Consider the following 144,179-nt stretch of genomic DNA (forward strand, 5'->3'; position numbering starts at 1 on the left):
TTCAAAGGCTGGGGAATGGGATCCTTCATCAGGGCCAGCCAGGGATCCATAGTGAGACTTAAAAACAAAGGGAGGGAGAAGAGAAAAAGAAGAAGAGGGAGAAAGTAGCAATGGAAATAAATGATATTCTATTGTCTGATTCTAGCACCTCTCATCCATTACTGTACTCTTGGGAGACGAAAAAAAATGGAAATAAAGAGATTAAGTACTTTCCTGCGGCTGTATAGCTTCGAGAAAGTGTAATGATAATTTTTTTTTTTGGGGGGGGTTATAATTCCTAATCCCGTTTCTTCTAACATCCAATTATTCATTCAAAAATGTTTACTAAACATGAACTATGTCCAGGCACGGTTTCAATTCCTGGGCTGCCAGCAACAGACAAAATAAACAAGACCTTGCTTTCAAAACCTTATATTCTTTTTTTTTTTTTTTTTTTTTTTTTTTTGGTTTTTCGAGACAGGGTTTCTCTGTGTAGCTTTGCGCCTTTCCTGGGACTCACTTGGTAGTCCAGGCTGGCCTCGAACTTATTCTAAGACACAGCCACTACCATTAGGTTCTAAGAGCTATGAAGAGAAACAAAAGAAGGCGAAGAGGAGGAAAGCGTGAGTTTATGTTGCTGTATAAGACTGGTGTCGTTTTATCAAGCATACCTAAAGGCAAAGGGGCAGAGGGAAGGGTGGTCAAGGTACAGCCAATTCCAGTCCTGCAGTCAGGAGCACACCAGGCTGCCATTCCATCACTTGTTTATTTTATTTTCGGGGGTTGTATCAGTAATTACCTTCATGTGCCAAACAACAAATGTAAGCAGCAGTGCGTGGCTTTACCCAGTTAAATACGTAATTCTGACATAGTGAAATCTATGACTTTAACTGTCGGGTCGTCAGGTCTCTCTCCAACCCAGATCCTCGGGTTCTGCTTCGCTGAGGATCCAGGTTTTGAGCATCTCGAAAGCAAAACTGCTCGGGGGAGGTCACGCACTCCGGGGGGCGGGGGGGAAGGAAAATTGGGCGGGCACGTCCGCTGCCGGCCCCGCCCCCGCCGCCTCCGGGATTTCCCCCAGGTCCTAACAGGAACGGAAACAAACGCCTGCGGGTCGCGGCCGACGGCGGCTTCCGGGAGGAGTTTTGGACCGCGCGGGCCCCCGTCGGCGCTCAGCTTTCTCCGGAGGTGGCTGTGGAGGAGCCCCGCGGCGGCGGCGGCTGTTTTGAGAGCCGCTCGGCGTCAGCATGGGCGACCACGGGCTGGAGCTGGCGTCCATGATCCCCGCCCTGCGGGAGCTGGGCAGGTAGGGTCGCGCGTGGTCGGCAGCCTCGCGACGCCGGGTCTGCCCGGTCGGCGCCGCGGCCTGCCGGCGCTTCCCCATCCCCGGTGGCGGTTGGCGGGAGCGCGGTCGCGGCGCGCGTGCCGGGTGCCCGCGCAGCGGCCGCTCCGCGCGCGGGGACTTGCCCACGCGAGTCTCTGCTTTGCGTGAAGGGTGTCTTCCGGGCGTTGTCCCACCCTCACTCGCGTCTGGAAAACCCTTCTCTGGTTCTCTTCCTTCTGGCGGCTGCCGGGGAGTTGAACTGGCTTAGGTTTCTCTTGGAGAATCACGGCCCCCCGCCTCTCAGCGAGGGCGGTGAAGGGCTGCAGGGGCCGTTGTTGTTTCTTCTCGAAGAGAGATGGGATTTTAGTCAGAAATCCGAGGGGCTGGCCACAGAGCGACGTGCACAGCGTTCCCCGAACTAAGAGTTGCCGCTGCATTTGTAAATAAATGCCTCTTGTCGGCCCGACCGAGCGTCGCACGCCTTGAATCCCAGAACTCGGGAAGCAGAGGCAGGCGGATCCCGACGCCAGCCTGGTCTACCAAGTGAGGAGACCTTGCCTGAAGAAGGCAAAGGAAAAAGCCCAGAACAGATGCTTTGTTTCTGTCAACCCCAGGAGTGTCAGGAAAACCAGGTTCCAATTTGAAGAGTTGCTGCCTGCCACGCCCCTTCATCGCGGCTAGGCTTCCCTCTATCCCGAGAGCATTGCTGCAGCTGATTTACAGTTGAAATTGCTTTTCGATTTCTTAAACTAGAAACTTTGCACGTCAAGTCGGTGCTGACCTTAAGTCTGTGGGATATCTGCTTTTTTTTTTTTTTTTTTTTTGCGACCGTGTTCATTTTCTCCTGTTAGCCAATCCCAAAAACCTAAATTAGAGAATAAGTGAAAGACCACTTTTGCCCTAACTGCTTCATTACCCTGTGATTTTTTTTTTTTTACTTTGCAAAATATACTTTATGGGAGCACTTAGTAATTTCTGTCTTTCTAAAAGTATATGAGTAAAAAGTGATTTTGGGAAACTGATGATAAAAATTTTGTTGTTCACCATCACTGAGATTCTGTCTCAGAAAAGATGGAAGGCAATGACCGACACCTGAGGTTGCCTCCTGGCCACAACACATGCACCATGGCATGAGCACCTGTACTCACGTGAACATGTAGGTACATGCATTATACACACATATAGACTAAAAAAAAATTAAAAATTTAAAACAATTTAACTGCTGTTTTATTAAAAACCTACATAACTCAACATTTAAAAACTCATACTTTGATGGAAAAAAATGATTTCAACCCCCCACAAAAACAAAAACCAAGGAGGTACCATTTCAGACCATTATAGTAACTATTGTATATGTTAAAAAAATTGGTAAGGATATGGAGAAAGTAGAATGATATAACTTAATCACTGTGGGAAATGGAGTGGAGGTGATACAAAAAAGGAGGGGAATAAATACAGAATTATCCTATAATCCAGCAATTCTTTTTTATGTAGACCCAAAAGAATTAAAAACAGATTTGAACAGATATCTGTACACTGTTGCTTATAGCAGCGTTATTCACACAATACCTAAATGGTGGAAGCAAATGTTCACCAATAGATAAGTAGACATAACCCTCCCAAATGTGGCGTAAATACAGAGACTATTATTCACTGTGAAAAGGAAAGAAATTCTAATATACTACAACATAGATTTTTATACTAAACCAGTAGTTCTCAATCTGTGGGTCATGACCCCTTTGGCAAACCTCTACCTCCAAAAATATTTACCTAAGCCGGGCGTTGGTGGCGCATGCCTTTAATCCCAGCACTTGGGAGGCAGAGCCAGGCGGATCTCTGTGAGTTCGAGGCCAGCCTGGGCTACCAAGTGAGTTCCAGGAGAGGCGCAAAGCTACACAGAGAAACCCTGTCTCGAAAAAAAAAAAAAATATTTACCTTATGATTCATAACAGTAGCAAAATTAGTTATGAAGTAGCAACAAAAAATGATTTTATGTTTGGGGGGTCACCACAACATAAGGAACTGTATTAAAGGGCCTCATCGTTGGGAAAGTTGAGAACTAAACGGAGTCACAAATGGTAAGTATGATATGCAATTAATAGAAGATACCTAGAGTAGTCATGTTCATGGAGATAAAATAGTGGAATGAGTATTGCCAGGAAGTACAAGAGGGGGAAATGGTAAGTTACTGCTGATAGGGTGTAGAGTTGCAGTATGGGAAGGTAAGAAGTTCTAGACATGGGTAGTGGTAATGTGCTGAACTTAATACTATAGAACTATACACTTTAAAATCATAAAATGGGCAGGCAATGTGGCGCACGTCTTTAATCCCAGCACTCGGGAGGCAGAGCCAGGCAGATCTCTGTGAGTTCGAGGCCAGCCTGGTCTACAGAGCAAGATGCAGGACAGGTACCAAAACTACACAGAGAAACCCTGTCTCCAAAAAAAAAAAAAAAAAAAAATCATATAATGGTAAACTATACAACTTATATTTTATCAAAATAGACCCAGATAATATTTTCTAAAATTGTTCTAATCCTGTTCACTGTTTCCTTTGGGAAATTCCAACCTTCTTGGCATTTAGAATCAACCTCTCAGATTTCTGTTTGGCCTTTCCATGTCTCCTTATGGCTTTTCTAACTTTAGCGTTGGTGTCTCTGGTGTTTTTATTAATTACAAGTGCATTTGTATCCTAGGCTTCCACTAATATGAGCTGTGTGACCTTAGGTAATTTAACTTCTAGAACTGTCAGCTTCCTCAGATCCACATTAGGTTTAGTATCCTATCTTGTTACTTTTGAGTCAGAGTAGCATTGACAATAATGTTTAGTTTTATTTCATACATATTGTATAACTAGATCTCCATGCATTTTAAGATCTTGAAGTATCCATGTATCTTATAGATATCCCACTTAGTTATTGCTTTGAAACCTCGGAGTATTTCAGCTGTTTTTACTTTTCTCCCGAACTGTGCTTCTTATGTGGATTGGTAAATGGCCTGACAGTCTACCCTATCAAGTCTCCACTGAACTGCTTCTTTTGCCTTCTCAACATTAGCTTTTTTGCATGGCTTGTTGCATTATAGGTGCTCAGTAAATTTGCATTGACTTTAAGAATAACTGTCATTATCATGGGTTGTAGCACAGACTCTATTAAATTTTCATTTTCTGTTTTGTGGTGATTTTATGTAAAGTCACAGAGCTCAAGCTGAATTCATTCAGGATTTTAGGGAACCATTCTGTTGAATTGTATTTCTCATTTTTTTTCCCCCAATGCTGATTGAACTCAGGGTCTCCCACATGGTAGGCAAATGCTCTGCCACTTTGTATTTCTTTCTAATACTTTTTCTTGATTATCCCTAAGAATAAATATATATATTTCTTTCTTAGCATTTTTGTTACCTTTTTATTATGAAAAATTTCAAATACAACAAAAGAAAGAATTGTATATTGATTTAGTCCTTCATAGCCTTCTTTCTCTCAGCACATATTATTCTGCACTAAATCCTAGACATCATTTCATCCATGTCAATAATTACCAGTAAGGGATAGAGCCTTCTTTTATAGATTTATTTATTTAATTTTGTGTGTGTAAGTATTTTGGCTACATGTATGGGTGTGTACCATGTGTGTGTCTGGTGCCCTCAGAGGTCAGAAGAGGCCATTGGATTCCTTGAAACTGGATTTATGAATTGTTATAAAGTATAGGGGTTGGGAACTAAACCAGGATCCTCTGCAAGAGCAGCAAGTGCTCTTAACACTGAGCTGTCTGCCCAGTGCCATGAGCAAGATGGCTTATGGTTCCACTGGTGCTCGAACCTAGGACTTTATATATATGGACACAGATAACTGCTACCTATGGAAACATGTTTGATACTTTTAAAATATAATCATGGTACCATTATCAATTTAAGATTACTAATGTCATTTGAGGTCTAGATTAAGATCACAAATTGTAATTATTTGATGTGGCTCTTAAGTCTTAATTACAGACTTTCTTTTCTACTCTTAGAATTTGTGTTTTGTTTGTCTGAGACAGGGTCTCTCTGTAATGTAGGTCCAGTGTCCTGAAACTCACAGAGATCCACATGCCTCTGCTTCCTGAGTGCTGGGATTAAGGGGTGTGTGACCATGCCCATTCACAGAATTTATTTCTTAAAGAAGCTCTGTGCTACAGATTTTCTAAAGATCTAAATCAGTACTGTTTAATGGAACTATAGTTGAAGCTACATATGTAATTATTTAAAATTTTCTAGTAACCACATTTTAAAAAGTAGGAAGGAAAAAAAAATTAGGTTAGTAATATGTTTTATAGGCTGTGTATTAGCTAATTATATCCAAATATTACCATGTTCATATGTAACTGGTATAAGATGATTAATGCACTGTTAATTTTTTTGTGCAAGTATTTGTAATCCAATATATATCTTATAACACATTTTATTTGGGAGTAACCTCATTTCAAGTATTAAATAGTCACAGGTGGCTAATGGTTGCCATTTTGAGTGCACATTCCTAAAATCCACACTGGCATTTAAGACCACCCTCCACACCACACCACCACAAAATTAGTAATGGCTTTAGATTTTTTGTTTACTTTTTTTAGACAGGGTTTCTCTGTTTAGTCCATCCCGTTCTGGAATTCACTTTGTAGACCAGGCTGGCCTCGAACTCAGAGATCTGCCTGTCTCTGCCTCTTGAGTTCTGGGATTAAAGGTGGGCACAACAGCCTGGCTAGCCTTTCATTTTTAAGCAGTAGAATGCTGTCTATGTTAACATTTAAACTACTCACATTTGGCATGTTCAACTTTAGAGAATTTTCTTACAAATTAAAAGGTGAGTCCTTTTAAAGATTAAAAGCTTTTTATTGGGTTAGTTTGTGAGACAGAATCTAAGTAATCTATGCTGACCTAGAATTGCTAGCCTCCTGCCTTAGCTTTCAGTTATAGGTATGTGCCACCATGCCTCTCATAAAAAATTTTTTACATTGATTTATTTACTAGGAGGGAGAGTCACACACAGCACAGTGCATGTGGAGATCAGAGGATAACTCGTGGGGGTTGGTTCTCCTTCCACCATGTCAGTCCTAGGGATGGAACTCAGGTCTGGCTTGGCAGCATGTGCCTTTATGTGCTCAGCCATCTTGCTAGCTCCACCCCCCCCACCCCCACCCCCCCGTACCACTTTTAACAAACTTTTCTTTGTATTTTAGTGCCACTCCAGAGGAATATAATACCGTTGTACAGAAACCAAGACAAATTCTCTGCCAATTCATTGACCGAATACTTACAGATGTAAATGTTGGTAAGAAGAAATTATTTTTTACATGACCTTCAGGAATTAGATGGTTTCCATGTCAATATACTACCATTTTTTTTCCTCTAGACAGTTTTAGTTACAGAGTTAATATTTGTTAGAGATACTAATTTCAATCATGTTGTTACTCAGTGTTGCTTGTTACTTAAACATATGTAATTTAGACCTTAAAACCAGGTTTGTGTTTCTGTTAATAAACATGATTTTCAACTGGCTTCCTAGAGTGCTTTGATGTGCTAGCTATAAAACATTTGATCAAGTCCAATCATATGGACTTTTTTTTATTGACAACTTGTGCCTCTGGTAGACATACAGCGAACAAACCTTGCCATAGCAAAAGGTTAAAGTAGAGTGGAATTTGTTACCAACACATTTTATGATTTATCATAACTATTAAAACTTTATTCTTTTCAATCCACAGAGTTAAAGGTTGCTAAAAAAGAATAGCAAAGGACTATGAAAACTTACAAAAAGTGGTTTCATATGGGGCTCCCTCTGTTTGAACTACTTTCCTTTTCCCTCTGCCAACTCCTTATCTAGGAATTCCTTCATGGTATTTTTCCAGAACTGTTTCCTTTTATCCTGAGTTACCATGCCATGTTGCACTACCATTTTTTATATTTTTTATTTCTTTACCAGATTATTGGTTCTTTTTGTCTTTATTATTATTATTATTATTATTAAGAGATTTTCTATTCATTTTACATACCAACCACAGATTTCCCTGTCCTCTCTCCTCCTGCCCCCAGCCTTTTCCCCCAACCCATCCCCCATGGGATGGGGAGTTAGCTGAGCCTGGTGCATTCAGTTGAGGCAGGTCCAAGCCCCTCCCCACTGCACCAAGGCTGTACAAAGTGTCTCGCCATAGGCACTAGGCTCCAAATACTGGCTCATGCACTAGGGACAGGTTCTGATCCCACTACCTGGAGGCCCCCTAAACAGTTTAAGCTGAACAACTGTCTTGCCTATCCAGAGGGCCTAGTCCAGTACCATGGGGGCTCCTCAGCTATTGGTCCACAGTACATGCGGTTTCACTAGTTTGGCTAGTTGTCTCTGTACTTTTTCCTATTATGGTCTTGGTGTCCCTTGCTCATAGAATCCCTCCTCTCTCTCATCGATTGGACTCCAGGGTCAGAGTGGGAGAGCAAGGAAAGAGATAGCATGATAAATAAAGACATCATGGGAATAGAGAGAAACAGAGTGCTAGGGAAGTTCCCAGGAATCCACAAGGATGACCCCACCATAGACTACTGGCAATAGTCGAGAGGGTACTTGAACTGGCCTACTCTGGTGATTGGATGGCTTAATACCCTAACTGTCATCATAGAGCCCTCATCCAGTGACTGATGGAAGCAGATGCAGAGATCCATGGCTGGGTGCCAGGATCCAATCGTTTTTGTTTTTTATCTTCAGATTTTATCATGGTGCCTGGCATCTTTTTTTTTTTTTTTTTAAGATTTATTTATTATGTATACAGCATGTATGACCAGAAGAGGGCACCAGATGGTTGTAAGCCACCATATGGTTGCTGGGAATTGAACTCAGGACCTCTGGAAGAGCAGTCAGTGCTCTTAACCTCTGAGCCATCTCTCCAGCCCCGGTGCCTGGCATCTTGTAGGCCTGTCGTACAAATGTTTACAGAATGGGATGTATGATAAATTAATGTACATGGTTATTATAAAATTAGGTGGCAGGCTGGAGAGATGACTCAGACATTGAGCTGACTGCATAAGCATAAGGACCTGCCTTTAAATCCCCAGCACAATCTTCAAAAGCCCGCTGCAGTGGTGCACACCTGTGATCTCATGGCATATCTATGGAGCTTCCTGGTCCAGCCAGGCTAGCTAAATTGGTGAAGTCTAGGTTCAGAGAGAGAATGTGTCTCAAAAATGATTGAGGCAGACACCCAACATTGACCTCTGACCTCCACATACACATTCACACATACCCATGAACATGTACATACACTTATACTACACACATACAAAAAGAACATTAGATAAGATGGTAGTATTTCTCCATATCAGTTTAGCACGAGTACTCTGCTGGACAAAAGTTTGATTACCAAAGTCTAGTTTCCTAAGGAAAGCTGTATTGTTTAGTTTGTCATGACTTTTTAAGAAGAATCTTTTATTTCTTAGTTGCTCTAGAACTTGTTAAGAAAACTGATGCTCAGCCGACCTCTGTGATGTTACTTGATTTCATCCAGCATATCATGAAGTCTTCTCCACTTATGTTTGTAAATGTGAATGGAAGCCAGGGACAAAATGAGGCCAAAGACAGTTGTATTGGTAAGTGCTATTATTTTATGTAAATCATCAGTCAGTTTTATGATAATCTCTTTTCTGCTTTTCTGAATAGCACACACACTTGATTACATACTTCCAAAAGTCATATTTGCTATATATTGAGGCGAAAGCTGATAGTGGTTTTGTTTCTTTGTTTTTGCGTTAGGATCACTATATAACTGGCTGGCCTAGAGTTCACTTTTAGACCAGGCTGGCCTGGAACTCACAGATCTGCTTGCTTCCTGGGTGATGGGATTAAAGACATGCACCACCATTCCCAGCTTTAGTGACTTACTTTTTTTAAAGTTTTACTGGAACATCTTCTCTAGTTACTACAAAGCCTATTTAGACATTTTATTCAAAAACACTTACTTATGCTGGGTGTGGTGTTGCACGCCTTTAATCCCAATGCTCAGGAGGCAGAGGCAGGCGGATCTCTTGAGTTCAAGGCCATCCTGGTCTACAGAGCAAGTTCTAGGACAGTCAGGGCTACACAGAAACCCTGTCTCGAAAAACCAAACCAAAACAGCAGCAACCAAGAACTTACTATACTGCCTTTTAAAACAATTTTCTTTTTGTATGTTGAAGCTTTTTTCTATGTTACTACCCATTTGTCTTTTTTTCTAGTTCCCTCATAAAGGGATGCAAAGTAAACTTTTTCCTATATAATAAAATATTTTAGAATTTGTTGGTAGTATTACAAGTATCTACTTTGGTATTATAGCCTTCAAAGGATATTTTCTGACTCCTCATGGCCACCTAGGATTGCCTTGGTTGCTGCTGCTTCATCTGTTCTTATTACTAATGTTCTGTATTTCTTCTGTCATAAGTTCTTAAATTATACTGTAGTCATGTTGTCAGTCTTAGCTATATTTTCTAAAGCATGGACTATAACCAACAAGTGGGTTGTGAAATAACTTGAGAGCTACTAATATTTAAAACAAGATGAACTGGGCATGGTGGTGCATGCCTTTAAACCCAGCACTTGGAGAGCAGAGGCAGGCAGATCTCTGAGTTCATGGCCAACCTGGTCTGCACAGTGAGTTCCAAGACATCCAGGGCTATGTAGAGAGACAATCTTAAACAAATAAATAAATACATAGACACACACTCTCTCTCAAATAAGTAAATGGCATGTGCATATGGATAGGGGATTGGATCTAGCACTTTACATGTAATAGATAATCTATCATTGAACCACACCTCTAAGTCTCCATTCAGTAACTTTTCATTGAAGGAAGCTGGGTGTTGTGGCTTACACATCTAATCCCTAGCACTTGAGAGGTGAGAGCATGGGTATCATGAGGAGTTTAAGGTCATCCTTGGCCACACAGCAAGTTCAGGGCCAGTCTCAAAAAAGAAAAACAGGGTTTTTGTTGATGCAGTAATAGTAGCTACAATTTGTTGAATATGTATTATGCTTTGGAAACTATGCTATTTCACATACGTTATATTACTTGATCCTCACAATAACCAGTATCATAGATATCATTATGCAGCTTCAGAGAGGTGAAGTTGACATAACTAGTAGATGGTAAGCTAAAACCTTTTGTGTAGCTCAGAAGTTGCTATTCTGAAGTACAGCCTTTCCATCATGTGGGAGACCTAGACTGTTCTTCTCGTGAGAGTTATACTTTAAAAATCAATCATCAAGCACTTAACAGATTCACACTTATGATATACTTGCTTATTTAATATATTTTCTGTTTGTTTCAAAGAATTCAGTCATTGGATCATTACAAGACTTTTACGGATTGCAGCAACTCCATCCTGCCACATGTTACACAAGAAAATATGTGAAGTTATCTGCTCATTATTATTCCTTTTTAAAAGCAAGAATCCTGCTATTTTTGGTGTTCTCACACGGGAATTACTCTATCTTTTTGAAGACTTAATTTACCTCCACAAAAGAAATGCAGTGGATAATGTTATGGAATGGCCAGTGGTTGTTAGTAGATTTTTAAGCCGATTGGATGAATACATGGGATGTTTACAGCCAGCTCCTTTGCAATTCATGAACATGCAAAATGTAGAATTTATTGAAGTCACTTTATTAATGGTTCTTATTCATATTGTTCCAACTGTGTTTTTTAGACGACAAGAGTTGTTACTGTGGCAGATAGGCTGTGCTTTGCTAGAGCATGGTAGTCCCAAAATCAGGTCTTTAGCAATTAGCCTTTTAACTGAACTCTTTGAGCTTGGAGGATTACCAGCACAGCCAGCCAGCACTTTTTTCAGCTTATTTTTGGAATTACTACAACACCTTGTAGGAATGGATGCTGACCAATTGAAACTGTATGAAGAGCCAGTGTCAAAGCTGGTAAAGACGCTATTCCCCTTTGAAGCAGAGGCTTATAGAAATATCGAACCTGTCTACTTAAACGTGCTGCTGGAAAAACTCTGTGTCATGTTTGAAGATCGCGTGCTTATGCGACTCAAGTCTGATTTGCTGAAAGCAGCTTTGTGTCATTTACTGCAGTATTTCCTTAAATTTGTGCCAGCTGGGTATGAATCGGCTTTACAGGTCAGGAAGATATATGTGACAAATATTTGTAGAGCTCTTGTAGATGTTCTTGGAGTTCAGACACATATTGGGGTAAGTAATTATTAAGACTGCACATTAAATGTTTTGTTCATTTAAGTGGATACGATGTAATAACAAGAAAAGAGAATATCTTGCACAATAATGCATATGGAGGGCATGATGATTTTCATAGCTTAGTTTCATTTCCTGTCATAGACATTTTACTTCCATTTCAGAAAAATTAGTTCATTATCTTAGTGAACTGCCAATGGAATAGATTGTTTTAAAGTAGAATTTTTAAAATGTGTTTATAGCAGCATTAATTGAAAGAGGGCTGGTTATCTTAATTGGAGGAAATGATTTAATCATTAAGATTTTTATCTGTGAATGATTTCACTTTAGAATGAGTAATTAGTGATACCAGATTATACCATTTTCCCTGTTTGGATTGTGGGGAAAGACGGGCAATAAAATACTCAGATATATAGTAACTTGATTCAGTATTTTAAAAATTAAACATTTTAGCTTATCTTAGTCTATAAGTCTTGTTAGATTTATAGTATGAAAAAGTTAGTGATTCCCTTATAAAAATTTCTGCATAGCATTTTGAGAAAGTGGGGAAAGATTATAGTGTATATGTGTTGTAGACCTTTGAAAGCCATAGAACCATTCTTAATTGATAGAATGTAAAATAATATTGATTAATGTGAGTATTTGATTTGCCTTATAAGACTCAGAATTAGTTTATCTCCATAGAAAACATGTAACTAACACCTAATGCATTTTTTCTGTTTATAAATAATGTAAACATATCTCCTAAGAGGTAGTATATTATTTTTGTTTTCTCAGTACTTGTTGGGACCATTTTATGCAGCCTTGAAAATGGAAAGTATAGAAATTATGAAGGGAATTCAGTGCCAAATGCAACAGGAAAATCTCAGCGGTAATAATGATGAAGTGTCACCAAAGAGGCGTAGACTCAGCTCTTCTCTCAACTCTTCCAAAAGACCATGCAGACAGTCTGAAGAGTATGACGTCATCCGATTTTATTTTAGATAGTTTATAAATTTTATTTACCTTAAAAAATAAATTTATATTAAGTATTCTGGTTTAAGAACATCTTTCTAAACATAGGCAATAGGAATGCTTAAAATAATTTGCTAGTCATTGTGATTTACTCTAGTATGATACTATATATATAAATATAGTTACATTAAATGTTTTTGCATGCCTGTTCAGTTTAGCTTTTTAATATTCGAGAAGTGTCTGCCTGTGTGTTATATTTCAAATCTTAACAAATATACTATTTTTTGTGTGTAACTAAAGAGTTGCTGTAGTTCAGCCAAATTGGACATTTTTTAAATCTATCCTAATGTAGATAAAAATTGATAATACATTGCAATTTTTGTTTTATTTTTATAATTACTGGTGTGTGTGTGTGTGTGTGTGTGTGTGTGTGTGTGTGTCTTTCTGTCTGTCTTGTCTACATGTGTGTATAAACCACAATGACTCTGTAGGGGGTCAGTGAGAATGGGTTCTCTCTTCCATCATGTGGGTCCCCACAGATCAAATTCAGGTTCTTAGGCTTGGTAGCAAATGTCTTTATCTGCTGGGCCATCTTGCTGGCTCTTTTATTTTTTTAATTAATTAATTTGGTTTTTTCGAGATGGGGTTTCTCTGTGTAGCTTTGGAGCCTGTCCTAGAACTTGCTATGTAGACCAGGCTGGCCTCGAACTCACAGAAATCCTTCTGCCTCTGCCTCCTGAATGCTGGGATTAAAGGCCTGTGCCACCACCACCCAGCGCTGTCTCTTTTAAATATAGGCATTTACTTATTAATTTTGTGCTGGAGTATTATCCTAAGTTTACTAAGGATTATAATATAGTATAATCCTTAGTATACTAAGTAAGCACTCTATTCCTGAGCTGTACCCCACCCGATATTTTGTTTGAAATACATTTGTATTATATATTAATACCCTCTACTGTGATTATAACTATTTATAGAATTACTCGTGTGGATATGGACAAAAAGAGCATATTATGGAATTTACTGAAACAAAAAGCTGAATCCCTTCAGACTTCCCTCGAATGTGGTACTCTGAAGAATTCTGTTGCTGAGAAGTTAGAAGGAATCACTGTGGTATTACAGCTGACTGCTCTCTGCACTGTTCACTGTTCTCATCAAGACATGGATAGGTAAGAAAAAAAAAAAGAAAGAAACATTTGAAATTTTTTTTTTAAATTTTATTACGTGTGTGGGTGCATGGATACCAGGGAATGCATGAGGAAGTCAGGGGACAACTTGGTGGAGTCATTTATCCTGCTTTTACAGAGGTTCCAGGGATGAGCGTCAGGTCATCAGGCTTTTAGGACAAGTGCTTTACCCACTGAATCATCTCACTGGCCTATAAATAACATTTTTATTTTCTGTGTGGGCTGCCTTTAATGAATTTGTATTTACCGTTTTAAGAAACTTCATTACTCACTTGATTTCTGTGACCTTAGGACATAAACTTTGTAGTGAAGTAGGTAAGAAAATTTCTGTTGAATGTCTGCTAAAGGCTAGGTACTGTGCTAAATGTTGCTTCCAACTTAATCTTTATGTCAGTTCTAGAGGTAAATGCTGTCATACCTACTTTATCAACTAGAAGTTAAAGTGCAGAAAAATTAAGACTTTTTTCTCTTAAGCCTAAATAACTTTTCCCAAGGACATATGATAGCAGAACATACTTAAGTACAGTTCAGAAACTCATGTTCTTTTGACTATATTTCTTGAAATAGAGCAGAAATTTAGAGTGCAGAAGAGGCAGATTTTCTGTTCAGGATCCTTATATAGATTTTCTATCAAAAGAAACAAATATAACCTTTTGAAGACTTCTACTGCCACAATTTAAGAGAGCTAGCTTATGATCATTCTGTACTTCCTGACTGATTTGTAACTAACCAATACAGAGTTATAAAAGAAGAGATTTTAGGAAAATTATATTAATTCAGATGCCACTGAACTTAGAATTTGAGTTAAATTGAAGGAATAGATTATTAGATTCTTGTCCTTTTCAGAAGAGCGTTTGCCATATCAGTTACTAATTGCACGGGCATGTCTTCTATCATTATTTAAACCTGGTAATACTAACATTCAAAGATCCTAGATCAATCCACACATCACAAGAGTGATTTAAGAGAGGTTAAGATAGGAGGATTGCCACCAGGCCAACCTAGGCCACAAAGTTAGACTCAGTGTGTCTGTATGTCTTCTTCCACCTCCCCACACATACTACAAACAACAACAGGGAAAAAAAGTGACTTAAACCAACATTAAGAGAATACACTTAAAAAAAGAGAGAGAAAATACACTTAAATATAAGGTTGGTTTGTGTATTGACTTTAAATTAGCTTAAGGTTATAGGTTAGTTCTGTGCTTAATTTTGGCTTTATTAAAATATGTTGGACTAGAACAGAATTCTTAATTCTAATATCTTTTAAAAAATGTACTCATTGCAGCCATAATTTCAAGGACTGTCAACACACATGTAAGAAGAAACCTCCAGTAGTGATAACTTGGATGTCTTTGGATTTTTATACAAAAGTGCTTAAGAGCTGTAGGAGTTTGTTAGACTCTGTTCAGAAACTTGAACTGGAATTAGTCATTGATAACATGGTGCGGATTTATGATGCTTTGATGTATATGCAAGGTGAGTACAAGTAAGTGATAGATTAACCTTAGTCATTGTAGAAATAGGCTTTGTGTTTTTGCCTAAAAAATGAAAAAATGTTCACAATATTCAGAATATTTTCAAAACTTCTGTTAATTAAACTTACTGGTAGTTTCTGAGTTTCACATTTATTTGTGTAATATTTGATTAACTTAGTTAATATTTGTTTGAAATGTTTAAATGTTTGGTTTGAGAATCTGAAGAATGCTATGATCTATATAGACAATGCGTAGATGTATATGTTTTTAAGTCACATCTGGTTTGGTTGGCCTCATGGACTTCATCATGGGCCTTGAAGTATAGCTCAGTGGTGGAGTACATGTTTAGCATGTGCAAGGCCCTGAGTTTGCTACAGACCACTCCCAGTTAAAACAGGGTTGTTTATGGCCCTTCGTTTTAACAATCCTTACTTATTGAATGTTGGTTATAATTACACTTGATGTTTTGGATATCTACATTCTGGAAAAAATAAATATGAAGGAGTAGGTATAATCTATGTCCTATTGTCTGTCTCTGTAGTAAAAAGTTCATTTGAGGATCATATTCTGGAAGAGTTATGTGGAATGCTCTCACTTCCATGGATTTATTCCCATTCTGAAGATAACTCTTTAAAGTTGACCACATTTGCTACTAATCTTCTGCCATTAAGCCAGAGGGTTTGCGATAGTTTCTGTAAGTAATAAAAAATTATCTGATGTATGTAGCTTATTTTGTTGTGTGGAATGGATCTCTGTGTAGAATTTATAATACTTTATCACACATTTTTCAATAATTAAAGGGAGAATACTTGGAACAGCACAGAAAGGAGTTCGGTATATAAACAGTTGACAAGGGATACTTGCCCTATACCTATATATCCTTTCCATCTGTACAGCATTTGAAATGTATCTGCAAGTATCTTTATCTTGAGCTGGGTGTGGTGGCTCACACCTGCCATCTCAGCACAAGAGGACACTGAGACAGGAGTGCCGTGAGTTCTAGGCCAGCCTAAGCTGGCAGAGTGAGTCCTTATCTTCAAGACAAATCAAAAATGACAAAAAAAACTTCATTAAGAAATCTATGGGTTATTTTAGGACTATACATAAAAAGAGTAGAGAGCTGGGCGGTGGTGGCACACACCTTTAATCCCAGCACTTGGGAGGCAGAGCCAGGTAGATCTCTGTGAGTTGGAGGCCAGTGTGGTCTACAGAGCGAGCTCCAGGCCAAGCACCAAAACTACACAGAGAAACCCTGTCTCAAAAAACAAAAACAAATAGAGTAGAGAATTATATTCTAAACACTCATATCAATATCCTACTTCAATAAATAAAAATCTTGGTGCTGGGAATGTACCTACTAGGCATGTAGAGCTCTGACCTAGCAAACTAGAGGCTCCAGGTTCGATCCCCAGTGCCCTCTAAAAATGGAATGGTGGAGCCCTATAGGCCTGTAATGGCTCAGAACAAAAAAGAAAAAATTGTAAGGATTTAGTGAGAGTCCTTTGAGGTGAATATGGTGGTACATGCCTGCAGTTCCAGCACTTGGGAGGCCAAGGTAGGAGAATTGAATTACAAGTTCAACGCCAGCCTGGGCAACATAGTGAGACCCTGACTCAAAACATGAAAGATAAGTAAATAAGTAAACAAACCCTTTGATTGTTCTTTGGCAGTTTTATTCCTCTCCTTTTCCTAGAGATAACTATCATTCTTGCTTTATTTTATTAATTTTATTATATATGTATTTCTTATATAATATAAAGAATTATTTTCATTAATACACTTGCATTTTTTTTTTTTTTTTTTTTTTTTTTTTTTTTTTTTTTTTTTTTGGTTTTTCGAGACAGGGTTTCTCTGTGTAGCTTTGCGCCTTTCCTGGAGCTCACTTGGTAGCCCAGGCTGGCCTCGAACTCACAGAGATCCACCTGGCTCTGCCTCCCGAGTGCTGGGATTAAAGGCGTGCGCCACCAACGCCCGGCTACACTTGCATTTTTTAGTCAATATTGTCTTTATTTTTTAAATAGGCTTTTATGTAAAGGAGGCTAGCCCCAAACTTGACTGTGTAGCTGAGGCTGGCCTTGAACTTCTGATCCTCCTAAGTACTGGTATTACAGACATGTGCCCCAGTGACTGACTGGATCAGCATTGTATTTATGGGATTTATCCATGATGATTTATGTAATCGCTCATATTTTATTTATTAATAAGCAACTGTAAGACAAACAATATTGTGGCTGGAGAGATGGGTCAGTGGTTAAGAGCATGAGCTGCTTGTTCTTCTAGAGCACCTGAATTTGTTCTTAGCACCATATCAGAAAACTTATACTGTCTTTAACTCTGGCTCTAGGAGGGTCCAATTGGCTCTAGGAGGGTCCAGTGTCCCTAGCCTTCTCAGGCACCTTCATTCACTTGCACAGTTCCTCTCCCCAACTTCAACTCATAATTTAAAGCAATACAACTAAATCTTTAAAAAGATAAACATTATCATGGCACTGATGGACAATTTAGTTTCTTCTGGTTGTTAACAATTTTAAGTTATTGTGATATTTTTAAGTAACTTTAAATCTTCCCAAAGCCTTGGTCTTTGAAGTATTGTCCATAGACCAGTAGTGCAAGCTTGTGAGAACTTCTTAGAAATTTAGATTATCTTCTGCCTGTATCTCCTGTTCCAGGGGGTCTGATACCCTCTTCTGACCTCCACAGAGACCAGACACACACGGCAAAGACATTCATGCAAGGCAAAACTTTCATGCAATAAAAGTAAATAAAGATAAAAGATTTAAAAACAAAAGAAATAAGAATATCTTATGTTCTGCTGGAATATACTGATTGAGAATCTGAATTTTCAAAAAGATCAGGATATTCAGATGCATATTAGTTAAAGTACTATTTGAAGATAACTACCTGGGAATGGAGTTACTCGTCTGTAGGATTTCCACATCTCACATTCTGTTCTGTTGTACTGCTCTCCAAAGATGTACCACTTTACATTCTTGTTGGCAGAGTAGGAGAATTGTGTTCAGTACTTGATATCACCAGGTTTAAAATATCTTGCTCTTTAGATCAATAAAAATTCAGGGAGATAACTATCTTAATGTTTTTGATTCTGATACATATGTATTCAATTTTCATTTCCCTAATTACCTAAGGAAGTTGTATGTAAACATTTTTCAGTGTTCTTGCTTTATTTTCTGAGATTTAATTATGTTAGTATATTTACTTTAAATGCTAGTTTCACAGCGTACCTATACAAGCATGCGTGCATGTGGGTATGTGTTTGTGCATACACTCACACACTTCTGTAAAATTAACTTTGCTTAGTGGCTGGCAAGGTGGCTCAGTGGTAACTGTCACTGAGCATGATATTCTAAGTTTGATCCCTGGGACCTGTATTGTAGAAGGAAAGAACTTACTCTTACCAGTTGTCCTCTGATTTCCACACAAGAGTTTTGGCACATTTGAACCCTACCTCTCCCCCCGCCCCCCAAAAAAAAGTGAGCAAAAGTTTTTAAGTCTTGTTTAATAAAGTTTATTCTTTTTAGCTCCACAGGCACAGTCACAATGTGTGTTTCTTCTGACTCTGTTTCCAAGAAGAGTATTCCTTGAATGGAGAACAGCAGTTTATAATTGGGCCCTGATGAGCCCCCATGAAGTAATCCGGGCTAGTTGTGTTAAAGGATTTTCTATCTTACTGCAGCAGCAGAGTTCTCGTAACCAGATTCCCAAGATGCTTATGTATGTATTAAGACTTCAGTTTGAATATGTGACTTGATTGTATAACCTTTAATCTGAGTGTCTAAGCTATTATTGCAGAGTATATAAAGCAAATATTGCTTTTAGCTTGGAAATTATATCTTTCCCTTCTGAGTTTCACTTTTTCTTTCCCTTTGTCTCAAATTAAGGAAATTTAATCCAAAATATTTACTGGGAAGATTTAGTACTTTTTCTTTTTTTCCTCAGAGATAGAGTCAAAGATGATTCTGACATTGTGAAAAAAGAATTTGCTTCTATCCTTGGTCAACTTGTCTGTACTCTTCATGGCATGTTTTATTTGGCGAGTTCCTCAGTAGAGCCTTCCTTTGAACATGTGGACCTGTTCTGTAAGAACCTGAAAGCCACTCCTCAGCATGAATGCTCATCCTCTCAAGTACGAGCTTCTGTCTGCAAGCCATTCCTTTTCTTGCTGGCAGAAAAAACACCTAGTCAAGTAAAACTTGGTGAGCAGTCACTTAGGATTAAACACTTCACAGTGATACTGGGTATGAGTTTGTTGGAGGGTTGAGATTTCCACACATACTTGGAAGATCCATGTGTTTAGGAGTAAGTTGCAGTTCATTCACAAACTTTCATATAGTTGGTAAGTGGTTCTAAGAACCCCTAAATTCTGTAAAATTGAGTTGAGAGATTTTTTAAAGTTTATTTTTAAGTCTAAGAGACAGTGATCTACAAAACCTAAAAATGATCATTTGCTAACTTAGATTTTAGAATTTATTTTAAATTTAAGTCATTTATTACTTTTATTGAGTATAAAGTAATTTAAATTGGTAAGTTTGCTAGCTGTGTTGGCACATGCCTTTTTAATCCCAGCAGAGGCAGGTAGATCCCTTGAGTTCAAGGCCAGCCTGGTCTAAAGAGTGCGTTCCAGGCCAGCCAGCCAGCCAGCCAGGTTTGCACAGTGAAAACTATTTTAAAACAAGCAACAAAAACAAAATGACCAAAAAACTAAACAAAAATAAATTAATTAATAAGTTCTAATCTTCTTAAACTATGTGTGCTATGTATGCCTAAATATTGGCATATAAGGCAACATGGGATTGTTTTCTGTATCCTATTTGCTAACAGTATTTTAAGTACAACATTGATATGTGATGTGTCAAATTAGAAAATATATACTGTCTCCCTTTAGCTTTCATAGACAATCTGCATCATCTTTGTAAGCATCTTGATTTTCAAGAAGATGAAACAGAGGTAAAAGCGGTTCTTGGGACTTTATTAAATTTGATGGAAGATCCAGACAAGGATGTTAGAGTTGCTTTTAGTGGAAATATTAAGTATATATTGGAATCTTTGGACTCTGAAGATGGATTCATAAAAGAGGTTGGAAATTTTAAATTAAAACATACAGATTTTTATAAACCTAGCTCTGGAATTTTTCTGATCAGTGAATTTTGCTTTTCTAGCTTTTTGTTTTAAGAATGAAGGAAGCATATACTCATGCCCAAATATCGAGAAATAACGAACTGAAGGACACCTTGATTCTTACAACAGGGGACATTGGAAGGTGTGTTTGACAGGATTTGAAATGAAACTTACTTACGTTTGTGACTGTCTTATTTGCCTAGCATTAGAGACAGTGAGGGCTGGAGATGTAGTTCAGTGGGAGAGTACTTACCTGCTGTACACAAAGGCCTGGATTTGTTCCTTAGCACTGGGGGAAAAAAAGAGTACATGGTGATATAAGATGTATGTTATAGGAAAATATGACTCAGCATATATTTCTTTGTGGATCCGCATTAGTTTCTGAGACATTAACCTTGTGTTTGCCTGTGTTCGTTTTTCTTTTCAGGGCGGCGAAAGGAGATTTGATCCCTTTTGCACTCTTGCACTTACTGCACTGCTTGTTGTCTAAGTCGGCGGCTGTCTCTGGAGCAGCGTACACAGAGATTCGAGCACTAGTCGCAGCAAAAAGTGTTAAACTGCAAAATTTTTTCAGCCAATACAAGAAACCCATCTGTCAGGTGAAAGCCAGCATTCAGCCTTTCAATAGACAATAACAACATTTTACGGGAGTTTAAAAAGAAGTAGAAACCAGGCAAAGTAGTATCTTTGCTGGTAATCTCAGTTACTTCCTGTGGAAGGCTGAGGTGGTGTGGTCTCTTAAAGTTCAGGATTTCGGGACCAGACTGGGTTTAAGAAAAACAACATGTATACAAGTCTTATTTTGCTAGTTTTAAAGAATTATTTTTAAAACTGTATTTATTTAGAACTGAACTGTTGCCATTTGTATTTAATTCTACTGGTCTGAAGGTATGGGTTATAAATGAAAGAGAATATCATCTTATAATTTGTCAAATTTTTATATTCTTGGTAAGTTTTAGGCAGTCATCATTTTTTAGACTTTTTTAGTGATGATAAACTCTTTTATATCTTGACGTTGTAAACATGAAACTTTGTTTTTAGAAAGATATATTAATCAATGACTGAAAAGTTAGACCATGTTAAAATATTGGTTTTACCCTGTATATGTGATACAATCTTTAGCATGATATTAAAGTTTCTTAACTAAGTCTGGTTGCATTTCTGTAAAGTGGAGATTATGACAAAATCCATCTCAGTAAAGTGATTAAAAGAATTGAATGAGTCTAACTGTGGCAGTGTAGAACATGATGCTGCCCTTTATGCTAGCTTGAAAGGTATTAGTTGGTGGGCGGGGAGGCAGGGTTAGTCAGAATTCCTTCCTTGTTTGAAAACTAAGAAAAATGTTTTTGCTTTAGTTTTTAGTAGAATCTCTCCACTCCAGTCAGATGACAGCACTCCCGGGTACTCCTTGCCAGACTGCTGAGATGCGAAAGCATGATGTAGCTCACCACAGAGAAATGGCTTTAAATACATTGTCAGAAATTGCCAATGTTTTTGATTTTCCTGATCTTAATCGTTTCCTAACTGTAAGTTGCAATGTGTGTGTGTAGTTGACTTATTTGAAGTTTTCAATTAAATATTTCATGTTTGTTTGTTTGTTTTTTCTTTCTTTCTTTTTTTTTTTTTTTTTTTTTTTTTTTTTTGGTTTTTCGAGACCAGCCTGGTCTTGAACTCACAGAGATCTGCCTGGCTCTGCCTCCTGAGTGCTGGTATTAAAGGCGTGCGCCACCACTGCCCGGCTTGTTTGTTTGTTTTTTAAAGAAAAACTTACAAGCATATTTAGGACATAAGGACCCTACATTTTCAAAAGTACATGCTTTGTGTACGTGAGTGCATGCATAGGTCAGAAGACAACCTTGGCTATTGTTGCTCAGGCACTGTCCATCAGTTTTGGAGGGGTGGGTGTTGAGGACAGGATCTGTCACAATGCCCTGGAAGTTTGCCAAGTAAGCTTGAATGGCTGGGCAGCAAGCCTTTGTAGTTTTCCTGTCTCTGATTCCATAGCACTGGGATTACAGACATGTGTCAGCATGCCCAGCATTTTTCTGGGGATTGAACTCAGTTCTTCATACTTATTTGACATGCTCTTTACCATCTGAGCTACCTCACTATCTCCTAAACTGTATATTTATTTTTACTTTGATGAAATTGTTGCTTACACAGTAAAACTTAAATTTATGTAGATCTTTATTTACTGTTCTATATATCATAGTCAGTGATACCATATTCAGGTTAACTATCTGAGTCTTTATGTTTTTCGTACCACCCTGGATTCCACTGGTTATTGAAAAACTAATATTTACCCTTAAGAAGTTGAATTATGCTGGGTGGTGGTGGTGCACACCTTTAATCCCAGCACTCAGGAGGCAGAGGCAGGCGGATCTCTGTGAGTTCCAGGAAAGGCGCAAAGCTACACAGAGAAACCCTGTTTTGAAAAACCAAAAAAAAGGGGCTGGAGAGATGACTCAGAGGTTAAGAACACTGTCTGTTCTTCCAGAGGTCCTGAGTTCAATTCCCAGCACCCACATGGTGGCTCACAACCATCAGTAATGAGATCTGGCTCCCTCTTCTGGCCTGTAGGGATAAATGCAAACAGAATATTGTATACATAATAAATAAATAAATCTTTAAAAAAAAAAAGAAAGAAAGAAAAACCAAAAAAAAATTGAATTATAAAATACAAAATTAGTGGTATGATCTGCTATGAATTCCGATGTCAGACTTTGTAGCATGGGATGGTTTAAAAAGCCTGTGAAATTCATTAGGGCTAAGGTTTAAAGGATGATGGAGCATATTGTCTTCTCATTTTTGCCCCAAAGTCAGGCTTATTGTTAATCTTGATAAATCGTGATAACAGTTCATACAAAGGTTTCCCCTACAATATTATTTTAACAAACTTAAATTGCTTATAAATTGATTATATATACAAAGAAAGTTGGATAGCATATTATAAGAACTATAAGCTGGGTGGTGGTGGCGCACGCCTTTAATCCCAGCACTCTGGATGTAGAGCCAGGTGGATCTCTGTGAGTTGGAGGCCAGCCTGGGCTACCAAGTGAGTTCCAGGAAAGGTGCAAAGCTATACAGCGAAACCCTGTCTTCAAAAACCAAAACCAAAACCAAACCAAACCAAAACAAAATCCATAAAGATATTCATACCTTAGTACTCGTTAATTCCATCAAAAGCCACAGATGTTTATTGCAACATTACCCATTGGCAAAATAAAACTGAGAAGAAACCAAATGTCTAAATTTAAGCTATTTTATGTAGCCATCTTAATTTAAGTATAACTAAGTTAAAAGGAGTAACGTAAGTTAGTTATGTCTACAAAGGCAAACCTATTTGTTTATTGTTTTGTTTGTTTTCTTTCTGTTTTGGATGCAGTCTCATTCTATAGTACAGCTGTCCTCAAATGTGCTATCCTCCTGTCTCAGTCTCTTGAGTGACAGAATGTTATACCCCTCAGGCAAAGGCTGGATCTTGTTCGTTGTCACATCCCATGTTTAGATAATGACTTACATGTAGTAGTATTCTTTAGGTACATGTAGAATAAATAAACAAAATCATAATTATTTTACCTTTGGATTTTGTGTGAATTTAATGAGCTAGATCTTAAAAGAAACAGACCAAAAATGAAAGTAGATTGCAGTATTGGATGTTAGATGTATTTAACAGTTTTCTGGAATGTTGCAGCATCAATTCTATAATCTAAAAAAATTCTTTTTTTCAATAATTATTTTTATTTTATGTGCATTGGTGTTTTGCCTGTATGTATGTCTGTTTGAGGGTGTCAGATCACGGAGTTACAGACAGTGGTGGGCTACCATGTGGATGCTGAGAATTGAACCCTGTTCCACTGGAAGAGCAGCTGGTGTTCTTAACCTCTAAGCCATCTCTCCAGCCCCTTAAAGAACAGATTCTTTAAGTTTGCCTTTATGGCTATTCTCTACATGCTTATTCTCTAAATGTAGGAAAGGATACATCAGATTTAGGACTTATTTTAGAGTGTGCATATGTTTTATCACATATTCATGGGAAATTTGCTTCTTTTGAGTTAGCATACAATGTAATAGGAATTAAGAATGAATCCAGTCTTCATTACTTTTACATTTCCTTACTGTCTCTTAATGCATATGATAAAAGCTCTGTGTCTTGTCTGTTTTGCTTATTGCTGTATATACAGGGCCTGAATCATAGTAATATCAGTGTATTATAGTCAAGTGAGTAAATGGCAAGGCCAAATATAAGTATGAATCCATACATGACTTCATATGGCATTGAAGAATATTTTTGTGGACAGCTTATTTGAACAGTTTGTCACCCAGACAAATGGACTTTGTGATAATTATTGTGCTCTTTTTCAGAGGACATTACAAGTTCTATTGCCTGATCTGGCTGCCAAAGCAAGCCCTGCAGCATCTGCTCTCATTCGAACTTTAGGAAAACAATTAAATGTCAATCGTCGCGAGATTTTAATAAATAACTTCAAATATATTTTTTCTCATTTGGTTTGTTCTTGTACCAAAGATGAATTAGAACGTGCCCTTCATTATCTGAAGGTATTTGGATATTTGTATGTGTTTTATTCTCTTATTTAAGTAAACATTATTGGAAAAAACTATTGTAACATTGTAATGTAGGAAGGACAGTGAGTAATTTATAGGTTGTAAGAATATTTATAAATATTGTGTTAAATAATCACTGTCTTGGGAGGATTCTAAATAGGATTGGTCTTTTGATATTTTCTCTGATCATTTACCATAGTAGGATAAAATAGTCATCCTTTCATGAATGAGGTTCTTACATGATTTTTAGTAATTTTGTGCTGATTACAGTTATACTAGCTGATAATATACAAGTAATTATAGGAAGAGACAACTATATTTAACTGTATGCCTGTGTTTGGTTTAGTTACTTGCTACTCTGATAATATGATTATAATTCTGCCTACTTTTTAAATTATTAATAATTTAATGGGTCTGGAGAGATGGCTGAGTGGTATTAACAGGACTTGTTCTAGCACAGGACTTGGGTTCAGTTCCCAACACCCACATGCATGGCAGATCATATCTTCCTGTAACTCCAGGTCCAGTATCTGCTGCCCTCTTCTGACCTCTGTGGCACCAAGCACCCATGTACACATACATACATATAGGCAGAACACTATAGACATGAAAAGTAAAAAAATAAATCTTAAAATTTTTGTGTGTGTGTGTGTGTGACTGTGTGTGTAAGAGATAGAAACAGTGCATGGGTGCTTATGGGCCACTGTGCATGTGTAGATCATAAAACAACTTTTGGGACTTTATTCTCTCATTTCATTATGGGTTAGGCTGTTAGGTTTGCATGTCTTGCTAGTTTTTAAACTTAAAATTATAGCTTGGGCTTCTTTTTGATTTTTATTAACAACAGTGTCTTTGAGGAATGTAAGACCATGGAAATAGAAAACCTTAATTTTATTTTTCTCTAAGAGACAGCAGATCTCTTTTCATTTTAGACCTAATGACTATTAATTTGTTTTCATTTATCTCGAGGACATTAACTGTGTGTTATAGAGACAGAATGATAATATTTATGGAGTACATACTATATGTCAGAAACTTCTCTGTCCACATACTATCTGGGTCATTTCAGTTATTTGACGAGATGCAGGTAGTACATCTTATCTCATGTACAAAATGCTTGAGACAAGATTTCAGATTTTTCTTTGCTTCTTTTTGTTGTATTTTGAAACATTTGCATATATATAATGAGATATTTTGAGGATGAGACCAAAGTCTAAACACAGAATTCATTCATGTTTCACACACAAATGTATAGCTCAATTGTGTGTGTTGGTGCACGGTTTTAATGCCAGCACTTGGATCTTTATGAGTTCGAGGCCAGCCTGGTCTACAAAGGGAGTTCTAGGGCAGCTAAGGTTGTTACACAGAGAAACCCTGTCTCGAAAATCAACAACAACAAAAGAGATAATTTTATACACTATTTTCAATGTGTCTGCATTTTGACTGCAACCTATCATTTAAAGTCAAGTATGAAATTTTCTGCTTCTGATATCATGACAGTGTTAAAGAATTGATATTTGGGCTTTAATTAGGAATGTTCAGCCAGTGTTTTGTTTTATAGATGATGGAACTAAGGCAGTGAGAAGTTAGATTAGGTAATGTGTCCAAATCACAGGACAACTTATAAATGACAGCTAAAATTTAGACTCCAGCATTCTGACCAAAAACCTGCTGTGTAGCACTGTCCTTGCAGCCAGGGTCCATGCATCTGTAAAAACTGTGTTGCTGGTGCAAAAGACTTTAGGCAAACATAGGACTTTTCAAATTTTATTTCAATATTAAGTCTGATCGCTTTTCTTCATTGCATACAGCTCATGGGAGACCTATCAGGAGAGAAGGATAGAATTCTTTGCCAGTGTCTTTTCTTAGTTCTGTTAGTAAGCTATGCCATCTGACCTAGAGCTCTTGATTTACTAATAACATGTTAAAAATCTGTACTTATTTTTGGATGCTAATATGAGGAAAATAATTTTTCATATCTTTAGAATGAAACAGAAATTGAGCTGGGGAGCCTGTTAAGACAAGATTTTCAAGGATTGCACAATGAATTATTGCTACGTATTGGAGAACATTATCAACAAGTTTTCAATGGTTTGTCAATTCTTGCCTCATTTGCATCTAGTGATGATCCATATCAGGGACCACGAGATATCACATCACCTGAACTGATGGTAAGGCCCGTGATATTTGGTTTGTTTTTCTCCTTTTTTTTTTTTTAATTTATTTTATTTTACAATACCATTCAGTTCTACATATCAGCCATGGGTTCCCCTATTCTCTCCCCTCCCACCCCCTCCTCTTACCCCCAGCTCACCCCCATTCCCACCTCCTCCAAGGCAAATCCTCCCCGAGGACTGCGATCAACCTGGTAGACTCAGTCCAGGCAGGTCCAGTCCCTTCCTCCAAGTGTCCCTGCAAAAGCTCCAGGTTTCAAACAGCCAACTCATGCAATGAGCACAGGACTTGGTCCCACTGCCTAGTTGCCTCCCAAACTGATCAAGCCAATCAACTGTCTCACCTATTCAGAGGGCCTGATCCAGCTGGGGGCCCCTCAGCCTTTGGTTCATAGTTCATGTGTTTCCATTCATTTGGCTATTTTTTTCAATAATTGAGTAAAACTGAAATTTATTATAAGCCACAGTCGTCCTAGGGACCCCCATGCTACATATATAGCCTCCATGGTTCTATGGGTTGTGGTCTGATTGTTCTTTATTTTATATCTATAATCCACTTATGAGTGAGTACATACCATAACTGTCTTTCTGGGTTTGAGTTACCTCACTCAGGATGATTTTTTCTAGTTCTATCCATTTGCCTGCAAATTTCATGCTTTCATTGTTTTTCTCTGCTGAGTAGTACTCCATTGTGTATATGTACCACATTTTTTTCATCCATTTTTCCGTTGATGGGCATCTAGGTTGTTTCCAGGTTCTGGCTATTACAAATAGTGCTGCTATGAACATAGCTGAGCATGTATCTTTATGGTATGAATCAGCATTCCTTGGGTAAATGCCCCAAGAGTGGGATGGCTGGGTCTTGAGGTAGTTCGATTCCTAATTTTCTGAGAAACTGCCATACTGATTTCCACAGTGGTTGTGCAAGTTTACATTCCCACCAACAGTGGAGGAGTGTTCCCTTTGCTCCACATTCTCTCCAACATTGACTGTCATTGGTGTTTTTGATTGTAGCCATTCTGACAGGTGTAAGGTGGTATCTCAGAGTCGTTTTGATTTGCATTTCTCTGATGATTAAGGATGTTGAGCATTTCTTTAAATGTCTTTCAGCCATTTGTGATTCTTCTTTTGAGAATTCTCTGTTTAGCTCTTTAGCCTATTTTTTAATTGGACTGTTCAGTATTTTGATGTCTAGTTTCTTGAGTTCTTTATATACTGTGGAGATCAATCCTCTGTCAGATGTGGGGTTGGTGAAGATCTTTTCCCATTCTGTTGGCTGTCTTTTTGTCTTATTGACTGTGTCTTTTGCCCTGCAAAAGCTTCTCAGTTTTGAGAGGTCCCATTTATTAATTGTTGTGCTCAGGGTCTGTGCTGTTGGTGTTTTATTTAGGAAATGGTCTCCGGTGCCAATGCGTTCAAGAGTGCTTCCTACTTTCTTTTCTATTAAGTTTAGTGTAACTGGATTTATGTTCAGGTCTTTGATCCACTTGGACTTGAGTTTTGTGCATGGTGACAGATATGGATCTATTTGTAATCTTTTACATATTGACATCCAGTTATGCCAGCACCATTTGTTGAAGATACTTTCTTTTTTCCATTGTATAGTTTTGGCTCCTTTGTCAAAAACCAGGTGTTCATATGTGCATGGATTAATGTCAGGGTCTTCAATTTGATTCCATTGGTCTGTATGTCGGTTTTTATACCAGTACCAAGCTGTTTTTATTACTATAGCTCTATAGTAGAGTTTGAGGTCAGGGATGGTGATGCCTCCAAAGGTTGCTTTATCGTATAGGATTCTTTTAGCTATCCTGGGTCTTTTGTTTTTCCATATGAAGTTGAGTATTTTTCTTTCCAAGTCTGTGAAGAATTGTGTTGGGATTTTGATGGGGATTGCATTGAATCTGTAGATTGCTTTTGGTAAGATTGCCATTTTTACTATGTTAATCCTACCTATCCATGAGCATGGGAGATCCCTCCATTTTCTGATATCTTCTTCAATTTCTTTCTTTAGAGATTTAAAGTTCTTATCAAAAAGGTCCTTCACTTGTTTAGTTAGTGTTATCCCAAGGTATTTTATATTATTTGTGGCTATTGTAAAGGGTGATGTTTCTCTGACTTCTTTCTCAGCCCTTTTATCATTTGTACATAGGAGGGCTACTGATTTTTTTGAGTTGATCTTGTATCCTGCCACTTTACTGAAGGAGTGTATCAGCTGTAGGAGTTCCCTGGTAGAGTTTTTGGGGTCACTTATGTATACTATCATATCATCTGCAAATAGTGAAAGTTTGACTTCTTCCTTGCCAATTTGTATCCCTTTGATCTCCTTTTGTTGTCTTATTTCTCTAGCTAGAACTTCTAGTACTATATTGAATAAATATGGGGAGAGTGGACAGCCTTGTCTTGTTCCTGAATTTAGTGGTATCGCTTTGAGTTTCTCTCCATTTAATTTGATGTTTGCTGTTGGCTTGCTATAAATTGCTTTTATTATGTTTAGAAATGTTCCTTGTATTCCTGATCTTTCTAAGACCTTTATCATGAAGGGGTGTTGGATTTTGTCAAAGGCTTTTTCAGCATCTAAGGAGATGATCATGTGGTTTTTTTCTTTCAGTTTGTTTATATGGTGTATTACATTGACTGATTTTCGTATGTTGAACCATCCTTGCATCCCTGGGATGAATCCTACTTGGTCGTGATGGATGATTGTTTTGATGTATTCTTGGATTTGGTTTGCCAGTATTTTGTTGAGTATTTTTGCATCAGTGTTCATGAGGGAGATTGGCCTGTAGTTCTCTTTCTTTGTTGCATCTTTGTGTGGTTTGGGTATCAGGGTAATTGTAGCCTCATAAAAAGAGTTTGGTAGTGTTCCTTCTGTTTCTATTGTGTGGAACACTTTGAAGAGGATTGGTATTAGTTCTTCTTTGAAAGTCTGGTAGAATTCTGCACTGAAACCATCTGGTCCTGGGCTTTTTTTGGTTGGGAGGCTTTTGATGACTGTTTCTATTTCTTTAGGGGTTATTGGTTTATTTAAATTGTTTATCTGGTCTTGATTTAGTTTTGGTATGTGGTATTTATCCAGAAAATTGTCCATTTCTTCCTGGTTTTCCATTTTTGTGGAGTACAGGTTTTTGAAGTATGATCTGATGATTCTCTGGATTTCCTCATTGTCTGTTGTTATGTCTCCCTTTTCATTTCTGATTTTGTTAATTTGGGTGCTCTCTCTTTGCCTTTTGGTTAATTTGGCTAGGGGTTTGTCTATCTTGTTGATTTTTTTCAAAGAACCAACTCGTTGTTTCATTGATTTTTTTTTTTTTTTTTTTTACATTGTTCTCTTGTTTTCTATTTCATTGATTTCAGCCCTCAATTTGATTATTTCCTGGCGTCTATTTCTCCTGGGTGTCTACCTCTGCGGGCTGCCGTTGGGCCTGTATGTTTCTGCTGGCTGCTGCCGCGGGCCTACCTGCCTCTGCTTGTCGCTGCTGCCGGGGCCGGTCTACCTCTGCGGGCCACTGGGCCAGTCTACTACCTCTACGGGCTGCCGCCGGTCCTGTATGTCCCTGTCAGCCGCCACTGCCGGGGTCGTCTCCTCCTTTTTTGTAACTACTTAAGAAGCTGAGGAAACTCCTTGCCCCCATTTTCCAAGTATATGGTTGTTTTTTTTTTTTTTTTAATTTTAATTGGAATTTTTCTTTTAGAAAAGGTTAAAGTTGTATGGTCGCAGAAGATGTTAGCTGCATATGTATCTTTGAAAATGTGGACTTCTAGGTGATTCTTAGGATTTTATTTTTTCCTAAGGTTCCCGCCCCCCTTTATTTATTTATTTATTTTTTTAGAAAAGGTCTCTATATAACCCTGGTTGACCTAGAACTCACTTTGTAGACCTGACTGGCCTCAAACTCTTATAAGAGATCTGCTTATTAGTGTTGGGATTAAAGGCATGCAACACCACACCTGGCATGATTTATTTTTCACTAAGTAAACAACAAGGTTAATTATATTTTTACAGCTTTCCCCTCATCTTGTTTCTTCTTACAACTAATCCTTGACAAAGCAAGCAGCAAGCTAAATTAAATCCTTTGTTTGGAATAAAGGAAAGATGCGGTTTCTTTCTTTGTTTTCTACTTTTGTTGTTGTTTGCTTGCTTGTTAGTTCTGAAACAGGGCATCATAAAATCCAGGCTTACCTCAAAGTCCCTATGTAGTTGAGAATGGCCTTGAACCTCTTATCTTTCTGCCTCTGGTTCCTGAGTTCCGGGATTACAGGCCTGTGCCAACACATCAAACTTTCTCTTTTCTCTTTATTTTTCAGCTTTATTTTTTTCATGTTGGAGTGATTTGGAATAGTGTAATTCCCTCTGCCCTATCATCATGATTTCTTTTGATTCCTTGCTTTGATAGGATGATTTTGATGATTTGATGATTCCATTGTTAACGTTTCAATTCAGACTTTTAAACTGTGAACTTTGAACTTTGGGGTTTATATAGGTTAGATCCTAGGAGGAAATAGATGGCATGCACACAAATGTTTATCTGAAAATATATTTAACAACTAGTGCCAGTTCTAAAAGGGAATTTTAAGGAATCCAGTTTGCAGTGCTGGGGATCAAACCTAGAGCTTTGTATATGCTAGGCAAATGTCTTAGTTAGGGTTACTATTGCTGTGATGAAACACCATAATCAAAGAAACTTGGGGGAGGAATGCTTTTTTTGGCTTATGCTTCCATGTCACGGCTTATCACAGGAAGTCAGGACAGGAACTCAAGCAGGGCAGGAACATGGAGACAGAAGCTGTTACAGAGGCCATGGAAGAGTGCTACTTGCTTGTTTGCTCCTCTTGAGTTGCTCAGCCTGCTTTTTTACAGAACCCAGGATCACCAGCCCAGAGGTGGTCCCACCCACATTTGGCTGGGCCCTCCCCCATCAATCTCTAAGAAATACCCTACATGCTTGTTTACAGCCCAATCTGATGGAAGTATTTTCTTGAGATTCCCTCCTCTCAGGTGACCTTAGCCTGTGTCAAGTTGTCATCCAGCATAGCAGCTACCTTACACTGAGCTATCTGTGTGTAACCTTGGACCCCAAAGGAGCCTTTTCTTCCTTGACTTGTTTCCCCTAATCTTCCCTACTTCGGGCTATGGTATTTTGTACCGTTTTCTACCCATTTCTTCTTCTAAAACCTGAAAATAATGTATAAGCTCTTCAAATTAAATCTGTAAGACCATGTGCAACAGTGTGCCTTTCTACCTTCCTTTTGTTAAACTCTTCCTTTCATTACTGTAGCTCTGTTGGCTTTGTTTTTAAAAACAGCAAACTTCCAGATTTGTAGCTGTTGGCTTTAAATGGTCTCTGTAATTACAATAATAATTTCCTGGATGTTTTTCACTCTCCAAAGTTTCCTTATCACCCCTAGCTAAATTCATTTTCCAGTTTCTATCATGTGTTTGTATTTCTTTTCTTTTCCTTTTTTTTTTTGTGTGTGTGTATGTTTATTTTCTTATAGCTCTGTCACAATCATATTTATGTGTGGATTAGTGCCTCCTACTAATTGCCATGTATATTAGTGCTTATCTTATACACATGTACCTAGCATGATAGTATATATTTGGTGAATGGCAGGCGTACATACTTAAAGTACTATTTGTCTGGATGCCAGGAACTTTAAAATTAGAATATTTATGTAGATTTGAGTGCCACCTATTCCTACATAGACTAGAACCATATAGTTAGGGAATTGTGGCTTATTATGCCAAAGTTTAATTTCAATCCAAATCAGAAGTTTACAAAGTACATATTATGGAGATACTGTTATTAAACCCAATACTTTGCTAATCTAAAAAAAAAATTAATGATGATTTAAACAAAAAGGTTCACAAACCAAAAATTCCTTTGCTTGGTAAGAGTTTCTGTGTGCTAAAAAGACATGTAGGATAAATACCTAACTCCTTCACTGTATACTAGTACAGACTCTTCCTCTTCTGCGCTTAGCGGTGACTGTAACCCTAAAGTTACCTGAATCAGGTGCCTTAACATTAAGTCATGCTACCTTGGAACATATTTCAGTTACCACCCATCACTAGCTCTGTTTCTTGCCATTTTTCTTGCCTGATATAGTTCAGTGGTAGAAAGCTGCCCACTAGGAATTCTGTAATAAATCTCAGGTTCAGAGGGAAAGAAGAGAGACACTTTATAGATAAAACATATTAATATCTTTTCTTTAAATCCATAGGCTGATTATTTGCAACCAAAATTGTTGGGCATTCTGGCCTTTTTTAATATGCAGTTACTGAGCTCCAGTGTTGGCATTGAAGATAAGAAAATGGTAAGTAGTGGTATTTGAATTCCAAGGAGCTAGAATAAAATTCATATTGAATATTCAGGAAATAGGAGTTTTGCTTTAGTTACAAACTTGCAAATATAAAAAGTTAGTGAACAAGCTGGATATGGTAGCCTACACCTGTAATTCCACCATGTGGAAGACGGGTTGAAAGGATCACTGAGAGTTTGATGCCAGCCTGGGCTGCATAGTGGGCTCCAAGCAATCCTTAGCTAAGTGTGAGACTGTTAAAAAAGAGAAGCCACCAAACATTTGCTATTTATCACAGAATATCATACATTTGTTTGTTAGGCATTGTAAAAATAGAAATTGCACCACTTGTAGCTATCACTGATGAAGACAAATAGGAAACCCAACTTAAGCTGGTCTAAAGAATTTGTTGGCTCTATAACTAAATATGCAAAGATAATGTAACTTCAGCTACAATTTGATTCTAGCTTCCAAGAACATTTCAGAATCAGTATCTTTGGTCATATTGACCTAGGTTAACTTTATACTTTAGTCATTATAACTTATGGTAGTCTTCCTGTCTTAGCCTCCTGTGTGCTGGGATTATGACAGCCACCTTGATCAGCTAGCTTTACTTGTCAGGTAATAATACTAACAATCCATGTCATTATGATATCTAGCCCAGTGGAAGACATAAGACAACAGTAACTGAGAGCTTGAACATCAGTTGTATAATTGAATTTTATGGTTCACCTGGGTCTGATGTTGGTATTTCTGTTTTTAGTGTGTATGTGTGTTAGCATGACTATGTAACGGTGCTCATATAAAGGTCGGAGGACAGTATGCAGGAGTTAATACACTCCTTCCACTCTATGGGCCCTAGGGCTAGAACCAAGTTGTCAGGCTTGGCAGCAAGCCTTTGCCTTGAGGGTTGTCTTGCTAGCCCAGTGGCAGCTTTTATTTTAGTATGTATTTCCTTTCTGATAACTTTAAGGATCCATGTAAGACATATAGACAAATTTAGCTACAAATTCTAAGTCAGTGCCTATTATTTCAATGTTAACTAGTAAATTTTCAGTAACTTGTATTCTATCTATATGGCTTCCCAAACATTTATGCCAAATGAGAGACTGAATGACTTTAAATCTTAAAGTGGGATTTATGTTATAAGCTATAACTTACATGGTTTGGTACATGTGCTGGCTAGTTTTATGTCAACTTGAGAGGTAGAGTCATTGGAGAGGAGGAAGCCTCAATTTAGAAAATAGCTCTAAAAGATTGGGCTGTAGGCAAGCCTGTAGAGCATTTTTTTAATTAGTGATCCATGAGGGAGGGCCCAGCTCATTGCGGGTAGGGCCACCCCTGGAACTTTGTGGCATGGGTGCTAATAAAAGCATACTGAGCAAGCCATAAGGAGCAAGTCTTAAGCAGCACCCTTCCATGGCCTCTGCATCAGCTCCTGCCTTCAGGTTCCTGCTTTGTTTGAGTTACTGTCCTGACTTCCTTCAGTGATGAACAGTGATGTGGAAGCATAAGCCAAATAAACCCTTTCTTCCTCGAGTTGCTTTTGGACATGGTGTTTCAACACAGGAATAGTAACTTCTAAGTACATGCATAAGATTCACCGGAGACTTTCTTTACCCATTCATTAGAGCCTAGAACTATTGATGCAGTCCTCACTCTGTTTCTAGTCTAAGTATATCCAGCAATTGATTGTTGTGTTAAATTCAGAACATCTTGAATTTACTATCATTGAAACCAGCATTGTCCATTATAAGGCATTCTGTTTAAATTATTTTATAATGGGGCTGGAGAGATGGCTCAGAGGTTAAGAGCACTGGCTGCTCTTCCAGAGGTCCTGAGTTCAATCCCCAGCAACTACATGATGGCTCACAACCATCTATAATGAGATCTGATGCCCTTTTCTGGCATTCAGGCAGAACACTGTAGATATAATGAATGAATAAACCTTTAAAAATACTTTATAAATAACTTTTAAGTTCAATCTGTATCTGAATTTATATTAGTGGTGTGAGACATATTTGAAGAAAATTAAAATGTATCATATACTTAGTAAATTTCAAGCTTTATTGTTTTAGAGGACCAATGGATCAAAATAGCAGAGCACCTTCAAGGGCAACAAAAGTAAGAATGTAATTTGTGTTTTTCAGATCTTGGTTCCCATGTAAGTTGACAGAAAAACCTGGCCAGCATTTATTAGACTTTTTGTAGTGTGTACATTGATACCTTGACGTTTGTGGAGGAAGCACTCACTTCTGCCACTTGTCTGCTCTGGCATCTTGTTTATAAGTTCTGTTTTTAACCACTCATTTCTTTGTAGGCTTTGAATAGTTTGATGTCTTTGATGAAGTTGATGGGACCTAAACATGTTAGCTCTGTGAGAGTAAAAATGATGACCACACTGAGAACTGGCCTTAGATTCAAGGATGATTTTCCTGAGTTATGTTGCAGGTAAATGACAGTCTTAATTGGTGTATTTTCTTGTATTTCTAGGAAACACTTACTTGAGTTCTTACCACAGGCTGATCTGGTGGGAACATTTTTTTCAGTTGAGGTGCTTTCTTCCTAAATAACTACAGTTTGCATCAAGTTGACATTAAACTAGCCAGTACAATTGACCCCTGTCGACTTGACACACAAACACATCACTTATTAAATCAGAACCTTTCTTTTTTATTCTTCCCCAAGATGGTATGGTTGATGTCACATATAAAACATTCTAACTTTTAAAAGTCCCAGTTTTAAAATTCCAATTTTAAAATTTAAATTCCAACTCAAAAAGTTCAATTTCTTTAAAACATTTAAGTCACTCCAAAAGTTTGAAGTCTCTTAACTGTGGGTTCCTATAAAATAAAAAATAAGTTACATACTTTCTTACTCCAAGAAGGAAGAACCAGGGTACAGTCACAGTCTGAACAATCAAAGCCAAATTCCCAACAGTGTAAATAACTCAGTATCCAGGGTCTAGGATTAACTCATGCTCTTATATGCACCAAAGGGTTTGGGCAGTCATACTTTTCTGGCTCTGTCATCCACACCAATTGCACCTTGTCATCTAGGATCAGGTTGGCTCCACTTCAGAGCTGCTGCTGTCCTCATAGTTGTCCATAGTACTGACATCTCTAAAATACTGGGGTCTCTGCTGCAGCTGGGCTGTCACTAGAAGCCTCTACTGGGCTCTCTTCAGGGATCCTAATCCTGCCACATGGTGCCAAGCCTCAGCTACTCTCCTATAACCCCTTCATTCCTTCAAAACCAGTACCTCGTGTGTGACTCTTTCACTAACAAGTTCACCTGCCAGCATGAGATGCAGCCTTGGCTCCTTTGAACCATAGGTTCTGTGTGCTGGCCCTGAAGAAATATCCCCAGATTTATGATCTTCAAGGTTGCCAGTCTTTTTTTTTTTTTTAAATCAGTACTAATTTCTTAGCTCCAGCTAACCAGAATCAGTTGTACTTACTAAACAAAGGTTTCACTTAAGTGGTGCTGGTCTTTTCTTAATTATAGCTGTTTCTTCAGCCGCAGCTGACCAGAACTACAGATTCTTAATTCAAAATATCAAACAGCCTCAGTAGTGTCTTTGAATCCATCTGAAGCTATATGTCAGACTTCTTTCATCTGCACTGCCCTCAGTATACTTACCTTCCAAGCTCCCACAGAACAGCCCACTGCACTCTGAGCATTCAACGGCTTTTCCAGCGCAAAGTTCAGATGCCACCACAGTCTTCCTCAAAACCCAGTGGTCAGGTCTATCATAGCAATGATTCACACCTTGATTCTGGTACCGTTTTTTGTCTGTTAAGATTTCTGTTGCTGTGAATAAAGAAGGGTTTATTTCAGCTTTCAATTCTCAGATTATAATTTATCAGTGAGTGAAGTCAGGGCTGAAACTTTCGCAAGGCAGGAACCTGGAGGTGGAAACTTACACAGAAGTCATCGAGGAGTACTGCTTATTGGATTGCTTCTTATAAGTTTCTCAGTTTGCTTTCTTATATTATCCAGAACCACTCACCCAAGAGTGGTACCACACCCCATTTGGAATGGGCCCACTCACATCAATCATCAATCAAGAAAATATACTACAGGCTTCTCCACAGGCTGATCTCTTGGGAGCATTTTCTCAGTAGTGATTCCCTCTTCCCAAAAAGCTCTAGCTTGTATTAAGTTGACATAAACTAGCCAGCATAGTTCTCACCCACCTCTTTCATCTTCCATAGTTCCTAGGCTAGCCTGGAACTTTCTGTGTGGGCAGAGCTGGGATTATAAGTATGTGCCACCCTATCTGTCTTTTTGTTTTCTTGTGGCCATACCGCTATCTCAGGCTCCTAATTTCTGGAATTACAGACCTGTACCAGTGTGCCTGTCTTTAATTTCATCTGTTTGTTTGCTTATTCATTTATTTATTTTGAGCAGGGTGTCATGTAACCCAGGCTGCCCTCAAATTCGACTTGATATGTAGATGGTGATGACTTTGAACTCCTGATCTACCTTTCAGGTGGGATGCACTTTCAGGCATGTACCACCAGGTCCAGTTAGCCCTCTTTTTAAAAGCATAGCTAGTTCTTCCTTTGCAGGAGTGGGGAAAGATTGTGACATCCTGATAAACACATTATCGTTAAGTTGAAAATATCACAAATTGGAACAATTTTTGTATGTTTTTGAGACACTGTCTTGCTATGTAGCCCAAACTGACCCAGAAGTCAACAGTCCTCTACCTCAGCCTCCCAGGTATTGGAATTATAGGCATTCACCACCAAGCTGGGGCTGAAAATATATTTTTAATGTACCTAACCTGCCATACACTGTAGCCTAATGTAGCCTGGATTAAATGAGCTCGAAACACTTACGGTAGCTTTCATTTGGTCAAAATCATATAACACAAAGTCTGTTTATAATAAAGTGTTGAGTATCTTGTGTAGTCTATTGAACACAGTAGTATGTTGTTAAGTACAATATCCATTGCTCACCCCCATGGTTATATGAAACCTATTACTAGAAACTATGGCTTGCTATCACTGCCCAGTATCACAAGGGAAAATTGTGCTGTATTATTAGTTCATGGAAAGATGAAAATTCAGCTTCACTTTTAAATTTTTTGAGAGTCTTACATAGCCCAGGCTGCCCTTGAACTCTGTGACATTATTCTACAAGTGCTGAGATTAGGGGTGTGCATCACCACATCCAGCCTTCAAATAAATTCCTTCTAAATGTGTGTACAGCATTGTGAAGTCAAAAAAAGTCTTTGTAAGTTGTACTGTGCTTATGGATTATCTGTGTAAGCAAATGTATAAAAACATAACATTTGGGTTTTCTTTTGTATTGATCTTGTCCCAAAATACTGTTTCACCTTTGTTTTTATTTGTTAGTTTAGTTGGTTAGTTGGGGTTTTTAAGTTTTGTTTGATTTAATATAACTTAGAGATCACTGTGTGTGTTTGTGTGTGTGTGTGTGTGTGTGTGTGTGTGTGTGTGTGTGTGTGTATTATTCAGCTAACAACTAATTGATAGTACTTTCCAAATATAAAAATACTTTGAATTAATTTTTGTTTTTCACTTAGGGCATGGGACTGCTTTGTTCGTTGTCTGGATCATGCTTACCTGGGCCCCCTGCTCAGTCATGTCATAGTTGCTTTGTTACCTCTCATATACATGCAGCCAAAAGAAACTGCTGCTATCTTTCACTACCTCATCATTGAAAACAGGTATTGAAACTGAAATTAAGCATAAAATACTTGCGTGCGTGCATGCATGCATGCGTGCGTGCGTGCGTGTGTGTGCGCGCGCGCGCGCGCGCCTTGTTGTTGATTGTTTGAGGTAGGGTCTCACTGTGTAGCTCTGACTGTCCTGGAACTTACTATATAGTCCAGGCTGGCCTCAAACTCACAGAGATCTGCCTGCCTCCTGAGTGCTGGGATTAAATGGCACCACCTTATTTTTTGAGACAAAGTCTTTTTTTTTTTTTTTTTTTTTTAATTATTATTTTACTTTTTTTTTTTTAGATTTATTTTTATTTATTATGTATACAGTGTTCTGTCTGCATGTGTCCCTGCAGGCCAGAAGAGGGCACCAGATCTTATTACAAGTGGTTGTGAGCCACCATGTGGTTGCTGGGAATTGAACTCGGGACCTCTGGAAGAGCAGTCGGTGCTCTTTAACCACTGAGCCATCTCTCCAGCCCCGAGACAAAGTCTTTTTAAAACCTGACTGATTGCTCTAATCTAGCTAGCCAGCAAAGCCCCAAGGATCCTCCTGTCGTTGCCTCTTTGGTGCTGGGATATCAGGAACATGCTTTTCTGTGGTAACTTGGGGATCCAACTCAGGTCTTGGTGCTTACACAGCAAGTGCTTTACCAAATGAACAATCTCTCCAGCCCTAAAATACTTTAAAATGTGTTTTTATGTCTCTAAGTATTGCTATTTTTTTTGTTTTCTACATGCTAGAGCAATAAATCACTAATATAACTTTTTATATCTCTTTTCAGATATTTCATATGTTTATTGTTTGTTATAGATGGTAAAATAATTTTTCATGTCATAAGAAAAATTTTCTTTCACTTGGTGCTAGGTAGACCCTCACCCTCCTGAGTAAACGAATTGTTATGTGTTTGTTTATTGGTTCATCCCATGTCTAGCACAGGACTTAGCATCCAATAGCACACATGGTAGCTATTTCTAATTTTTTATGCACTACTAAAGACTAGGACTAAAAATGTATTTAAACCTAGAAAGATTTTTATTATAACTTAAGCAATTAAAATGTTATAGCATTAATAAGGATTATTTGCATATTTTTCTCTGAAAATTCTTTATGAAAATTTATATTGGGATTGATTTCTACTACTTTCTGTTTTCCAAATGTGATGCCTTAGAAATAGTGAACTCCTTTATTTGCTTATAATCTTGTAGTTTAGGCTAAGTTCAGCTTGCTATTTCTTCTGTTGGTCTCATCAGAGATCACTGGTATGGCCACTTTTCAGAAGGTAAACTGAAGTGGACTCCCTGTCCATGTAATGTCAGAGCCCTTCTCTCTGTGTGCCTTGTCCATGTTGATAGCTTGATTTCTTGCATGGTGACTCAGTATTTCCTGAGCACAAAAATGGAAACTGCCAGGTCTAAGCTCTTTCCTATCCACAGCATATCTTCTTCCACATGTACTTAGCAATAAAACAATTCTTGTACCTGTTCTGGATTAAAGAATAAAGAGCTATATATGAGTGCATATTGAGAAGCATGGTTTCTTGTGGACTGATGTGACAGGCTATCAAGGATGTTTTTTTGTCTCTGATTATTTGCCATTATTAAATGTTTTATTGTAATTGTTTATTTAATTTGAGTTTTTTTGTTTGTTTATTTTTTGGGTTTTTTTTGTTGTTGTTGTAATACTAGGGATTGAGCCCAGGCATTTTTCATGTTAAGCAACCACTCTACCACTGACTTATTTCTAGTATAATTGCTAATTAGTTGTAATTGCTAAATTGTTAATTTAGCTGGGACCATAGACATGGCCAGGAAGATTACTTTGCATTTGAATAATCACAATGAGCTTTTAAGTATGAATTTTATTAGCTTTACTTTCAACTTTTGTTTCATATTCATAGTCTTGCAAATAATTCTTTCTATTAGGGATGCTGTGCAAGATTTTCTTCATGAAATATATTTTTTGCCTGATCACCCAGAATTAGAAAAGATAAAAGCAGTTCTCCAGGAATATAGAAAGGTATTTCATTTCTTTACTTATGGTATGAAAGATTTTTTTTTTTTTTTTTTTTTTTTTTTTTTTTGGTTTTTTCGAGACAGGGTTTCTCTGTGTAGCTTTGCGCCTTTCCTGGAGCTCACTTGGTAGCCCAGGCTGGCCTCGAACTCACAGAGATCCGCCTGGCTCTGCCTCCCGAGTGCTGGAATTAAAGGCGTGCGCCACCAACGCCCGGCCATTTTTTTTTTTTGGTATGAAAGATTTTAAGTACAAAATTGCTTCTGAATTCCAGTACACTGAAAAAAGATCTTTTTACGATTAGTTGTGATAGTGCACGCCTTTAATCCCAGCACTCGGGAGGCAGAGGCAGGCAGATCTCTGTGAGTTCGAGGCCAGCCTGGTCTACAGAGTGAGTTCCAGGACAGCCAGGGATGTTACACAGAGAAACCCTGTCGAAGGAAGGGAGGGAGGGAGGAAGGAAGGGAGGAAGGGAGGAAGGAAGAAAGGAAGGAAAAGGAAGGAGATGGTGATTAGAATCCATGACTTTGGAAAGAGGGAAGTTTTACCAGTCAAAACAATTTTATTTTGTTTTACTTTGTTTTGGGACAGTCTCTTGTAGCTGAGGCTATCTTCAAATATACTATGTAGCTGAGGCTGGTCTTGAATACTTCATCTACCTGCTTAGCATTCCAAATGCTGGAGTTACAGTCATGCACTACTGCACCACTACCACATCCTATTTAGGTGAGAGACACAATTAGTATTAAATAGAAGCCACCCTCTCTACATTTCAGAGGGGAAATATGGGATGATTCCAGCTATATTATGCTATAAATCATAGTATCACTATGTAAGATCTAAATGATTCTTGATCATCTTAAAATCTTAAAACTTTATGAAATTGCCGGGCGGTGGTGGCGCACGCCTTTAATTCCAGCACTCAGGAGGCAGAGCCAGGCAGATCTCTGTGAGTTTGAGGCCAGCCTGGGCTACCAAGTGAGCTCCAGGAAAGGCGAAAAGCTACGCAGAGAAACCCTGTCTCGAAAAACCAAAAAAAAAAAAACAAACAAAAAAACAAAACTTTATGAAAATACTGTAATCTCATAGAATTTCAGAAATAGAATACTTTGAGTAGTGAAAGGATTTAATAGAATTATCTACCGAGTTCACAGACCTGGTTCAAGATCATTATGTAGCCTCTATAAATTAGTGAAAATATGTACTTCTTATCAAGTGCTTACTTTAGATAAATTTTTATTCAGTTGGAAGAAAATCTCTAGTTCTAAAGATTTTAGAATAAAAAAATTTCCCCTAAAAAAACACTGATGACATAGACTTTGCAAAGAAGGGGATGGACAAACTTAGTTGGTTTATAGTTTAGCTATTTTAACAGTAACATGTTATATAGAAAACAGGCTATTCAGAGGTTGTTTCGATAGTTAATAAAGTATGTCTCTTTGCTCTTTGTTTAGGAGACTTCTGAGAGTACTGACCTTCAAACTACTCTCCAGCTATCCATGAAAGCAATTCAACACGAAAATGTAGATGTTCGTATTCATGCTCTTACCAGTTTGAAGGAAACATTATATAAAAATCAGGTATGCTAAAGTGATACAATTCAAATTATAAGAAAAAAGTATTGGGAGTTTAAAGAAAAGATGATAGATTGGCATTCTTGCTTGAGAACTCTAAAAATTTAGTGGAATTAGTTATTTTTATTTTACCTAGATTATAAAATCTGACTGAAAAATGGATAATCTGTAAGATGGATGTCCATTAGCTTCAGTCTCAAAAATTTGTACAATAGTCTGTTGTTTTGAAGGGTTCTTATTTCATAGTTGTACTTTAAATTACTACATCTTCTTTTAATTTTTTTTAAAGATTTATTTATGTATACAGTGTTCTGCCTGCATGTAGGCCTGCAGTCCAGAAGAGGGCACCAGATCTCATTACAGATGGTTGTGAGCCACCATATGGTTGCTGGGAATTGAACTCAGGGCCTCTGGAAGAGCATCCAGTGCCCTTAACCTGTGAGCCATCTCTCCATCCCCTTTTTTGAACTTTGAATTAAAAATTATTCTTATTTTTTGTATGGTATTTATGTGGTGTAAGTATGTGGTTCATTCTAATTTGTCATGTGTCTTCCTCTGTCACTTTCTACCTTTACTGATCTGGAAGCTCACTGTTTAGACTATGTTGACTGACCACTGAGCTTCTCCCTCCCAATTCCAGGTTTGCAGCCATGCACAACCATGTCCCACATTTTAAAGTGAGTGTTAGGTGTTTGAACTCAGGGCCTCATGCTTGTACGGCAAGCACTCCTAAACCACTGGGCCTTGACAACTTCATTTTAAGTAAGGAGTTGAATGTTTGTATATCAGCAGTTTATGTGACTCTGCTGACGTAACTACCCCATTGATATCTGTCATATAAAATGTCAATAATTTTACTATTTTATAATTGGACTGAGCTAACTGTATTAGTTTTTGTTTGTTTGATTTTTAGTAGTCCAAAGTTGCCTCAAACTTTGAGTAGAGCCAAAGATGGCCTTGAACTCATGATTCTCTTGCCTTGGCTTCTTGAGAGATAGAATTATAGGCTTATACCACCTTGTCAACATTTCTCTTTCCTTCCTTTTTCCCTGCTTCCATCCTTCCCTCTCTTCCTTTCTTCCATACTTCCAGCTGTACTACTCATATTAAAGGGATCTTTTTGGGCAAATTCCAGAAGGATAAGATTGTAAGAAGTTCAAATTAGTTTTGATGGGATGTAGAATTCTATTTAAAAGTCATATATACTAATTATTACAAAGCAGAAAAGAATTCATTGAAAATAAAATGGTAGAGACTTGTAGATTGTCCTGAAATAAAGATGAATGCCTGAATCAATTCTCAATCTCTCCACCATCAAAAGTAGCAACAAGGAGAGCGCATAAATCCTAACATAATCCACACCTTTAATGTTGTTACAAGACAGAATCCAAAAAACCAGAGATTCTGAACAGTGTGTATAAAGAGCAGGAGGACCAGAACTAGAACTTACTCCCAGTGGAAGAGCAACACTGGAAATGCCTTCCGGGTACTGGCTACAGAGAAGATACTGGAAAGTATATAGGTGCTGAGGTCTCAGACAGTCATTTTCCCTGGGAGAAGTAAAAGAATAGGGAGGAAAAGGAAGCATGCTTTGTAGACCGTGTTATAAACAGAAAGAAGAAAGGTAGAAAAGTCTTGTAGAAATAAATTTATCAAATCCTACCTTTGATGTCAAAAAAAAAATAAAATGGTGCTTTATTTTTAAACAATTAACTGTACTATGCTGGTATAGGTATTTATTTATGAAATGAAAATCTTTAGCATTACAAAATTCTTATTGTTAGAGCCTATATGGAGGATTCACAATATGAGTAGAAAAATTACATATAAGAAAGCTTTGTGAAGTAGTGCATGTCTTTAATCCCAGCACTGAGAAGACAGAGGCAGATAAATCTCTGAGTTCAAGGCCAGCCTTGTCTGCATAGAGAGTTCCAGGCCAGCCAAGGCTGTATAGTAAGACTGTCTCAAAAAATCGAAAAACAAAATAAAGTGAGAAAGAAATCCACTCATAGTGCTTTAATCCCAGCACTTGAAAGACTGACTGAGGCAAGATTACTTTATTGCTTAAGGACCAACCCACGGTACAGTGTGAGAACCTGTCTCAAAGGAAAAAGTCTTTCAGTTATGACAATTCTTTTTTAAAGCAACCAAAAAGTAAAAGAAAACTAGATTTAGCACTAAAACCTAAATTAAGAATTTCAAATATTTTCAAGTTTAAAAAAGTTACATGAGAATTTTAATTTTAATCAGAGAATACTAAATAGATGGATAACTGGTTAATAGTGCTTGCTTCTAGTCATGGAGACCAAAGTTCAGATCCCAACACCCACATAACAAATCATACATTCTATATATGCCTATAATCTCAGCTCTGAGTTGGAGAGAAAAGAATTGCTGGCGTGGTTTTCAGCCTAGCCTAGGCCTAGAAAACTTGAGCCCCAGGTACAGGGAGACCTTGCCTCAAAGAAATAGGTATAGGAGAACATCCAGTGCCTTCTTCTGGCCTCTGCATGCTACATGTTTATACACTTACCTAGACACAGATACACACACACACACACACACACACACACACACAAATAAATGAAACTTTAGAAAAATTAAAATAAATAAATAAATGAGATTAAAGGACATAACCAAGAAGATAGGAATCAGAGGTGACTAAACTCAGGAAGCCAATTTAAAAAATGAACAAATTATGGACTATTAGAATACATTTGATGCCGGGCGGTGGTGGCGCACACCTTTAATCCCAGCACCCGGGAGGCAGAGCCAGGCAGATCTCTGTGAGTTCGAGGCCAACCTGGTCTACAAAGCGAGTTCCAGGAAAGGCGCAAAGCTACACAGAGAAACCCTGTCTCAAAAAACCAAAAAAAAAAAAAAAAAAAAAAAATACATTTGATTAAAAAATTTAAGTGTCATTGATAAAGCATTAAAAATAATTAGTATCTTAAGATACCAAAACAATAGGACAGAATTAATATTTAAAACTAATTCAAGAAATCTTTCTGAAAAAATGTCTATTATAAATACTAAAGTAATACATTTTATACGAAGAAAATACCAAGTAGTCAACTCAGATAAACCATAGACTTTAGTAGTACAAAAAAAATCAGAGCTTCTAGACCAAAAAATGAAAATTTGTTTAATTTTTTAGACTTATTTTTCTATGTATGATTTTTTTTTCTTTTGCCTGCATGTATGTATGTGTATCACATGTATGCCCAATGCCTACATAGGTCAGAACTGGAACTGGATTTATGGATGGTTATGAGCCACACTGTGAGTGCTGGGAACTGAACCCAGGTCCTCTGTAAGAACAGCAAGTACTCTTTAACTTTTGGCCATCTCTCTTGCATTCCCACTCATTTAAAATTATTTGGCAAAGATAAGGAAACTTAATTGATAGGGGCCTAGAGACTCTGTCTCAAAAAAAAAAGACTCCAGCTGTGCTTATTAGCGTCATGGTTAAGAACACAGTTTCGAATACACAAAAACTGAAGAAGTACTATTTTTACAAGTGAGCCCTTCCTAATCTTATTTGAGGATGGGTTTCATTTAGTCTAAGTGACAGAGGAGAGTTTGTAAAGAAGACTGATAACTACTATTTATATATTTAACTGTAAATCTAAAGATGAAATAATACTTGCTCAAAAAGAAGAATTTCTATGAATGTTACAGCTTCTAATAAATAAACTCAGTAATTGTTACATGAGCAATAACTAAAAGTAAAAATATGTGTGTCATTATATACCATTTAACACTGGCAAACAGGTATAGACTTAATAGAAAATAAGCACTAAAATGATACTATCTAAAAGATAATTCTTGGGTAAGAGAGATGGCTTAGCAGTTAAGAGCACATACTACTCCTGCAAAACATATTGTGAGCTATATATGTAAAGTCATCAAAAATTGATTGAAAAGTTTGAAGATACAGGAATTTAATTTTATTCCTATATTAATATTTTTAAGCTTTAGTTTATAAAAAACATGCTGTAAGAGTTCTATATAAACTTCCTACTTTTACTTTAGGAAAAATTGATAAAATATGCAACTGATAGTGAAACAGTGGAGCCTGTTATCTCACAGCTAGTGACGGTCATTTTGAAAGGCTGCCAAGATGCAAACTCTCAAGCTCGCTTGCTGTGTGGGGAATGCCTTGGAGAATTGGGAGCAATAGATCCAGGACGATTGGATTTCTCAACAACAGAAACTCAAGGAAAAGATTTTACTTTTGTGGTAAGTAATAGTAATTTTGAATGATAACATTTCTCTAAGTTATTTTTGTTTTGTTTTATTTGAATTTTTCAAACTGTGTATGAGGATTTTACCTGAATGTATGTCTGTGCACCACGTGCATGCATAGTGTCCACAAAGACCAGAAGAGGGCGTTGAATCCCCTGGAACTAGAATTGTAGACAGTTGTGAGCTCCTAGTGGGTGCTGTAAACTGAGCCCAGGTCCTCAGCAAGAGCAGCCAGTGCTCTTAACTGCTGAGCAATCTCTCTTCCCCTTGAATTGAGTTTTATGTATTCCACTTATACAGTTAGAAACTTTAAGTAGCTTTTATTAACTAACTAAATAATGTCATGGAGCTCTTTAGCCAAAAGCAATAGTTTGAACCTAATAGTTGATCTAATGTGTTCTGTTATTGAAGCAAAGCTTACTAATCGAATTATGATAATAGGTCTAATAAGTTATCTAAAGATTAACATGTAAACATAAATGCTAGTGTTTCCATAAAAAAACTAGTTTTTCAGAGTATTCTAGTAATGTGTATATTTTAAGGAAATCCATGTATAATGATCAATTTGTACTTTTTGCTAGTTTTTGTTTGTTTGCTTGTATGTATGTTTGTGATTTTTTTGTTTTTGTTTTTCAGTGCTAGAGCTTGAACTTAGGGCCTTGCTGCTAGACTAGGCAAGTGCTTTCTCACTGAGATCACCAATGAAAATGAAAAATTTGATGTGTTAGTGTACTTGGTGATTCTGAGAAGAAAGAATGTTGAAATTACCTTGGAGTAACTACATTCTGTAAAGCAACTCTCAGGCTTCTGTGTGTGTGTGTGTGTGTGTGTGTGTGTGTGTGTGTGTGTGTGTGTGTATGCGCGCATGCGCGTATGAAACGTGCTATTGCACACAGGTAGAGGTCAGAGAATAACTTTGAGAAGTTAGTTTACTTCTACTTGTAGATGGGTTCTGAGGATTGAAATCCAGGTCACTAGGTGTACACTGAAAGAACATTTGCCCACTGAGCCGTCTTGGTGACCCTACAGTTTGCTTTCTACCTGTTCAGACACAAATAGTGTAAACTGACCGAATTATTCAAAGTGGAATGATTTTGATACAGTTTCATAACATTCTAAAAAGATATAGTATTTGACTTCTTAGCTGTGGATTATATTTCAGCCATATACCATCTTTGTTTGCGCTTCATTTTCCTTTCCCATTTCTAAGTTCACCATGGTAACACAGTAACTAACACCTGCAGAAAATTTATATATCAATTATTGAGGGTTTTTTTTGTTTGTTTGTTTTTCTTTTATTAAGACTGGAGTAGAAGATTTAAGCTTTGCCTATGGATTGCTGATGGAGCTAACAAGAGCTTACCTTGCCTATGCAGATAATAGCCGAGCCCAAGATTCAGCTGCTTATGCTATTCAGGTAAGCATGCTTGTAATAGCCATTACTGACTATTAAGTGCTACTACGAAAACTATAAATTCCATAGTTGTAAAATACTTAACTATTTATCATCTAAGTGATACAGATTCATAATAAATATCTTAGAGAACACAGAAGTTTATTTTCTTGAATGAATAAGAACAAAATATTATAACACATACGTATGAAAATGCCTTAATGAAATCCATTACATTGTTGCAAACATAAAAATTTTTTGGTTTTTCGAGACAGGGTTTCTCTGTGTAGCTTTGCGCCTTTCCTGGAGCTCACTTGGTAGCCCAGCCTGGCCTCGAACTCACAGAGATCCGCCTGGCTCTGCCTCCCGAGTGCTGGGATTAAAGGCGTGCGCCACCAACGCCTGGCTCATAAAAAAAATTTTTAAAGTATATATTACTTTTAAAAGTATTTAACATACTATAAATATTTTTTAAATGTTTAATATTTATAGAAATACTAAATGTCTTTTATGTTAAACAATGGGAAATATTATTTATGATCTTCAATTTTATTTTCTTGTGTTTAATGACCTATCTTGGGTAATTTTCTGTATCAGTAACTTATATCGAGTTCATTCTTTGCAGTAACTGAAAGATACTCAATTTGAATATACTACAGTGTATTTAAGAATTTGCTTGAAACACCTAGGTTGTTCTACTGCCATTTTAAAACATGGCTGGCTCATGACTAAGGAGCCAGGAATGGTGATGCACATTAGTAATTTGAGCACCTGAGAGACAGAAAGAAGCAGGAGGATCACCACAAATCTGAGATTAACCTAGTGGCAGAACAGCCTGCTTTACATAGTGAGGCCTTATCTCGGAATATCCCACAAATTTTTAAATTTAAAATAAAAATAAATGCTTTTAATCCCAGTACCCAGGAGGCAGAGGCAGGGAGTTACAAGTTCAAGACTAGCCTGATCTATCTGGAGAGTTCCAGGCCATCTATAGATAGTGAGACCCTTTTTTAAAATAAATTTTAAAAAAGATTCAGAGAAGATGTATTTTATACATATGCAAACATATTATTTGTATAAATAACTACACATTAAAACCAATCTTAGACCAAGTATATAGTTTGCATTGATAGATTTTATTTTTATAAATTCACCAACTTGATAGCCCTGCCTCTTGTAAGAATTTTAAGTTAATTTTTTTGAGTTTTGTTAGTTCATTACAGCTATTCTGTTTTCTTTTTGGGGGGAAGGGTGTTGGTTATTTTGTTAGACATTTATGTCTGGAATCACACTGAAGTGTCTAGGTTATAGATAAACATTTGGATATTTTCATTATGGATGTGGCATTTTGAAATGTTGTATCTTGGTGAAATAATCAAGAGAGGAAGTACTGATTAAAAGATTCTATAAGTCAGTGGTGATATTTGCTTGTGATCCCAGCTTCTCAGGATGCATAGGAAGGTTGCTTTAATGAGACTGTTACAGAAAAGGAGAGGGGGTGTTCCAGTCTTTGGTCCTGGGATGAGAAGCTAGAGAATAAAGATACAACAAACAAACAAGCAGACAAAACAGAGAGCTGCCAGTGATGGTAGGAAAATGTGCTGTTCCAGAAGATAAAAGTTTGGAGAAGTCTTTTGTGATGAGAATGTGCTTTTCAGGAAGATAAAAGTTTGGAGAAGTCTCCTCTTTGTGGTCTGTATTAAATGCTGATTACAACTATAGTAGTTTAAGAACTGAAAACTTCCCACTGGCTACATAGAAACTGAGGCAATTGTTGACCTTGACAAGATCTATTTCAAACATTTATCATGAATATAGGAAGAGAAATAAAGCAAAGCAAAATCTCAGTTCTTGAGGAATTTTACTGTCAAGCACGAGAGAAGAATGGGAGAGGAGCTGGGGCATAAAGACCAGTAAAGCTAGAAAAAAATAGCAGTATTTCTATATTACCTGGGAACAGGTCATCAGAACGGAGGCAGTGATAATGTAGAAGTGAACTGATGAAGTGTTTTGTTTTATTTTTTTTTTAACGTGGATGTTAATGCTAAGTATCTATACACTCTACCACTGAGCTATACCCTTAGTCCTGATGCAGTATTGTAAACAGGTGAAGAGACACGGAATACAGTGCAGAGGTCGAAGGGTTAGCCTTCATTAAAAATAAGAACAGAAGCTGAAGATGTATCTCTGTTGGCAGAGTGCTTACCTAACATGCATAAGCCTGGTGTGGATCTACAACATACCTTGGCATGCTAGCTCATATCTGTGATCCTAGCAATGAGGAGATAAAGGCAAGATGATGTAAGTTCAAGGTCATCCTTACATAGTGTATTTGAGGTCAGCCTGAGATACATGAAACCCTGCCTCATAAGAACAACAACAACACCCCTTAAGAATAATTCACTGGGGATGGAGAAATGGCCCAACTTAAAATAACTGGCTACTCTTCCAGAGGACTTGAGTTTGGTTCTCAGCACCCACATGACAGCTCACAACTTTCTGGAGTTCCAGTTCTAGAGGACCCAGCACCTTTCTCTGGCCTCCATAAATACTAGGGATGCATGTGGTGCACTGACATACATGTAGACAAAAACATATGCACATAAAGTAAAATCATGAAATTTAACAAATAGAACAGTTCGTTGTAATAACAATAAAGAAAGCAGGTCAAAGGTGCACAAGTAACTGGTGTTGCCAGGCTCACATAAATTTTAGGAATGGAAATTTGGGAGGTTACCTAACTACTATTTTCTCCATGAAATTTGAAATAAGGTCTGTACCTATAAACATTGGTTTGTTAGGCTAACTTCAAACTCATAGACATCTGCCTATCTCTGCCTCCCAAGCAAGTACGGACAAATAACTGTGGTGTTGCCAGGCTCACATAGATTCTAGGAGTGACATTTGGGAGGTTTCCTAACTACTATGAAATTTGAAGCAAGGTCTGTACATATAAGCATTTTATTGGTTTGTTGGGGTTTTTTGTTGTTGTTTGTTTATTTTGAGATAAGGAACTCACTATGGGGCCCTGGCTAGCCTGTAACTCACTGTATAGAGATCTGCCCATCTCTGCCTCCCAAGTGGTGGGATTAAAGTAGTACATCACCACACCCAGCCCCATATGGATGTTTTTAGCAATGTAGGTAAGCGTCCTGAAATCAAAGGAGAATCACTGATCTAATACATCGTACTAATAGAGGAGGCATTCTTTATTTTCTCTCATATTTCTATAGATATTTGTGTGTGTACACACCCACGTTCGTGCACTTCCCATCTGGAGGTCAGAGAACAACTTAGAGTCAGTACTCTCCTTCCTCCATGTGGGTCCTGGGTTCTAACTCGGGTCGGTTGGCTTGGTGGCGCGTGCCTTTGTCCCCCGAGCCATCTCACCAGTCTCACAAGAGCTGCTTTTGAAGAGACCTTGCCAAACTCGAAAAGGCTAGATTAAAACAAAATTTTAATAACGTTTTAGAGTTAAATGAAAAGTAAAATTTAAGTATTTCTGTGAATTTTTTAAATGCTGTCTTAGTTTTTAATTTAAAAACCTAAATATTACATACATTATTTGCTGCTGGGTGGTGGTGGCGCACGCCTTTAATCCCAGCACTTAGGAGGCAGAGCCAGGCGGATCTCTGTGAGTTCAAGGCCAGCCTGGGCTACAGAATGAGAGCCAGGACAGGCACCAAAACTACACAGAGAAACCCTTCTCAAAAAAAAAAAAAAAAAACCAAAAAAAAAGATATGATTTGCCTAATATTGCTTATTTCTTAAAAATATCAGAAAAGTATATATTTATTTCACATGATTATTTTCAGTAGAACAGAAAAGAAAGAATACTGTGCAGTACAAGATATAATACCTTAAATTATTTGTCTTGTTTTAAGGATGGATATTAGTGACAGCAAGTTTATGTCATAAATCCTTGTCCCACATCTTGTTTAAAAACATCAAAATCAATCTCTTTTCCTCTTTCCTCTCCCCCACAACTTCCTCCCCTCTTCCCCCTTTCTCCCTTCCTGTCTCTCCCTCTTAGCTTTTTCAGACAGGCTTTAATTTTGTGTGTGTGTGTGTGTGTGTGTGTGTGTGTGTGTGTGTGTGTGTGTGATCCTCGCCTCAAATTCTAAATCCTATGTCAACCTCCTGAATGCTGGGATTACAGGCATGTACCACAATGCCCAGCTGTGTTTGTTTTGTTTTGTTCTTTATGGGAACAAAAATAGAATCACTCAGTCTCTGAGCTTGAATAATAAGTTGGTGGTTTGGGCTTTTTTAATTGTTTTGTTTGTTTCAAGACAGTACCTCAAGATATAGACCAGGTTGGCCTGGAATTCCCTGTGTAAGTCCATGGTTTCAAGCCCATGGTCTGGAACTTATAGAGATCCTTGTGTCTCATGTCCCTAATGCTAGGGATACAGGCATGTTCTACCACACCTTGTTATGAACTGGTCTTTAACATTTGCATTCTGTTTAAAGGATTTTAAGCTCAGTTTTTTGTTTTGTTTTTTCCCCAAGACAGGATTTCTCTGTGTAGTCCAGGCTGTCTTGGAACTCTCTATGTAGAACAGGCTGGCCTCGAAGTCAGAGATCCGCCTGCCTCTACCTCTGGAGTGCTGGGATTAAAGTTGTGTGCCACCACCACCCGGCCTTAAGCCCTGGATTTTTTTTTTTTTTTTTTTTTTTTTAAATTTTACATGCCAATCACAGATTGTCCTCTCATCACTCCTCCTGCCGCCCCCCCCCATCCTCCCCCACAACCCCATTCCCTCCTCCAAAAGGGTAAGGCCTATCTAGAAGTTAAGTTGTCTTGAATTGATGCACTCTTTTGGACTTCTAGCTACTTTCATATGACTCCAAAGAAATCAGATTCTCAGGGTCAGGGCCTGCGTGTGTATCTCAATTCCATAGTGCATACTTAGCATGTGTAGAGGGGTCAATCCTTAGTCCAAAAGAAACATTCAAAGACTGTAATTTTGTGAATATACAAAGTTCTTTTTGTCTCAAAATAGTTCTTAATTTTATGTTTTAGAGGCTATTTTACATGAACTGGTTTCATAATTAAGTATTGTCATAGATTTTGTGACCCCAGGTAATGTACCTTAATGGTTTGTATCATTGAAATAAATGTTTTAAGAGGAGTTCGGAATCTTAAGTTTTCATTTATCTGTTTCATGTGAACTTACTATTATAAAATGTATTTGTAGGAATTACTTTCTATTTATGACTGTAGAGAGATACAGAGCAATGGCCCAGGGCATCAGCTGTGGAAGAGATTTCCTGAGCATGTCCGGGAAATATTAGAACCTCATCTCAATACTAGGTATGTCTATTCATTTAAATTATTTTCACAAAACTTGTTTTAATTTTGTAAAATTTAATATTACCTTCATAGAGTTTTAACATCAAAAGTATTTTTAGAGGTTGAGCGTCTCAGTAAAGTACTGGCTGTGTAAGCATGAGGATCAGAGTTTGGTTCTCTGAACCCATGTAAAAAGCCAGACCTGGTGAATGTACATGTAGCACCATCAACGGTGAAGAGGGACCAGGGACAGGCAGATCTCTGAAACTCATAGGTCAGCCAGCCCTGACAAATAGCATTTGTCTCAAACTATAAAAAGCTGGAGAGTGATTAAAGAAAACACCCAGCAGTGGCCTCTATCCTCCACACATACCTGCATACACATGCATTCATCACACAAATACAAAACCACAAAACGTATGTTCTTATGTTGTTTTCTACTGTGGTTTATGTTTATACTCATTTAAAACAAGAAGTCTGCTCCATTTGATAAATTTTATAACTTTAAATATTTAAGACTAATTCATTGAATTAAAAGAATTTTACTTCAGTTCAACTGTCAGTAGTGCTTTGAAATATACATTGAGTATGAGTTGGCACTTTTGTGTTTATTGTTTGTATGAGGATGTACTTGTATATGTGGAGGCTAAAGGCTGATGTCAGGTGTCTTCCTCCATCACTTCTCCCTTTATTTGTTTAAGACAGGATCTCTCACTGAACTTGTAGCTTAGCAACTAGATTGACTAGCAAACCAGAGAGATACACTCACTTCTGCCTTCCTTGCTCTGAGACTGCAGTTGCACAATTTTATATGGATGCTAGACATCCTAACTCAGGTCTTCATAAACTTGTATTTGTAAGTATTTTACCATTTGAGCCATCTCTCTAGCCCAGGAGAGATTGTTTTTCCAACTTCTAAGTAGAGAAATTTAAGTGTTTAGAACTAACCGAAAAACCCAATTAGAGATTGTCATCCTTCCTGATTTTCCGTCTTTTTCTCCCTCTAGTTTAAAAATGTGTTTTCTATTTCTTCAATTTAAATAACTTTGAAAGGAATAATTACTAATTAGAAATTTTGGATTTTTTTTTTAAACTGGAGGCTTTAATTTTAGGTAGTTTGAGTCATGTAATTACTAGATATGTGAGCTTGGAAAAATTGCTTCTTTGAGCCCTAGTCAGGTACCTATACTTGTAGTGAAATTTCTTGTAAGAATCCTAAAGTTTACATTTGTATTCACTAGATAACTTTTTTATATTTAAAAACATTTTTTGCAAGCATTGTATTTCTTCTGACTAGTATTATTGAAGATATAATATGTCAATATGGAGTCTAAAACTAATATTTAGCTTTTTTTTTTTTTTTGAGGATTTCACATTTTCTTCTCTTCATTCCCTCTCTCTACCTCCTCTCTTTACCTTTTCTTTTTAATATGGTCTCCCTATATTCCCCAAGCTGGCCAGGAACATGCTTTTTACCTAACCCTGCCATCAGACTCACAATCTTATTTCTTTGGCCTTCTCAGTGCTAGTATTACAGGTGTGTGCTACCATACCCAGCTTCTTCACCTCATTATTCTATATTCTAACATATTTGTATTTGTTTTTTTTTTTTTTTTTTTTTTTTTTTTTTTTTTTTTTTTTTTTTTGGTTTTTCGAGACAGGGTTTCTCTGTGTAGCTTTTCGCCTTTCCTGGAGCTCACTTGGTAGACCAGGCTGGCCTCGAACTCACAGAGATCCGCCTGGCTCTGCCTCCCGAGTGCTGGAATTAAAGGCGTGCGCCACCAACGCCCGGCCATATTTGTATTTGTAAGGCTTCTTACAATCTACTAGTAAGTTCATAGTGTTTGAAGTCATAGGTACCTAAGTCTAAGTCTTGGACCTGTATTTGCTAGCTCCTAAGTCTTGATTAAATTATTTAACAGATATATAGACAGACATTTCCCTATACCAACCGCCCAATCCCAAATAACCAACTCAGAGGCTTAATATTATTTATAAATGCTTGGCCAGTAGCTCAGACTTGCTACTAACTAACTCTTACACTTAACCTATATTTCTATTTATGCTTTGCCACGTGGCTCATGGCTTCTTACCTCATTTTTACAATCCTGCTTGTTCGGTGACTGGCTGATGTCTCTCCTGACTCTGCCCTGCTTCCCACCATTCTGTTCGGCTTTCCCTCCTAACTTCCTGCCCAGCTACAGGCCTGTCAGCTTTTTATTAACCAGTGAGAGTAATACATATTTATAGTGTAGAAAAGGATTGTTCCATAGCACAAATGTAAGTTTTGATTTTTTGTTATTGTTTTGTTTTCTTCTGTTTGGTTGGTTGCTCTGAGACAGTCTCACTCTATAACTAAGGCTGGCCTAGAACTGACTCTGTACTCAGGCTGATTTTGAATTTGTGACAATCTTTTTGTGCTAGCCTCTCTAGTGCTGAGATTATAGGTATGAGCCACTTTGCTGGCTGTTTGATTTTTGAAACAGGTCTTTTTACATATCCCAGAAAGGCCTGAAACTTAAGCTCCTCCTGCATCTTCCTCCCAAGTATTGGAATTACAGGCATCTACCACCATGCTTGGCTTCATCATTTTCTTCTTGAAAATGGATGATTTTACTCATCTCATATTGATTATTATTAAGAATATAGGAGATAATAAAGTATGAACAGAGTGGCTGACATTTAGCTGATACTCAGTAATGAATGCCTAATTAATCTCAGCTTGTTGAATGAATTCCTTGGATTTGGGGGAGATAATCTGTGGGAGTGGCTGTTTTTACTTATTAGGAAGTAGAAGTCAGGGTGGGAGATAGCTCAGTTGGTAAATTACTTGCCTTGTATTATATATAACATGAGATTAATATCCAGAATCCATGTGAAAAAAAACCGTTTGTGGTGGTGCATTTTTATAACCTAGCCCTGGGGAAACAGACATGGGGATTCTGGGGCTGGCCAGCCAGCCAGCCTAACCTACTTGGCAAGCTGTAGACCCTGTCTCAATCTTAAAGAAAAAGAAAAGGTATACTGCATCTGAGAAGACACCCAAGGTTGTCCACTGGCCTCCACATGCATGCATAGGTTTACACTAGAACACACACACTCATAGGCACCCGAAAATGTAGAAGTGCACGTTTCTGCCCAGTTTTAAGTAGTCGTGTACAAGAGTGACCTTAGGACAGTAATGCTTATTTGTATATGATTTTTTTTAATTTCACATATTTATTTGTGTGTGTGTGTGTGTGTGTGTGTGTGTGTGTGTGTGTGTGTATGCGCGTGCCCGCACACGCGCGCGCGTGTGTGCGCGCTAATACACAATTCTACAGCTCACATGGAAGTCAGAAGACAACTTGTGGGAGTTGGCTCTTTCCTTCCAACCATGTTGGTTCCAGGGAGCAAGTTAAGTCATCAAACTTGAAAGCAAGTACCTTTATGTGCTAAGCATCACAATAGCCCATGATGTAATACATTTGTAACTGATAGATTTAATGAACTTCCCAGATGGGATACCATTTAGTTTTTTATATGCAGTCTCTAAACCTAGATTATAGGTATAAATGATGCATGTATTTGGAATAGTTAATATTTAGAACCAGAAATATACAATGCACTTCAAAGTTGCCACAGAAATAATTTGTGCAGAAAACTTGAGAATGTGACTAGGCAGAACCTGACTTGTAGCTCAAACTCATTAATTTTTTTTCCTTTTATTTATTTTTTATTTTTTCAAGACATGTTTTCTCTGTGTGGCCCTGGCTGTCTAGGAATTTGCTTTGTAGACCAAGCTGTCTTTGCACTCAGAGATTCACCTGCCTCTGCCTCTCAAGTGCTAGGATTAAAGGCGTGCATCACCACCACCTGGCCAGACTCATTAACTTTTTAAACTAAATTCACATAAGCATTTTAGTCCCATAAAAATGTTACATAAAAGTTTTTCTCTTTTAGGTTTGAGATTGTGGGTTTTCTCATTTTTTAAAACATGGACTATAGTAAAATGTATCTTGCTTGCTGGAGACCTTGAGTATAGAGAAACTATTATATTTATCAATTCCTGAGCTTACATGATGATTCTTTTTTTTTTTTTTTTTTCCCCCGAGACAGGGTTTCTCTGCAGTTTTGGTGCCTGTCCTGGATCTCCCTCTGTAGACCAGGCTGGCCTCGAACTCACAGAGATCCGCCTGGCTCTGCCTCCCAAGTGCTGGGATTAAAGGTGTGTGCCACCACCTCCCAGCACATGATGATTCTAAAAGAACCTGTGCCTTTCAGAAAATCCTACAGCTATGTACGTAGTGAGATGAGAGCTGTTTGAACATGTTTAACATAATGTAATGCTGAGGACAAAAAAGAAAGTCATGTTGAACTAATGGGAGAATTTCTCTCATTTTATTAAGGAAAGCTAGACATCACCTGGGTTTACAGATTAGATTGTGAGAAAAAGTGGTGGTTTATTTATTTATTTTTTTCCTATGTGAAGTCAAAGGTACAGGAGATGAGATCATTGGCCAAAAGTGGCAGTAGACATGGTACAGATATAATTTGATACAGAGGAGCCCTTATAATTTGAGTGAAGGAGAAAATTCCTTAGAAGCTTAGCATTTGATTAAGTGGTCCAGCCAAACATTGAAGTCAGTTATGATTATAAAACTTGAGGAAGAAAGAATACATCAGTGCACTGAAATTGTCACTTAATGTGGTAATCAATGAGTTTGAGGGATGCCCAAAATGAAGAACAGTGGCAAATAGCGTAACTGAGCAGCTTGAACTTGACTGGAGGTTGGAAGGCTCTGAGGAGAGACATACTCACATCCTAAGGTGACCTGAGGAGTATGTAATGACCTCCTACTCCACCATTAAGACAGATAGTAGTAGAAAAATACTCTTTCACTAGAATTCAGCAAATATAATACAGTACAGTACAGTTCTCAGTGAAGAGGTGCATATAACTTCTTACACTTTCTTTACAGTACTTCTAAATACATATTTTTAAATAAATTTTCAAATTTACAGATATAAGAGTTCCCAGAAGTCAACAGATTGGTCTGGAGTAAAGAAGCCAATTTACTTAAGTAAATTAGGTAATAACTTTGCAGAATGGTCATCATCTTGGGCAGGTTATCTTATAACAAAGGTAAGAGACTCTAGTTTAGAATTTATTAACTGAACAGAAATTCTGGAGGAATACAGAACATATACTGAATGCATAGCATATACAAGAGGATATTCATGCTGACAGAATGAAAAGATAATATTTTATATTTACATATTTTTATGTAAACAAGATATATTACCATTTAGTGATACTTTTGAAAGTAGATATATCACTTATACTTTTATCTAAAATAAAGATTTTTTTTGTTTTTTTTGTTTTTTTGTTTTTTCGAGACAGTGTTTCTCTGTGTAGCTTTTGAGCCTATCCTGGAACTCATTCTGTAGCCCAAGCTGGCCTCAAACTCACAGAGATTCATCTGCCTCTGCCTCCCAAGTGCTGGGATTAAAGGTGTGCGCCACCACCGCCCAGCTATTACTTTTCTTTATATCTTATAGTTTGTCATTGCATACTGCTTAAAGTACCAGCCACATACTTAATGTGCTGACTCAGCATACTTTTTTTTTTTTTTTTTTTTTTTTTGGTTACTTCTCTTAAGGAATTAGTACACTAAATTTAATAATAGCTAAAAAAGATATAGTAGGAAAGTTAATCTAGAACAAAACATAACACAGTGAAAAAGAGCTATAAAGGAACTAAGGCTGTTTACACTAATGTAAGCTAGCAACTAGCTCTGCACATACTCTGTAGGGGTCTCAGGAGTTCTAGCATTTGGGATCAGTTAGAGAGATGATCTGAAGTTTTCCTTGCTTGAATGTACATCCTTCACTGCATGGAGAAGATCTACTCAGTTATGAATTATTTCACATGCTGCATTTTAACATTCAAGCAATAGAATAAAATGTGTAAAACTACTAATCTTTCTTAACCATTTGAGTTTACAGGTTCGGCATGAACTTGCGAGTAAAATCTTTACATGCTGTAGCATCATGATGAAGCATGATTTCAAGGTCACCATCTATCTTCTTCCACATATTCTAGTATATGTCTTGTTGGGTTGTAATCAAGAAGATCAGCAAGAGGTGAGAGTTATTTAGTTTCAGACACATGTTCTAAACATGTGAAATTTAGTTTCTCTAACATATTAGTATTAGAAGCTGTAGAGTAGGGCCAACAAAATGGTTCGGTAGATAAAATGTTATGAGTTCAATCTCCTGATTCTACAAGGGAAAGAGAGACCTGAGAGAATCCTAAAAGTTGTGCTCTGACCTTCACATGCACAGTGTGGAACACCTGTACGCACTCTCTCTCACTCACATATACAAATACTAAATTCTAGCACTTGAGAGGCAGAGTGGCAGGAGCACCAGGAGTTAGAGGTCATCCTCAGTTACAGAGCCAGTACAATTTGTATTACATGAGATCCATCTCAAAAACAAAAAATAAAATCTTATCTTACTAGCTTTAAAAAAATGTTTAATACAAAAAAGCCTAATATCATTATCAGTATATTTAGCTATTTACTCTGAAATTAATTATAATCACTCTTCTTAAAATTTTTTATTTATGTGTGGGCATCACATATATTTGCAGGTGCCCAAGGAGACCAGAAAAGACTGTCAAAATCCCTAGAGCTGGAGTTATAGGCAGTGTGAGCTGGCTCGTGTGTGTCTTCTGAACTCCCATCCTCTGAGCAACAAGCACTTTTAACCACTGAACATCACTCTCTAGCCCTTTTTACTTACTCTTTTATGTGTATGGTGGTTTGCCTGCATATATATCTGTGCACTGTATGTATGCCTAGTGTCCACAGAGGCCAGAAGAGGGTATTTCTCCCCTAAGACTAGAGTTACGGATGGTTGTGGATCAACATTTGGATGCTGGGAATTGAATCCAGGTCCTCTTCAAGGACAGCAAATGCCCACCAAACCATCTTTCCAGCCCTCTGTTTAGTCATTCTTAATCAGTTTTTCTTTCTCATTAATTTAGCTATAGCTACGGTTAATATTAATCTACTGTTTTTTAAATTATTGCTAGGATGTTTAGTTGTATATATTAGATATTAATAAAACGTTATTATATAGATGGATGCATTATTAACTATAAATTAATCACTTAGGTTTATGCAGAAATTATGGCAGTGCTAAAGCATGATGATCAGCATGCCATCAGTACCCAAGACAGTGCATCTGATCTGTGCCAGTTGAGTACACAGACCGTGTTCTCTATGCTTGACCATCTCACCCAATGGGCAAGGCACAAATTTCAGGCGCTAAATGCTGAGAAACTCCCACAAAACAAACTAAAAGGAGGTAAGGTCAACTTAATGTGTGCATACTTTCTTGTAATATCCACCAATTAACTTGTCCTTGTGTTAATTCTGCAATTTAAGCATTAGTGGTTTTTTGTTTGTTTTTTTAAGACAATGTCTATGTACATTTCTACATCATAATCTTGATTCTCCTTGCTCATGAGACAACCAAACCAAACTAGTGGGAACGCATGAACTGTGGACCAATAGTTGTGGAGCCTCCATGGGACTGGACTAGGCCCTCGGCATAGGCAAGACAGTTATATAGCTTGATTTGCTTAAGGGGCCCCCTGACAGTGGGATCAGTATCCATCCCTAGGCCATGAATGGGCTTTTTGGATCCTGTAGTGGCACATCTTACACAGCTTTGGTCCAGGAGGAGGGGCTTGGATCTGCCTTAACTGAGTGTATCTGGCTCTGCTGACTTCCCACGGGAGACCTTGTTGGAGGAGTGGGAATGGGGGGGGGGGGCAAGAAGCTGCTCTTTTAAGTTCTTACCTGTGGACAAGATACATACCTATATAAATAGGGTTTCTCCCTTAGGAGATTTTGTGAGGGTTTGATGAGATGATATATATGAGTGTAAATTGTGAGCTGTGAAGTAGATGATAGAGTGATATTATGATTTTGCTACTCCTTACTGTTAATTCATTTGCTCCCTGTGCTTCGGTGTATTGTGTTTGTGTATGTCATTTTCACATTTTTTAAGTTTTAAATGTTAAAGAAGGTTTTTATTTGATTTATTTTTTGGGTTCAAGTAGTGTCTGTTACCCAACAGAATCTGTAAACACCCTGAGCACACTGTTGTGCTACACACAGTGTTAGAGCTACTAGTCTGTAATTTTCTTTTTGTGGGATTACAGCTTTCACTGACAAGATTAAAGAATCTTCCAGAGTAAAATGAATCTCATTAGAGTTATCCTACCAATTAGCCCCTGTGATATAATCATTTGATGACAAGAATTATATTGATCACACAGTAATGAATTCTTTCCATGATTTTAAACCTTTTTTATTGATCTTGCAGTTTGTAGATGGTTATAATCCTATTGCTACTGTTATCCCTCAGCCATTCTTGTGGCTATCACATTTTTCTTGCTAGGTTTTAGGGCTAATTTTAAAAATTGACAATCTGATAATTGCTAAACAGATTGTCACTTACAAAACTGTCAGTTTGAAAACCACTCCTTTTATCCATATGCCTGTTAAAGACAATAGATTGTTGTTTTACAAATTTCTCTATATTTGTAGATAGTTGCCTGTTGATAGGAATGTTTTCTATGGAGTATGATTAAGTAGCTATTAAGTGTTTGTTCCTAGTTCTCTTTGTGAAAATTTTACGGTTAAAAGCAAGCACTAACTTGCCTATTATTTTCATTAACACTGCAATTAAAATTCCATCCTGCGGGGTGGGGGGGGTGCTGAAAATTCCATCTTTTAAGATTAACATTTGAGGGCAAGGAATACAAGTAGTTCAGAGAACTTTTGCCTAGCATGAACAAAGTCCAGGACTCAATCCTCAGCACTTGAGGAGGGGAAAAGACCTTCTAAACTTTAAAATAAAAGTCCTCTTCCATAATTCTGAACTTTCCTTACTGAATAATTGTGTCTTATCAGAGTAATAAATAATTTTATTTCTTTTACTTTGTTGTCATACATTTTTTAATATTCAATCATAGTTTTACATTTATTCCTTGAAGTAATTTGTAAGGAAGGCACAACAAGTATCAATCTTTCCCTTTAACAGATAAGAAATGGGCTCAGTGAGATGAATAATGTCCACAGTTAAATTAATAATAACGGTAGAACTGGAGCAAGATCCTCTGAGTAGTCATCTTGTTCTTCGATGAGGCCTAAATATTAGCTCTTAATGCATTTGTATTATTTAATGAAAAAATAAAGTTAAATACTTCATCTTCCATATTTTTCTTATCAGTCTTTAACTACTCATTTTTTTTTAATTCAGTATCAAATGTGAATTTTGAAGACTATCAGAGTGTAACTCGTTTTCTAGACCTCATACCTCAGGATACTCTGGCCGTAGCTTCCTTTCGCTCCAAAGCATACACACGAGCCGTAATGCACTTTGAGTCATTTATTACAGAAAAGAAGCAAAATATTCAAAAGCATCTTGGATTTCTACAGGTTTGAAATTAATATAATGAATTTAATAATAAAAGTAACATTGGCAGTCATTTATGGTGATGTTAATTTTATTGACTATTTCAGATATTGTGCTAGGTACTAAATATTTGTAATACTTTAGACGCTTTCTAATAGTGGGAAGAGATTGACACGAATTTGGTATAGTATCTAAGTGTGTTGATGCTTCTGTCCTGAAGAAGGGCACTGCATTTTTCTTAAGAGTAGGGAAATGAGGGATCCAGGAATAACTTCATGTTGATGATGTCTGAAATAATAATAGTTATTAGAGATAGCTCCATGGAATTGGGAAAGAGTATCATGTATGGAAAGAGTAAAATGTCAGTTTTAGAATGACATTTAGAGATGATAAAGGAAAGATCCTATGCCATAGAGAACCTTACAGGGTATGCACTGGGGCAGTATTATAGTATCTTAGCTAAATGTCTGTAGCAGCTGTGGAGGAAGAGTATAAAGGCTATAATTCAAGGCAGTACTGTTGTTCTTGGGAGAGGCAGTGACCTCAGTTTGGGGTGAGTGAGTAAGGAGATGTGAGGATGCTGGTGAAACAGAGGTTTAGAAAATAATATGCTGTGTAAGAAACAAAAGAGGAAGTATGTGGGACTAACACAGCATACCCTTTTGTCTCAGTACTATTCTTGCTAAAAAGATCAGTGTCCTCCATGTTACCAAGTTTAGTCCTTATTTTCTTAAATTCACAGTATCATTTGATGGGCCTTTTTATTCTCATGAAGAATTTTTAATTTAGCAGATTTTGTGGTACACATTGAGAAGCCCAGCACTTGGGAAGTAGAGGCAAGAGGATCAGGAGTTGAGGTTTATCAAGGCTATTGTGGGCTTCATACAACTCTGTCTCAAAACAAGTGTTTTGTTGTTGTTTTTTCTTTTAACCTAGGAGACATTTGCCTTTTCTCCTGAGGCTTTGGGAATATTTTCTTTCTCCTGGATTCTGTTTTCTCTGGTTTCTCTTGTCAGTGCATCCCCCCCACCCCAAAACAACTTTACTAAGTCATAGCTGGTGCACAAAGAGTTGTACATGTGCAACATGATGTTTGTAGATAATACACCCACAAACAGTCATCACAGTCAATACTAGGAACATCCTTACTTCCACAAATTTCCCCCATACTCTTTATTGATTGGTTGATTGATTGATCGATTGATTGATTGTGTGTGTTAAAAGCACTTAACATAAGAACATTTATTGAACTCTAAACATACAATACTATGCTATTAACTACAGTCCGTGTGGCTTACTCATCTTGTTTAATGTTGTACAATTGTGTAAATAATTCCCCAGTCTCCACATCTCCAGCCCCTGATGAGCACCATTTCTTCTCTGTATGAAGAACCTAAAGTAGTGATCATGTATATCCATCCTGTGTGTCTGTTTTATTTGCCCTGCAATTCTTGAAGCAACAAAACGGAGAATGTAAGTGCTTTTTCCTCCCTGTAGTCTATTTTTAATTTCATTTTGCTTTTAAAAGTTTTTATTATATAGATAATTCAAGCAAGAAATATTTTCAAACTGTACAGTTAGCACACATATATCTGCTCCCGAATTCCAAAGTTAACATCTTTCAGTATTTGCTTTGTCACATATCTATCCATCCATCCCACACTCCCCACCTTCAGTTTCCTTTTGCTTTTTGTTGTATTTCAAAGTAAGTTGCTGGCATTTGTGTGTTAGGTCTGCTTTATTCCTAGTTTCCCCTTCCACATAATAAACCCTAAACCCATATCAAATATCTTAAAAGTACTTTTGGCACTTATCAATCTGTTCTACACTTCAGATACAAATAAATGAGCTTCAAGGACAGAGCAGCAAGATCTCTAGCACTTTCCAGTACTCATGTCTACTCAGTATCTGAATTCCACAGTAGTGAGATGTTCATTTGTGGCATCTTTTCTTCTTTCACAGTTAGTTGCAGAAAGTGTAGTGGTCAAGATCAGACATCTTTCTAGGTGTTCTAGCTATAGATGTGGGCTCATTCTTGACTTTAATTTTTTTTAGTTCTGTATCAAATTAATCTACATTCCCTGCCAGTTCTGCCTGATTCCATACCTACCTCTCAGCTCATTCTTAACATAATAAGCCAATGTCTCTTTCATTTATAAGCTGTTCAATTTTTCTGCTCAAACCATAAGTGGATAACAGTTTTGTTGAGACAAAAACCAAAAGTTCCCTCTTGGAAAAGTTCTACCTGCCATCTTGGAAATGTACAAGATAATCCCAGTAAGATACTGCTTCACATCTACTAGGATAGAGTTCTGGAAAGACCCACAGCAGGTTCACTTGTCCAGTGACAACTGCATTTGTTTGCCTTAGAGGTGATGCCCTGCAGTTGCACGCGAAGCTTCTTCTGAGTGCAGTCCATTTCAGCAGCACTAGTGCTGCTCTGTGTGCACACAGGTAGAAGCTCCAGCATCTGTCTTTACTTCGTTTTTTTTTTTTTTTTTTTTCTGTTTATTTCTAGTATTATTTTCTCTGCCTCTAAAGAGTGTCTTGTGCTACCTGCTTCCCAGATTTTATCTTTAAACTTGAATATCCCCTTTAAGCCAGGATGGTTTTCTTTTTTAGTTTGTTTATTATGGGGTTTTTCTTTGTTAGTTTGCTTGCTTGCTTTTGACAGGGTCTCACGTTACCCAGGCTGGTCTTGAATTCAATATGTAGTCTATTATTTCTTGTGTTCCTGCCTCTACTTTACAAATGTTGGGATTAAGGTGTGTACCCCCATACCTAGCCATGCCCAAATTATGAATTACTTGGGTTTGTTGAAGTATGTTCAGTATCAGTATGTTAAAATGTTTATTTAAAATTTAAAAACCTTTGAAATACAATAAAGCACTTAAATTATACTCCACAGAAACTTTCGTTTGGACTCAAAGAAAATTTTGGGGTATGAGGTTCTCTGCTGTTCTCAGAATCAATAATAGTTACTAATGTCAGTTTGTATTTAAGTGCAATAAAAGTGTCAAGGGAATAGGACGCTTGAAAATTGTTTGTAATTTTACTGTAATTCTGCCTGGAAACAAACAAAAATAACAACAACAACAAAAAAGACAAAAGTCTTATTCACAGTAAAAATTTCTCACATGCTGTCTGTCTGGTTTTGGCTTTATTTTTTATTATGTTTTCCCCTCGTATTTGATTGGGTTTTTGTTTTTGTTTTTCAATGGATCAACAAAGAAATTGTATGCTGCTATGCATGAGCCAGATGGAGTGGCTGGAGTAAGTGCAATTCGAAAAGCAGAGCCATCCCTAAAGGAACAAATCCTTGAACATGAAAGTATTGGCTTGCTGAGGGATGCCACTGCCTGCTATGACAGGGCTATTCAGTTAGAACCAGACCAGGTAAGATGATCATTTAAAAGCTGCTAAATAGTAATGGTTTCAAAACTGTCTTTGTCAATGTCACAATGTATCTGGAAAATGTTTAACACTACACTTTAATTTCCAGATCAGTAAAATTAGAGACTTGTGTTTTTTTGTTTCAGAAATTCTATTCAATGCCAAATTCCTATGACTTTAGAAATCCCTTTAGAAATTAGGGCTGAGAAATAACTTAATTAGTAAAGTGATTGCCATGCAAGAAGACCTGGGTTCAATACTCATAAAAACATAAGGTGTAGTGGCATGCACTTGTAACACTAGCTAACTGGGGAGGCTGAGACAGGCAGATTCTTGGGCCTCCCTAGCTAACCAGTCTATCAGATTTGAAGAGCTACTGCGAGTGAAGAACTGATCTCAAAGGGGAAGGGGGAAATCAAACTAATTTATTGCTTCATCATCTTTTTTTTTTTTTTTTCATCTTGTTTTTCTTGTTGAGGCAGGGTGTCATCTAGTTCAGTCTGGCCTCAAACTGTTTTGTCATGGTGTTTGGTATTAATTATCATCTTGACAGAATCTAGAATCACCTGGGATATGAGATTTTAGGCATACCTGTGGAAGATTATCTTAATTACTTTAGTTGATAGGTAGACCTATCTTGATTGTGGGTAGGACTATTCCCTGTAGGGTTCTTGAAATGTATAAGATGAAGAAAATGGACTGAACAAGTACCCCTGAAGTATTGTCTCCTGGATGGTTCCAGATCCCATCAAGTTGATAATTAACCAAATTTATATTAATAACATTCTATCTGTTGACTTACGATGCATAATCTTGAAGCAAGATGCTAAAGATATTGAGTACTTTTACATTCTATATTTGATCTGGAATTGGAATAAATATGAAAAAATAAATTCAATCTGAAATTATTTTTAGATTTTTTTTTTCTGTTACTTTCAGAATATTAGGACATTGTTATTGGTAGTAGGTGCTGCTACATAGCCAAGCCATATAGTTTTACTAAACTAGGAAAGTTACATACAAGCAGGAATATGGGAAATTAAGCTGGTTTTATTCCCTCAGCTATATTTGAAATGAAATTACTGTTGTAAATGTTTTTTTGTTTTTCTAGATCATTCATTATCATGGTGTAGTAAAGTCCATGTTAGGTCTTGGTCAGCTGTCTACTGTAATAACTCAGGTGAATGGAGTGCATGCTAACAGGTAATGTTTTATTAAAGAATAATTTTCTTTCATCATTCTGGATAGAGACATTTTGATTTGTGAATTTGCAAGTGATTGTGATTTGCATGGGTTTAGGTAAACTAAAGTAATGAAATATTTTATATGCTTTTATTATGTTGGAGAAAGCACCAAAATTATTACTGTAGGGGCAGGGTTTGATGGGAGATGCATACATGTGTAGAGGTCAGAGGACAATGTTGTCTAGTCACTTCTCTCCTTCCACCCTTATATTGCTTCTGGGATCAAACTGAGGTGTCAGGCTAACACAGCAAATGTCTCTCCACTGTGCATTCTTGCTAGCCCTTTTCCTACTTTTTAATATTTTAATCTCCCAGCTAATATCTTTTATCCATCAAGTCTAGAATCGTTCTTGAATTAGATTGTTCTTTTTATTTTATTTTGTTTTTCAAGACAGTTTCTCTCTGTAGCCCTAGCTGTCCTGAAATTTGCTGTGTAGACCAAGCTAGCCTCAAACTCAGAGATCCACTTGCCTTCACCTCCTGAGTCCTGGGTTCATAGGTGTGTGCCACCACACCCAGCTAAATTAGATTGTTCTTTAAGCCAGGAACGTTTCATAGTTACCTGTCACTGATATGATTCATATAGATAGTTCCCTGACTTTAAAACTCATTCAAGTAGTACCAGTTGTTTTCTATGTTGGAAGTAGAGTAACAGGAGAAAACTTTTGAGTGATTTTTGAAATACCACCATAGAATTGATTTTATCTAAAAGATTCATAATTATGAAAACAATCTTCCTAAAGAAAAGAGTTTTATTGTAGTAAATTGTACATCCCCCAACAGCAACACACACACACACACACACACACACACACACACACAACCAAGTTTGTTCATGGCAAAGATGAAGGTTAAATACTTCCTCCAATTGAAATGTTAACTGAGGAAGTTATCTCTGCTCTTGAAGCAGCTTTCCCTGAGATCCAAAAATCCCTATTTTGTTATACCTCTTACATCCCAGATATTCTTGGTAGGCAGATTTGGTCCACAAGGAATGGATCTCACTTAATCAGAGAACGTAGATTATGTTTGTAGTTAGACACTGAAAAAGTTTATCTTCAGTTTCTTCAAGGTAAAGTCAGTGATTAATAAGGACCTCCATTCTACTGCATCTGAGACAATGCACTCACTTTAGTGTGATGGTTATCACAGTGGCACTCCTGAAGCAATGGGGGAATTGTGCGGACGTGGGGAGATTGCTACCCGCTGTAGTTACGTTTCTGCAAATTGAAAGACCTCATGAATAAGGGATTACTGGAGTTGTTCAGGGAATTTTGTCATCATGGCACAAATTGATGTGTCAAGTTCTTTAAAATATTCAATGTACAATTAGACTCCTCTTGTTTTCTGACTGGGACCTAATACATCTCAGTCTTTGGGCTGTGAAAAGGCTTTGGTCACTTCCATGAAAGGATACTGTATCATAGTAAAACAAAATGGTCAACAAGGGCACATATTAGGGGAGGATCTCTATTTGCAATTTAAACAGTTCTTTTTCTCTGCTTAACCTATATATAATTAATTTTAATTTATTTACTTATGTTAATAAGTTCTCATATCCTAATCCTCATCATTTGGTACTTTTGGTATAAGGCTTGGGATGGCACATCTCTCTGACACTTCAATAATAATTACATTTTTATCCTGAAATTTTGATACTTTAGCATCTGATACTAAGCTTTTAAAATTGTTTTCAGTTAGACTTTTAAATTTTAAATATTTATTACCTTACTCTTAGCTTTCTTCTACATTGGTTTTGGTAACATTAATATTTAGAAATTGAAGTATGTTCAGTATATACTGCTATTTTTTAGACTTTGAGGACAGGGCGGTTTTCAACAAGGTCTAATGTAGCCCCAGCTGGCCTCAGGTTCACTGTGTAGCCACGAATGACCTGAACTTATGATCCTCTTCCCTTCACCTCCCAAGTCCAGGGATTATGACTATGCAGCACCACAGTGGGTTTATATGAACCTAGGGTCTTGTGCATGGTACACAAGCACTATACCAATTGAGTTAAATCCTAGCCCTAGCTGTAGACCTTTAAAACTAAAAATTATTAGGTTATTTGTCATATTTTCCTCTTTTGCCCCAGAAAGACCAATAAGGGCATTTAAGGATAATGGTCCTAGCCCAGCATCTGTTACTTTGTTCATCTTTTTCATTGTTGTTGTTTGTTTTTTAATAATATAGGTATATATGTACCTTTATGTGATGTTATTAGATAAGGCATCTTTGGTTTGGGTTTTGGTTTTTCAAGATAGAGTTTCTACATGTAACAGTCATGGTTGTCCTGTGTAAACCAAATTGGCCTTGAAGTCATGAAAATCTGCCTGCCTCTGCCTCCTGAGTGCTGGGATTAAAGACCCAACACTGCCCCGCTTATTTTCTTAGTTATATAATTTGAATATTGACTATAAACTAGATTCTTTACCTAGATTTACCTAGAATCTAGCTTATAGCCAATATTCAAATTAGATAATTAAAAAATGAAAAGACTAGCTGCTCCTATGCAGCCATAATCCAAAGTATCACTGTTCATCTTAGTGTCACCTAAGTAGAGTCCTTAGAAGAAAATAGCCCATGTATTGGGTATGGATGGCTATTCTAATTTGCTTCTCTATTACTGTGATAAAATACCAACCAAAACCAACATGGGGAGGAGAGGGTTTTTATTTCAGCTTGCAGGTTACCATCCATCATCAAAGGAAGCCGAGACAGGAACTCAAGGCAGGAGCTTCAAGAAGCAGTAAAGAAGAGACCATGGAGGACCATTGCTTACTAGCTTCCTCCCAGTCTCACATTCAGCTACTTCCCTATGCTGAGCAGTCCCACCTGCCCAGGGATAGCACCACCCATAGTGGGCTGGGCCCTTCTACCTCAATTAGCAATCAAGAAAATGCTTCATAACATGGCCACAAGCCAGTGTGATGAGAGCAATTCCTCAGTTGAGGTTCTCTGTTCTCTGGTGTGTCAAATTGACAACTAAAGACACAAGGACGGTGGCACATGTGTATTACAGTTCCTCAGGAGATTGAGATAAAGGATGGCATAATAAGCCCAGGAGTTTGGGGCCAGCTTTGCTAATATGTTGGGCTACCTTTTAAGAGACACAGAGAAAGGAATAATTACTGATTTTGCAAATCAAAAATTTTTAAATAGCTGCAAGTAGATTAAGAAAACACATATATTGTAAATAGCTGATTTTTTTTTTTTTTTTTTTTTTTAACATGTAAGTAACTTTCTTAAGTCCTTTTATTGGATATCCTATACAGGACCCAACTGTCCATCACCCACTCCAAAAATCCCATGTATTTTTAGAAGTTCTTTACTCTGTGTTGAATTACTCTTTCATCTATGATCTTATTTTAAGTTAAGCACTCAGATAATTTGATAAAGAACTGTGTCATTATTGGAGAATTAACTCTCTTCTATTATATGCCAACATACCTATCAGAAAAAATTGGTGGAGGGTCAGCAAATGCTCATTGGTGTAAAGGCACCTGCGGCCAAATCTGAGTGAGCTGGATTCAATCTCAATTACACACATAGTAGAAAAAGAAAACAGCATCCAGTGAGTTTTTTTACCTTCATGGGTGCTATTGGGATTAATCCACAGAGTCTATTTAATGATCAAAGGAATTTATTTGAGGGTAAACTCATAACCACAGGAGATTTATCGTAGGGTCTGGGAAAGCTGATGTGTCCTACACTGAACGGCTTGGTCCAAGATCTCAGCATCCAGAACCACAAGGTAGCCAAGAGGGACCATTGTACGTGCATCCCACCTCTTAAGGGTCCCCAGTTGCCATGCCCCAGAGGCCGGTACCTCAAGGTCATAGGCTATATAGGTAACAGCTACAGCTGCCTCACTAGGGGCGGTGCTTCAGGGCATGGCTCAAACAGACACACACTACATCTCCCCCTTTTGTCTAAATAAGGAAGTTCTAACCTAACACAAAACTATATACAATAGGAATGATTATCAAGGAGAAATAAAGGGTAATGACATAATCAAATGGAACTACTACCAGCAAGAACAACATCAAACAAGAGACACATACTAAAATCCAGAGATATCTAGAACATAGGTAAATGGTATGCTAGAAAGATTATTTCAAAAGCTGTCCTATCCTGAAGAATCTGAATCTAGTACCTAGTATGTTCTAAGATACAAGAAGATTGTAACCGTAACTGTTAGTCTTCAGTCCCATCAAAGACCTGAGAAAGAATATAATAATACATGAGAAAATGGAAAAATGCACGCAAGCAACTTTCAGAAATCTTTCGAGAATAGACAGACAGCTGGCAGTCACCTAAAGTATCTCAGCACTGTTGGGACATCCAATTTGGCTACAGGCCTAGAATATCTGACAAACCATTTTTAGAAGCAGGAATTTTGAAAGACCATCTTACCCTGTCTTGGCAGAGTTCAGTAGTCGCTTTTACTTGTGTCCCGCTCCTCCAGAAAGGACAGCATTTATACTGTCAGCAGTTGAAGTAAGGTCAGTTCTTTGCCCAGCAGGCTATTATGCGCCAGGAAGAAGACAAACTTCCAAATGGAGTGTCTTAAAAGCCCAGCATTCTCTCGGGATCAGATCAGTGCTGCCAGGAGCAATCAGTATCTCACATATGCATATGCATACAAAATAAATAGGTTTTCTTGGAGGGGTTGTTTGTTTGCTTGGTTGGTTGGTTGATATTTTGAGACAGTCTCACTATGTATCCCTGACTGGCCTTGAACTCACACAGAGATACACCTGATGCTGCCTTGCTGAGTGCTCTGATTGAAGATGTATAACATCATGCCCAGCTCAATAAAAATTAGTGGAAATGTTCTTCAGCAACAAAAGACTTAAGATTTTCTTGGTGTTTTGGGTAATTATTTTGTATCACACTATGAAATATAGTATAAATACAATAAAGCAGTAAATAAGTAAAATGTCTAAACCTATAAAATGTAAATGCTACTTTAAATGTAAATAAATTAAAATGTAGTTGATACACATTTCTCTTAATAGGTCTGAATGGACAGATGAATTAAACACATACAGAGTAGAAGCAGCTTGGAAACTGTCACAGTGGGATTTGGTGGAAAACTATTTGGCAGGAGGTAAAGTTACTTCTTAAAATATTAAAATAATAGCAGCTTTAATATGCTATAAATATTTTAAAATAAGGGTTAGAAGGATGGCTCAGAGGTCAAGAGCACTGGCTGCTCTTCCACAGGTCCTGAGTTCAATTCCCAGGAACCACATGGTGGCTCACAACCATCTATAATGAGATCTGGTGCCCTTTTCTGGCATGTCGGCAACATGGAGACAGGACACTGTATTTGTAATAAATAAATAAATAATTTTTAAAAAATCCAATTTAGATAGTTTAGCAACATTCACAACTAATCTGGCCTATTTTATGATTGCCTGTTTAGTTGTTTGAAGTAAAATGAAACCATCTGTTCAGTATTTCTGCTGCCCATCTTATAAATGCAGCACAGCTGGCTCCCAGAACCACTCATCACAGCATTTCTTGACTTACATTTCAGATGGGAAATCTACCACGTGGAGTGTCAGACTGGGACAGCTACTGTTAGCAGCTAAGAAGAGAGACACCACAGCTTTCTATGACACATTGAAACTAGTGAGAGCAGAGCAAATTGTACCTCTTTCAGCTGCAAGCTTTGAAAGAGGCTCCTACCAACGAGGATATGAATTTATTGTGAGGTATTTGGGGATACCACTTTTATATTCCCCACTTATACATGTCACCTGGTACAGTTTTTTATGTATAAATAATTCTGATAATATTTTTGATATATTGCTTGACAATACAAACTGGTTCTTACATTCTTTTTAAAATATCTTAATATATTGTCTCCTTTAAGTCTGCTTATTCACCTGAGGAAAAAATCTTAAAAAAATAAATGCTATAATTGAGGTATTAGAAGTTTAAAAACCAAATACAGTTTTTTTTGTTGTTGTTTGAATTTACTGTATTTTGTATGATCCTCTTCAGTAACATCTTAGGGAAACTAGATAATGGATCACTGGATTTACTTTCACTCTGTAGCTATCAGCTATATTTTTGTGCCTTCAACAGTGAGTCACTGACACTGATTATTATAAAAATGCAAGATATGGTATGACTGTATCATGGCTTCTATCACCTAGGAAAAAAAATTAACTCACTTTACAGGTTTATTTTTGCTGTATTTACTATATCAGGCACTTTTATATTAGTACCAGCATTATATAAATATTTCATATTCATAATGAATCCATATTTTATTTCCATCTTGGCAGTAAAGTTTGATTCTTACACATTTGGATTTCGTTTTTTATATAGCCTTCAATTTAATTCACAAGAATTCTGGGGTGACATCAAGCACTAAATGTTTTAACGTGAATAAATTGGTGTTTACACTTAATTTTAAATCATAAATGTTGCTGTTTATAGCAAGAAAATATGTTAAAAGTTTGGTTTTCATAGCTGATCTGAAGTGCATACTTAATATGTGAAGTTAATAAGATTGGATGTGGTAACATTTTAACGTGCTCTGTCTGTTTTCAGATTGCACATGTTGTGTGAACTGGAGCATAGCATCAAACCACTTTTTCACAAATCTCCAGGTGACAGTTGTAATGAAGACTCTCTGAACTGGGCAGCTCGACTAGAAATGACCCAGAATTCCTATAGAGCCAAGGAGCCTATTCTGGCCCTCCGGAGAGCTTTATTAAGCCTTAACAAAAGGTGATTCATACTACTTTAAAAAAAAAAAAAGTCAGTTGCCTTGAATTTAGTATCATGTTCATACTTTCTTGGGTAGTAGTTTTCTTTCTACATTTCCTATTTTCAGTTCTTATGAATTCATTACATAGTTGAAACAAACAGACCACAATAATCAATTTTACCAAGGGCTGGAGAGATGGCTTTGTGGTTAAAAGCACTTGCTGTTCTTGCAGAAGACCAAAATTAGGTTCTAGACACCCTCTTGGTGGCTCACAGTCATCTATAACACCTGTTCCGAGGGTCTAATACCTTTTCTGGCCCCTGTGGGCACCAGAAAAAACATGTAGTGCACAAACAAAACACATGAAAGTAAATAATTAAATTTTAAGATAAACTGAAATTGTAAAATGTTTAAAGAAATTTTTAAAGAATCAATTTTATAGCCACGCATGATATTGCATGCTTATAATCTTAGTACTCAGGCAGCCAGTACAGGAGGGTCTTCTTAGCTGTCAGTGAACCTAATAGAAAACCTAGTTTCCAAAAAAATGATAATATGTTTTTATCTTTTTAAAATGTGACTAACATATCTTGGAAGGTGAACACCAATACAATTCAAGAATAAAGTCTTCTGCTGCGACATATATAAGTAGTAGAGTACCTGCCTATCAAGTATTAGACTTTGGATTTGATTCTCAAATACCCAAAAAAAAAAAGCAACAACAACAACAAAAAAAACCTAGATAGACTTATAGGAACAAATGGAACAGTATAAAAAACAGTTAAAACCAGTATTTGTTTGTTGTTGGTTTGCAAGGTAAGCATTGAAATAGTACACTGAGAAGGTTCTGTGTTAAGAAAAGCTATTTAACTTATTGAATATACTCACAAATGTTCTTTTTCTCCTATTTTTGCTACATTTTTCTTAGGCCCGATTACAACGAAATGGTTGGAGAGTGCTGGCTGCAGAGTGCCAGGGTAGCTAGGAAGGCTGGGCACCACCAGACAGCCTACAATGCCCTCCTTAACGCAGGGGAGTCGCGGCTTGCAGAACTCTATGTGGAAAGGGCAAAATGGCTGTGGTCCAAGGTACTGGCCAAGGGAGCCTCATCACAAAATGTTCTGTTGGATTTATATACTTCTGTCAACATCCAGCTGGGAAAACCCTGAGTCCAAATTCAGAACTCTCCTTTTCTGTCCTTTTCTTCATTCTCTACTATAGTCTAGGTAGGAAGATTCCTTCTATTCTGCAGTCCTCAAATACCCTCCTATTTTAAATCTTAGGTAAAGTTCTCTCTATTTTCATCTGTCCTAATATTTCTGAGGAAAATACCAAGTCTTTATTTTACTTTGTGTATGTAGTAGGCCCTCAGTATGTACTTAAATGTATATAAATGTTTGTAACACTTTCTTGCTTATTGGTGGTGGGAAACACTTCTGTGTGGACTTGCCAGTGTTGCTATCAAGATGTACTTCTGTCATCCTGTCAGGAAGGGCTTAGCTTCAGAACAGATACTCTCAGCAGCTCCCAGATTCCAGCAATAGAAATAAGAACTTTTTTTTTTTAGATTTAGTATGTATGTATATAGTGCCTGCAGGCCGGAAGAGCGTACCAGATCTCATTACAGAAGATTGTGAGCCACCATGTGGTTGCTGGGAATTGAACTCAGGACCTTAGGAAGAGCAGCCAGTGCTCTTAACCACTGAGCCATCTCTCCAGCCCCCCTGGAACTTTTTGAATGTATGAACTACTTAACCTATTTTATGTCCTATATTTAAATGATAGTCACTAGTTTAGAATTAGTAGTAGGCACAGAATGTTTAGCAGTTGACATTTTGTAGCTAAAGTGATGCCATATGTGATGGTAGAAACTTGGTGGTGACTGAGAGAGGACAGAGGAGATGTTTCCTGAACCAATGGGGAAAGTGGTAATTGAGCCCATGTTATGTGAGCCAGTGTTAGTCCTTGTATTGCCTAATCTCAATATGCTTGAAATGCAGTTCGTTACCTAATAATACCTATTTCTCCTCTCATGTTGCTTATTTTTTCGAACGAGCCTCACTTCCATCCCTTTACCTAAAACAAATCTGGGCTTTATCTTAAACTCTTTTCTCATCCAACTTTAGGCTAAATATTTGCTCTTTAACTTTAGAAAGATTTCTTGAATCATCTCTCTTTTTCATCCTATTTTTAAAATATGATTCATTTATTTTTATCTTGTATGCCTACATGTCTGTGTGAGGGTGTCAGGTCCCCTGGAACTGGAACTACAAACAGTTGTGATGTGCCATGTGGGGTTCTGGGAATTGAACCCAGGTCCTTTGTAAGAACAGCCAGTGTTCTCAACCACTGAGTCATCTCTCCAGCTCTATCATCCTATTTTAATTCACGCCATTATTTTCAGCCTCTAAAAATGTCCACAACCTTGTTATGGATCTCATAATTTCTCTGTTTATATTACTGTGGTCTGTAACCTTTGCAGAATGTATTTTGAAGCATACTGCTTCTTCAAAAGATTCAATACTTCAAAGTATTCTTTAAACAGTTTAGATTGTCTAACTCTGGGAAGTACACAAGGCCATTTCTGATCGAGTTCTATCCTATCCCTTCAGCTTCATTTGTCCCTGTCTCACAAATACTTTTTATAGGTCTCACCTAAAATGAGGCTTCTGGTGCTACTCAAATTAGGTTGAGGTTCCATCCCAATAAGCACATTGTAAGTTGAAAATGCTGTTAGGTCAGAAGTGCATTTTATCTATCAAACCTAACACACTGAAGCTTAACAGTGTTAGTCACCCCTTTCTTATCTTAGCTTTGCTTTCCCTGCTTTTAGTAACCTCAGGTCAACCTGTGGCTGAGAATATTAAATGGGAAATAGTAAATTTTAAATAACTTACACTACAGTGTATTCTTTAATTGTTGTTTTATTATTAGTGATTGTTATTAATCTATTTTTGTACCTTATTTATAAATTCAAGTTTACTATGGGTATATATGTTTGAGAAAAACCTAATACCTGTAGGGTTTTTACTGTTCACAATTTGAGGCATCCATTGGAGGTCTTGTAACATACCCCTGTAAAGAAAGAGGACTGCATACTTCTAAGTATCAGTTGTTTACTTTTATCAGTATGTTGACTGGGAACTATGGCTCACTACTACTGCTTGGTCATAGGTCATAATTTAAAGTATTGTTTCTGCCTAGTGTGGTAGCGTAGGCCTGTAATCATAGTACTCAGGAGACAGAGATGCAAGAAGATCATCACAAGTCAAGGGCAGTGTGGTCCAGATAATGAGTTCCATGCCAGCCAGGGCCACATAATGACCACATTCCAAACCCTCAAGCGCATAAATTCAAAATTTGTGTTCCTGGAGCTGAAGAGATGACTAGTAATTAAGAATATTTGTTCTCTTGTAAAGGACCTGGGTTTTAGTCCCAGCATCCACATCAAGTGACTCATAACCATCTGCAACTACAGTTCTTAGGGATCTGGTACTCTCTTTTGCCTATATATGGTGCAAGTACACATACTCAGGCCCACACTCATACACATAGAATAAAATCTAACTAAAGTGCCATTCACTAAATTGTGTGCCAGAAAGATTTCTACTCGTTTTTTAAGACCAAATTCAGATTTGTTTTTTCTGTTTAAGATCAAAACCAGATTTTTTTTTTAAAAAAAAATCTTTCCTGACTACTGGTCTCTTTATTTTCCTGTACCTTAGATTTTGGGGACTCCTTTCTCTATCCAGCCCTAAAATACCCATCAGTGTTTATATCCTATAGCACCTCAACATGTTGGTGTTTTACATAGTTTGTTTCCTCAGTTGATTGTGTTCTTTTATTCTTTTTGTTTGGTTGCTTGGTTTAGTTTTGTTGGGATAAGATCTAACTATAGACAAGGCTGACCTTGAACTTTGTGGTCCACCTGCCTGCATCTTCTGAGTGGGGAAATATAGACATACAACACCAAGTCCTGTTAACTGAACTTTTTAAGCCAGAGATTTTTATTTTTGGATCATTGTTATTCCAAATCACCTTTATATATCTTCAGTTCCTTGTGCTTTAGTTTTAAAATGAATGAGTAAATGGATGAATAATTAAAGAATTCTACATGAAATGAGTCAGTGCTTCTTTAGAACTTTAATTAGGAGTGAGAGATAAAAGTTAATTTACAAGTGAATTTGTTAAGGCAAGGTTTCTCTGTGTAGCCCTGGTGGCCCTGAACTTAGATTCACCTGCCTCTGCCTCCGAAGTGCTGGAATTAACGACATGTGCCACCACTGTCTGGCTAAGAATATATTAAATTAAAAACTTGTTAATTACCTTTTTTCTTTTAGGGTGATGTTCACCAGGCACTTATTGTTCTTCAAAAGGGTGTTGAATTATGTTTTCCTGAAAATAAATCCCCAACTGAGAGTAAGCACATGTTAATCCATGGACGAGCTACACTGCTAGTTGGCCGGTTTATGGAAGAAACAGCTAACTTTGAAAGCAATGCGATTATGAAGAAATATAAAGTAAGTATATATGTAATGTAAAGCATTTGTTTTTAATGGATGAAATGATTTTTTAAGTCTGTATTGAAGTGCATATTATATATATAATAGTACTCAGAAAAACTTTTCATAAGTAAAATCATAAGTATATGGAATTCTCACAAATAAATACATGTATGAAAACTACCACTCCAGGTTAGAAGTTGTTGCACAGTGAATCTACTCTTTAAACCAACTACCAAATCATGAAGTAGTATAATTAGCACAATATAAGCCCCCCTTTCACCACAGTAATACTCTTATCTTCCTATACAAAGTTAACCATATCTGAGCCTAAGTGCTTTTTGTTAGGTCTCATGATTTAAAGCTTGCTATATAGTCAAAGATGACCTTAGAATTCTGATTCTCCTGACTCCTCCTGAGTGCTAGAGTGAGAGTATGTACCACCACACCTAGTTTAATCTACTGCTGAGACTTGAACTCAGACCCTTGTCTATCTTAGGCAAGCACTCTACCAACTGAGCAACATCTCCAGCCCATGGAATTTCTTTATAAAAAATAATATATGACTTCTCTACCAGGTATTAAATTTTGCAAGATGATGATATAAAATTATAAAAGACAAATCTCCCAATAATGTATGAAAGAAAAATGGAAATTCAAAATTACCTAGGACTTTTATTCTAAAAATTCATAAAAATTGATGAAGTAGAATTATTCAGAAAGTAGATGAATGGTTTTCAGAGCTGGGGGTCAGAGATGGGTAATGATAACCAGTCACTGCAGAGTTTTGTGGGGTTTTTGTTTTTGAAGTGATGATGACAATGTTCTAGTATTCGGTAATGGTGATGGTTTCCCAACTCTGATAAATTTTTTTTGAAAAAAAGGAAACTTGAAAAGTATGAATTTGGCACTGGGGATGTTCCTCAGGTGGTAGAATGTTTGTTATACAAGCTTAAGAACCGAAGTTGGATTCCCAGCCCCAACTTGAAAAAGCCTGGTGTTGATGGAGTCCTGGCTTGACATGCAGGAGGCCCTGTGTTATGTCCCCAGCACCATACCAACTCCTTGAATGGTAGCAAACAGGTCTGTAATATCAGTGCTCCATAGGAGGAAAGGAAAGGGTCAAGAATTCAAGGTCATCCTCTGCCTCATCACTAGCTTGCAAACCAGAGCTGTATAAGGTCTGTCTGCAAAAGCTGGGTGCCACGGTATGCATTTGTAACCAAAGAGGTGGAGAGACAGGAGAACTCCAAGGACTTGCTGGCTGTCAGTTCAGCTGAATCAGAGGTTAAGGAAGAGACTTTCTCCAAAAGAAGGTTGAGAGCAATCAAGGAAGACGCCCAACATCAACCCCTAGCATTCACAAACACATACGTACACATACATCTGAATATGTACACACATATCTACACATATAAAATAAAGTGTGAGCTTTATAGTATGTGAATTATACTCAGGCCTATTCCTTTTTAAATTACCTAAGTCAAATTTAAGTGGAGTGTGGTGGCACACACCTTTAATCTCAGCACTCTCTGAGTCCAAGGCCAGCCTGATGTACATTGAGATTTCTAGAGCAGTCAGGGCTATATTGTAAGACCCTGTCTCAAGAAACAAAAATGAATTGAAAAATGTAACTGTAAAATGTTTTATTATATTTATTTGTGTGCATGTTTGTGTGTACTTGGCATGTATGTACACAATAAATTTTTATTTTTTAAAAACATTTCATTTTTAATTATATGTATGTATGTATGTATATTTATATCTGGGGGGTTAATATGCATGTGAGTGGAGGTGCCTAAGGAGAACAGAGAGAGTGAGTGTTGGATCCCCTAGAGCTGAGGTTGTAGGTGATTGTGGCTGTGGGTACTGAGAACCAACTCCACAAGTGCTTTTAACCTTGAGTCATCTCTCTACCCTCTTTTTAATATTTGTAAAAATTTAAAATGAAAAAAATACCACTTGGAAAGTTAGAAAGCTGTGTGAGAAAAAGATAATCTTTGACAATCTAAATAATTAACTTTACTTCAAAGTGGGCTTAATATGCCTAAAACTGAAACGCTAAACTTATAAACGTAAAGATAAAAGATATAGAGGGAAATCCTTTTTTACCGTAGTTTAGGCCCAAGTTTCTTAGGTCAAAAAAAGCCTTAACCAGAAAAGAAAGCCTTATAAATTGGAGTTCCATGAAAGCTAAAGCATACTGTAGAAAAGACACTGTCAAGAAAGCCATTGGCTAAGGGGAAATATGCTGTGTATCTACCAGCAGGCTTATATGTAAATTATAAAGAACTCAGGACAAATAACTCAATATATCAAAACCTGGAATAGACACTTCTCACAGAGTACATATAAATGAATGAAAGGCACATGAAAAGATGTTTAATGCCATTAATTAGTAGTATGGTGCAAATTAAAATCACAGTGAAGTAACCAAAGGTTAGAATGGCTAATGTCTAAAAGACTAGCAAACCTATTATAGTGACAACTAGGTCTCCTCATGGCTGGTAGCAGTATAAAATTTAACATGAACATAGGATATGCCAGCCATTTATTTCTCGATATGTAACCAAAAGAAAGAGTTCCTTAACTCCATAAAAACAGTAATTGTAATTTTATTGATTGAAAACAAAATAGGCCATCTGGTCTACCACAGAAAAATGGATAAGCAAAACTATGGTGTGGTTATACAATAGAATGCTACTCCACAATTATTAAAAATGAGTTCTTAGGTGTGGGGCATAGTGGTACACACACCTATAATACCAACACCTAGGAAGTAAAAGCAGAAGCATCATGAGTTCAAGGTCAGCCTGGGCTATATTATGAGACCAGGTCTCTGAAAAAAGAAAGAAAAATGAGCTTTTGGTACATGCAACAATGCACATGTATATCAAAGAAGAGGGATGTGATATATGCATTAAACCACAGTAAATAAGTAATACATATTGATAGAAATATCAATATTTGTTTAGCCAGTAGGCACAGGACAAGACGTGTGTTAAAGGAAAGTACACACAGGAACTCCAGGAAACAGTTGTATTAATAAATACTCATTATATTAATTGGTGTCATTACACCACAGATATACTTAAAAATTTGTCAAAAGCCTATATACTCGGTACGTAATTAATATGAAAATTATGCCTCAAAAAAATGGATGTAGATTTTTAAAAAGTACAACTTAGTGGGCTGGGGAGATGGTTCAGCAGTTAAAGTGCTTGCTATCCTAGTAACTGTAATTCGGAATCCTAGAAACCTATGTAAATGGTGGGAATATGTGGCGGCTCACCTGTAATTCTACCCTAGGAAGGCAGAAACAGGGCAGCCCCAGAACAAGCTAGCTATCAATACTAGCCATATTGACAAACTTGGTTTGATCGAGAGATTCTGCCTCAATCAGTAAGGTAGAAGAGCAATTGAGCATGGTTCCAAAAATAAAGCTCAGGTCTACACATGTGCACTCACATGCATGCAAAAACATTTATATACGTATACATTCATATACCACACAGACGAGAAATGGAAAAATAAAAATGTAAAATAAAAATCAAAAGCATTTAGAATAGCATCAAAAATAAAAAGCACCAGAATAGGGGATTTAGCTCAGTGGTAGAGTGCTTTAGCAATCGTAGAGTCCTGGGTTAGGTCCTCAGTTCCACCAAAAAAAAAAAAAAAAAAAAAAAAATACAAACTGTACAGGTTGCATGTATGCATTTACGAGTGTGTGTGTGTGTGTGTGTGTGTGTGTGTGTGTGTGTGTTACTGAAAAGGAAGCTATTAATTTGAAAGAGACCAAGGAATATATGAGAAGATTGAGAGGGGGAAATGATGTAATTATTATCTCAATTTTTTTAAAAAAAATCTCTATAGTAAAAAAATTTCTGGAACATTATTGGGTGAGCTTTTAATTTAACTTATTTATTTTTACGTGTATAGGTCTTTAACCTGCATGTATGTCTGTAAACCATACACCTGGTGCCACTGCACGCCCAGACAGATCCCCTAGAGCTGGAGTTACAGATGGTTGTGAGCTGTCATGTGGGTGCTGGGAATTGAACCTGGTTCTTTGGCAGAGCATCCAGTGCTCTTAACCACTGAGCAGTCTCTCCAGCCCTTGTGTGCAGCTTTTAAAAGATGTAAATAAATTGGGAGTGTAGCACAGTTTTGAATGAGAAGACTCAATAATGTAAAGATGTCATTTCACTATAAAATGACCTGTAAGTTTGATGCAGTCTTCATAAAAAACTAATAGGTAATTGACAATTGGAATTTGAGAGTTATGTAGAAATGCAAAGCCTTATAATAACCAAGAGATTTTTGTCTCTCTAAAGTCTTAGTTAGTTTTTTATTTTGAAATAATCATAAACTTAAACATTAGATGTCAAGGGAAGCACAGAGAATTCCTGTATGGAATTATTTTTCTCAAAGTAACTTGTACAACCATAGTGATCTTTTCAGAACTCTTACCACTTTTGTCAACAATGTCTTTTCCGTGTCTGGAATCCAGGCCAGGATCCTATCTAGTATTAGCTGTCATATAGCCTTAACATACTCCAGCATATAGCCAAGATACCTTTACAGTGTTGTAGGAGGTTGAATGCAGACAGAAAATAGATGGCAAATTAAAAGAGATAGTCAAAATTTTAATAAATAACTATGTTAAAGGAAATCAACAAAGATGGTGGTGAATCATTACTACTACTAGATCAGAAGGAACAAAATGGGAGAACATCTACTGAAGTAAAGGATTACTACTGTAGGAAGGAGTCATTGGACCACACCTTGAACTTACAGCTCAGCAGGAAGAAAACCATAGATTTTAACAACCTTGACTCACTCCAGCTTTCTAATCTCCTAGACCTGATTAGAAGCTGCAGGGTAAACAGGCTCAGTGATAGAAGTCATCAGTGCCAATCTCTTGCATCCCTAAGCAGGGTAGAAAAGCTATAGCGTAGTAACTATATCTGTTGGGGAAACCAGAGATTAACCAGCATATACACATGTCAAGACCTATAAAGGTTTTATAATCAAAATACTATATTCATTGGGGTTGGGGATTTAGCTCAGTGGTAGAGCGCTTGCCTAGCAAGCACAAGGCCCTGGGTTCGATCCTCAACTCCAAAAAAATAATAATACTATATTCATATACAATTACATAAACCAGTAAGACAGAATAATTTTATAAACAGACAAGTTATAAATTATTATAGAGTACTGAAAAAAAATTCTCAGAACATGGTGCTGTGTCATTTAGATGTTTTACAGGGAGGAATAATTGACCTCTTCTTTACATGATAAACAAATCAACCATTAGTCTAAGCCAGGACTTCCTTTTTAGGGATGGGGTGGGTAGTCAAAGTCAGTTCTTTCATTGTATCTCTGGTTCACCTGGTACTTCGTGGTGCAGCCCATATGAGCTTCATACTCATGGCACTTTTGCCTCAGCAGCCTCAGTGCAACATGATGAAACATGTCTACAAACAAACCAGTAATGTTAACCATAGGAGAAACTGTAATTTCATAAGAGGCTCATATGAATATAATCTGAACTAGCGTGCCTGCATAGGTTTTGTGCAAGTATGTTTTATTTGAGGTGGGTTTTGGTTTCTAATTGTCTGGGGGTTTGGATTTGTGTATGTTGTTTTGAAACAGTATCCCAAATTGACCTGGAACTCACTATGTATATATATACTAGGTTTGTCTCAAACTTACTGAAAGCCTGCTGCCTTAGCTTCCTGAATACTGGTATTACAGGTGTTATCTATCACACCTGGGTAGAATGTTTATCAACACCATTTGAGCTTATTATTCTGATGGAATACTATGTATCAAACCAAAGTTAAAACACAACAACTTGAATTTGCTGTGTGTTCGTGCTCACATCGACAGCACATATACTAAAATTGAATTTGCTGTGTGCTGCATACTTTTGATATTTAATCACCTATTAGTACATTATGCTCAAACCTAATATGAGATTTGTTTAGATATGTATCTTATGTCTTTTTCATAGGATGTAACCTTGTTTCTGCCAGAGTGGGAAGATGGGCATTTCTACCTTGCTAAGTACTATGACAAATTGATGCCCATGGTAACAGACAACAAAATGGAGAAGCAAGGTGATCTCATCCGGTATATAGTCCTGCATTTTGGAAGGTGAATATGAGAACCACATATTTGAGATTAAATATGGTGAATTTAATCACATACCATAGCATATTCAGGGAGTTTTCTGTTTTACTATGCATGGATTCATTCTACCAACTTTTAAATGAGAGAGAATATTTTTCCTTTTTTCCAATGTTTAATTTGCCTTTATTTTACATGTATGAGTGTTTGCCTACTTGACTGCATGTGAGTATGTTTACCATGTGCATGTGTAGTACTCTTGGATGCCAGAAGAAGGCATCAGATCCCCTGGAACTGGAGTTACAGATGACCATGAACTGCCTTGTGGGTACTGGGAAGAGAACCTAGGTCCTCTGTAAGTACAACCAGAGCTGAGCCATCTCTCCAATCCCAGAATATTTTCCTTCATACAACTTTTTTCTTAGTCTTGAAAAATGGTGTGTGTGTGTGTGTGTGTGTGTGTGTAGAAAAGATATGTAGATAACAGTTTTAGAAAATAGTACTGGGCTGCAAATCACTGTGTATAGTATTTCAGAAGACCTTTAACTTAATATTTAACTGTTAAATTTAATGGTAATTGAGTATTTTTTCCTAGTCAAACCCTGCAAAAAATTAACATAAGGACATTATTTTAAAGTTATACTAAATAAAGAGCTTGGTTTTTTCTTAGTTTGCTTTTGAATTTTAGAAACAGAATCTTGCTCTTTATCTCAGGCCATTCTTGAACTCATATTCCTCTGCCTCAGTGTGACCACCATGCCTGTCGGGAGCCTATTCTTGAACTAGGCAGAGGATGAAATACAACTTTTTGTTTTGTTTTGTGAGGTGAGATCTTATGTAGCCCAAGCTAGCCTCAGACTCACTATGTAGCTAAGTCTGGACTTGAACTTCCTGATCCTCCTGCTATGGTTGAAATATAACTTTTAATTTCAGATGCCAGTGTGTATGTGTGTGGAGTGTGTGTGTGTGTGTGTGTGTGTGTGTGTGTGTGTGTGTGTGTAATATATATATATATATATATGTATACATATATATGTATATATATATTCATGCTTAGTTTTTCTATTTGGCAAATTATTTATAAGTAATGACATTTCAGAATTCTTGTATTTATGTGCTCTTATTTTCTATTGAAGGATTCTGACTTAATAGCAATAAACTTATTAAAATAATTCCTTATTTTTAGGTCTTATCATTACTCAGTTAAATATTTCTTTTCAGTATTTAAAGCAGTATTTATCTATCACAAGTTAAAATAACAACACTTAGCCAAATTTCTTTTTCCTAAGAAAATTTCAGTTTTTGTGAAATCTAAACTCAATTTCATTAGTTTGTTTCCATAGTTGTAATTACTAATAATTATAAATATTTTTGGTTTTCTTTTTTTTTTTTTTTTTTTTTTTTTGGTTTTTCGAGACAGGGTTTCTCTGTGTAGCTTTGCGTCTTTCCTGGAACTCACTTGGTAGCCCAGGCTAGCCTCGAACTCACAGAGATCCACCTGCCTCTGCCTCCCGAGTGCTGGGATTAAAGGCGTGCGCCACCACCGCCCGGCCTTTTTTGGTTTTCTTTATGGCTGTGTTATTAAAGGATAATTCCTGGCTTGGTGACATTTTGAAATGGAATAAGAAACAAGACAACTACTAGTTGAATTTTCTTTTCTAGAATAAACAACTTTTAAAATTTTTTCTTTACTCTTTGTATATATCAGGTCCTTAGTATATAGAACATACTCATTACATTTCTGAAATCACACTTCAAAGAAGGAAAGCTACTTTACATTCATTTCTTCTGTCTTTTAACTGTTTCCATTTTTTATTGTTGATTTTATTTGTTTGTGATAGGATCTTGCCTGTATAGCTGAGGCTGGCCTCTCAGTCTACCTGTCTTAGCTTCCTGAATGCTGAGATAATTAAATTTGTAGCACCACGCTTAGCTTCTACTACATACTTATAACTGTTTGGTATTGTTTTATACTGGCATTTAAAGGGTTTTTTAAAATTAGATTTCCTCATTTTATTTTATGTGTGTTTTGCCTGCATGAATGTATATGTACTATGTATGTGCTTAGAGCCTATGAAAGTCAGAAGAGGGCATCAGATCTTCTGAAAACTGGAGTTATGAATGATAATAAACCACTATGTGGGTGCTGGACATTGATCCTGGGTCCTCTGCAAGAGCAAAAGTGCTCTTAACCACTGCACCACCTCTCTATCCCCTATATATTTTTAAAAGAGTAAAAATTAGCTATTATGATATATTCACTTAATAACTGAATGTGCGTTGAATAATTATGTTATTACTGCTTTAGTGTGAATTATTGTCCTCAAAAACAGTTTAATTAGGGAATGAAACCTTAAATATATAAAACACTTAGGTATGTAATAGAATTTGTTTGCAGATATAAAAATGAATGATACAAATATTAACCAAAAAAAAATTGCCTGGCAGGGGAGATATCATGATTACAAAGATCATGAATTATCAGGAAGATGGTTTTCCTCAGATAAGCTTAGCCATTATACTCTAGATGTGCTGACCCCCATGGTTTCTCCAAATGTGGAAAACCCACTGCATAATTTGTGGTAGTAGGAGTTTGTGTTCACACTTTTCTCCAGGAATGAATGGAGCTGTATGTGCAGCATACCAGAAATAAAGCAGACACACCTAAAAGTTATATCCTTAGGGCAAGTTTGTGGTAAAAACTCAAGCTACTGGCTTTGTGATTGTTGTTTGAATCTTAGATGGTCTTATAATAAAAACAAAACAAACCTGGAGCCAGATATTGGGGTGAAAGCTGAAAGATCAGAGAAGCAGAGCAAAGCCACAGCCACTACCTATTACCTCACCAACTCCACAAATCCTCAGACTGAAAGCCTCTGAGTCCTCACCCGAAAGGGTCTCAACTGAACTACTTTAGTTCTTGTTTCCTCATGCCTTACATACCTTTCTCTGCCCTGCCAGTCACTTCCTGGGATTAAAGACATATGTGCTTCCCAGTACTGGGATTAGAGGTGTGTGCCACCACTGCCTGGCTCTGTTTCCAGTGTGGCCTTGAACTCACAGAGATCCAGACGAATTTCTGCTTCCTGAGTGATAGGGTTAAGGGAGTGTGCCACCACTGTCTGGATTTTATGTCTACTCTAGTGGCTGCCTGTGTTCTCTGATCCTCAGGAAAGCTTTATTAGGGTACACAATATATCACCACCCATGATTATAAAAATATATCTTTTCATCATCAGCTGCAAAGGAAGAAAAATGCAGAAATGTAATTTTCTAGAAATACAGTGATTAGGCCTGACCAAGCTTATTGCCATGGAATATAAATGAAGGTACAGATTGTAAGGACCATTTGAAGGAAGTATTAAAAGACTTTGACTGTCTCAAAACATCTATACTTGTTAATGCTACCTGAATACTTTATCAAGAAAAGATGAATCGGGGAGGGAATAACTACTAGGAAGAAATATCAGTACCATTGTTTCAGGGGCTAGGGGTATATCTCAGTAGGTAGGGTGCTTGCTTAGCATGCATGAAGCCCTGGGTTTGATATGTGGCACCAAAGAAAGACCCATGCCTGTAGTCTCTGGCTTAGGAGATAGAGGCAGAGGATTCAGGGTCTCATCCTCCACTGCATACTGAGGTCAAAACTGGAGAGATGGCTAAATATGAGATACCATAGGTTTTTGTCTGAAGGCTGTACATAACTGAAGTGGTAGTTTAAGACTTTAAATTCTAATTCATATAATCTAAAAGGACTGTGTTAATCGTATTTCTCACTTATATAATTGCAGATCTCTTCAGTATGGAAATCAGTTCATATATCAGTCAATGCCACGAATGTTATCACTATGGCTTGATTTTGGTGCTAAGGCATACGAATGGGAAAAAGGTATAATTCTTTATATAAAAATTTTAAGACACTAGAAAGAATTATAACTTTGGTATAAAATAACATTTGGCATTACAATCTCACTTACAAAAAACAGTAATAAGTTTGATAATTAAAATGTTATAATGTTGTAAGAAACAAAGGATGGGGACTGGAGAGATGGCTCAGCAATTAAGAGCTCATACTGCTCTTGAAGAAGATCTGAGTTTAATGCCAGCACTCATGTCAGGCAGTAGATCCAAAGCTGCTATCCTCTACAGGTACCACTATTGAAAAATAAGTTTTTTGAAAAGAAATAAAGTATGAAAAGAAAGGGAAAGATAGACTTTTAAAGTGGTTGTGATTCAGGAATGAAAAGTAATAGTCTTCATTTTTTGATAACTCTAACACTTTGAAAGATATCAGTTTAAGCATGTAATTCACCCTAAAATTTACAGTGGATGATAAAACCAAATGCCTCTTAGACCTAAATGCTTTTCTCATTTACGCAAACAATCCAGCACACTAGCTGTGGGCATGCAGATAGTGTATTTTAAAGGCAGTTTATCACATTTTTTTTTTCTGTGAATGGAATTAATGCACTGATGTTTTGTTTGTTTTGTTTTTTTCCTGTCTCAAACTGTTTTCCCCCCCGTAGGTGGCCGTTCTGATCGTATGCAAATGAGAAATGATTTGGCTAAAATAAATAGCGTTCTCACAGAGCACACAAATCGGTTAGCTCCATATCAGTTTTTGACTGCTTTTTCACAGTTGATCTCTCGAATTTGTCATTCTCATGATGAAGTGTTTGTTGTCTTGATGGAAATAATAGCCAAGGTGTTTCTGGCCTATCCTCAGCAAGCAATGTGGATGATGACAGCTGTGTCAAAGGTAATACGTTAGTTAGTCGCCACAGTGTCTCCTAACACTTATGGCAGATTCTTAAAGCAAATATATAAATACTAGTTCCAGGGTTCTGACCTATATTAAAGATGGTAATTTTTAAATAGTTTCTAACAGAGAAAAATTTTACCTTGTTTAAATATTTTGAGATGCTTATCAAATGAGAATTGACCAGTATGTTAAGATTGAAGACTTGAACATGTTTTTTCCTCATGAAGTTTTTTGTAAATAGTTATGATAACTAGTTTTTTAGAGATTTTTGTATATGAATATTTTGCTTGGATGTATATCTGTGCACCATTTGCATGCCTGGTGCCCACCAAGGTCAGAAGAAGGTGTTGGATCCACTGGAATTGGAATTGTAAATAGTTGTAAGTTGCCATGTGAGTACTGGGAATTGAACCTAGGTCCTCTGTGAAAACAACTGCTCTTAATCGCTAAGCCATTTCTCCAGGCCTATGATTCCTTTCTTTTCCTGAGTATTTTAATTCAAAATTTTTAGTATAATACTAAAACAAGGACTGTATTATTTATTAGTGGGCATGTATACATTGATTAGTATATTTGATGGGTAAATATTATAGAAAAGTTAGTATACAAATAAAAAGAAAATTAAAATTCAGACTATTCATTAGTATTTTCTTATAACTTATGTATATTTTCTAATCATATTTTAACAGTAAATTTTAAATTGATTTCATATTTTCACTCAAATATTAAATAATTAACTTTAACATTAGATAAACTATATTAATATTCTTTGAAAACACATTTTAGTATTTGGATAAAATTGTAAAATAACTAAGCATTCATTAAATCATTAAGTTTTTTGTTTGCTTTATATTTTTCTTTTCTTTTGTTTTTTGTTTGTTTTGCTACATCTCTTAATATCAAATTCTTTCTTCTGTGTAGATCCCATCAAGGAAATTCACTGGTTATAGGATTAAAATTTCTTTATGGCTCTCTTGATGTTATCAAATTGACTTCCTGTATCCTTATCATTATAAACTCACATTATGAGTATTGTTTTAAGTTGTTCTTGCCAATCAGGTTTCATATATAATTGGCTCTACTTTTTTTTTTTTTTTAATTGACAGTCTTCTTATCCCATGCGTGTGAACAGATGCAAAGAAATTCTTACCAAAGCTATCCATATGAAAAAGTCTTTGGAAAAGTTTATTGGAGATGCAACTCGCCTCACAGACAAGCTACTAGAATTGTGCAACAAATCGGTACTGTCACAGGTCTTACTGCTTATCAACCAATGTTAGATAATGTTATACAAGAACTTATATGTAATGTGAGCTGTTTTTTCATTAAAAATTTTAAGTACATCAGTATACATGTATCAAAATGTATCAAATGGTATATTTTAATGAATCTTTTCAACCTCCTTCCCTATTCTTCATAGTACTAGAGACTGAACTGGAAACCTGATCTTGCTAAGCAAGGGTTTTACCACTGAGCTACACCTCTACCCCTATATAATATATCTTAATAAGTCTGTTTTTTAAACTTGTAACTTGTATGTCCCTTTTCCAGATATCCTCTGCATTTCTGAATTTTTCTGAAAATAATACTTTTAATACTTTTCAATAGTTTTAAGTAAATGATTAAATCAACCATAAAAATTCATGTAAAATATATTAAAGCAGTCTCTGATTATATTGTCATATCCTTAAGTTTTGAAAACTCGTATACTAACCTATATATATGATAGAAAAGAGAATGGAGGATTTTTTATTAGTTGGTTGCCTTTTATGTAGTGTTAGATTATTGAACCCAAGGCCTTATGCATAATAGGCAATAACTTTACTTATGAGCTTTAGCCCAAGCCCCTGATTTTCATCCTTTCAGTATATATTTCATTGTACAGGCATTGTGCTGAGGAAACAAAGACGAACAATAGAAACCTGCCTTGAATTGCTGACAGATTTTTAGGAAAACATGCAGATGGCTATCGTTTGGAGTAGTAAGCATTATTTTCAGTATACTTGTGACTGAAGTAGGAAGGTTAAAGGAGTGTCCACTTCTGTGTAAGGAATTAGGGTAGGAAACAAAACAAAAGACTGTAGGAGAGATAAAAGTGTTTGGAGGATTATTAAAGGGAGAGGTTCTTTTTTTTTTTTTTTTTTTTTTTTTTTTTTTTGGTTTTTCGAGACAGGGTTTCTCTGTGTAGCTTTGTGCCTTTCCTGGAACTCACTTGGTAGCCCAGGCTGGCCTCGAACTCACAAAGATCCGCCTGCCTCTGCCTCCCGAGTGCTGGGATTAAAGGCGTGCGCCACCACCGCCCGGCGGGAGAGGTTCTTGATTAGGTAAATAGCTAGTGTCCCTTGACAAATAATCAAAATCCATTAATCATTTCTAGGTAAAAAGAGAACAGGTGACCCTATTTTTCTTCCTCCTCTCATGAATGAACTCTTCTCAAAAGGATAGTCGCTCATTATTTCCATTAATTGTACTTGACCTCTTATGTTCTTGACACTAGGAAAAGCTGTTATTTTATAGATACTGGCCTTGTGAGTACTTTTCAGATTAAGTGCTTAGTTCTTCATCTGAAACATTCATGGCAAACTACATGTAGGAATTCAATCTTTTTCTGATTTTAAAGGTACTTATACTTTATATTGGATATTGTAACTGATGGTAATCTGTTGGTATATCCCATAATCAAACACACATTGCATTGATCTTTACACTAAGAAATTCAGGTATCATTTTATTGCTAAATGAGATTTGATAACCAAAAAATTATTTATAGATTTTCTCATGTCTGATAATAAATTCAATCTTTTTCTGATTTTAAAGGTACTCATACTTTATATTGGATATTGTAACTGATGGTAATCTGTTGGTATATCCCATAATCAAACACACATTGCATTGATCTTTACACTAAGAAATTCAGGTATCATTTTATTGCTAAATGAGATTTGATAACCAAAAAATTATTTATAGATTTTCTCATGTCTGATAATAAATTCAATCTTTTTCTGATTTTAAAGGTACTCATACTTTATATTGGATATTGTAACTGATGGTAATCTGTTGGTATATCCCATAATCAAACACACATTGCATTGATCTTTACACTAAGAAATTCAGGTATCATTTTATTGCTAAATGAGATTTGATAACCAAAAAATTATTTATAGATTTTCTCATGTCTGATAATAATAGGTCACTGGTTTCTACTAATCTCCTTCAGTCATTAGACACTCCTATGATAAAGGAATTTTTATTTATGAGGTAAAAGAGGTTTAAATGAGATGATTAAAAATACTTAGGACATTGCACACTGCTGAGCAATTGAGATTGTAAAAATGAAATGTTTACTGTGCTTCAAGTTCTCTAAATCAGGGTAAATTCAGAAAAATTGAAATATACTGTTTGTGTTGATTTTTTTTTTCAGGTTGATGGAAGTAATTCTACATTAAGCATGAGCACTCACTTTAAAATGCTTAAAAAACTGGTAGAAGACCCAACATTTAGTGAAATCCTCATTCCTTTGCAGTCAGTCATGATACCTACTCTTCCATCAATTTTGGGTGCCCATGCTAATCATGACCCATTTCCTGGGCATTGGGCCTATCTTGCAGGCTTCGATGATGTGGTAAACTTCAGTTTTATATAAGTATAATTTTTTAATGTAGTTAAGCTTACAACTTCAAATTAAGGTAAAAATCTAACTGAATTTATTTGCAAAGAAAATCCTAGAAATGTAGAAAAATGGAATTGTCTTGTACTGTGGTACAAAGTTAAGTGTTAAGGAATTATAACCAGCCTTCACATGCTCGTATTTCACTATGACTGTGTTTTCACAATTTTATTTTCCTATATTTTCTTTTGTCTTAAAAAATGGAGAGCAGATAAACAAAATGTGTTTGATTTGCTTCTTATGAGGAACCAAAACTCATATAACTTTTTATTGTCCATGTGTGCACGAGTTAATGTGAGCATGTGCCATAGCCCACAGGTGGTCAGTGGATAACCTCAAGTGTTGGTCCTTACCTTCCACTTTGTTTCAGACAGAATTTCAGGCTGTGTAGCCCATGAGCTTCCCACAGTTCTGGTTCTGCCTCCCATCTCACCAGAAAGCACTGGATCATAGTCATGCTCCAAACTCTGGTCTTCACACTTGGGGAGCAAGTACTCCACTCACTGAACATCTCCTCAGCCCATCCCTGTTTTTTAAATGCACTGCTGGGAATGAACCTGCGGCCTCTTCCTGCTAGGCATAACCTTTTCTTCTGTTCCAACTGTCCACCCATGAAACGTGGCTATAAAGGAATGTTTATTTTAAGGAAATAGTGCTGGAGTACTTCTAGGGGAAACTTTGGAAAACTCCCTATTGATTCCAAATTTTCTGTGGCTTAGAACATTTTAAAACGTTTAATAATCATTTACATTTTACATTATAATAATCATGTTTTGTTTTTAACTTAAGCAGTATGTTTTAGTTTACTCGTGATGTAAGCTTCATTTTGGAAATTTTTTTCAAATCAAATTACTTTCAATTTATAAACTTATCTTTGAACATTTATATGATGTATTTTGATAATGCCTTTCCAAAATTATAAATTTTTTGGTATGTAAAATTTTGTGACTGCTTTGAAAGGACTACCTGAATATGCATGTGTAAGTACCTGTTTTGTTGACAAAAGTCAGGGTTTGTTTTTGGTTTTGTTTTGTTTTTTTACTTCATATCCATTCAATCTTATTTTTTGGGGGGTGGGGTGGTTTTGAGACAGGGTTTCTATATGTAACAGTCCTGGTTGTCCTGGAACTCACTCTGTAGTAGACCTTGAACTTGACAACCTTATTTTTTAGCTTCTAGGTAGCTAAGGTAAAAGGAAATTTTGAAATACTAATTTACTACTTATTCCCACCTACTCTTTTTTTATTATGATGCATAACTCAGTATTTATAATATTCAAATTTAACAAAGAATTCCAGCCTTGTCTTAAATATAACATTCATTATTTTTTAGGTAGAAATTCTTTCTTCACTTCAGAAACCAAAGAAGATCTCTTTAAAGGGCTCAGATGGAAAGTTCTATATCATGATGTGTAAACCAAAAGATGACTTGAGGAAAGACTGTAGACTAATGGAATTCAATTCTTTGATTAACAAGGTTGGAAATAGTTTGCTTTTCTTAAGATTTTTTTTAATTATTATTATTTTCAATATGTGTATGTGCACATGAGTGTAGGTGTCTGCTAAGGCCGGAGGCATGAGATTCCCTGGAGCTGGAGTTATAGATGGCTGTGAGCCACCTTAGACAGGTACTGAGAACCGAATTTGGGTCCTCAAGAAGAGCAGCAAGTGCTCTTACCTGCTTAGCCGTCTGTCCAGCCCCATTGCTTTTATTTTAGAATTAGGAAAATAATAGTCATAGTAATGTGGACTTCTCAGTAGGTGGTTAGATCACTCTTGAAATATATGTTTTCATTTTTTCTCTCTCTCTCTCTCTTTTTTTTTTTTTTTTTTTTTTTTGGTTTTTCAAGACAGGGCTTCTCTGTGTAGTTTTGGTGCCTGTCCTGGATCTTGCGCTATAGACCTGGCTGGCCTTGAACTCACAGAGATCCTCCTGGCTCTGCCTCCCGAGTGCTGGGATTAAAGGCATGTGCCACCACCACCCACCTTCATTTTCTCATTTTTAAAAATTTATTTTGCCGGGCGGTGGTGGCGCACGCCTTTAATCCCAGCACTCGGGAGGCAGAGGCAGGCGGATCTCTGTGAGTTCGAGGACAGCCTGGGCTACCAAGTGAGTTCCAGGAAAGGCGCAAAGCTACACAAGAGAAACCCTGTCTCAAAAAACCAAAAAAAAAAAAAAATTATTTTTATTTTATGTGTATTGGTATTTTGCCTTCATGTATGTCTTTGTGATGGTGCCAGGTTCCCTGGAACTGGAAATACAGACAGTTGTGAGCTGCCACGTGGGTGCTGGGAATTGAACCCCAGTCCTCTGGAAGAGCAGCCAGTGCTCTTAACTGCTGAGCCATCTCTCCAGGCCTCATTTTCTCATCTTTGTGATAAAATATGCATAATATCACTTAAATCAAGTATATATTTCAGTGTCATTGAGTGTATTCACATTGTTGTACAACCATCTTCACTATACCTTTCAAAGATTTTATATTAGTATTACAAATTGAAACTTGTCTATTAAACCATAACTCTCTATTTCTTCTCCAAACCAGTCTTTAACAACCACAATTGTACTTTCTACCTCCATTAATGTCACCACTTTGGGTACCTTATATAAACGGTCCTTTTGTGACTGGCTTGTTTCACTCAGCAGCATGTCTTCAAGATTCAGAGTTTCCTTCCATTTAAAACAATAATATTGTAATTAAGGAACATTCTACATCTTTATCTATTTATCCATGAGTTTCTTCCATGTGATATTTTGAATGAGTATACCAGTATCTGCTCAAGTCCCTCTTATCAGATTTTTGGATATGTACATAGATTTAAATTGTCTACTTCTGTTAACTTTTAACAATTATGGTTTTGTTCATAGAGAAGAACATAAGACATTTCCTTAAAAAAGGAAAATATTTTCTGTTTAATGGTTTGTATAAAACAGTCTACTTATCTAATCTTGGGCTTTGTGTTTCAGCGCTAGAAAAAATCAGGTTCTGTTTGTATGACTTCACTGTTCAAAAGTAATCATTAGCATTTTTTTCCTGTTCTGTTGGTAAGTGTGCTATTTGTCTCAAAGAAATATGGGAAATCTGGCTAGCCAGGAATGATGGTAGTAGCACCATTTATAAAGGAGCCTGAAGCAGGAAGATTTCACGCATAGATAGGCTACAAAGAATCTTGACCTTGACTTAAATATAGTACTCATCATCTTTAGCTAAAAATTCTTGTTTCTGTTCACAAGCCCTTTAGATCTGTTAAAAAAAAAAAGTCAAATACATCATGATATGTAAGTCAAAAATGACTGAGGATTGTAGATTAATCGAATTCAATTATTTGATTAGTAAATTTTATAAACAAGACCTAGTGTCAAAATAAAAAGTCAATTATATAGTGTTGTCTATTTTGAATTTTTCTTCAGACAGGCATTTTTAACTACATAGCATGAACAGTTGTGGGTTGGGGATGCTGGATAAGAATGCTGAGGTCTGGGCTCAAGCTTCCCCTGCCCCTCCTCCCAAAAGACAATGTAGACTGCTTGCTTTAACCAAATATAATTTAAATTTAAAAGGTAATACAAATGGTCATTTCACAGGCAATATAGTGAAAATTAATTTTCACTTAAAATGTTGCTTGGATAAATGTTTCTTCATAGATGATTAAACCATTAATAACAGAGCTCCTTCAGTGTTTTTCTGATTTAAGTGTCAGATGGGCTGGCTTTAGTTTGTTAACTTAGTGGTAGTAAGTTTTAATACTTCTGTTAAGGCTTCTTGTTAACATGGTCAAAGAAGAAAATGTGAGTTTCTAACCATGTTGGCTGTAGAGGTTAGACCAATTTGTACAGGAGATTCTGTCATACTGTTTCCTGGCATTGGTGACAACTACTTATTCTTAAAGATTTTTTGTTTTGGGTGCTTCTTTTGTTTTTGTTCTTGTCTTTTTTTTTTTTTTTTTTTTGAGATCCCAGATTCTCCTTGAACTGGCTATGTAGTCACGGGTGACCTTGTAGTCCTGATCCCCCTGCCTCCACCTCTCAGTGCTGGGATTTGAGGTATATACTACCTGGCCTGGCTTAAATGATGATTTTTGGTCAGTTGATCACATTTCTGAAAGGAACAGGTTAATTGTTAGAGAAATGTGCTAAGTTTCCTTCAAAAAGTTCCAGAATTAAACATTCTGTTTGTCCATACCTGGTATATCAGGATTCATCAAATGAGACATAAAGCTGTCTTCTATCAGATGATAACTTTGAAATAAAACAATTATAATTAAATATAAGAATATGAAAGAAATTTTGATATCATACAACTCATGCTTTTCTTCATATTTTTATTATAATTATTTTTTGATACATTTTATCATTCCATTCCTTTTTTTGTTGTTGTTTTGGTTTTTTTTTTTTGGTTTTTCGAGACAGGGTTTCTCTGTGTATCTTTGCACCTTTCCTGGAACTTACTTGGTAGCCCAGGCTGGCCTCAAACTCACAGAGATCCGCCTGGCTCTGCCTCCCGAGTGCTGGGATTAAAGGCGTGCGCCGCCACCGCCCGGCTTGCATTCCATTTTTTGATATAGTCCTCTTGGAGGGAGCATTGTCAGCCTAGACAAGAGAATTTAAACTGTATGTATTTATCCACAGACTTACATGCATTATAGGGTTTTAATTCTTTAAAAAATTTATTCTTCTCTCATATGTTGCATCCTGACTGCATTTCCTCTTCCTTCTCCCCCCACCCCCAGTGCCTTTCCCCATCACATTCCCTCTGCCCTAGATCCACTCCTCCTCTTTCCTCTTCAGAAAAGGGCTGGCCTCCCAAGGATATCAACCAGTCATGGCATGTCAAGTTATAATAAAACTAGACACTTCCCTATATTAAAGCTGGACAAGACAAGCCAGGAGGAAGAAAAGGTTTCAAAAGCAGGCAAAGAGTGAGAGACAGTTCCCACATCCACTGTTGGAGTCCCACAGGAACACCGAGCTGCACAACTAACACATGTGCACAGGGCATAGGTCTGACCATGCAGCCTCCCTGACTGTCGCTTGAGTCACTGTGATTCCCTATGAGCCCTGGTTAGTTGATTCTGTTGGCCGCTTTTCTCCTCCTCCTCCTTCTCCTCCTCCTCCTCCTCCTCTTTTTTTTTTTGTAAACAGAATTTCTCTGTAACAGCCCTGGCTGTTCTGGACCTCACTCTGTAGACCAGGCTGGCCTTGAATTCACAGAATACACCTGCCTCTGCCTGCCAAGTGCTGAGATTAAAGGCGTGCACCACCACTGCCCTGCTCTGTTGGCCATATCTTGTGGTGTCTTGACCCCTCTGGCTCCTATAATCCTTTCTTGCCCTCTTCAGCAGAATTCTCCAAGCTCTGCCTAATATTTGGCTGTGGGTCTCTGCCTCTGCTTTATCAGTTGCTGGATGGAGCTTCTCTGTTAATGCTTAAGCTAGACTTTTTTGTTTTTTTAATAAATAGTATGATTCCTTATGACATTTACAGAGAGGAAGGTAAATAACAGTAAGGATTTCTTGTTTAATTTTACCTAAAAACATCAGTCTCTGTGCTTAAATACTAAACATTAATGATGTCTGTAATGCAGTAGAAAATAAAACAGTGTATTTTGTTGTTATGGTTACAGATACTATCTTTCAAATATGGTGTTCTGTTACAATCGTTACAATCATAGTGAAGAATAAAAAAGGGATTCCACAAGGCATTTTAAGGTTAAGAGACATAGGGAAATGACCCTATAGCTTCCTCCTCTAACTTTCAGAATTATTCATTAAACGGTTCCATCAGCACTTTTCCTAGGAAGTGAACAATATTTAGATACATTTGACATAACAGGTATTGAGTACTATTTGTTTTTCATTTCTATATTTTTCATAGAGCTTAAGAAAAGATGCAGAATCACGTCGAAGAGAACTTCATATCCGAACATATGCAGTTATTCCACTGAATGATGAATGTGGGATTATTGAATGGGTGAACAACACTGCTGGCTTGAGACCTATTCTTACCAAACTTTATAAGGAAAAGGGTATTATATTCATTTTCACGGTAGAAGTGTATACTATGGGTTTGTTAGCTACAAACACTTGAAATACAAATATAATAGTTTTTAATCATACCAATGCACATATTTTTACCTAAGTCTAGTGAACTTTATATTCTATATACAGAAGCATGTAAGGTCTTCTTTCCTCCCTTTCTTACTTTGACTCTTTTTTTTTTTTGAACATTTTATTTTTCTGAAATATTTGTTAGCAATTCTAAAATTACTTCACATGCCTTTAGCAAATAAGTAAATATTAGGTGAATAATGAAAGATAGTTTTCTCATTATCAGAGAAAGGAAAATATTTGGTTGGATTAGAAGGCTGTCCTAACTTGAGGTAACTTTAGCAAAAATAATATTAATAGTTATTAATTATAACCCATGAGATAAAATAAGTATACCTTCATAGTGATGTAAACATATACTTTCATAAATAGGTAAGTAGGGCAAGCCTTTTATTATATTAAAATGGAATGAATAAATGCAGGACTAAGGAAATAGATTATTACTAACTAGTAAACACCATAAGAATTGTTGTCATAGGCAATGACTATAAATGGGTTCTACTGTTAATAGGCAAAGTTAAATGAGTGTGGTGGTGCTTGCCTATAATCCCAGCAGTCAGGAAAGCCACGGCAGGAAGATCATCAGTTCAGTGCCAGCCATGGCTGCAGAGTGATATACCATGTCTCAAATTTTTAAAAAGAAAAACAGTATGGTAAAAAACAGGTCATTTGTGGTGTCAAATCCTTTTTCATGAGATACTTATTATCATGAACAGAAAAAAGTAACTTTTTGGATGCTAAGCAAGCACTCTACCACTGGGCTACAACCCCAGCCTTAAAAATTAACTTTTTAATAGAGTAAAATAGCTGATGAGATTTCTCTATTGTTACACAGCTATTTTTCTATTGTTGTTTTGTTTGTTTCTACTCTTACTGTGTAGACTAGGATGGCTTCAAAATCAAAGAGATTTGCCTGCTTCTGCCTCTTAAAGTACGGGGACTAAAGGTGTGCACCACCAAATGTGCCCGTTTTTTTGTTTGTTTGTTTGTTTTTTGTTTAGAATTCAGCTAATTTATTCTTTAACAGTTCCACACATGTATACAATATATTTTTATCTTTTTAAAATCTGTGTACATGTGTTTGTATGTGCAAGTATGGCAGAGTACAGTGTGCATGTGGAGGTCAGAGATGACCTGGAGTGTCAGTCCTCACCTTCTACCTTGTTTGAGACAGGGATTTTTGTTGCTGCAGAGGCCAGGCTAGATGCCCTTGAGCTTCGAGAAATTCTCCACAATCTGTGTCCCCATCTTGCTCTGGGAACACTGGGTTGATAAATGTGCACTGCTGCATCCATCCAGCTTTACATGAGTTCTGAGGATCTGAACTGAGATCCTCATGCTTATAGAGCAGGCAGTTTATCCACTCACCCCATCTCCCTGGCCTAAATCACTTTTTTCTACTAAAAGAATACCAGTTCTTAGATTATTAAATTATAATTCGACCTTAATGAATTTTTCTTAACCTAATTTTATCTGCAAAGACTTTGTTTCCAAATAAGGTTACCTTCTATAACAAATTTTTGGAAAGTTGCTTTGTTTTTTAAGACAAGGTCAAACTATGTAGCCTTGGCTATCCTGGAACTTACTATGTAGACCAGGCTGGCATTGTACTCACAGAGATCTTCCTGTTTCTGCCTCCTGAGTGCTGGAATTAAAATCATGACACCACTCCAGCTATTTAACATACTTTTTAAGGAACAGAATTTAGTTCGTAACAATAAGTAGTACTGATAAATTATTATAGTGTGGGTATTATACTAAACATGTTTTATAGATCATTTCATTGTTGTTATTAACAAGCCAAACTACCTAAATAACTAGTTAAACTTCATATGGTGAATGAACATCCTGAACAGAAAAAAAATTAATCAAATATTAAGGATCCCATCTTATGAAAATAGTAGAACTATGCAATGAATGAGGCTAAAAGTCTCAAACCATAAGCTAGTCCATAGACATTTGTGTCCAGATGATTTTCAGTTTAAAGTTTATCTTAAGAATTAGTAACATGCCAGCACCAGGCGTGTTGGCACACACCTTTATTCCCAGCACTTGGTAGGAATAGGCAGGTGGATCTCTGTGAGTTCAAGGCCAGCCTGATCTACACAGTGAATTCTAGGATAGCCAGAGCTACGTAGTGAGGCCCTGTCTCAAAACATACAAACAACAAAATTAATTACATGCCAGGCATGGTTGGACTCCTTTAATTCTAGCACTCAGGAGGGAGAGGCAGGCAGATGTCTTTGAGTTTAAGGTCAGCCTGATCTACAAAGTGAGTTCCAGGCTATCCAGAGCAACATAGTGAGACTCTGTCTCAACAAAGAAAGGAGAGTCAAGAACATATTGGGTGTAGTGGCACAAACCTGTAATATCAGCACTCAGGTTGCAGAAGAAGGATACCCAAAAGTTTGAGGACTGCCTGGTTTAAAAAATTAATTCCTAAGTTCCAGGCTAGCCCTAGCTACAGAGTGAGACCTGGATTTGGATAACGGTAGTAATGGTAACTATCTTAGTTAGAGTTTCTATTGTTGTGAAGAGAAACAATGACCACAGCAACTCTTATAAATGAAAACATTTAATTGGGGTGGATTGCTTACAGTGTCAGAGGTTCAACCCATTATCACCATGGTAGGGAGCATGGCAGTGTGCAGGCAGACATGGTGCTGGCTACATCTTGATCATAGGCAACAGGAAGTAGACTGAGATTCATACTGAGCGAAGCTTGATCAAAAGAAACCTCAAAGCCTGCCCCTACAATGACACACTTCCTCCAACAAAGCCACACCTATTTTAAACAAGCCCACACCTCCTAATAATACCACTCCCTTTGGGAGCCATTTTCTTTTTAACCACCATGGTAACCCATGAATTTCATTGCCTATCCTTAAATTATTTCAGAATACCAGTGTGTCCTTTAAACTAGTGGTTCAACTTACCCCAGTATGACATCCTGATCAAAAGAGGTTACTATAATTTTAGTAAAGGTGACAGTATTTTCACAGTCCAGAGTGATCACTCACACCTGAATTTTTCTGAATCTTATATTCTGGAGTTATTAAATCATAAATTTTTTGTTTACATTAATTTTCATCAATAAGAGGCTATACTTTTGATAAGTATTAAGGAAAAACAGTAGAGTTTATTATTTTGTATGCTATCAAGTTATAATCATTTAGATGCATAACTAGTATTTTTCCATCCTTTTCAGTTGGAGCAAAAGTTAACAATTCCTGTAATATTTTAATGAAAATTGTTTTTGCATCTTATTTGGCTGTGTGAGCAATTAAAATCATTCTGCTTTGTAGGAGTGTACATGACAGGAAAGGAGCTTCGCCAGTGTATGCTACCAAAGTCAGCAGCCTTATCTGAAAAACTCAAAGTATTCCAAGATTTACTCCTGCCCAGGCACCCTCCTGTTTTTCATGAGTGGTTTCTGAGAACATTCCCTGATCCTACATCATGGCAAGTTACCAAGAATATATACATTGTTACAGTTGAATGTTTACATTTTTTATCTTTTTTTTAAACTAAAGCTGGCACAAGGTATTTGACCGGGTTGTATTTCTTTAGGTACAGTAGTAGATCTGCATATTGCCGTTCTACTGCAGTCATGTCAATGGTTGGCTATATCCTGGGGCTTGGAGATCGTCATGGTGAAAACATTCTTTTTGATTCTTTCACTGGTGAATGTGTACATGTAGACTTCAACTGTCTTTTTAATAAGGTATGATATGACTTCAGTTAATTGGATATAATCCCTTGAATTTTCTCTCCCAAACCACTGCTCTCCCTAACTATACCTATTAGTTATGACTACATAACTTTGGGCATCTCTTTACTGGTTTTCACTAGTGGATCCCTTAGGAAAGCTATTTAGAAAGCAGAGAACTTGAAAAAATGATTTATGAAAGCTAGCATGAACTTTAAGTCCTGACTCAGTAACTAACTATATAAACATGGGCAGATCAGTTCATTTTACAGACACTTAGTCCCATAAAGTCAGAGTTGTTTAATAATTCCAAATCTAACAATATATGAGGATGGTCTTGGTTAAAGAAAAAGTGTCAGGCTGGGATAGTTCAGTGGAACACTTACCTAGTATGCGCTAGGCCCTGAATTCAAGCCCTAGCAACTAAATAGTAACAACAGCAAATCTTACCAGGGTGGGTTCTTGAAAGTAAATTAAGGCTATTGGATACATCTCTAAGAACTTATGTAATTTTCTACAATTAAAATTCTGGAGGAAGGTTAGAAGGTCATCTGTTTCTTTGACCCTAATCTTTTTTCGGTCACTATTAGCTATCACAGGAAGGTGAAAAAGTTCATAGATTCGGCTGAGAAGAAATCAAAGATAATAAGTAGTGTAGATCAAACCATACAAAAGTAGAATTTTGGATAACTGCTTAGAGGGATAAAAGAATTATGCAATAATGTCAGAAAATGAACAGCTAGACTAAGTTGTTTCTTTCCCTATCTGAGGGAAAAATCTGTGGCTATTTTCTACTTTAAAGTGATAGGTGTAAAAAGAAAGTAAGAAAGAGGAGGAAAGAAAGACATGAGAATAATTGTATATTATTGGTACTAAATATTTAGTGCATAAATATTCTGTATACCAATATTCAGTAAACTAAATTGGAGAAATCCATCTGCCTTCTTGATTTTACCTAAGATTAATCCATGGTGTCAAATTGCCCAGAAGCAAAGGCAGAGTTATGTGACTCTTTTCAATTACTCTGATGTAATTACATAAATATTTGCAGGATTTTTTTTCTCTTTCCTAAAGGAGTCTAGACATGAAGTTCCAAATTCTTTGAGCAAACGTTTTATAATTTTCTTGTTACCATATAATAAAATTATTTGTTTTTAAGGGAGAAACTTTTGAAGTTCCAGAAATTGTACCATTTCGCCTGACTCATAATATGGTTAATGGAATGGGTCCTATGGGAACAGAAGGTCTGTTTCGAAGAGCATGTGAAGTCACACTGAGACTGATGAGGGATCAGAGAGAACCTTTAATGAGGTAATCATCTGTGCTTTGTAAATAATCTACTAGTGACCTTGAATGTAAACACTGGTCACGTAATACATTTTCTTTATATAGAAACCACTTTTTGTTAGCTAAAGTATATTTTTAAAAATAGTAACTTAAGCCTTGGCATAATGGTCCATGCTTGTCATCCCACTCAAAGAGTCAGAGGCAGGAGAATCATGAAGTTCTAGGACAGGACAGGCAGTGTTACACAGTAAGATCTGCTCCCTCCTCCTCACCCCCTCACAAAAACAAAACAAAACCCTGATTTTATATTTTTGGGTATAGTCCCATAATTATTCATTCATTAGCATTCTCTAATTTTAAGATATTTTCAACACCTGACTGTAGCTGGAAGTTTTCTTGTGTCCTGCCTAGTCCTGCAGCTGCTCAAACCCAAATAAACACACAGAGGTTTATATTATTTTCAAACTATATGGCCTAATGGCTCATCCTTCTTGCTAGCTAGCTCTTACATCTTAAGTTAACCCATTTCTATAAATCTGTACTTAGCTACGTGGCTTATGTCTTACCCGTAATTTTACATCTTGCTTCTCCTAGCAGCGTCTGCCCCATTCTCCTTTCTTCTCTCACTATCTCTTTTGGATTTTCCTGCCTGGCTCCATCCTGATCTTCCAAAGGCCAATGCAGCCTCATTTATCAAACAATGAGAGCAACACATCTTCACAGCATATAGAAAGACATCCCACAACACTTCCCCTTTTCTATCTAATTAAAAAGGAAGGTTTTAACTTTAACATAGTAAAATTACATATAACAAAACAGTTATCAAGCAAGAATTACAGTTACAATATCTAGTTGATTTGTATTTTGCAAAATCAAAGAAAATATTCTATAGTCTATCCTATATTTGTGAGCCTAAAGTTTTATACCTGATTTATCTTTTATCATAACCAAGGAAAATTATTATTTAGTCTTCAACTACATCAAAGACCCCAGAAGAATATAATATTACCTAAGTAAACAGGAAGACCATTTTAAGCAACTTGCAAAAATCTAGAATGACAGAGACAGCTGGCTGCCTGGATAGTCATCCAAAGTTCCTCTGTAACATTGGGGCATCCATCTTTGGCCTATAGGCCCACAGTCTCTCAGTCACTTCTCTCTGTGTCCTGTGGAATATCTGGCAGTCTCCTCTGCAAAACAGGAACCTGAAGGACCATTTCGCCTTGTTTTGGCAAATTCAGTGGTCATTTTTCCATGGGTCCTGCATGTCCTGTCAATACAACATTTTGTCAAGCAGTCCAGGCAAGAACAGTCTCTTGTACAAATGGCCATTTTGTGCCAGGAAGAAGATAAACTCCATATAGAGTGTCTTCAACACCCATCTTCCTCTTTGAAGTAAATCAGTGCTGCCAGGAGCAGACGTGTCTCATTGTCCAGGAAAGTCTTAAGTTTTTAAAACGTTTTTAAAGCCATATTCTGTAGGTTTTTGAAGTGTTTGAAGATCACCTACCTAATTGAAATATATTTATATATACCTAGAAAACTTAACTAACATGACTATAAGTTTGATTATCATAGATGACTAATTATTAATCTGTATTTCTCAACTATATACAATTTCAAATGAGTTGCACAAAAAATACTTTAAACATGAGTACAAATATACATATAGTATAACAAAATTAACTTTAAATTTATACCAATAAACTAAAATCTATAACAATGTAAAACATTTTTAAACAAGTTGTTGCTCTTTAAAAGTAGGTTCAGTAGGGGCTGGAGAGATGGCTCAGCAGTTAAGAGCACTGGCTGCTTTTCCAGAAAACCTGAGTTCAATTCCCAGCAACCACATGGTGGCTCACAACCATCTATTTTGGGATCTGATGCCCTCTTCTGGCATAAAGGTGTACATTCAGATAGAGCACTCATACATAAGATGAATAAATAAATCTTTTTTTAAAAAAAAAAGTAGGTTCATCCTTTCATCCTATCATATCTACAATATCCCCCTTTCTTGTTTAGAAAGAGATTGCATTTATAATCAACCCCCTTTAAATAAAAATAAACATTTATAAATAATATTTTGGGAATTTGGGCATAGCTTCTCATACTACTTCCTGCTGGCTGAGGGTGCTGGCAATGTAATGGAGATCCTGAGAAAATTAAGAATTATGATCAAGTCCTGACTGGAATACTCTATGAGGCTGCATTGTTTGAGCCAGTTGCTTTGAAGCCATTCTGGATGCTGGATCATCTGGGCCATGGTATCATCTGAGACCTTTCAAGGGGGTCTTGGCTGATCAAACCATATGAGCCTAGAATCAATCCACAGGTTCTCATCTTCTGTGGAAACAAAAACAGAACCTCTTTTCCAAAGCAGCGCATCCTTAAATATAAATTTTGAAGTCAAGGTACCTTTAATACACACACACACACACACACACACACACACACACACACACACACATATAGGTTTAACTCAGTAGCCTTTACAATCAAATGTCTCTCCAGTTAAAAATCCCAAAGACAGTATAATCCAGACTCTCTGTGATTTCCATCTTTACAGGGCTTATTTTTTATATTACTTTTACTGTCTCTTTAAAGACTTTTTTTTTTTAACTATTTCTTTTTTTTTTTTTTTTTTTTTTTTGGTTTTTCGAGACAGGGTCTCTCTGTGTAGCTTTGCGCCTTTCCTGGGACTCACTTGGCAGCCCAGGCTGGCCTCGAACTCACAGAAATCCGCCTGGCTCTGCCTCCCGAGTGCTGGGATTAAAGGCGTGCGCCACCACCGCCCGGCTAAAACTATTTCTTAATATAACTGCATATACTCTTTTTTCTCTCTCTTTCAAGCCCATGTACATTTTTACATATAATGTAAACCATTTAGAATTTTATTTCATCTGAATCTGACTTATTGTGAATCTATAATCCTTCTCTGACCAGGAGAGATTTGAAACTGCCAAACTGCGTGTTTAGGCCTGAAGCAGCAGCCTTGGCTGCTGACTCCGCCCATTTCAGCTTTTCAACATGGCAGAGGTAATTCATCTCCAGCTCTGGGAGCCATGCTCTCCACTGACGTTGAGAGGCAGTGGATCTATGCCTCCATCTAGCAGCTTATAGCCCAGAAACCTTGTGTGTGTGTGTACTGCACAGCTTGGAGACACCTCTGTGTACATGGCAAGAATCCACCAAGCTGCAGGTCAAGCCCACAAACCTCCAACCCGCCATCATAGTTAAAGCTCGCAGGCTGCGGCTAGCCTGAGAGACATATTAAGAAGCTGTTTTTAGCTCCATTTTAGAATCTTTTTTTTTTTGTTAAGTTCTCTCAAGTTTTAGGTGGAAGGTCTTGCCACCACGTCTGTGTGCCATTTGTAGATGAATTGCTAAATGGTCTTATTAATAAAAAACTCGGAGCCAGAAATTGGGGTTAAAGCCTAAGAGAGATCAGAGGAATAGGAAAAGCCACAGCTAACCTCACCTCACCAACTCTGCAGCTTCCAAAGTGAGCTACTTCCTGTCTACTCACACTATATGCCTTTCTGGTCTCTCATTTGTTCTCTCAGCCCAGCTATATCACTTCCTCTTCCTGCCCATCTCTGTCACTTCCTGTTTGTCTGTATAGACCTCCAGACCTCTATGGTTGGTCCTGGGAATTAAAGACATGTGTCACTATGTCTGGCTCAGTTTCAGAGCAACACATATTCACAGCATACAGAAAGATATCCCACAGCACCTGACACAAAACACTCCTATTACATTTTTTGGTTGTGAGTCTAGCCTTTAACAGCTAAGCAATCTTCTCGACCCCACTAGATACTTCTGAGGCATTAACAATCAATCATTCTCAACTTTCTCCTTTCCACTTCCACTAATCCACTCCTATCTCTGGATTTCCTATAGTTGACATTTATTGTCAGTTTGGTCATATTATTTGTGGCCCTTTATGTCTGTCTTCTTTCATGTAGCATAGTGGTTTTAAGGTTCACCATGTGTAAGTACCTCATTCTTTTTAATTACCAACTAGTATTCTTCTATATGAATGATACGATGTTTTATTTATTTAACCATCAGCTAATAGACATTTTTGTATTTGTCCCACCTTTTGGCTATTTGGGATAGCATGGCTGTGAATTTTGTGCAAATGTATTATGTGGATGAATATTATCAGTTCTTTTGTGTATGCCTGGGAGTGGAACTGGTGAATCATGGTACTTTGAATAGCCATCACACTTTTCCAGAGCATCTATAAAAACTGTAATTCCATTAGTAATGTGTATGGGTTTCCATTTCTCCACATCTTTACCAACACGGAAGATGTCATAATTTTAATCGTCATACTGGAGATGGAGTAGTATTCCATTGTAGTTTTAATTTGCATTTTCCTGATGACCATGAATGTTCAGCATTATTTTTTGTTGTTGTTGTTCCCTTATTAGCATTTGTATATCTTCTTTTTATAAATATATTTCAAATCATTAACATATCATTCTTGTTTTGGTTGTATCTTGCTGTGTTAACCTAATCTGTCCTTAAACTCATGGACTCAATCTATCCTGCTGCCTCAGTATCTCTCTTAGCTAGAACGATGGACACATACCACTTTGCATGTCTCCTTTGCCTGTTTTTTAATTGGGTTGTCTTTTATCCTTGAATTATAAGAATTCTTATTCTGGATACAAGAACCTTCTGACATATATATGATCAACAAATATTTACTCTCATTCTTAAAATTTTTACTTTATGGTATAGATGTTTGATTAAATGTATGTCTGTGAACCACATGTGTGCATGGTGCCTGTGAAGGCCAGAAGAGGGTGTTTGATCCCTTTGAACTGGACTCATGGGCAGTTATGAGCTTCCACGATGGTGCTGGGAATTTCCCTCTGGAAGAGCAGCCAGTGCCCTTAACCACTTTTAAAAGTTGCTTTCCTGAGGATAGAGCGATGGCTCAGTGGCTAAGAACACATACTGCTCTTGTATGTAGAAGACCCAAATTGAATTCCCATCACCATGGCAGGCAGCTGATAACTGCCTGTAACTCCATCTCCAGGGGAACAGGGGGCCCAATGCCTCAGACCTCCCTAGGCATCTGTATTCTGTGTGCACATATAAATTTTTTCAAGAGTTTCTTTCCTTAGTTGGGAGACTGTTCAGTCCATAAAGCTCTTGCCTCACAAGTATGAGGATCTGAGTTCAGCTCTCCAGAATCTGTGTAAAAAGCTAGGTGTTGAGGCAAGCACCTGTAATCCCATTGATGCTAAAACAGGAAGTGGAGACAGGCACATGACTGGATCTTGCTAACCAGCTAGTCTGGCCTACATGGCAAAGTCAGTGAATGAGAGACTTTTTTGTCTCAGACAAAAGGTAGAAGGCACCTTAGGGCCAATAAAATAAATGGAAAGCAACTAATGATGACAGCTGATGCTGTCCTCTGCCCCCTACACATGTGCCATACATGGTTTTTCTGTCAGTTTTATTTCTAGTGTTGATTACTAGTTCACAGAAGTACAGTTGCTCTTGTCCTGAAGCCTACTGGGCTTCATTTGCTCTATGTAGTTACTTTGTAGACACCTAAGTGTTTCCCCCTACAACAGCAACTCAGCTGCAGATAAGGTTTGACTTCTTTTCCGATTGTAATGCTTTTTCTTTCTTTTTATTGTCTAATTGCCAGGTTTAATGGCGCAAGCGGAATTTTGTTGATCTTAGAGATAAGGCAGTCAGTCCTTCATTTTTAATGTAGTGTTGTGCATGTGGGGGCCAAATGTCAGCATCAGCTGTCTTCATTAATTGCTTTCCACTTACTTTTTGACATAGGGCTTCTCACTGAACATGGAGTTCACTGATTTGGCTAGACTGGCTGGCCACTGAGCTACAGTCCCCACCATCTCCACCTCCTCAGTGTCTGACTTACACACATGCACTCCTCTCCTAGCCTTTTACATGGGTGCTGGAGATCTGAATTTAGGTCTTGAGGCTTGTACAGCAAGCATCTTATTGATTGAGTCACCTCCTCAGTTCAGGAAAGCAGGTTTTTAAAGGACATTTAAAGTTCTCTTTTATTTTTAAAAGGAGAATTATAGAATATCTGTTAGATTGGTATAGAATATCTGGTAGAATATTTGTTAAACGTAGAAAGGGGGACATTTCACTCAGAGAAAATCATCTTGTTGTGAGTCATTAAAAGAGCCTATACACATCACACTTTTTCTAGTTAAGTCAGGAAATAACCTTTTGAAGTGGCTGAAATCTTAAATAGTTAACCAAGTACAAGAGAAAAGTGTTCTGAGAAGTAAAAGGGTAGCAAGTTTTAAGAAGGGATTTTTTAAAAAGAAGTAGAGGGAGAGGAAATGAAAGCATTCATTCTGCATTGCAGAAAAATAAGAGTTCCAGACTTGTAACTTTAAATCTAAATGGTCTTATTTTAAAAACAAAAACCCAGAACCAGATATTGGGGTAAATGCTGAAAGATCAAAGAGACAAAGGAATAAGCCACAGCTACCTCTTCTTACCTCTAGGACTCCTCAGACTGAAAAGGCTCTAGTTCCTATCTCCTCACGCCTTATATACCTTTCTCTGCCCAGCCATATCACCTTCTTTCTAGTGCTAGGATTAATGGCATGTGTGCTTCCCAAATACTGGGATTAAAGGTGTGAGATCTCAAGTGCTAGGATTAAAGGTGTGTGACTCCCAAGTATTGGGATTAAAGGTGTGTGCCACCACTGCTTGTCGTCTGTTTATTCTAGTGGCTTGTTCTGTTTTCTGATCTTCAGGCAAATTTTATTAGGGTACACAATATGTCACCACACAGACTGTATTCAAATAGTGTATCAATAGTAGAGATGGAGTAAGTAGGGAAATTCCATACGGGTTTAGGATGTAAAACTGGATGACAGATGAACAAGGGTTAAGGATGATAGCTTATTTTTAGTCCAGGGCAAGACTGCAAATGACAGTCATTACTGCTTTAGGAATATAGAAAAGAATGGTTAGGAAAAGACAATGAATTTTGTTTTGAAGATAGTTTGAGGTATCTGTAATATATCCAAACAGCTTTTTCATAGGTAGTTGGAGTTGATATCTAGAGCACAGAAGAAAGGTGTGGGCTTAATCTGTATGGTAGCTGAAGGTATTGTATATTCCTTGACATGGTAGAAGATAAGTTCATACATACTCATTTAACAGGTAAAAGTATATATCTTGAGATGTCACATAGAATTCAACTTACACCCCAAAACACCTGACTGTCCCTTACCTTACCTCTTTACCTTTCCCTTACCCCTGCCCCTCAACACTCCCTCAAAATAATTTCATATAAACTATCTGAAAATGTAGTATAGTACTAGAACTTGTAATACTACCTTATCTGCCTATTCCTTGTTTATTCTACTTTTAAATATTGATTTTAGTAAGATTTCTTTTGGCAAAGGTAAAGAATTTATCATTACTATATTATATTTGTTTCAATTTTAGTGTCTTAAAGACTTTTCTACATGATCCTCTTGTGGAATGGAGTAAACCAGTGAAAGGACATTCCAAAGCACCACTGAACGAAACTGGGGAAGTTGTCAATGAAAAGGTTAGTAAAAGCTGCAGCTTGGCATAAGCTAATGGTTTCTCTCTGTTTAAGTGAGAGCTAATTCCAAATACTCTTGGTGACCTAAATATTGATTACTCTGAATTCTAAAATTAGTTACAACTCTAGAATTGACAGAAATACATTGAGGAGTCTTTTTCTCCTCCACCCCCATTTTCCTGCCGGATTCAACCCAAGACCTTGTGTATGCTAAGTACATGCTCTAATTAATTTCAACATCACCAGGCTTCATCCTCATCCAGAAAATTATTTTTCAAATAATTTTAATAATTTAATATTATTCTAATATCATTTTCAATTTTACTTCTCAAAAAGATGTAAAGAATTCCAAGTAGTTTACTTAAAATTCCATTTACATGAATTAATGTAAATTTATTACCACCATCATTAGAATCTTCACTCAAATATTTAAGAAGTAACATTTCAAAATAGGTTGCTTTTTGTTTGCTTTATTTTGTTTCTGATAGTATAAAGGAATAGAACCCAGGGTCTTTTGTCTACTAAATATGCATTCCAACACTGAACTACACCCCTAGCCCTCAAAACAGATGTTTTAAATTATTACCTTTCTGGAATTGTGATGTGCAGAGATACCTGGTAATTTTTATAGTACAGAAACATGTCTCATTAGTAGATGTTAATCATTGTAAACATCAAAGTCAGCATCTCAGGTTTTGTTTCATTGCTACAAATGGGATATTGTTTAGTAAAACATTAAGTAGTGAGAAAAGTAGAAACTCCAAATTACCACCATTACATGTTATTGGGTCTGTAGTCTTAACGACTTTCTCTATCTTTTTAGGCCAAGACCCACGTTCTTGACATTGAACAGCGACTACAAGGTGTAATCAAGACCCGAAATAGAGTAACAGGGTTGCCGTTATCTATTGAAGGACATGTGCATTACCTCATCCAAGAAGCTACTGATGAAAACTTACTATGTCAGATGTACCTTGGTTGGACCCCATATATGTAAAATAAAATTATTTCAAAGACTATATTAATAATCTAAAATTTAGGTGTTATTAATCAGTGCTGTGTCTTTAAGTCTAAAGTACAACACATTTACTTATATCTCAAAGAATCTATTTCTCTGTGACTGTATTTAAAATAATGTATTCAATTCTTAAACACTACTTTCTTAGTACATACTTGTGTATTCCAACGAGGGATAGAACAGTATTCTCGTGATAAAAAAAAAAAATGTAATTGCAAGGAACCAGCCAACCTAATTTCATTTTGTAGTTTTTATCAATTTCCTTTTAAAGTGTTAACATAAGGTTTCATTTGAACAGCAACAAAGTTGTATTGACTTCATGTTGTGGGTAGGAACTGGACTGATCTGTACACAGAGCTACCTCTTCTGCCCTGTAGGAAGTGATAGCACATCATTAAATTCATTTCATAAAGCTCTGTAGTATACATGAAAATGTGATCAAGGGAGAGAAACTCAAGAAACATGAATGTAAAAACTTAATCAGCGATGTAATTATTCATTTATTTATTTTGGTGATACTGAAGATTGAACCATGCTAGGTATATGTTCTACCATTGATCCACAGCTCAACCCCAACATTCTATAATTTTAAAGACACTACCATGCTGTTGATGTACCACAATACACAATACAGTAGTCATGGAAAACACAATACTTAAAATTCTGTAAGATTTTAAAATCTAAAATTTTTAATATGTTTGGTTGTTTTCTGTACTTTTTCTTATAGATTAAAATGAAAAGAATTGCAAAATAATACATTTATTACAGATATATGGAAAACTGCTAAATAGAACTCTGCCCTTTTTTCCCTATGAGTAAAAGTATAGTGAGGTAAAACATAATAAGCCACAAAGCATGAATATATAATGTACTACTCAGAACTTGATGCTAACAATTAAGGACAGGGTAATCAGGCAATCTTGTTTTCAAATACAATGTAGGTGGGTGGGGGGAGCATTGTTCCCTTCAACAGTGTTGTTTCTGCTTTCATGTCACATATACAAACAAGATTTTAAGTAGCTATATAAAAATCTAGGAAACATAAATGAAAGAAAAAGTTATCTTTCTGAGACTGACTTAATTCACTTAATATAATGATATCCACTTGCATCCATTTTCTTGCAAATGATATAATTTCATTCTTTTTTTAAGAATCATTTTCTAAATACAATGCCAATCTAATCTCTTAGAAGGTTGAATTCAATATTTAGTGCTTTATAATCTAAATAATTCAACCTGATTTTCATTTGCCAAAGCAAAATCATATATATTTCTTTTTTTACAAATCTAACTTGTATAAAGACCATGAGATTTGAAAACAGTTTAAGAATAAAACAGTTTTTTTCTTTTCTTTCTTTCTTTTTTTTTTTTTTTTTGGTTTTTTGAGACAGGGTTTCTCTATGTAGCTTTGCGCCTTTCCTGGAGCTCACTTGGTAGCCCAGGCTGGCCTCGAACTCACAGAGATCCGCCTGCCTCTGCCTCCCAAGTGCTGGGATTAAAGGCGTGCGCTGCCACCGCCCGGCTAAGAATAAAACAGTTTTGTTGTGTGTTTGTAGACATTAAGAAGAGAAAATGCATGAGAATGAGTCTTCTCTATACAGTCCTTGCATGGAGACTGAAGTCACATATATGGAAGGTTCTATTGACTAAAGATGGATGCTGTCCAAATCCTAATCATGAAAGACAGGTACCAAAGGAAAGAATTCAGTAACTTCCGAAGTACTTACTGTAATGAAAGTCACATAATGATACAGACAGGTATAGAGATGTTCATGGTGGCTTTTGAACTGTTTGGTTGAGGTGGATGCTCATGTAGGACAGACAGGTTTGGAACTTGTGTAGGTGAAGATGACCTTGAACTGATCCTCCTGCCTCCATCCTTCAAGTGCTGACATTACGGCTTGCATGCCACACCAGGTTTTTTGAGTTTTTGGTTTGAGATAGGCTTTCATATTGCCCAGGATTTCTCTGAACTTGGCTATGTACCCGAGAATGGCCTTGAACCTCTGATCCTCCTATGCCTCCTAAGTGCTGGGATTTATAGACCTGCACGGCCACAGCAAGCCTTTTGTTTTTTGTTGGTTTCTTTGTTTTGAAACAGGGTATCAAAAATTGGGGGTGAGGGGAGTAACCCACAGCCTTGAAACTCTGGAAAATTACTCTTTAAAAGAAACTAATGTAAATTTACATTAGTCAGAAAATAACTCCCCTCACAAACAAACCAGACCTTTTCCAGTCCGTTTAGCGATCCAAGGAGGGAAAGCCCGCAGTACAAAAACCAATGTCCAAGCCGGGCGGTGGTGGCGCACGCCTTTAATCCCAGCACTCGGGAGGCAGAGCCAGGCGGATCTCTGTGAGTTCGAGGCCAGCCTAGTCTCCAAAGCGAGTTCCAGGAAAGGCGCAAAGCTACACAGAGAAACCCTGTCTCGAAAAAAAAAAAAAAAAAAAAAAACCAATGTCCAGTACCCTCTTTTATTTAGGGTTTCTATTGCTGTGGTAAACACCATGGCCAAAAGGAACTTGGGAAGCAAAGGGTTTATTTGGCTTACACTTCTACATCATAGTCCATCGTTGAAGTAGCCTGGGACAGGAATCGAAGCCACGAAGGAACGCTGCTTTCAGTCATCGGCTTTCTCATACCCCAAGACCACTGTCCAGGGGTGGTACCAGCCCACAATAAGCTGGGCCCTCTACAGGGATCGTTAATCAAATTATTCCCAAAGGCCAATCTCAGTTGAGGTTCCTCTTCCCAATGATTCTGCCATATGTCAAGTTGATATAAAACTGACTCTCCCAACTGTCCCTTAACTGTTTTCATACCATCTGCAAGTCCACACCTACCAATTGGCATTTTCAAACTCAGCTTGCTTACCACAGCCGCCACGCCAACGAGTACGGAAAGGCGGCGAGGTAGACAGGACGCCCCGCCCACCGGCATCGTCCTGCCCCTCTAGGCCCGCGGGTTGCTCTATGGTCTGGAGGACCTTGTGTTGTCATCCTCCGAGCGACGGCCGGAGGCGGTCGCGTAGGCCCGGGCGGGGCGTTTGGTTTCGTTTCTGCACCGACTGGAATTAGTGTCGACGGTCAAAATGGGAGTCCCCAAGTTTTACCGATGGATCTCGGAGCGGTATCCCTGCCTCAGCGAAGTGGTGAAGGAGCATCAGGTGGGTGAGCACAGGCCGCGGCGCAAAAGGCGGGCCCGCGGGCCTCTCTGCGCCGTGGGACCCGGGCCTTCGAGCTGCCTATGGTGCTGGTCAGCAGCCGGACGGGAGGACAAGGAGGGCAGGGGGTTGGCGGCCTCCGGGTGAGCCGCACCGGTACGATCCGTGTGGCCGCGCTGGGCTTGCGGCAGGGAGCTCCCCTGGGAGAGCCTTCCGCGACTTCCAAAGGAGCCCTTCGTTAGGAGGCTTTTAGTGAGCCCTCTGTCCTCCGGGAGCCGCAACGGGCTTCGCCTTAGGATGCCTGGCTGAGTGGGATGCCTTCCCGGGTCTGTTGTCCCACGCAAAGCAACAGACCTGTGTACAAGCAATAACAAATGTCCCTACTGTGGAATCGCCTGTCTAGTACTCCAGCTGTGAAGAGCTGCATTTATCCCTGACGCCTGGACCGATTGAAGTAGCCAGTGACTCGTATTGTGATACCCTTTGATGATCTTGTTAGCTTCCAAACAGTACCCACCCACCCCCCTTTTGTCTAAACGAACAAAACGTTTAGCTGGAGGGTAGGGGTGGGAGTTGGTGCTTAGTGGCTTTGATATGGCAGAAAAAGCCTGAAACATTATAACTAATAGTTGGTGTATAATGACCCCACAGCAGCGTTTATGTGAGTTCTAGAAGTGTGTATTTGTATATCTATATATTGGAATATATTTGCATGTTTAAATAACAGAGGAGAGAAACTAAATATTCTAATAGATAAACTAGACTTTGAATGATAAATTTAGTGTGTCACATTGAATGACTTTGATATGACTTTGTCTGGTTTACAGAAAGAAAAAAAACCTAGTTTTTTAAAATTTGTATAGCTAATTGAATTACTTGTCATAAGTAGCACTGTATTAATACTGGGAGCTGTCAATTATATGAGGTTTTGTTTTGTTTGTTAAGGTACTTGTAAGGATAACAGTGGAGTCCAGTATCTGGAAAGGATTTTTTTGATATTAGGTTCTAATGAAACTTGGTATATAAAAAAAAAAAAAACTTATAAAAAGTTCCAGAGTGCTAACTTGTCTTTCATTTATTTGAAACATAGGTTGAGTTAGATTTAAAGGTATTATTTTCAGGGAGAAGAGTGAAAATGGAGACAAATTGTTTTTCTTTGATCAATAAATATTTGATAGCATCTAATATGTTCAATAACATTTTTTTTCTGTGCTTTGGCCACAATAATTTATTTGGTTAAACTACCTGGATTCTGTATCCTGAGGAATTTTGCAAAAACAAAGCAATCATTAAAAGCAACATTATGACATGGACAGCAAGATAGATTTTTCTGAAAGTTTCGTAGTAGATTGAAATTGAAAGTAAGGATTGCTTTAAAATTACATTGTAAGTGAACAGTAAGACCTGGTGCATCAGCATCTTTAATCCCAATACTCAGGTGGCAAAGGCTTGCAGATCTCTGAGTTTGAGGCCAGCCAGAGTTACATAGTGAGACCCTAACTCAAGGTAAATAAATAAATAGATAGATAAATAGGGGACCAAGAGATGGATCAGTGATTAAAAAGACCTGTGTTTGTAACTCCAGTTCCAGAGCATGGTACACAGACATACATGCAGGCAAAACAACTGAGCACAGAAAAATAATAAATAAATAGAAACTTGATGTATCAAAGTAATGCCTTCCACAAATATTTTATTAAAAGGAGACCAAAAACAAGGACTGAGGAAGGAGGACCCAAGTTGGGATCCCCAGCACCCTCATAAAAGCTGGAAGTGGCATAGGGTACTGGTAACACCAGCACTGGAGAGTAGGGACAGGTGGATCCTGAGGGCTCGCTGGCCAGCTAGTCCAGCTGAATTAGTGAGCTTCAGATTCACTGAGAGATCCTGTCTCAAAAAGTAAAGTGGGGAAGCAATTAAGGAAAGCCCCAGAGTTGACCACTGGCCTGCTGTGTGGGTGGCAGGGTAAACAGGAGCGTACCTGGAGGGACAGTATGGGAGGAAGAGGTTTGGGGACCAGAGAGAGGATTGGGACCAGCACAGTCTTTGAATCCTCACGTGAAAATCAAAAGGGAAACTAGATAACAAAGTTAAAAGTCCATAAAACAATTATACTAAGTCATGTGATACAGTGTCCCCATGTTACTGGTTCAAAATACAAGATAATGGCAAATGGCCAGTAGACTCTAGACAGGGTTATAAGAGGAAAGAGAAAGAAATATGTGATGGACTTTCGAACTCCAGAAACTTCCCCTGTTAGTTTCACAAAGGCTATGCTGGCCAATTAGACAGCAGTCTCTAAAGCAGGGTGGTGAGGAGGGGTGTCCTTTTTAAGACTGACTGAGTGAGGGGTCATCAGAAGAAAAAGCAGTGTCCACCTGTACACTCAAAGCTGACCTACCAAGTGACCATCATGGGGCACAGTGTACCCTAAGGAGAAATGACTAAGAGTGAAATAAATGTTGTCATGGAAGGGACAGGGGAAACAGAGAAAAGATGGTCAGATTCAGCTTGGAAGAATTAGAGTCAAGGAATCTTTCAAAACAAGCTACCATGTTTTAAAACTTCCTAAAAACTGCAAAAGAAAGCTAAATTAAAGCTTGTCTGAACCTCTACTCGTTCTAAAGCTCAAGAAAATTCAGTTCATTTGAAAAATGAACAACAGAAGGACTAAGGCCAAATGGCATACATTTTATTTATATAGTTGGCTTCTTTCTTTTTTGTGTATGAGTGTGTAGTCTGTGTACCACATGCATGCCTGGTGCCCTTAGAGATCAGAAAGGGGCCATGGACCCTTGGAACTGGAGGTACAGATGATTGTGAACCAGTGTGTAACTTCTGGGAACCGAACCTGGGTACTCTGCAGGTGTAACAAGTGTTCTTAACCTATGAGCCATCTCTCCAGCTATGAATACAAAGCTTTGTTTACTTCCTGCCCAGCAGTGGTGATACACTGAGCAGTGTGTGTAGCTGGAGGGCTTCTCTCCAGGTTCCCCAAGCCCCACAGTCCCACAATCCACTTATAAAATAATCACTCAGACGCTTATATCACTTATAAACTGTATGGCCATGGCAGGCTTCTTGCTAACTGTTCTTTTATCTTAAATTAACCCATTTTTATAAATCTATAGCTTGCCACGTGGCTGGTGGCTTACCGGCGTCTCTACATGCTCTTCTCCTGGCGGTGGCTGCAGTCTCTCTCCTCCTTCTTCCTGTTTCCCCAATTCTCCTCTCTCTGTCCCGCCTATACTTCCTGCCTGGTCATTGGCCATCAGTGTTTTATTTACATAGAGTGATATCCACAGCAAGTGTGGCGGCTGAGGAAGGAAGATGGCCATTTCAAGGCTAGCATGAACTACATAGTAAGACCCTATCTCAAAAAAAAAAAAAAAGCAAAGACTAAGAGACTGGGTTACAAGATGAGTTCAAGAGTAGTTTGAGTCACTTAGTGGGACCTTGTCAAACTTTTGAGACAGCATTGTGGGGGTAGCTGGCTCAGTGTTAGAACACCTGCCTAGCCTACATGAAGTTCTAAGGCTTTATCCCCTAGTATCCAGAAAAGGGAGAGGAACGGACAGAGGCTGGGCTTGTGGCTCAGTGATACAGCACTTGCAGAGCATGAAGGTCCAGAGTTTAATGTCCCCAAACTGCAGGGGTGGGGAGAACCTTTTTATTAGTGTGTGTTTGCTATGAATGATGCGTGTATGAATGTGGGAGCGTGCCATGGTGCATATTGTGGAGGTGAGACAACATTCAGGAGTCAGTTTTTCTCCTGCTGTGGCTTCCAGGGATCCCACATAGGTTGTCAGGCATGAGCCATCTTACAGGGCCAACTATTTGTGTTTTGAGTCTTTGTCTCCCTTCCTCCCCCTCTTCTTCTTTTATTTTTATTTCTTTATTTAATTTTACCAGCAACTGTTTTACCTGACTTCATTGGAAAGAAAGCTGCTTCCATGTCATAGCAGTACAAGTCGATCCCCTAGTGTGATTGCTCTTAGCTGGGAAGTCCTCTGGGAGGCTCTACTACCCTTCCTCAAATGAGGCACCTGGACACAAACTGAACTCTGCCTAATTTGTGTCCTCCCTTGCACAATGAAGATTCAGGTATTTTTTTCATTTCTTACATCCACATAGTAGATTAAATGATAAGAGAAATGACCCTAAAGTCACTCAAGCAAGTAAATATGGATTCCAGGCTCCAAGGAGGTAAAGAGGTTATGTCTTGTGAATTTTCTTGACAATTAGTGAACCCAAAGATTTCATGCAACAGTCACCTGCTTTTCTCCTCTACTATCCAGGCCTTAGAACTTTACTCCCAAATGATCCATTCAGAGAGTTCACATGCCTGCCCATGCACTTAGGCAGAACATTGTGGCAGTTGGGAGTGTGTGGAAGAAGAGAGCCTTTCAGAAAATGTCAGTCCATTATGGCAGATAACAGCAGAGAAAAAAGTCAAATAAAATTATGATAGGGAAAAAAAAGAAGCACAGAAACTTCCCTACATACATTAAAAACTTGTAAATATATGCACTAAGAAAATTACATAAGCCATGAAAGAACAAAAAAAAGTGAAAGAACTATACTTACCTGTTATGAAAACAGAACCTAGAGATTATTAAAAAATAAATGAATAAATGAAAAAGACGCCTACGAGAGGAAAAGGCAAAAACAGGTGGTGCTATGAGAATTTTTAAAAAGAGATGGAGAGGCTAGAGAGATGGCTCAGTGATCACGAGAACTTGTTGCTATTGCAGAAGAGCCTGGTTTGGTCCCCAGTACCAGCCTAGTGACTCAGAGCCATCTGTAATTATACTTCCAAAAATCTAGTGCCCCTTCTGACCCCTGGACACCAAGTAGCACATACACACATACATGCAAATACTCGAGGAAAAAAATTTTAAGAGGTGTATGATGGCTAATCTTATTTGTCAACTAATCTTAGTTGTCAACTTGACCACATCTGGAATCAAAATCCAAGCAGCCTGGCACATGTGTGAGGGATATTTCTTGATTGAATTATTTGAGGTAGGAAGACCCTCTGTAAATCTAGGACACCTACTGGTGGCAGACTTATGTAAAGGACATGGAAGAAGGACAGGTTTTCCTTTTGCCTGCCTATCTTCATTCTAGCAGACAAGATCATCTATCCTGCTGCCGAGGCATTCCTTCTTTGGGATTAGAACCTAATCCCAAAGATTCCAATGTAGATCATCTGAGACACCCAGTTTTGTGTTGTTCAACTGTCAGGTTTGTGGACTTTCTGTCAGGAGATGGCTGTTGTTGGACTAGCTGGACCACAGCCTATAAGCCACTCTAATAAATCTCCTTGTAATATATATAGAGATTCTTTCTATCTATCAATTCTGTTCTGTTGCTGGAGGGCTTCTCTCCAGGTTCCCCAAGCCCCGCAGTCCCACAATCCACTTATAAAATAATCACTCAGACGCTTATATCACTTATAAACTGTATGGCCGTGGCAGGCTTCTTGCTAACTGTTCTTTTATCTTAAATTAACCCATTTCTATAAATCTATACCTTGCCACGTGGCTGGTGGCTTACCAGAGTCTCTACATGCTGCTTCTCCTGGCGGTGGCTGCAGTGTCTCTCCTCCAGCCTTCCGCTTCCCAGAATTCTCCTCTCTCCTTGTCCCACCTACCTCCTGCCTGGTCATTGGCCATCAGTGTTTTATTTATATAGAACAATATCCACAGCACTTCCCCTTTTTTCTTTTTTTTTAAAAAGGAAGGTTTTAACTTTAACATGGTAAAATTACATATAACAAAACAATTACCGAGCAAGAATTATAGTTACAATATTAAAGAAGATGTCCTATCTATCTTATATTTGTGAGTTTAAGGTTTTATATCTAACTTATCTTTTATCATAACTGAGGAAATTACAACTATCTAGTTTTCAACCACATCAAAGACCTGAGAAGGAACATAATGGTACCTGAGAAATGGTAGACGGATGCAAGCAACTTCGGGAATCTTGCAAGAGTAGACCAAGACAGCTGGCAGCCTGGACAGTCACCTGATGTTTTTCAGCATTGTTGGTGTATTCAAATTGGCTACAGGCCTAGAGTATCTGACAGACCATTTTCAGAAGCAGGAATTCTGAGAGACCATCTTACCCTGTCTTGGCAGAGTACAGTGGTCGCTTTCCTTGTGTCCCGCTTGTCCAGAAAGGACAGCATTGCATTTGTACTGTCAGCCGTCAAGGCAAGGGCAGTTCTTTGCCCAGTAGGCCATTTTGTGCCAAAAAGACAAACTTCCAAATGGAAATGTCTTAGAAGCCCAACATTCTCTCGGGATCAATTGGTGCAGCCAGGAGCAATTGTGTCTCACATCAACAGAATTTTAAGTTATTTAAATGCCATATTCTCTAGGTCTATGAAGTGTTTGAAGATTACCTATCTATCTGAAATATATCTATGTATACCTAGAAGACTTAACTAACATGGCTACAAATATGATTATCATAGATGACTGATTATTAATCTATTTTTAATCATCCATTACAATTTTAAATGAGTTAAACATAATACCTCAAACAAGAATAGAAATATATATATACAGTATAACAAAATTAACTTTAAGTTTGTATTAATAAACTAAAATTTTTACCAATGTAAAACATTTTAAACATAAACTAAAATCTATACCAATGTAAAACATTTTAAACAAGTTGTTCTTTAAAAGTAGGTTCATTAATCTACCCTTTTATCTTATCATCTCCATATCCTCCTATATATCATATCCCCTTTTCTTTTTCAGAAAGAGATCACATTTATAATCAACCTGTTTTAAATAAAAATATTGGTTTTTCTCTGTCCCACACCAGAGGGCTCTTCTGATTTGGGACACAAGAATCCCTTAGCCATTTTTTTTTTTTTTTTTAAAGCAATATGTCTGGGTTTAGAGGGGGAGTGAGCCAATTCCACCTCTAAAGCCAGCTTGGTATATTTGGGAATTTGGGCGTAGCATCTCTTACTACTTCCTGCTGGAGGGGGGCGCTGTATCTTATGGGGACGCAAAGAAAATTTTAGACCTATGGGGTAGTCCGTGAGGCTGTATTGTGTGAACCAGTTGCCTTGAAACCGCTCTGGATGTTGGATCATCTGGGCCATGGTGTCATCGGAGTCCTTTCAGGGGGTCTTGGCTGGTGAAACCTGATGTATGTTAATCTGGAACAAGTCCACAGCCTCTGGCTTTCTGTGGAAACAAAAGCAGAACCTCTTTTCCAAAGTAACATATCCTTATATCTAAATTTTGAAGTCAAGGTACCTTTAAAATATACATTTTGGCATAACTCAACAGCTTTTGTAATCAAATGTTTTTGTTTAGTTATGAATATCAAAGAGAACATAATCCAGATTCTCTGTGTGGTAGCCATCTTTATGTGGCTTATGTTTTATATTACCTTGAGCCTTGAGCCTATTGCTTTAAACTGCACCATTGTAAGCCTGAAACGGCGCTGTGGCTGCTGGCTCCGCCCACTTCAGCTTCCCAACATGGCAGTGGTACGTTTTCCGCCAGCTCTGGGAGTCATCAAGTCTCAGAAATAGTGGGTCTATGCTTCTTATCAAAGCAGCGTGTAGCCCAGAAACCTCTTTTTTTTTTTTTTTTTTTTTTTTTTTTTTTAAATACTAGTAAAGACTAAATCTACCACACAGCTTAATTTGCCGCTGGCAGATGCCTCATTCCCGCCATACTGTCGGTCAAACACACCCGCCAGGAACCCGCCAGTGTCCAAACTTGCGTTTTGCCGCATCTAGCTGCCCGTATGAGACAAGAAGCAGGAACCTGGTTTTGGCTCTGTTTAGAATTGGTTATTAAATATTCTCAGGTTTAAGGTGGAAACTCGAGCCGTTGGGCGCCATTTGTTGCTGGAGGGCTTCTCTCCAGGTTCCCCAAGCCCCGCAGTCCCACAATCCACTTATAAAATAATCACTCAGACGCTTATATCACTTATAAACTGTATGGCCGTGGCAGGCTTCTTGCTAACTGTTCTTTTATCTTAAATTAACCCATTTCTATAAATCTATACCTTGCCACGTGGCTGGTGGCTTACCAGAGTCTCTACATGCTGCTTCTCCTGGCGGTGGCTGCAGTGTCTCTCCTCCAGCCTTCCGCTTCCCAGAATTCTCCTCTCTCCTTGTCCCACCTACCTCCTGCCTGGTCATTGGCCATCAGTGTTTTATTTATATAGAACAATATCCACAGCACTGTTCCTCTAGAGAACTCTGACTAATGCAAGGTGGAAAGAAGAAATTTTAAAAATTAAAAAGACTTAAAAGGATTCGAGGGCTGGAAATGCAGCTCAACAGTAAAACATGATTTGTCTGTCATGCTTCAGGCCCTTAGCACCAGGGGAAAAAAAGAAAAGTTTTTCAGGAGAAAGTAACAAATAGGAGAGATGAGGTAATATAAGGGCTAATAAGTGAATAACAGGTATTTCTGGGGGGAAAAAGCACAGCAGAGCAAGTTCTAAAACTTTCTATATATTAAAAAAGAAGTTGAAAGCACATGTTAAAAAATATATCATATACTTGATAATATTTATTCAGTTGACCAATATCAAACATAGTCTAGTTAAAATTACCATACCACATTGAAAAAGAAAAGGTAGTAACTTTAGCTTGAGATTTCCTAAATGGGAAATAGCATATCTATTCCTATTAGTGTCCCTTAACAGTTGAAGGACAGAAGGAGACAAAATGAAAATACTTTTATAAATTAGAAACGGTGGCTGGGTGATAGCGCTCAGAAGGCAGAGGCTGGTGGGTCTCTCAGTTCTAGGCCAGCCTGGTCTACTGTGTTAGAGTTAAAACCTTTCCTTTTTATTTAGACAAAAAAGGGAAAATGTTGTGGAATAATCTTTTTGTACACTGTGAAGATGTGTCACTCTAATTAGCTTAATAAAAAGCTGAATGGCCAGTAGCTAGGCAGGATTTCCAGGCACAGAGGATGCTAGGAAGAAGAAAGGCAGAATCCAGGGCCAGACTGAGAGTCAGAGAGCAAGATGCTAGAGGAGAGGTAAAAGCCATGAGTTACATGGCAACACATAGACAAATAGAAATGAGTTAATTTAAGTTATAAGAGCTAGAGGAATAAGCCTAAGCTATAGGCTGAACTTTCATAATTAATAATAGTCTCCATGTCATTTTTTGTGAGCTGGCAGCCTAAAGAAAAATCTGTCTACATATGGCACACAACATTTGCTCATGTATATACAAATAAGGCCTAAAAAGGATTTTTAAAAAAGGAAGGGGAAAAAAAAAGGTTAGGAACACAGCTTCCTGGTGACCATATTCTTTTGAGTAGGCACAGTGGCATACAGAGGTACAGCTACCTGCTGCCTGCAGGCTGTAGGCAGCTGCCAGCACCATGTGCCAGGTCCATGCACTAAGCTGAGCCATTCAGCAGCTGACATAGCAATTTAAGATTTGTTTCACACAGTCGGAGAACACAACAGATGCTCAGTAAAAACAGATCCAGACAGAAAAAAACTCTAAACAGTTTACAGTGTTTTTTTTGTTTTGTTTTTTGTTTTGTTTTGTTTTGTTTTTCGAGACAGGGTTTCTCTGTGTAGTTTTGCGCCTTTCCTGGAGCTCACTTGGTAGCCCAGGCTGGCCTCGAACTCACAGCGATCCACCTGACTCTGCCTCCCGAGTGCTGGGATTGAAGGCGTGCGCCACCACCGCCCGGCCTACAGTGTGTTTTTAAAATATGCATAGGCTTAAAAAATGGATATAGACAACTATAGAAAAAGTAGTTTATAAATAATATGATAAAGTCTTTAAAGAGAGACTAAAATAATATCAAAAGGATAAGCCACGTGAAGGTGGAAAATACACATCTGGATCTTATATGGCATCTCATTGACTTTGAATTTATTGATTGCTGATGAACAAATAATAGCTGCCGAGAGACATTGATTATGGAAACTGCTAAATTAAACTAACCTATGTATTTTTTAAATGTCTTCAAATTGAAAGTCAAAAAATATGTTGCATTGGAGAAGAGGTTATGCTTTTGTTTCCACAGAAAATGAAAGGGTGTTGATTCATTCAAGATTGATAGAGATCAGATTTGATTGGGGACACCCCCTGAATATCCTGGCTACAGACATAAAGAAATAAACCTAAAAAAAAAAAAAATATATATATATATATATATATATATATATATATATATATATATATATATATGTAACATAATTTTACCTGCTCAAACATAAAACAAAAAAATCATCTTTGTCTGATTTATGTACAACACAGAGACCATACTGGTGTTAATGCCGATATATATGTTATCTTTGAAAGTCTGTGTGTTTTCTGAGCAAGAAGACCAGACACTGATGAAAACGGGTGGCCCAGGTGATCTAGTCTCTCAGAGTACCTCTGTTGCAGTTTCCTCAGAGTTCTGCATCAAGAACAGTTTCAAGGCAGCTAGCTGGCTAAGATGGTCCAGCCTCACAGACTATTCTAGCCAGGACTGCAGATAAGTCTTGCATCATCCCATCACACCAAGACTGAACAACAGCTAGTTCCCACAGGACTAGAATATTATCTCAGTTTTCTCCAGTTCCACTCACAAACAACAGGAAGCAATCTAGAGAACACAGTGCCCACATTCCCAAGAGGTGGAGTGGGTAGGTTTTTTTTTTTTTTTTTGTCATTCAGTGGATTATGGATTTTTGTCATCATTTAGAGGGGTTGGTTATAAGTTGTTATTGGTAATGGTCAGGAAAAAAGCTGAAAAAAGGAGATCAGATTCAGGAATATTGTTCTGAAAAGAAAAAGGGGGATAAAGGAATGATAGGATTAAAGTGTAGATTACTTAATTAAAGATTACTTAAACTAAAAAAGCAACTACTAATCTTAAATATTTTACATTGGTATGGATTTTTGTATATCGATACAGATTTAAGGTTATTTTTGTTATTCTGTATATATGTTTCTACTCTTGTTTAAGGTATTTTTATGTAGTGATACAAACTTAAGGTAATTTTTGTTAGAACATACTGTACATAAGTTTCTACTCTTGTTTAAGGTATTATACCTATGGAGCACATTTAACAATGTAATATAAATTTCTAGTCTTTAAAAGTTATTATTACAAACTATTTAGGATAATAAAGAAATCCAGGTTAGCAGTTAGTCACCTATAACAAACTTGTAGTCATGTTAGGTATGTTTTCAAGGTCAAAAAAGGATATATTTTAAATAGACATGTGGTCTTCAAACACTTTAGAGACCTACAGAATATGGCATTTAAGATGTTTTAATAACATAAGGTTTTTCACGACAATGAGACATGTCTGCTTCTGGCAGCACCAGTTTACTTCAGAGAAGATGATGGACCTTGAAGAACCCATATGGAGTTTGCTTTCTTTGTGGCAAGGTTAGCCACTGGTCAAGAAAGTGCCCTTGCCTTGACTGCTGACAGTTACTGTCCAATTGGACAAACAGGACAGAAAAGAACATGACTGCCAAACTTTGCCAAGACAAGGTGGGACAGTCCTTCAAAATTCCTGCTTCACAGAAAAATCTGTCAGTTATTCTAGGCCTATAGGCTGAAGATGGATGCCCCAACATTACAGAGGAAACCTGGGTGACTGTGTGGCAGTCAGATGTCTCTGTAGTTTCTTTTTTTGGATGTTGTTTGCTCTGCACTTCCTATTTACTCAAGTAATATTTTATCCTTCTCGTGTCTCTGATAGAGCTAAAGATGAGATAGGTATAATTAGTTATACCAAATTAAAAAAAAAAAAAGATGTTAAGTATATATGGTTGAGAAACATAAAAGCTTAAGTTGTTTAAGAAAATGTTTTAAGGTCTAAAACATTATTTTTAGGTTGGTTATATAAGCTATGATAAAAAGAAAATTAGGTACAAAACTTTTGATTCATCAGAATAGGATAGATAATACAGTACTTTCTCCAAATTTGCCAAATTCAAATGGACTGGATATTGTAAATGTAGTTCTTACCTGATAATTGTTCTTTTTTTTTAAAAGATTTATTTATTTACTATGTATACAATATTTTGCCTGCATGTATGCCTGGACGCCAGAAGAGGGCATCAGATCTTATTGTTGATGATTATGAGCCACCATGTGGTTGCTGGGAATTGAACTCACGACCTCTGGAAGAGTAGTCAGTGCTTTTAACCTCTGAGCCTTCTCTCCAGCCCAATTTTTCTTATTGTATATAGTTTTACTGTATAGAGTTAACACCTTTCCTTTTTTTTTTTTTTTTTTTTTTTTCCGAGACAGGGTTTCTCTGTGTAGCTTTGCGCCTTTCCTGGGACTCACTTGGTAGCCCAGGCTGGCCTCGAACTCACAGAGATCCGCCTGGTTCTGCCTCCCGAGTGCTGGGATTAAAGGCGTGCGCCACCACCACCCAGCAACACCTTTCCTTTTTATTTAGACAAAAAGGGGGAAATGTTGTGGAATAACCTTTTTTTACTCTGTGAAGATGTGTCACTCTGATTGACTTAATAAAAAGCTGAATGGCCAATAGCTAGGCGGTATTTCCAGGCACAAAGGACGCTGGGAAGAAAAAAGGCAGAATCCACAGCCAGACACAGAAAGGGATCAAGATGCCGGAGAGGTAACATGGTAACACATAGATAAATAGAAATGAGTTAATTTAAGTTATAAGAGCTAGAGGGCCAAGCCTAAGCTATAGACCAGTCTTTCATAATTGATAATAAGTCTCCATGTCATTTTTTTTGTGAGCTGGCAGTCCAAAGAAAAACCTGTCCACACATACAGATTGGGAGAGAGGTAAAAGCCAAGTGGCAGAACGTAGATTAATAGAAGCAGGTTAATTTAAGTTATAAGCACTAGTTGGAAACAAGCCTAAGCTAAAGGCCAAGCTTTCATAATTAATAATGAGTCTCTATGTCATTATTTGGGGCTGGCAGCCAAAAAGAAAGTCTGGCTACAGCTGTACTCCACTTTCTAAGAAGCATCACTGTCGGGGTGGTTAAAATTGCTAATGAACTATTCCTTAAGTCCGGCCTCCTTGTGACCTTAATGTATAAGTAAGGATCATTTTGATGAATGTTTTATCTCTGATTGTACTCCCTTCACCTAACAGCCCACACAGTGTACTTAGAAAGCATCTCTTCAAGGACAAAATTCTACAAGTGACAAAAATATGGTATTATTCACTTTCTCTTAATATTTAAACTTAGTTGCAGAGTAAGTAGTTTCAAGCCTGCAGCCGCATATATTGCTACTACATAGACCCTACATACATTTTTCTCACAATGCCCACACCTGGCTCTCTTCAAATACCGATTGCCTTTCTGATTGATAAATTATTTTGCTAACTTTGCTTCAGTCTCACTCATCATGAAATTCTTTTCTGTAGTGGATAGAAAAAACCCAGATGTCTATAAGATTCTGAGGACTCCTCAGGTTGCACTGCTGACAGAGGCCACGATGCTGGCTTGCTGCTAGTGACATTCCATTTCCTGTAGATGGGCTGCTGGTGTAGTTTTCGAGTCAGTAGCACCACCACTGAGAAGAGAGGAGATAACAATTATAGTCAAGGTGTAATTCCATGGAACAGCACTTGACTAATATGGAGGAAGCCTCTGGGTATAGCTGTTGCCTGATGTACAGGAAGCCTTCCTTTTTAAAATCCATCAGTACAAGCCTATTCACTCCTTTCTAGAAAACTGTACTTGTCTGAGGCTTCCCATAGGATATTCAGAAAGGAAAGAATGTAAACGTACTCTTGACCTGTATTCTTTACAAAAAAAAAATCATACAACTTGCATCATAAATTCTTAGAGCTGTATAGCCCTTTGATCTAGCACAATGCTATTAGTATTAAAATAGCTAGAACTTTGTGGCTATAGAGATGATTCTGTATTAAAAATGCTTGCTGTTCTTGAAGAGAACTAGCATTCACTTCCCAGCACCCAAGTTCTAGGGAAGCTCACAGCCACCTATAACCCCAGCTCCAAATGTGTGAACACCCTCTTCTCGCTTCCATGACCACTTACACACACACACACACACACACACACACACACACACACACACACACACACAGTATTGTATTCCCCCAAATATTGTGCATGCTAATAAACTTATCTGGGGTCAGAGACAGAGCAGCCACAATATTAAACATAAAGGATAGGCAGTGGTAGCACACGCCTTTAATCCTAGCATTCCAGCGGCAGAAATCCATGTGTTCAAGGATACAGACAGGCATGGTGACTTATCACGCTTTTAATCCCAGAAAGCAAGCCTTTAATCCCAGGGAATGGTGGTAGAAAGTAGAAAGGTATATAAGGCGTGGGGACCAGAAACTAGAGGCATTTGGCCTGGTTAAGCATTTGGCTGGTTAAGCTTTCAGGCTTCTAGCAGCACAGTTCAGATGAAAGCCATTCCGGATGAGGACACAGAAGCATCCAGTCTGAGGAAACAAGACCAGCTGAGGATCTGGCAAAGCGGGTGGCTGTGGCTTGTTCTGGTTCTCTGACCTTCCAGCATTCACCCCAATACCTGGCACAGGTTTGATTTTATTAATAAGACCTTCTAAGATTCCTGCTACACACACACTAAGTCTTAAAAATTATATTCAGCCAGGCAGCGGTAGCGGTGGCACACGCCTTTAATCCCAGCACTCGGAAGGCAGAGGCAGGCGGATCTCTGTGAGTTTGCAGCCAGCCTGGGCTACAGAGTGAGTTCCAGGAAAAGCTCCAACGCTATACATAGAAACCTTGTCTTAAGAAAAAAAAAAAGGAAATTGAGGCCGGGCGGTGGTGGCGCACACCTTTAATCCCAGCACTCAGGAGGCAGAGCCAGGCGGATCTCTGTGAGTTCGAGGCCAGCCTGGGCTACCAAGTGAGTCCCAGGAAAGGCGCAAAGCTACACAGAGAAACCCTGTCTTGAAAAAAAATAAATAAATAAAAAATAAAAAAAAAGGAAATTGAATCCTTTTGTATAAATTATTCCACTCTCAAGAACTTACAATGAGGCTTCATTTGGGGTTTTCAGATTCTTGAAACAAATAGTAAGTCTTGAATGCTCTTTAAAATCTTGTAATTGCAGCTGTTAATTTCATTTGATCCTATTTGTTACTCAATAAGAACATTTAAAGAGTTTTTATTTAGCACTTATTTAATTCTGTAAAGTAGGTATGTTTTAGGTAATGCTTGGCAGTGTTTAATGATCTAAATCTTGTCACCCAGAAACCTCACAAGGCATGCCATTTTTTAATAACAAGCAAATAATATTGTTACTGCACATTTACTAATTAGAGCTAATTTTCTTTACTTAATGTATAAAGGAGACTAGTAAAGAAATCCTTTGATTGCACTGGATACTTATAACCATTTCGGTTCTCTGTCAGTGTACATTTGTGTTGATAATGTGCTTGCTTAGAACAAAAACAACTGAAAACCAGAGTCATGAGACCTTCTATAAAAGTAGATGCGCCGGGCGGTGGTGGCGCACGCCTTCAATCCCAGCACTCAGGAGGCAGAAGCAGGTGGATCTCTGTGAGTTCGAGGCCAGCCTGGACTACCAAGTGAGTTCCAGGAAAGGCGCAAAGCTACACAGAGAAACCCTGTCTCGAAAAACCAAAAAAAAAAAAAAAAAAAAAAAAAAGTAGATGCCCCACCTACCCCTACCAAGCCCCTGAGTGAAGCCTGGAGTCTGACTTTCCATTACATCAGCTCACTATTTTGCCTCCATTTTCAGATAATCTCAGCTTTTAAAAACTAATGTAATGAGTAAGTGGCTCTGTTTGCATAAACCAAATGCAAAAGGTGTTAAGTCACTTATAAAACCTCTAATACTCTTTTATAAAACCTTTTGATGTAAATGGACATTATTTTCCCATTTATATAAGAAATTGAGACTTTGCGATGCCAAGCAGCAAACATGGAGAAACTAATATTTTGAGTGCCATATTAACTATGTGCTTTCTCTGGTGTTTTCCTGAGGCTCTTACTTTGAATAAATAGATTATTTCCTCATAGTAAGTTAGGTCAAGCTGTACATAACTACATGATTGTCTCTGCATTACTAGTTACTCCTGCTTGCTTTCCTCTGCTTACTTTATTCAACTGTGATTGTTTATTCACTTTTTTTAAAATGTGTTTTTTAACTTTATGTGTATGTTTATGGTATGTGTGTCTGCATGTTTGGGCACATGCATGTGGTGTTTGAGGAGGCCAGAAGAGGGCATTGGATCCCCTAGGAATAGAGATACAGGGGGTTGTGCACAGCCTGAGTGTAAACTATGATCCAAACTTGGGTCCTCTGGAAGAGGCCCCCTTGAGCTTTCATATATATTACACCCTGTATGGCTTTTTGTTTTGTCTGGTTTTTGGTTTTGTACCATTGAAGAATCACTTTTGCCAGGCATAAAAATAGTTATGATAGTTAATAATCTGGAACTTTTTTTTTTTTTTTGCTTTTTAGATTCCTGAATTTGATAACTTGTACCTGGATATGAATGGAATTATACATCAATGTTCCCATCCTAATGATGATGATGTTCACTTCAGAATTTCAGATGACAAAATCTTTACTGACATTTTTCACTACTTAGAGGTGTTGTTTCGAATTATTAAACCTAGGAAAGTGTTCTTTATGGCTGTTGATGGTGTGGCTCCTCGAGCAAAAATGAACCAGCAGCGTGGGAGGCGTTTTAGGTAAATTATTTAAAACAGTTGACATAATAGAGTGCATCTTCAATTCAAATTTGTTTTCTATTTAAATCCTCAAAGTAACTGGTATACTCCATACTTATTATCATATTTGACTAGTCAAGTAATCAACTAGTAATTCTGATGAATTCTGTCTCAAAGCTTGTGTTGGGTTTCATATAAAGTCACTCTGTTCTCAGTTCCAAGTCTTCACACTTGGCTTTGATGATGGGAAAGTGGTAGAAGTGGAGCAGGACGCCTGTGGAGATCCACCTTGCTTTAGTCACCACGGCGTGTGCCAGGGGGTCATTCTAATGACAGTGACTCAACAGCCCTAGTGAGTGAGCACCTTAGTCCAGATGCTGATTTGAGTAAACGTGAGCCCTAATGGGCCGGAAGGCAAATGAGAGGAGACGGTGATTGGGATATGGGAAGTGAGTTCAGGTAGGAACCTGGCATTATCAGCACCACTCTGTAAAAGTAAAAGTATTGGAGGTCAAAAGAGTATTAAAATCAAAATCCTGGATGTGTGTAGTATATCTAAATAACAGTGAAGTCAGGCTCTGTGCTTGTTTGGAGGTATCCTAAGTCCAGCGTATTTGAGGCGTTGTTAGCATAATGAAAGGCTCATTTAATCATAATGGTTGGATAAAGAATAAGCTACTAGCCTAAAAATTCATATTAAGATGCTGAGGGTGCAGGCCTTTATCCCAGTATTTGTGAGCACAGACAGGGAGATCTTAGACCAGCCTGGTCTCCATAGAGTTCCGCCACCAGAAGGTATCAATGCATCCTAGCTCTGTCTACTACATCTACATTAGACAGAATGGATACCCTACTCCTTGCTTCTCGGTACCTGAAATGTTCCTAAGTACTGGTTTCTCTTCTTGTCACTCCTCTATCATAGCTGAACCCTCACCCCAACAGCCTTAGTGTCTCAACTGTCATGGTGATATCTTCAAACTTCTTCCCACCTTCCCAACTTTTATGGAGGCATCTAACTAATAAAAATCAACTCCTTTCCAGAAACTGAACTGCAGGGAAGCCTTCCAGCTCTATTTTTAACTTCAGAACCTTTTCATTATCAGAAGTGTAGACTACTTACTGGCTGGGAATTCAGGACCAATCAATCTATTGTAACTACCACAAACATATATTAAATGCTAGGCTGTCGCCAAGAGCCCCGAATTTCCTAGAAAATCCCGTGGCATCTTGAGACTTTAATGCTTGATGTCTTAGCTCTGTATCTGCCATCTGGTTTTTATCGTTACTGTGCCACTAAAATTTCCTTACAAGATCACAGACTTATCTCCTAATCCAAAGACTAAGTGTGCATTGCTTTCTCTGCCCATAGCAAGTAACAGTGCTGATCCTTCTTTTGTTCTGGGATTTCTTTCCTTCATCTTCTGTAGCTTTGCTCTGTTGGTGTCATGCTGGACCTCTGTCATCTTCCGTTTCTCTGCTGCTGTTTTTTCTTAAATTATCATTAAAGTTAACTTCCTTGAGTCTGTGCCTGGGCCCTAAGTGATCACATCTAATAACTTTAGCTACTATGTCTCTACTGAGTACTCCCAAATTCATCTTTATGGTGGTTTTCACACTCCCAAGTTCCTTTTCTAGTGAAATGCTTGTTGACTGTCTCTGTTTGGATAGCCTAGATCCCAGCAGGCTTACCATGCTCAAAACTGAATTCCTCCTCCCCAAAGCAACTCTTTTCTCTTTCTTGTTTCCATACTGTATGATAGCTGCCCGACCCAAGTCCCAGAGTAATTTGAACTCCTTCTCACATCCACAACCTATTTGCACTTCTTTTTGTCATCTTTTTTAAAATCTAGTATCTCAGTGTAGGCTGTCTTTATCTTTACTTAGATTATTTTAATAGTTGTTTCTATATTGCAGCTAAATTAAGCATGGCTACTCAATATCTCCCCTTGCTGTTCCCTTGCGCCCCCTCCCCTTAGAGTGTAATCTTTAAAGCCTGGAATCATTTTTTGCTATATTTTATATACTCATATCATTGATGATTAGTAAAATTATTAAAATCATTAAATGATATAATTAAATATAGCAAACACAATTGACACTTAAAGCCTTTGTCCTTGCTTCTGGAATAAATTTGCTATATATTATGTTAGAATTACTTAAGTGTTTGTAATGATTTGTGAGCTTTTTACTATTTTAATGTCCATCTTCTATAGTCTTCATATTAAAAAAAACAAACCTCAATTCTGTAAATAAAAACAAAGAATTCCTAGGCTTATTCATTTTTATTATTATTATTTTTAAATTGTATAGTTTTGAACCTTAAGGTCAACAAATTAGTGTTTTATGTAAAAAAGCTTCTAAATAATAATTTGTGTAAAATGTTTATTTTCTAGAAAATGTAAGATATTTTTTCTCTTTTAAGGTCAGCCAAGGAGGCAGAAGACAAAATTAAAAAAGCAATAGAAAAGGGAGAAACACTTCCTACAGAAGCCAGATTTGATTCTAACTGTATTACGCCAGGTAAATTGACTGAAAGACATTCTGAAAGATTTCAGATAGAAATTGAAGATTTTCCTAATGGGATTTGTTTTTAGACTAGTTGTCCTTAGGCCTTCACTAGCCGTGTTTTTCCATTTCTGTCTGCTCATGAGATGATCTCATCATGTTGGCTGTGAAGGTTCCTATAAAGACCCCCCTGTAGTGTTTCCTGGTGTTGATGAGCAGAGATGGAGAGACTTTGTCAGCTACATAGAGTTCCTAACCTGGAGGAGCTCACAGGGGCTTTCAGTTGATTCTGCTCACTCACCAGTATCAAATACAAGTTTCTATACCTACCCCGTGGCTTCAGGATGAGAAATCCATTCTTTCAGTCCAGAGAGTTTACTCCTCTACCTCCCAAAGGAATCTGGGATTTCTGTGACTTTAAGAAAATAGGGCCAGGGAAATGGCTCAGCAGATAAAGGCAGTTGCAGCCCATCCTGATGACCTGAGTCCAATACCCAGGCTCCTTGCTGGAGCTACTGCAAGTTATCCTCTGACCTCCACACACACAAATAAAATTAATACATAAATGTAAAAACAAATAGTAATTTATTTAACTTAATTCTATATATATTACCCTACTTGATACACTTGAGGGGGTTGACTGGCATCTTTACAATCCTTTATTTTGGGCAAAAATCTTAAATGTAACTTTTTAAATTCCATACAAACTAGTGATTTTTGTTGTTGTTGTTTTAGATACACATTGTTCAATTTAATAACCAGTTTCTCCTGGATATAGTTTAAGATAGTATTATTGCCTATGGCTGTTGATCATCTGAGATTTTCTATGGCATAATCATTGTATACTCACTTTCCAGATTAAAATAATTTTTCATGTTAAGAATAGTAGTAATTGGGGCTATGGAGGTGGCTCAATGGTTAAAAGCACTGATTGCTCTTGCAGAGGACCTGGGTTCAATTCCCAGCATCCACATGGTGGCTTACAACCTTCTGTAACTCCAGTTCTAGAGGATCAGATACCCTCTTTTGGCCTCCAAGGGCACTGTATGCACATGGTTCACATACATATGTGCAGGCAAAACACTATATATATATATATATATATATATATATATATATATATATATAATAAATATTTTAAAAATTAAAACATAGCAGTTATTGGGAGATAACTCAATCAGTAGGGTACTTAATCACACAAACATAAGGACCTGAGTTCAATCTCCAGCACCCATATAAGAAACTGGGTATAGTGGTGCACACTTGTAAGCTTGCTGGGGAGATGAGTTGGAAGGATTCCTGGGGCTCCTGGTCAACCTGTTTTGCCTACTTATTGAATCCTAGATTTCAGTGAGAATCTGTGTCTCAAAAGACAAGCTGGGCATGGTGGCATACAGCTTTAATTCCAATACTTGGGAGGCAGAGGTAGGAAGATCTCTGTGAGTTTGAGGCCAGCCTGTTCTACATAGCAAGTTCTAGGGCAGCCAGGGATACAGAGAGACCCTGACTAAAAAGTAAAAAAACAAAGTGGATGGTATCTAAGGAAGAACCAACCAATCACAGGTTGTCCTTTGAGCTCCATATAAACACATGCTTCTGCACGAACCTATATATACACATACTAGTAGTTGTTGGAGTGGGAATACAGTTTATTTGGTAGAGTCCATCATTTGTACCATGAGATCCTGGGTTCAGTCCTAAGCACAGTATAAATCAGGTGTGGTTGTGCATGCCACAGGCAGAGGATCAGAAGTTTGGGGTTATCCTTAGCTCATAGTGAGTTTAAGACTAACCTGGACTACACATTTTTTAAAAGAAGAAAGCAATATTAGTTATTAATAATATAAATTAACAATAATTATTGTTAGCAATCTGATTAAAACTACATGTCTTATAAAAATACTTCAGGATCTAGAAAAACAATTCAGCGTGTAAAAGTATTTTCCATACAAGTTGACCTATGTTCAAAGCCTAGAACCATGGTCGAAGGATAGAATGAACTACAGAAAACTCTTCTAGCCTCCTCATATGTGCCATAGCATACATATACTCACCCTCACACATTACACACCATACACAGGCATAATGATAATAAATAAAATTAATAATGTGCTTAGGAATTCAGCAAAAATGGAGAAAGTTGGAGTTAATTAAAGTTCAAACTGCTCTTAGATAAAATACTTCAAGCACGGTGTGTAGATGGTGTAAAATTCATGACTACCTTTGTTGCACTGACTTCATTTAAGGTTGCTAGTAACATTTGAAGCATTGAAGATACTTGCTAGAGGACACAGTCTATTATTCGCTTTCAGGATAAGCAAGAGAGCTTTGGGCTTTCTTTGAAGATACTGATTCTGTGTTGTTACTGGGAACTTAACTGTTTTTGCTATTTTTCTTTCTCAGATTAACCTTTTTAAAACTTTTTATTTATAGGGACTGAATTCATGGCCAGGTTGCATGAACATCTGAAGTATTTTGTAAATATGAAAATTTCCACTGACAAATCATGGCAAGGCGTTACCATCTACTTCTCAGGCCATGAGGTTATCATCTTTGTTTATCTAAGGAATTTCTAAAAGTTTAAATTTTTTCAAAGTTTGAAGCATAGCATATTACCACCTTCTTTTTTAAACATTATGTTTAGACTCCTGGAGAAGGAGAGCATAAAATCATGGAATTTATCAGATCCGAGAAAGCAAAGCCAGATCATGATCCAAACACCAGACATTGTCTTTATGGCTTAGATGCTGACTTGGTAGGTATACCACTTATTGTCATTATAAGCTTGTGTCATAGAACTAAATACCTAAGAGGTGGAGTTTTTAATGCAGGAAGTTCATTGGCTGTAGCAACAAATATAGAAGGCAATGATTGCTACATTTGCCATTATCTAAGTTTTAAAAGAATTGAGAAAATAAGCTTTGTTGGTTTGTTATAGATTATGAATATCTGATGTCGGTATAGTCTACAGACTATGAGTATGATGCTAAGGAGGAAATGCTGAATGAAGCCAAGGAAAGAGGACTGTTTAACCTCATGTTTTTACTGTCACGAGAACCTCCTAATTCATAGCTCCATGCCTCAAATACCTTTTATATGTATGACTATTTTGCCTGCATGTATGTATGTGTAACACGTGTGTGCCTGTTGCCTAAGGAGGGCATTGGATCCCCTGGAACTGGAGTTAGGGGTAGTTATGAGCTGCCCTGTAGGTACCTGGAACTGAACCCGGGTCCTCTGCAAGAGCAGTAGTAACCTTTCTTTAACTGCTGAAGCCATCTCTCCAGCCCCCTATCAGAGAAGTTTTCGTACTAACCAAAACTAAATGAGCAAGCTAGTATAATGACCTTCTTTGTACTCTTAAATTTTCTTAAGTTTTCTGGGCTTTTTTGTTTTTATTTTTGAGACAGGGTTTCTCTGTGTAGCCCTGGCTGTAACAGCCCTGGCTGTCTTAGAATTTGCTCTGTAGACCTGGAATTTGCTCTGTAGACCAGGCTGGCCTCAAACTCAGATATCTGCCTCCCTCTGCTTCTTGAGTGCTGGGATTAAGGCATGCACCACCACACCAGGCAAGTTTCCTTAAATATTAATTTTTTTAAATTTAATGTAGTCTTCTGCCTCTTTTCTACAAAAATGGGTTATTGAAGCAAATTCCATATACTGTTTTTACCTAATAAATACATATTTTCATATTTGTATAAACAAGTTTTTAAGGTACTTAGCCACAGTGCCATTATCACATACATAATAATAATTGCTTAAGGCAAATAACCACATTTCCTGATTGTGTCATAAATTTTCACTTTGTTTTGTTGTTTGAATAAGAATTTAAATATAATAAACAATATATATTGCCATTGATTCACATGGTCACTACACTTTTGAGTTCACTTGAGGGAGTAAGACATAGAAGAAAATTAAAGTGCCCTTTTCCATTTTGGATGAATTTTCATATTAATGTCACCCTGACCTCTAAGCATCCTCTATATTTTTGTAGCATAGGAGAGTTGCTGCTTCTAATTTCTTTTTTTTTTTTTTTTGGTTTTTCAAGACAGGGTTTCTCTGTGTAGCTTTGCGCCTTTTCCTGGAACTCACTTGGTAGCCCAGGCTGGCCTCGAACTCACAGAGATCCGCCTGGCTCTGCCTCCCGAGTGCTGGGATTAAAGGCGTGCGCCACCACCGCCCGGCTGCTGCTTCTAATTTCTAATCCTCATAAGAAGTAGGAATTTGTGGAAATCCAGAGAAAGTTTTGTGATTTAAGGGAGGAGGAGTAGAGGATATAGTGTCACTTACAAGGCTCGTGGGCTCTGAGGTGGACATCGTTCTAGAAAAGTGGACTCCCTTGATTCCATCCATATCCTGGCATTGGGTCATTTTGTGATATCTGCATATTTAATTTCAATTTTCACATTTTGACTTTGCAGTTTTTTCCATATAGATATTAAGTTGCTTTTGTAAACCTAATGGTATGAACAAAGGTAGGATAGAAATATTTCATAATTATTTTTCAACAGATCATGCTTGGATTAACAAGTCACGAGGCACATTTTTCTCTCTTAAGAGAAGAAGTTCGGTTTGGTGGAAAAAAAACACAAAGGTAAATCAGGTGTTGGGAGAAGGAACAAAACTGAAGCATGGCTAGTAGTCCCTTAGAGATGGGCCCTGCAGATAGTCTTCGTTCATGGGTGCGATTTGCCGTAGTCCAGGGCATCCCCCTCTTTTATTGCCTATGCTTTAGATGTCTGTTTAGAAAACACTGTCAAATCTAACCTCATAAAGCTTACCCCTGTGTTTCAGTCTAAAAGTTTTGTAGAGGGTTTGTTTTGCTGTTTGGGGCTTTGGTTATTTTTGCAGTGCTGGACTTGAACCCAGCAGTAAGCACTCTGCTGCTGAGTTAGGCTCCGCTCTGAGTCACATAGTTTTAGCTTACATTGTTTATCATCATAACTATTATCATAGTTACATCATTTATCCATTTTGAATTAGTATTTGTATATAGTATGAGGTAAAATCTAACTCCACTCTTTGTATGTGGGAACTCAATTTTCCCATCACTGTCTGTTGAGAAAACTGTCCTTTCCCTATTGAAAGTCTTGGTTCCTTGTTGAAAATCATTTGATCATGTATGCAAAGTTTTATTTCTTGTGTTTCATTGTTATTTCTTAGTCATATCTACCTGTTTTTATACCATTACTGGTGTATTCATGTAGATTTTTAATGTAGTTAACATTGAAATCAAGAAGAATGAAACCCCAACTTTATTCTTTTTTCAAAATTATTTTGTATGTTTAGGGTCTCTTGGAAGCATGGTGTTTTATTTATTTATTTATTTTTTAATGATAAGTTTTCCTATTTTGGTGATGTAAATAATCAATTTTCCTATTTTGGTGAGAAACATCATTGGGGTTTGATAAAGGATGGCTTTAAGAAAGATCTCAGAAATCTGTAGATCTTTTAAAACATCTTGATGTTGAGCCTTTTAATCCATGTGTACACATTTTGTGTCTTCTTTTAATTTCTTTAAGCAATATTTTGCAGTTTCCCTGATATTCCCTTGGCTAGGTTTATTCCTAAGTATTTAACTCTTCTGGATGCCATTTGTATATGGAGTCAAGTTTTTCCAATTTTTTTAAATTTTATTTTAGGTGCATGAGTGTTTTGCTTGCATGTATGTATATACACCACATGCATGTGTGGTACCCACCAAAGCTAGAAGAGGATGTCAGGTCCTATAACTAGAGTTACAGATGGTTTTGAACCACCATGTGGGTTCTGGGAACTGAACCCTGGTCCTCTTAACCTCTCCAGCCCCTGGAATAATTTTCTTAATTTCCTTTGATGGTGTACAGAAATACTACCTATTTTGTTCCCTGTAGATGTGTTATTTGTTTATTAACATTAATGTGTTTTTATATATACTATGGAGTTTTCTGTATGTAAAATCACACCATCTGAAAACAGATAAAATTGTACTTATCCCATTCCAATTTTAATTCCATTTCTTTATCTTTCCTGCCTCATTGCCCTGGCTAGGAGTTAAAGAACAGTGTTGAATAGCTATGGTGTATTGAATAGCTGTGGTAAAGTAGGTATCCTTGTCTTATTCCTGATCTTAGGAATAATGTTTTCACTCTATAATGTTAATTATGTGTTTTCATAAATGTCCTTTGTCATATTAAGGAAATGTATCTCTATAGCTCTTCTTCTTTTGAGAGTATATTTTACAATGTGTGTGTGTGTGTGTGTGTGTGTGTGTGTGACAGAGAGAGAGAGACAGAGACAGAGAGAGAGAGAATGTGTGTGTGCATGCACACATGCAATGCCATGGCATGTGTGGAGGTCAGAGGACAGCCTGTAGTAGTAGCAGGCTCTGGAGATCAAACTCCAGGTCATCAGACCTAATGGCAAGTATCTTTGCCCAGTGAGCCTCTTGCTAGCCCACTCTCTCTAATTTTAACACAGTTTCTTCCTATAGGCCAAGCTAGCCAAAACTCTATGTAGACCAGGCTGGCCTCAAACTCATTATCCTGCTGCCTCTGCCTCCTGAGTACTTACATTTCAGGTGTTAACATGGGAGAATGTTTAATATTGTTAAATCCTTTTTCCGAAAAATGATCCCAGAAAATTTTCCCCTTCACTCTGTTCATGTGCTGTATGATGTTGGTTTTCTTATGTTGAACTGCCCTTGGATCCTTATAAATCTAGCTTATATATTATCTATTTAAATATATTACTGTCCCCCTGATATTCTTTTTTTATAGCTAAACTTGGAGTATAAGCCAATATAGCTTCCTATCCATTGCAAGAGATAATCTACATTGCATAAATTTAAAAATGTACATCCACCGTCACACCTTCACTAATTTGTACACTTCCTACAATGACCAGTAGCCACACTAGTTTCTTATATGGATTGTGTATTTAGATCATATCAGTTCTTAAGAGTCCTTCCACCAAAAGTATAATGTAAACCAATTATTTTGAACTGTACCATGTTTCGCCCATTATGGCATTCTCATATAATTGTGTATAAATTACTTGCTTTAAATATAAGAATTATCTCTTAATGATAACTTTTACTTAACCATTGCTGCATTTTTGAAGTTGGACCACTCTGTTTTGATCATTTGACTAATTGCAGGGTATGTGCACCAGAAGAAACGACGTTTCACCTCCTACACTTGTCTTTAATGAGAGAGTATATTGATTATGAATTTTCAGCATTAAAAGTAAGTATTAATATAGCCATTGACTGCAGTTTTTTGCATACAGAAATTTCTGTGGGATTTCAGTTTATTCTCCATTTTGCCATAGGAAAAGATCACATTTAAATATGATATTGAAAAAATTATAGATGATTGGATTTTGATGGGATTTCTTGTTGGCAATGATTTTATCCCTCATCTACCTCATTTACATATTAATCATGATGCGCTGCCTCTTCTTTATGGAACATATATTGCCATCCTGCCAGAACTTGGAGGTAAGACCACTCTTTGCTGATAATTTAGTTACCAGCTCACCCTAAAGATTTATCTCTATTTATTAGATTATTGCATGCATGACTAAATTAGGAAAACGTTGTGTGCTCCTTTTAGTCTAAGTGGTAGGCACTGAGGTTGTTATTTTCAGTGGTCACTAAAGAAACTGACCACATGTAAATAACCTCACTCATTAAATAAATAATGTCACCTCTGATTCCTTAAGAAAACCAACAGACCTCATTACTTTCATTTCATTCCGTTCATATTTCATTGTAGAAATCCAGTTGTTCAAAGTATACGTAAAAGTATTTAATATGAATCAAAATTTTTTTTCAGTAAAAATGGGAAATTGGTAAACAATTTTTCTAAATTATAGGAAATTATTCCTTTCTTCTTTTTTCTTCCTTCCTCCTCCTTCTTTTTCTTTTTGAGGCAAAGTTTTACCATGTATTCCCAGGTTGGCCTCAAACTCAAAATCCTCCTTTCTCAGCCTGTATAACCTAATATAACAGGATACATGTGTGCCTCTACAACCAGCTACACCCCTTTTCTTGCATAAACATGTCAAATTGAATGATGCAGGTAGACTGTAATACACATGGTGTTGTTACAAATATGGTTGGAAATGTGGAAGCATTATTATTATGTAACCTGGACTTTCCAATATTTTACGCCAGTGGCTAAAATATAGAAATATAAAGGTTATAAGAACTAAAGCTAGTTTATAGACAGTAAAACAGAGGGTTTTCTTCATTAAATTGATAATTCAGCAGTTTATAGAAAGAATGTTATAGAGCTATTTAGAAAATAATGTCAGTTTAAACTACAAGTTAGATTTGATTCATTTTAGGTTATATTAATGAAAGTGGACATCTCAACTTACCACGATTTGAGAAATACCTTGTGAAACTGTCAGATGTAAGTAACTACAAGGTTTTTTCCTATCCTGGAGTAGTTGTGAATGGTCACTAATCACTTAGTTAATACAAGAGGGGGGAATAAAACTGTTTTGTAGCTTTGTTCTGATTGTTCATTCTGTATAATTTCACTTGAATTATTTGATTTTAATTATTTATATTTAATTTTCAGATTTAATGATATTGTGTATGTATGTATACAAACATTATCCAAGTTAATGATACTGTGTATGTGTGTTTGTGTGTGTATGTAAACATTCTCTTTTTCTATACCCCAGAAATAGTTTCTGTTAGAAATTTAGTTTGTATTCTTTCACACATGTT

General features: G+C 37.3%; 2 protein-coding genes and 1 pseudogene across 9 annotated transcripts in view; all 3 read left to right on the top strand.

Annotated features, from left to right (window-relative positions):
• The first annotated feature begins 749 nt into the window (after positions 1-749).
• On the top strand, positions 750-113,326 carry Atr (ATR serine/threonine kinase). Of its 2 annotated transcripts, none has more exons than XM_028866010.2 (47): positions 750-1,285; positions 6,514-6,605; positions 8,759-8,908; positions 10,624-11,501; positions 12,279-12,457; positions 13,436-13,627; positions 14,933-15,123; positions 15,664-15,816; positions 18,662-18,854; positions 19,080-19,336; positions 20,026-20,216; positions 20,300-20,400; positions 20,686-20,857; positions 21,614-21,784; positions 24,624-24,818; positions 26,810-26,995; positions 33,221-33,313; positions 35,619-35,749; positions 38,856-38,999; positions 40,920-41,013; positions 42,462-42,587; positions 46,617-46,823; positions 48,133-48,246; positions 53,424-53,539; positions 58,523-58,643; positions 59,507-59,644; positions 60,682-60,874; positions 62,840-63,018; positions 66,227-66,391; positions 67,500-67,591; positions 72,654-72,745; positions 73,178-73,355; positions 74,203-74,382; positions 75,291-75,450; positions 78,703-78,882; positions 84,881-85,023; positions 88,788-88,885; positions 89,523-89,755; positions 90,865-90,999; positions 93,180-93,380; positions 94,758-94,901; positions 99,300-99,450; positions 102,838-102,994; positions 103,103-103,256; positions 104,401-104,552; positions 111,999-112,104; positions 112,925-113,326. In XM_028866010.2, exons 1-47 carry the CDS (start codon positions 1,227-1,229, stop codon positions 113,096-113,098), a joined length of 7,911 nt encoding a protein of 2,636 aa, XP_028721843.1. In that variant the 5' UTR covers positions 750-1,226; the 3' UTR covers positions 113,099-113,326. The 2 variants fall into 2 exon arrangements, with proteins under 2 accessions (XP_028721843.1, XP_037063744.1); XM_037207849.1 differs by lacking the exon at positions 750-1,285 and adding an exon at positions 1,460-2,459.
• LOC114691006 lies at positions 87,430-87,611 on the top strand (annotated as a pseudogene).
• Positions 113,327-116,088: 2,762 nt separating the features above from the next.
• Xrn1 (5'-3' exoribonuclease 1) overlaps positions 116,089-144,179 on the top strand; it is a 117,388-nt gene continuing 89,297 nt past the window's right edge. For 2 of the 7 annotated variants that reach the window (XR_003734162.2, XM_028866016.2), the window contains exons 1-9: positions 116,089-116,283; positions 132,738-132,970; positions 135,372-135,469; positions 137,888-137,997; positions 138,099-138,209; positions 139,969-140,051; positions 142,596-142,683; positions 142,769-142,937; positions 143,789-143,856. Coding sequence is in view for 6 of the 7 variants with exons in the window: in XM_028866016.2 (XP_028721849.1) it covers positions 116,209-116,283; positions 132,738-132,970; positions 135,372-135,469; positions 137,888-137,997; positions 138,099-138,209; positions 139,969-140,051; positions 142,596-142,683; positions 142,769-142,937; positions 143,789-143,856 (1,035 nt within the window). In the remaining variant the exon portion in view is untranslated. Of the gene's footprint in view, positions 116,284-132,737; positions 132,971-135,371; positions 135,470-137,887; positions 137,998-138,098; positions 138,210-139,968; positions 140,052-141,501; positions 141,540-142,595; positions 142,684-142,768; positions 142,938-143,788; positions 143,857-144,179 lie in introns of those variants that run through there. The other 5 variants (XM_037207850.1, XM_028866012.2, XM_028866013.2 and 2 more) reach the window with 5 other exon arrangements.

Source organism: Peromyscus leucopus, chromosome 7 (assembly GCF_004664715.2).
Source record: "Peromyscus leucopus breed LL Stock chromosome 7, UCI_PerLeu_2.1, whole genome shotgun sequence".
Taxonomy (NCBI): Eukaryota; Metazoa; Chordata; class Mammalia; order Rodentia; family Cricetidae; genus Peromyscus; species Peromyscus leucopus.

Coding starts and splice junctions, on each gene's coding strand:
- Atr (XM_028866010.2), top strand. CDS start 1,227: ATGGGCGACCACGGGCTGGAGCTGGCGTCCATGATCCCCGCCCTGCGG. Junction 41,014..42,461: donor TTCTCCAGGAATATAGAAAG/GTATTTCATTTC, acceptor CTCTTTGTTTAG/GAGACTTCTGAGAGTACTGA. Junction 93,381..94,757: donor TTGCAGGCTTCGATGATGTG/GTAAACTTCAGT, acceptor ATTATTTTTTAG/GTAGAAATTCTTTCTTCACT.